This window comes from Vigna unguiculata, chromosome 9 (assembly GCF_004118075.2).
Source record: "Vigna unguiculata cultivar IT97K-499-35 chromosome 9, ASM411807v1, whole genome shotgun sequence".
Taxonomy (NCBI): Eukaryota; Viridiplantae; Streptophyta; class Magnoliopsida; order Fabales; family Fabaceae; genus Vigna; species Vigna unguiculata.
The window spans coordinates 36,354,953-36,479,741 of NC_040287.1; the positions used below are offsets into that span (position 1 = coordinate 36,354,953).

The window sequence follows — 124,789 nt, forward strand, 5'->3', positions numbered from 1 at the left end:
TGGAAAGCGAGACCTTAGTGGAGGCCGTAAAGGTGAAAAGACGCGTGGAGGAATATTCTACCCTACCATCTGCGTCATGAAATCGTTTGGTTTGTACATCAATAGCCATTGTGACTATGATGCAGGGTTTCCTCTATGGTCCCCCTTTATCCGATACCCTTATGACCAAAAGAATTAAGAGATATCTCCATGGTCTACAGAGACCGCTGAGAGTACCATCCACTCTCTTTCGGGTCTAGACACTTCGGTGAGTCTATTGACTCAGGCTCCCCTGGTAGACTATCGCAATCTACCGAGGCTGGCGCTGGTAAGAGACAGATATTCGCCATAGGTCACTTTGTGAATAAAAGGGTATTGAAGCCTCTTCATGATTTCCTCATGGACACGCTTCGGTCTATCCCAATGGATGGAACTTTTCATCAGCTCCGACCGTTCGTTGGATAGATGAAAAGGTTTCAGTAAGGTTTATTCTTTTGACTTGAAGTTTGCCACCGATAGGTGGCCCCTCAGTCTGAAGACTAACCACCTTATTAGAACTTTCTTTGGTGGTAAGTCTTTTGGAGATTGTTTAGATGCAATCTTCAGCAGATCTATGAAGTACCCTTTCTTCGCTCAGTTCGAGGTGTCGTATTCTTTAGAGTAGGACAACCTCTTGGCTTTCTGTCTTCTTGGCCTCTCTTCACTTTAACACATCACTTAGTGATGTTTTATTGTGCAGATAAGGTGTACCCAGGACAGCGCTTTACTAGGTATGCCATTCTTGGAGACGATGTTTGTATCGCCGACGAGAATGTGGCCTCTCTTTATCGCCAGACAGTAAATGATCTAGGTCTCGCAATAAGAAAGGGGGTGAGATAGGCGACAGGTAGCTTGCTTCCAAGCCGGCCCGGCCGCGAGGAAGAGATCTTTGCCGGTGCTGACTTGGATCTCGGGTGACGGAATAAGGCGCCCAGAAGCGACGAGCAGTCGCGGTCGAAGCTTGGCTCTAGGCGATAGGCTAGCAGTAAGCTTGGCTACAGCGAAGCGCTTACCAAGCGCGAAGGATTCGTTCCTCTCCCAGCAAGAGGATGCGCGCCTTCACTTAAAAGAGCTAACGCGCTTGACTTTACCAAGGCTTTCTCAGGGGCTCGTTAGCGGGTCGAGCTCAAACCTTAGCCACTTGAGCCGTATGCGGGGGAACCCGCACGTGCGGTTCTTAGGGGGGAGAGCTAGTAGGAACCATCCTATCCCAATAGCGAATATTTGGAGCTCAATATGAAATCCTATTTTCTTGCAAGACCCGTTCGGATAAGGGAAAACTCCAGAGATTGCTTCGAAGTAAGATCCTTGCGTTGACCCTTTCCTGAACCAGAACCGGGGAGGAGGGGTTGAGAGGAAAGAAAAGGGGATCCCAATTTCCCATCAATCAATAAAGTGAGGGCTTTCCGGACCTTCCCCACCCCTCTTTCCATTCTTCCTTCCCCTCTCACCCCCCCTTTTTCAAGAAAGAAGCCCCGCTCCCTAAGAAGGGGCCCCTCTCTGATAAGGAAGGAAACGAAAGAATCTCCATTTTATGACAAATCCGGTCCGATGGCTGTTCTCCACTAACCACAAGGATATAGGGACTCTCTATTTCATCTTCAGTGCCATTGCTGGAGTGATGGGCACATGCTTCTCCGTATTGATTCGTATGGAATTAGCACGACCCGGCGATCAAATTCTTGGTGGGAATCATCAACTTTATAATGTTTTAATAACGGCTCACGCTTTTTTAATGATCTTTTTTATGGTTATGCCGGCGATGATAGGTGGATCTGGTAATTGGTCTGTTCCGATTCTGATAGGTGCACCTGACATGGCATTTCCACGATTAAATAATATTTCATTCTGGTTGTTGCCGCCAAGTCTCTTGCTCCTATTAAGCTCAGCCTTAGTAGAAGTGGGTAGCGGCACTGGGTGGACGGTCTATCCGCCCTTAAGTGGTATTACCAGCCATTCTGGAGGAGCAGTTGATTCAGCAATTTCTAGTCTTCATCTATCTGGTGTTTCATCCATTTTAGGTTCTATCAATTTTATAACAACTATCTCCAACATGCGTGGACCTGGAATGACTATGCATAGATCACCCCTATTTGTGTGGTCCGTTCCAGTAACAGCATTCCCACTTTTATTATCACTTCCGGTACTGGCAGGGGCAATAACAATGTTATTAACCGATCGAAACTTTAATACAACCTTTTCTGATCCCGCAGGAGGGGGAGACCCCATCTTATACCAGCATCTCTTTCGGTTCTTCGGTCATCCAGAGGTGTATATTCCCATTCTGCCTGGATCCGGTATCATAAGTCATATCGTTTCGACTTTTTCGGGAAAACCGGTCTTCGGGTATCTAGGCATGGTTTATGCCATGATCAGTATAGGTGTTCTTGGATTTCTTGTTTGGGCTCATCATATGTTTACTGTGGGCTTAGACGTTGATACCCGTGCCTACTTCACCGCAGCTACCATGATCATAGCTGTCCCCACTGGAATTAAAATCTTTAGTTGGATCGCTACCATGTGGGGGGGTTCGATACAATACAAAACACCCATGTTATTTGCTGTAGGGTTCATCTTTTTGTTCACCATAGGAGGACTCACTGGAATAGTCCTGGCAAATTCTGGGCTAGACATTGCTCTACATGATACTTATTATGTGGTTGCACATTTCCATTATGTACTTTCTATGGGAGCCGTTTTTGCTTTATTTGCAGGATTTCACTATTGGGTGGGTAAAATCTTTGGCCGGACATACCCTGAAACTTTAGGTCAAATCCATTTTTGGATCACTTTTTTCGGAGTTAATCTGACCCTCTTTCCCATGCATTTCTTAGGGCTTTCGGGTATGCCACGTCGCATTCCAGATTATCCAGATGCTTACGCTGGATGGAATGCCCTTAGCAGTTTTGGCTCTTATATATCCGTAGTTGGGATTTGTCGTTTCTTCGTGGTCGTAACAATCACTTCAACCAGTGGAAATAACATAACAAGGGCGAACATTCCTTGGGCTGTGGAACAAAATTCAACCACACTGGAATGGCTGGTACAAAGTCCTCCAGCTTTTCATACTTTTGGAGAACTTCCAGCTATCAAGGAGACGAAAAGCTATGTGAAGTAAAAGAAGAAAAGGTCGCCGACTGCTACTAAGAACCTAACAGAACTTTTCAAAATAATAAAAAAATGGGCAAATAAGTGGGGCATATTAAAAAAATAAGTGGAGAGCTACGTATTAGTTTTCGTACAAAGTTTTAAACTTTATTAAATTTTTTTTTTATTATCCAAAAGGGATTCACTTCTTATGTATCACAAGTTTGATCATAAAATACAAAAATCATCCCTTATTACTTTTTCTAGGTGGCTGCCTTGAAGAAAAAAAATGGGTAAATGAGTGGGGCATCATAAAAGAATAAGTGGAGAGCGACTTATTAGTTTTCGTACAAAGTTTTAAACTTTATTAAAATATTTTTTTTTATCCAAAGGGATGCACCTCTTATGGATCAAAAGTTTGGTTATAAGTTACAAAAATCAACCCTTATTACTTTCACAAGGTGGCTGCCTTGAAAAAAAAAATAGGCAAATAAGTGGAGAGCTACGTTTTAGTTTCCGTACAAAGTGTAAAAATATAGTGATCACTTCTTATTTATTATCCAAAGGGATGCACTTCTTATGTACCATAAGTTTGGTTATAAGTTAGAAAAATCAACCCTTATTACTTTTACTAGGTGGCTGCCTTGAAGAAAAAAATAGGCAAATAAGTGTGGCCTAATAAAAAAATAAGTGGAGAGCTACGTATTAGTTTTCGTACAAAGTTTTAAACTTTACTAAAATATTTTTTTTATTATCCAAACGGATGCACTTCTTATGGATCAAAAGTTTGATTATACGTTAGAAAAATCAACCTTTATTACTTTCACTAGGTGGAATAAATGGAGAGCTATGTATTAGTTTCTGTACAAAGTGTTAAAATATGGTGATCACTTCTTATTTATTATCCAAAGGGATGCACTTCTTGTGTACCATAAATTTGATTATAAGTTACAAAAATCAACCTTTATAACTTTCATTAGGTGGCTGCCTTGAAGAAAAAAATAGGCAAATAAGTGGGGCATAATAAAAAAAATAAGTGGAGAGCTACGTATTAGTTTTTGTACAAACTTTTAAACTTTATTAAACAATTTTTTTTAATTATCCAAAGTGATGCACTTTTTATGTACCACAAGTTTGATTATAAGTTACAAAAATCAACCCTTCTTACTTTTACTAGGTGGCTGCCTTGAAGAAAAAAATAGGCAAACAAGTGGGGCATAATAAAAAAATAAGTGGAGAGCTACGCATTAGTATTCAGACAAATTTTTAAGCTTTAGTAAAATATTTTTTTTATTATCAAAGGGATGCACTTCTTATGAATCAAAAGTTTGATTATAAGTTACAAAAATCAACCCTAATTACTTTCACTAGGTGGCTGCCTTGAAGAAAGAAATGGGCAAATAAGTGGGACATACTAAAAAAATAAGTGGAGAGCGATGTATTACTTTTCGTACAAAGTTTTACACTTTATAAATTTTTTTTACTATTCATAGGGATGCACTAGTGATGGATCAAAAGTTTGATTATAAGTTACAAAAATCAACCTTTATTACTTTCACTAGGTGGCCTTGAAGAAAAAAATAGGCAAATAAGTTAAGAGCTACGTATTAGTTTCCGTACAAATTGTTAAAATATAGTGATCAGTTCTTATTTCTTATCCAAAGGGATGCACTTCTTGTGTACCACAAATTTATTTATAACTTACAAAAATCAACCTTTATAACATTCACTAGGTGGCTGCCTTGAAGAAAAAATTAGGCAAATAAGTGGGGCATAATAAAAAAATAAGTGGAGAGCTACGTATCAGTTTTCGTACAAAGTTTTAAACTTTATTAAACAATTTTTTTAATTATTCAAAGTGATGCACTTCTTATGTACCACAAGTTTGATTATAAGTTACAAAAATCATCCCTTATTACTTTTTCTAGGTGGCTGCCTTGAAGAAAAAAATGGGTAAATAAGTGGGGCATCATAAAAAAATAAGTGGAGAGTGACTTATTAGTTTTCATACAAAGTTTTAAACTTTATTAAAATATTTTTTTTGTTATCCAAAGGGATGCACTTCTTATGGCTCAAAAGTTTGGTTATAAGTTACAAAAATTAACCCTTATTACTTTCACAAGGTGGGCTGCCTTGAACAAAAAAATAGGCAAATAAGTGGAGAGCTACGTATTAGTTTCCGTTGAAAGTGTTAAAATATGGTAATCACTTCTTATTTATTATCCAAAGGGATGCACTTCTTATGTACCACAAGTTTGGTTATAAGTTACAAAAATCACCCTTATTACTTTTACTAGGTTGCTGCCTTGAAGAAAAAAATAAGCAAATAAGTGGTGCATAATAAAGAAATAAGTGGAGAGCAACGTATTAGTTTTCGTACAAAGTTTTACAATTTATTAAACAATTTTTTTTTGTTATCCAGAGGGATGCACTTCTTATGTACCACAAGTTTTGTTATAAGTTACAAAAATCAACCTTTATTACTTTAACTAGGTGGCTGCCTTGAAGAAAAAAATTGACAAATAAGTGGGGCATAATAAAAAAATAAGTGGAGAGCTACGTATTAGTTTTCGTACAAAGTTTTAAACTTTATTAAACAATTTTTTTTCATTATACAAAGGGATTCTTTTCTTATGTATCATAAGTTTGATCATAAGTTACAAAAATCATCCCTTATTACTTTTTCTAGGTTGCTGCCTTAAAGAAAAAAATGGGTAAATAATTGGGGCATCATAAAAAAATAAGTAGAGAGCAACTTATTAGTTTTCGTTCAAAGTTTTAAACATTATTAAAATATTTTTTTTGTTAACCAAAGTGATGCACTTTTTATGGATCAAAATTTCGGTATAAATTACAAAAAATCAAACCTTATTACTTTCACAAGGTGGCTACCTTGAAAAAAAAAATAGGCAAATAAGTGGAGAGCTACGTTTTAGTTTCCGTACATAGTGTTAAAATATGGTGATCACCTCTTATTGATTATCCAAAGGATGCACTTCTTGTGTACCACACATTTGTTGGTTACAAAAATTAACTCTTATAACTTTCACTAGGTGGCTCCCTTGAAGAAAAAGATAGGCAAATAAGTGGGACATAATAAGCAAATAAGTGGAGAGCTACGTATTAGCTTTCGTACAAAGTTTTAAACTTTATTACTTCTTATGTACCATAAGTTTGATTATAACTTACAAAAATCAACCATTATTACTTTCACTAGGTGACTGCCTTGAAGAAAAAAATAGGCAAATAAGTGCAGAGCTACGTATTAGTTTCTGTACAAAGTGTTAAAATATGGTGATCACTCCGTATTTATTATCCAAATGCATTTCTTGTGTACCACAAATTTGATTATAAGTTACAAAAATCAACCTTTATAACTTTTACTAGGTGGCTGCCTTGAAGAAAAAAATAGGCAAATAAGTGCGGTATAATAAACAAATAAGTAAAGCGCTAGGTATTAATTTTCGTACAAAGTTTTTAACTTTATTAAAAAAAAATTTCATTATCTACAGGGTTGCACTTCTTATGTATCACAAGTTTGATCATAAGTTACAAAAATCATCCCTTATTACTTTTTCTAGGTGGCTGCCTTGGAGAAAATAATAAGCAAATAAGTGGGGCATAATAAAAAAAGATAAGTGGAGAGCTACGCATTAGTATTCGGACAAAGTTTTGAACTATTAAAATATTTTTTTATTATCCAAAGGAATGCACTTCTTATGGATCAAAAGTTCGATTATAAGTTACAAAAATCAACCCTTATTACTTTCACGAGGTGGCTGTCCTGAAGAAAAAAATAGGCAAATAAGTGGAGAGCTACGTATTAGTTTCCGTTGAAAGTGTTAAAATATGGTAATCACTTCTTATTTATTATCTAAAGGGATAGACTTCTTATGTACCACAAATTTGATTATAAGTTAAAAAAATCAACCCTTATAACTTTCACTAGGTGGCTGCCTTGAAGAAAAAAATAGGCAAATAAGTAGGACATAATAAACAAATAAATGGAGAGCTACGTATTAGTTTTCGTACAAAGTTTTAAACTTTATTAAACAATATTTTTATTATCCAAAGGGACGCACTTCTTATGTACCACAAGTTTGATTATAAGTTACAAAAATCAACCTTTATCATTTTCACTAAGTGGCTGCCTTGAAGAAAAAAATAGGCAAATAAGTTAAGAGCTATTAGTTTCCGTACAAAGTGTAAAAATATAGTGATCACTTCTTATTTATTATCCAAAGGGATGCACTTCTTATGTACCATAAGTTTGGTTATAAGTTAGAAAAATCAACCCTTATTACTTTTACTAGGTGGCTGCCTTGAAGAAAAAAATAAGCAAATAAGTGGGGCATAATAAACAAATATGTGGAGAGCTACGTATTAGTTTTCGTACAAAGTTTTAATATTTGTTAAACAATTTTTTTGTTATCCAAAGGGATGCACTTCTTATGTACCACAAGTTTGGTTATAAGTTACAAAAATCAACCCTTATAACTTTTACTAAGTGGTTGCCTTGAAGAAAAAAATGGGCAAATAAATGGAGAACTACGTATTAGTTTTGGTATAAAGTGTTAAAATATGGTAATCACTTCTAATTTATTATCCAAAGGGAGGTACTTCTTATGTAGCATAAATTTTTGATTATAAGTAACAAAAATCAATCCTTATAACTTTCACTTGGTGGCTGCATTGAAGAAAAAAATGGGCAAATAAGTGGCGTATAATAAAAAAATAAGTGGAGAGCTACGTATTAGTTTTCATACAAAGTTTTAAACTTTATTAAACAATATTTTTATTATCCAAAGGGACGCACTTCTTATGTACCACAACCTTTATCACTTTCACTAGGTGGCTGCCTTGAAGAAAAAAATAGGCAAATAAGATACGAGCTATTAGTTTCCGTACAAAAAGTATAAAAATATAGTGATCAGTTCTTATTTAATATCCAAATGGATGCACTTTTTATGTACCACAAATTTGATTATAAGTAAAAAAAATCAACCCTTATAACTTTGATTAGGTAGTTGCCTTGAAGAAAAAAATGGGTAAATGAGTGGGGCATCATAAGAAAAAAAAGTGGAGAGCGACTTATTAGTTTTCGTACAAAGTTTTAAACTTTATTAAAATATTTTTTTTGTTATCCAAAGAGATGCACTTCTTATGCATCGAAAGTTTGGTTATAAGTTACAAAAATCAACCCTTATTTCTTTCACAAGGTGGCTGCCTTGAACAAAAAAATAGGCAAACAAGTGGAGAGCTACGTTTTAGTTTCCGTACAAAGTGTTAAAATATCGTGATCACTACTTATTTATTATCAAAGGGATGCACTTCTTGTGTACCACAAATTTATTTATAAGTTACAAAAATCAACCTTTATAACTTTCACTAGGTGGCTGCCTTGAAGAAAAAAATAGGCAAATAAGTGGGGCATAATAAAAAAATAAGTGGAGAGTTACATATTAGTTTTCCTACAAAGTTTTAAACTTTATAAATTTTTTTTACTATTCATAGGGATGCAGTAGTGATGGATCAAAAGTTTGATTATAAGTTACAAAAGTCAACCTTTATTACTTTCACTAGGTGGGTGCCTTGAAGAAAAAAATAGGCAAATAAGTTAAGAGCTACATATTAGTTTCCGTATAAAATGTTAAAATATAGTGATCAGTTCTTATTTCTTATCCAAAGGGATGCACTTCTTGTGTACCACAAATTTATTTATAAGTTACAAAAACCAACCTTTATAACTTTGACTAGGTGGCTGCTTTGAAGAAAAAAATAGACAAATAAGTGGGGCATAATAAAAAAATAAGTGGAGAGCTACGTATTAGTTTTTGTACAAAGTTTTAAACTTTATTAAACAATTTTTTTTCATTATCCAAAGGGATTCACTTCTTATGTATCACAAGTTTGATCATAAATTACAAAAATCATCCCTTATTAATTTTTCTAGGTTACTGCCTTGAAGAAAAAAATGGATAAATAATTATGGCATCATACAAAAATTAGTGGAGAGCGACTTATTAGTTTTCGTACAAAGTTTTAAACTTTATTAAAATATTTTTTTTATCCAAAGGGATGCACTTTTTATGGATCAAAATTTCGTTATAAGTTACAAAAATCAAACCTTATTACTTTCACAAGGTGGCTGCCTTGAACAAAAAAATAGGCAAATAAGTGGAGAGCTACGTCTTAGTTTCCGTACAAAGTGTTAAAATATAGTGATCACTTCTTAATTATTATCCAAATGGATGCTCTTCTTGTGTACCATAAATTTGATTATAAGTTACAAAAATCAACCTGTATAACTTTCACTAGGTGGCTGCCTTGAAGAAAAAAATGGGCAAATAAGTGGGGCATAATAAAAAAATAAGTGGAGAGCTACGTATTAGTTTTCGTACAAAGTTTTAAACTTTATTAAACAATTTTTTTTCATTATCCAAAGGGATTCACTTCTTATGTGTCACAAGTTTGAAGTTTGATCATAAGTTACAAAAATCATCCCTTATTACTTTTTCTAGGTGGCTGCCTTGAAGAAAAAAATGGGTAAATGAGTGGGGCATCATAAAAAAATAAGTGGAGAGCGACTTATTAGTTTTCGTACAAAGTTTTAAACTTTATTAAAATATTTTTTTTGTTATCCAAAGGGATGCACTTCTTATGGATCAAAAGTTTGGTTATAAGTTACAAAAATCAACCTTTATTACATTCACAAGGTGGCTGCCTTGAACAAAAAAATAGGCAAATAAGTGGAGAGCTACGTTTTAGTTTCCGAACAAAGTGTTAAAATATGGTGATCACTACTCATTTATTATCCAAAGGGATGCACTTGTGTACCACAAATTTATTTATAAGTTACAAAAATCAACCTTTATAACTTTCACTAGATGGTTGCCTTGAAGAAAAAAACAGGCAAATAAGTGGGGCATAATAAAAAAATAAGTGGAGAGCGACGTATTAGTTATGGTACAAAGTTTTAAACTTTATTAAACAATTTTTTTTGTTATCCAAAGGGATGCACTTCTTATGTACCTTAAGTTTGGTTATAAGTTATAAAAATCAACCCTTATTACTTTTACTAGGTGGCTGCCTTGAAGAAAAAAATGGGTAAATAAGTGGGGCATCATAAAAAAATAAGTGGAGAGCTATGTATTAGTTTTCGTACAAAGTTTTAAACTTTATTAAATTTTTTGTATTATCCATAGGGATGCACTTCTGATGCATCAAAAGTTTGATTATAAGTTACAAAAATCAACCCTTATAACTTTCATTAGGTGGCTCGCTTGAAGAAAAAAATAGGCAAATAAGTGGGGCATAATAAACAAATAGGTGGAGAGCTACCTATTAGTTTTCGTACAAAGTTTTAAAATTTATTAAACAATTTGTTTTGTTATCCAAAGGGATGCACTTCATATGTAGCACAAGTTTGGTTATAAGTTACAAAAATCAACCCTTATTACTATTACTATGTGGCTGCCTTGAAGAAAAAAATGGGTAAATAAGTGGGACATCATAAAAAAATAAGTGGAGGGCGACTTATTAGTTTTCGTACAAAGTTTTAAACTTTATTAAAATATTTTTTTTGTTATCCAAAGGGATGCAGTCTTTATGGATCAAAATTTCGTTATAAGTTACAAAAATCAACCCTTATTACTTTCACAAGGTGGCTGCCTTGAACAAAAAAAAAGGCAAATAAGTGGAGAGCTTCGTTTTAGTTTCCGTACAAAGTGTTAAAATATCGTGATCAGTTCTTAATAATTATCCAAAGGATGCACTTCTTGTGTACCACAAATTTATTTATAAGTTACAAAAATCAACCTTTATAATTTGAAGAAAAAAATAGGCAAATAAGTAATCACTTTTTATTTATTATCCAAATGGATGCACTTCTTATGTACCACAAAGTTTTTTTTATTAAAAAATTTGATTTGTTATCCAAAGGGATGCACTTCTTATGTATCACTAGTTTAATCATAAGTTACAAAATTCATCCCTTATTACTTTTTTTAGGTGGCTGCCTTGAAGAAAAAAATAGGCAAATAAGTGCGGCATAATAAAACAATAAGTGGAGAGCTACGCATTAGTATTCAGACAAAGTTTTAAACTTTATTAAAATATTTTTTTATTATCCAAAGGGGTGCACTTCTTATAGATCAAAAGTTTGATTATACCTTAGAAAAATCAACCTTTATTACTTTCACTAGGTGGTTGCCTTGAAGGAAAAAATAGGCAAATAAGTGGAGAGCTATGTATTAGTTTCTGTACAAAGTGTTAAATTATGGTGATCACTTCTTGTTTATTATCCAAAGGGATGCACTTATTGTGTACCACAAATTTGATTATAAGTTACAAAAATCAACCTTTATAACTTTCACTAGGTGGCTGCCTTGAAGAAAAAAATAGGCAAATAAGTGGGGCATAATAAAAAAAATAAGTGGAGAGCTACGTATTAGTTTTCGTACAAAGTTTTAAACTTTATTAAACAATTTTTTTTTCATTATCCAAAGGGATTCACTTCTTATGTATCACAAGTTTGATCATAAGTTCAAAAATTATCCCTTATTACTTTTTCTAGGTGGTTGTCTTGAGGAGATAAATAGGCAAATAAGTGGGGCATAATAAAAAAATAAGTGGAGAGCTACGCATTAGTATTCAGACAAAGTTTTAAGCTTTAGTAAAATATTTTTTTTTATTTTCCAAAGGGATGCACTTCTTATGGATCAAAAGTTTTATTATAAGTTACAAAAATCAACCCTTATTACTTTCACTAGGTGGCTACCTTGAAGAAAAAAATAGGCAAATAAGTTGAGAGCATACAAAGTGTTAAAATATGATGGTCACTTCAAATTTATTATCCGAAGGGATGCACTTCTTGTGTACCATAATTTTGGTTATAAGTTAGAAAAATCAACCCTTATTACTTTTCCTAGGTGGTTGCCTTGAAGAAAAAAAAGGGCAAATAAGTGGGGCATTATAAAAAAATAAGTGGAGAGCTACGTATTAGTTTTCGTCAAAGTTTTAAAATTTATTAAACAATTTTTTTTTTGTTATCAAAGGGATGCACTTCTTATGTAGCACAAGTTTGATCATAAGTTACAAAAATCATCCCTTATTACTTTTTCTAGGTTGATGCCTTGAAGAAAAAAATGGGTAAATAATTGGGGCATCATAAAAAAATAAGTGGAGAGCGACTTATTAGTTTTCGTACAAAGTTTTAAACTTTATTAAAATATTTTTTTTGTTATCCAAAGGGATGCACTTTTTATGGATCAAAATTTCGTTATAAGTTACAAAAATCAACCCTTATTACTTTCACTAGGTGGTTGCCTTGAACAAAAAAAATAGGCAAATAAGTGGAGAGCTTCGTTTTAGTTTCCGTACAAAGTGTTAAAATATGGTGATCACTTCTTAATTATTATCCAAAGCGATGCACTTCTTGTGTACCACAAATTTGATTATAAGTTAAAAAAATCAACCTTTATAACTTTCACTAGGTAGCTGCCTTGAAGAAAAAAATGGGCAAATAAGTGGGGCATAATAAAAAAATAAGTGGAGAGTTACGTATTAGTTTTCGTACAAAGTTTTAAACTTTATTAAACAATTTTTTTTTCATTATCCAAAGGGATTCACTTCTTATGTATCACAAGTTTGATCATAAGTTAAAAAAATCATCCCTTATTACTTTTTCTAGGTGGCTGCCTTGAAGAAAAAAATGGGTAAATGAGTGGGGCATCATAAAAAAATAAGTGGAGAGCGACTTATTAGTTTTCGTACAAAGTTTTAAACTTTATTAAAATATTTTTTTTGTTATCCAAAGGGATGAACTTCTTATGGATCAAAAGTTTAGTTATAAATTACAAAAATCAACCCTTATTACTTTCATAAGGTGGCTGCCTTGACAAAAAAATAGGCAAATAAGTGGAGAGCAACGTTTTAGTTTCCGTACAAAGTGTTAAAATATTGTGATCACTTCTTAATTATTATCTTAAGGGATGCACTTCTTGTGTACCACAAATTTATTTATAAGTTACAAAAATCAACCTTTATAACTTTCACTAGGTGGCTGCCTCGAAGAAAAAAATAGGCAAATATATGGGGCATAATAAAAAAATAAGTGGAGAGCTAGGTATAAGTTTTCGTACAAAGTTTTAAACTTTATTAAACAATGTTTTTTCATTATCCAAAGGGATTCACTTCTTATGTATCACAAATTTGATCATAAGTTACAAAAATCATCCCTTATTACTCTATCTAGGTGGCTGACTTGAAAAAAAAAATGGGTAAATAAGTGGAGCATCATAAAAAAAATAAGTGGAGAGCGACTTATTAGTTTTCGTACAAAGTTTTAAACTTTATTAAAATATTTTTTTTGTTATCCAAAGGGATGAACTTCTTATGGATCAAAAGTTTAGTTATAAATTACAAAAATCAACCCTTATTACTTTCATAAGGTGGCTGCCTTGAACAAAAAAATAGGCAAATAAGTGGAGAGCAACGTTTTAGTTTCCGTACAAAGTGTTAAAATATCGTGATCACTTCTTAATTATTATCTTAAGGGATGCACTTCTTGTGTACCAGAAATTTATTTATAAGTTACAAAAATCAACATTTATAACTTCCACTAGGTGGCTGCCTTGAAGAAAAAAATAGGCAAATAAGTGGGGCATAATAAAAAAATAAGTGGAGAGCTACGTATTAGTTTTCGTACAAAGTTTTAAACTTTATTCAACAATTTTTTTTTCATTATCCAAAGGGATTCACTTCTTATGTATCACAAGTTTGATCATAAGTTACAAAAATCATCCCTAATTACTTTTTCTAGTTGGCTGCCTTGAGGAGAAAAATAGGCAAATAAGTGGGGCATAATAAAAAAATAAGTGGAGAGCTACGCATTAGTGTTCAGACAAAGTTTTAAGCTTTAGTAAAATATTTTTTTTATTATCCAAAGGGATGCACTTCTTATGGATCAAAAGTTTCATTATAAGTTACAAAAATCAACCCTTATTACTTTCACTAGGTGGCTACCTTGAAGAAAAAAATAGCCAAATAAGTTGAGAGCTACGTATTAGTTTCCGTACAAAGTGTTAGAATATGATGATCACTTCAAATTTATTATCCGAAGGGATGCACTTCTTGTGTACCATAAGTTTGGTTATAAGTTACAAAAATCAACCCTTATTACTTTTACTAGATGGCTGCCTTGAAGAAAAAAAAGGGCAAATAAGTGGGGTATTATAAAAAAATAAGTGGAGAGCTAGGTATTAGTTTTCGTCAAAGTTTTAAAATTTATTAAACAATTTTTTTTTTGTTATCGAAAGGGATGCACTTCTTATGTATCACAAGTTTGATCATAAGTTACAAAAATCATCCCTTATTACTCTTTTTAGGTTGCTGATTTGAAGAAAAAATGGGTGAATAATTGGGGCATGATAAAAAAATAAGTGGAGAGCCACCTATTAGTTTTCGTACAAAGTTTTAAACTTTATTAAAATATTTTTTTTGTTATCCAAAGGGATGCACTTCTTATGGATCAAAAGTTTGGTTATAGGTTACAAAAATCAACCCTTATTGCTTTCATAAGGTGGCTGCCTTGAACAAAAAAATAGGCAAATAAGTGGAGAGCTACGTTTTAGTTTTCGTACAAAGTGTTAAAATATGGTGATCACTACTTATTTATTATCCAAAGGTGTGCAATTCTTGTGTACCACAAATTTAAGTCACAAAAGTCAACCTTTATAACTTTCACTAGGTGGCTGCCTCGAAGAAAAAAATAGGCAAATATATGGGGCATAATAAAAAAATAAGTGGAGAGCTAGGTATAAGTTTTCGTTTTAAACTTTATTAAACAATGTTTTTTCATTATCCAAAGGGATTCACTTCTTATGTATCACAAATTTGATCATAAGTTACAAAAATCATTCCTTATTACTCTTTCTAGGTGGCTGCCTTGAAAAAAAGAATGGGTAAATAAGTGGAGCATCATAAAAAAATAAGTGGAGAGCGACTTATTAGTTTTCGTAAAAAGTTTTAAACTTTATTAAAATATTTTTTTGTTATCCAAAGGGATGCACTTCTTATGGATCAAAAGTTTAGTTATAAGTTACAAAAATTAACCCTTATTACTTTCTGCCTTGAACAAAAAAATAGGCAAATAAGTGGAGAACTACGTTTTAGTTTCCGTACAAAGTGTTAAAATATCGTGATCACTTCTTAATTATTATCCAAAGGGATGCACTTCTTGTGTACCACAAATTTATTTATAAGTTACAAAAATCAACCTTTATAACTTTCACTAGGTGGCTGCCTCGAAGAAAAAAATAGGCAAATATATGGGGCATAATAAAAAAATAAGTGGAGAGCTAGGTATAAGTTTTCGTACAAAGTTTTAAACTTTATTAAACAATGTTTTTTCATTATCCAAAGGGATTCACTTCTTATGTATCACAAATTTGATCATAAGTTACAAAAATCATCCCTTATTACTCTTTCTAGGTGGCTGCCTTGAAAAAAAAATGGGTAAATAAGTGGAGCATCATAAAAAAAATAAGTGGAGAGCGACTTATTAGTTTTCGTAAAAAGTTTTAAACTTTATTAAAATATTTTTTTGTTATCCGAAGGGATGCACTTCTTATGGATCAAAAGTTTAGTTATAAGTTACAAAAATTAACCCTTATTACTTTCATAAGGTGGCTGCCTTGAACAAAAAAATAGGCAAATAAGTGGAGAGCTAAGTTTTAGTTTCCGTACAAAGTGTTAAAATATCGTGATCACTTCTTAATTATTATCGAAAGGGATGCACTTCTTGTGTACCACAAATTTATTTATAAGTTACAAAAATCAAGCTTTATAACTTTCACTATGTGGCTGCCTTGAAGAAAAAAATGGGCAAATAAGTGGGGCATAATAAAAAAATAAGTGGAGAACTACGTATTAGTTTTCGTACAAATTTTAAACTTTATTAAACAATTTTTTTAATTATTCAAAGTGATGCACTTCTTATGTACCACAAGTTTGATTATAAGTTACAAAAATCATGCCTTATTACTTTTTCTAGGTGGCTTCCTTGAAGAAAAAAATGGGTAAATAAGTGGGGCATCATAAAAAAATAAGTGGAGAGTGACTTATTAGTTTTTCTACATAGTTTTAAACTTTATTAAAATATTTTTTTTGTTATCCAAAGGGATGCACTTCTTATGGCTCAAAAGTTTGGTTATAAGTTACAAAAATAAACCCTTATTAATTTCACAAGGTGGCTGCCTTAAACAAAAATATAGGCAAATAAGTGGAGAGCTATGTTTTAGTTTCTGTACAAAGTGTTAAAATATGGTGATCATTTCTTATCTATTATCCAAATGATGCACTTCTTGTGTACCACAAATTTGTTTGTAAGTTACAAAAATCAACCCTTATAACTTTCACTAGGTGGCTGAATTGAAGAAAAAGATAGGCAAATAAGCGGGACATATTAAACAAATAAGTGGAGAGCTACGTATTAGTTTTTGTACAAAGTTTTAAACTTTATTAAACAATTTTTTTAATTATCCAAAGTGATGCACTTCTTATGTACCACAAGTTTGATTATAAGTTACAAAATTCAACCCTTCTTACTTTTACTAGGTGGCTGGCTGCCTTGAAGAAAAAAATAGGCAAACAAGTGGGGCATAATAAAAAAATAAGTGGAGAGCTACGCATTAGTATTCAGACAAAGTTTTAAACTTTATTAAAATATTTGTTTACTATCCAAAGGGATGCACTTCTTATGGATCAAAAGTTTGATTATACGTTAGAAAAATCAACCTTTATTACTTTCACTAGGTGGCTGCCTTGAAAAAAAAATAGGCAAATAAGTGGAGAGCTATGTATTAATTTTTGTACAAAGTGTTAAAATATGGTGATCACTTCTTATATATTATCCAAAGGGATGCACTTCTTGTGTACCACAAATTTATTTATAAGTTACAAAAATCAACCTTTATAACTTTCACTAGGTGGCTACCTTGAAGAAAAAAATAGGCAAATAAGTGGAGAGATACGTATTAGTTTCCGTAGAAAGTGTTAAATAATGGTAATCACTTCTTATTTATTACCCAAATGAATGCACTCCTTATGTACCATAAATTTGATTATAAGTTACAAAAATCATCCCTTATAACTTTCTCTAGTTGGCTGCCTTGAAGAAAAAAATAGGCAATTAAGTGGGGCATAATAAACAAATAAGTCGAGAGCTACCTATTAGTTTTCGTACAAAGTTTTAAACTTTATTAAACAATTTTTTATTATCCAAAGGGACGCACTTCTTATGTACCATAAGCTTAATTATAAGTTTCAAAAATCAACCCTTATCACTTTTACTAGGTGGCTGCCTTGAAGAATGAAATGGGCAAATAAGTGGGGCATAATAAAAAATGAGTGGAGAGCTATGTATTAGTTTTCGTACAAAGTTTTGAACTTTATTAAAATATTTTTTTTGTTATCCAAAGGCATTCACTTCTTATGTAACACAAGTTTGATTATAAGTTACAAAAATTAACTTTTATTACTTTCACTAGGTGGCTTCTTTGAAGAAAAAAAAAGGCAAATAAGTGGGACATAATAAATAAATAAGTGGAGACCTACGTATTAATTTTCATACAAAGTTTTAAACTTTATTAAACAATTTTTTTTAATTATCCAAAGGGATTCACTTCTTATGTATCACAAGTTTGATTATAAGTTACAAAAATTAACACTTACTAGTTTTACTAGGTGGCTGCCTTGAAGAAAAAATTGGGCAAATAAGTGGGGCATAATAAAAAAATAAGTGGAGAGCTACATATTAGTTTTGGTACAAAGTTTTAAACTTTATTAAAATATTTTTTTTATTATCCAAAGGGTTGCACTTCTTATGGATCAAAAGTTTATTATATTAATTTCACAAGGTGGCTGTCTTTGAAGAAAAAGATAGGCAAATAAGTGGAGAGCTTCATATTAGTTTCCGTACAAAGTTTTAAAATATAGTGATCGCTTCTTATTTATTATTCAAAGCGATGCACTTCTTATGTACCACAAATTTGATTATAAGTTACAAAAATTAACCCTTATAACTTTTACTAGGTGGCTGCCTTGAAGAAAAAAATAGGCAAATAAGTGGGGCGTAATAAATAAATAAGTGGACAACTACATATTAGTTTTCGTACAAAGTTTTAAACTTTATTAAACAATTTTTTTTATTTTCCAAAGGGATGCGCATCTTATGTACCACAAATTTGATTATAAGTTACAAAAATCAACCCTTCTTACTTTCACTAGGTGGCTACCTTAAAGAAAAAAGTAGACAAATATGTGGGACATAATAAACAAATAAGTGGAGAGCTACGTATTAGTTTTCGTACAAAGTTTTAAACTTTATTTAAATTTTTTTTTTCTTATCCACAGGGATTTACTTCTTATGGATCAAATTTTTTATTATAAGTTACAAAAATCGACCCTTATTACTTTTACTAGGTGGCTGCATTGAACAAAAAAATAGGCAAATAAGTGGAGAGTTACGTATTAGTTTGCGTACAAAGTGTTAAAATATAGTGATCACTTCTTATTTATTATCCAAAGGATGCACTTCTTATGTAACACAAATTTGATTATAAGTTACAAAAATCAACCGTTAGAACTTTCACTAGGTAGCTGCCTTGAAGAAAAAAATAGGAAAATAAGTGGGCGTAATAAATAAATAAGTGGACAGCTACATATTAGTTTTCGTACAAAGTTTTAAACTTTATTAAACAATTTTTTTTATTGTCCAAAGGGATGCACTTCTTATGTACCACAAGTTTGATTGTAAGTTACAAAAATCAACCCTTATAACTTTCACTAGGTGGCTACCTTGAAGAAAAAAATAGGCAAATAAGTGGAGAGCTACGTATTAGTTTCGGTACGAAGTGTGAAAATATAGTGATCACTTCTTATTTATTATCCAAAGGGATGCACTTCTTATGTACCACAAATTTGATTATAAGTTATAAAAATCAACCCTTATAACTTTCACTAGGTGGCTGCCTTGAAAAAAAAAATAGACGAATACTTGGGGCATAATAAATAAATAAGTGGAGAGTTACGTATTAGTTTTCGTACAAAGTGTTAAAATATACTGATGAATTTTCATTTATTATCCAAAGGCATTCACTTCTTATGTAACACAACACAAGTTTGATTATAAGTTACAAAAATTAACTTCTATTACTTTCACTAGGTTGTTGCCTTGAAAAAAAAAATAGGAAAATAAGTGGGACAGAATAAACAAATAAGTGGATACCTACGTATTAGTTTTCGTACAAAGTTTTAAACTTTATTAGACAATTTTTTTTAATTATGCAAAGGGATGCACTTCTTATGTATCACAAGTTTGATTATAAGTTACAAAAATTAACCCTTACTAGTTTTACTAGGTGGCTGCCTTGAAGAAAAAAATTGGCAAATAAGTGGAGCATAATAAAAAAATAAGTAGAGAGCTATATTAGTTTTCGTACAAAGTTTTACACTTTATTAAAATATTTTTTTATTATCCAAAGGGATGCACTTCTTATGGATCAAAAGTTTGATTATAAGTTACAAAAATCAACCCTCTTATTACTTTCACTAGGTGGATGTCTTAAAGAAAAAAATAGACAAATAAGTGGAGAGATACATATTCGTTTCCGTACAAAGTGTGAAAATATAGTGATCACTTCTTATTTATTATCCAAAGGGATGCACTTCTTATGTACCACAAATTTGATTATAAGTTACAAAAATCAACCCTTATAACTTTCACTAGGTGGCTGCCTTGAAGAAAAAAATAGGCAAATAAGTGGGGCATAAATAAACAAATAAGTTGAGAGTTACGTATTAGTTTTCGTACAAAGTTTTAAATTTTATTAAAAAAAAATTATTATCCAAAGGGATGGACTTCTTATGTATCACAAGTTTGATTATAAGTTACAAAAATCAACCCTGATTACTTTTACTAGGTGGCTGCCTTGAAGAAATAAATGGGAAAATAAGTGGGGCATAATAAAAAAACAAGTGGAGAGCTACCTATTAGTTTTCGTACAAAGTTTTAAACTTTATTAAACAATTTTTTTTAATTATCCAAAGGGATGCACTTTTTATGTAGCACAAGTTTAATTATAAGTTACAAAAATCAACCCTTATTACTTTTACTAGGTGGCAGCCTTGAAGAAAAAAATGGGCAAATAATTGGGGCATAATAAATAAACAAGTGGAGAGCTACATAGTAGTTTTCGTACAAAGTTTTAAACTTTATTAAAATATTTTTTTTCTTATCCAAAGGGTTGCACTTCTTATGGATCAAAAGTTTATTATATTAATTTCACAAGGTGGCTGTCTTTGAAGAAAAAGATAGGCAAATAAGTGGAGAGCTTCATATTAGTTTCCGTACAAAGTTTTAAAATATAGTGATCGCTTCTTATTTATTATCCAAAGCGATGCACTTCTTATGTACCACAAATTTGATTATAAGTTACAAAAATTAACCCTTATAACTTTTACTAGGTGGCTGCCTTGAAGAAAAAAATAGGCAAATAAGTGGGGCGTAATAAATAAATAAGTGGACAACTACATATTAGTTTTCGTACAAAGTTTTAAACTTTATTAAACAATTTTTTTTATTTTCCAAAGGGATGCGCATCTTATGTACCACAAATTTGATTATAAGTTACAAAAATCAACCCTTCTTACTTTCACTAGGTGGCTACCTTAAAGAAAAAAGTAGACAAATATGTGGGACATAATAAACAAATAAGTGGAGAGCTACGTATTAGTTTTCGTACAAAGTTTTAAACTTTATTTAAATTTTTTTTTTCTTATCCACAGGGATTTACTTCTTATGGATCAAATTTTTTATTATAAGTTACAAAAATCGACCCTTATTACTTTTACTAGGTGGCTGCATTGAACAAAAAAATAGGCAAATAAGTGGAGAGTTACGTATTAGTTTGCGTACAAAGTGTTAAAATATAGTGATCATTTCTTATTTATTATCCAAAGGATGCACTTCTTATGTAACACAAATTTGATTATAAGTTACAAAAATCAACCGTTAGAACTTTCACTAGGTAGCTGCCTTGAAGAAAAAAATAGGAAAATAAGTGGGCGTAATAAATAAATAAGTGGACAGCTACATATTAGTTTTCGTACAAAGTTTTAAACTTTATTAAACAATTTTTTTTATTGTCCAAAGGGATGCACTTCTTATGTACCACAAGTTTGATTGTAAGTTACAAAAATCAACCCTTCTTAGTTTCACTAGGTGGCTACCTTGAAGAAAAAAAATAGGCAAATACGTGGGACATAATAAACAGATAAGTGGAGAGTGTTAAAATATACTCATTAATTTTTATTTATTATCCAAAGGCATTCTACCACAAGTTTGATTATAAGTTACAAGAATTAACTCTTATTACTTTCACTAGGTGGTTGCTTTAAAGAAAAAAATAGGCAAATAAGTGGGACATAAATGAACAAATAAGTGGAGAGCCACGTATTAGTTTTTGTACAAATTTTTAAAATTTTTTAAACAATTTTTTTTATTATCAAAAGGGATGCACTTATTATGTACCACAAATTTGATTATACGTTACAAAAATCAACCCTTATTACTTTCACTAGGTGGCTAAGTTGAAGAAAGAAATAGACAAATATGTGCGGCATAATAAACAAATAAGTTGAGAGCTACGTATTAGTTTTCGTACAAAGTTTTAAACTTTATTAAACAATTTTTTTAATTATCCAAAGGGATGCACTTTTTATGTATCAGAAGTTTGATTATAAGTTACAAAAATCAACCCTTATTACCTTTACTAGGTGGCTGCCTTGAAGAAAAAAATGGGAAAATAAGTGGGGCATAATAAAAAAACAAGTGGAGAACTACGTATTGGTTTTCTTATAAAGTTTTAAAGTTTATTAAAATATTTTTTTTTCTTATCCCAAGGGTTGCACTTCTTATGGATCAAATGTTTGATTATATTACTTTCACAAGGTGGCGGCCTTGAAGAAAAAAATAGGCAAATAAGTGGACAGCTCCATATTAGTTTCCGTACAAAGTTTTAAAATATAGTGATCGCTTCTTATTTATTATCCAAAGGGATGAACTTCTTATGTACCACAAATTTGATTATAAGTTACAAAAATCAACTCTTATAACTTTTACTAGGTCTGCCTTGAAGAAAAAAATAGGAAAATAAGTGGGGCGTAATAAACAAATAAGTGGAGATCTACATATTAGTTTCGTATAAAGTTTTAAAATTTATTAAACAATTTTTTTTATTGTCCAAAGGGATGCACTTCTTATGTACCACAAGTTTGATTATAAGTTACAAAAATCAATCCTTCTTACTTTCACTAGGTGGCTACCTTGAAGAAAAAAATAGACAAATATGTGGTGCATAATAAACAAATAAGTGGAGAGTTACATATTAGTTTTCGTACAGAGTGTTAAAATATACTCATTGATTTTTATTTATTATCCAAAGGCATTCTACCACAAGTTTGATTATAAGTTACAAAAATTAACTCTTATTACTTTCACTAGGTGGCTGCCTTAAAGAAAAAATAAGCAAATAAGTGAGACATAAATAAACAAATAAGTTGAGAGTTACGTATTAGTTTTCGTACAAATTTTTAAAATTTATTAAACAATTTTTTTATTATCCAAAGATATGCACTTCTTATGTACCACAAGTTTGATTATAAGTTACAAAAATAAACTCTTATTACTTTCACTAGGTGGTTACGTTTAAGAAAAAGATAGGCAAATACGTGGGGCCTAATAAAAAAATAAGTGGAGAGTTACGTATTAATTTTTGTATAGTGATCAATTCTTATTTATTATCCAAAGGGATGCACTTCTTATATACCACAAATTTGATTATAAGTTACAAAATCAACCCTTATAACTTTCACTAGGTACTTGTCTTGAAGAAAAAAATAGACAAATAAGTGGGGCATAATAAACAAATAAGTGGAGAGCTACAAATTAGTTTTCATACAAAGTTTTAAACTATTAAAAAAAATGTTAATTATCCAAATGGATGCACTTCTTATGTATCACTAGTTTGATTATAAGTAACAAAAATCAACCATTATTACTTTTACTAGCTTGCTGCCTTGAAGAAAAAAATGGACAAGTAAGTGAGGCATAATAAAAAAAATAAGTGGAGAGCTGCGTATTAGTTTTCGTACAAAGTTTTAAACTTTATTAAAATATTTTTTTTCTTATCCAAAGGGATGCACTTCTTATGGATCAAAAGTTTGATTATAAGTTACAAATATCAATCCTTATTACTTTCAGTAGGTGACTGCATTGAACAAAAAAAATAGGCAAATAAGTGGAGAGTTATGTATTAGTTTCCGTACAAAGTGTTAAAATATAGTGATCACTTCTTATTTATTATCCAAAGGGATGCACTTCTTATGTACCACAAATTTGATTATAAGTTACAAAAATCAACCCTTATAACTTTCACTAGGTGGCTGCCTTCAAGAAAAAAAAATAGGCAAATAAGTGGGGCATAATAAACAAATAAGTAGAGAGCTACGTATTAGTTTTCGTACAAAGTTTTAAACTTTATTAAACAATTTTTTTTCATTATCCAAAGGGATTCACTTCTTATGTATCACAAGTTTGATCATAAGTTACAAAAATCATCCCTTATTACTTTTTCTAGGTTGCTGCCTTGAAGAAAAAAATGGGTAAATAAGTGGGGCATAATAAACAATTAAGTGGACAACTACGTAATAGTTTTCGTACAAAGTTTTAAACTTTATTAACATTTTTTTTATCCAAAGGGATGCTCTTCTTATGGATCAAAACTTTGATTATAAGTTACAAAAATCAAACATTCTTCCTTTCACTAGGTGGCTACCTTGAAGAAAAAAAATAGGCAATTAAGTGGAATGATATGTATTAGTTTACGTCCAAAGTGTTAAAATATAGTGATAATTTCTTATTTAATATCCAAAGGGATGTACTTCTTATCTACCACAAATTTGATTATAAGTTACAAAAATCAACCTTTATTACTTTCACTAGGTGGCTACCTTGAAGTAAAAAACAGGCAAATACGTGGGGCATAATAAACAAATAAGTTGAAAGTTAAATATTAGTTTTCGTACAAAGTGTTAAAATAAACTGAACAATTTTTATTTATTATCCAAAGGCATTCACTTCTTATGTACCAGCAGTTTGATTATAAGTTACAAAAATTAACTCCTATTACTTTCACTAGGTGGCTGCCTTGAAGAAAAAATAGGCAAATAAGTGGGACATAAGAAAAAAATAAGTAGAGAGCTACATATTAGTTTTGGTACAAAGTTTTAAACTTTATTAAACAATTCTTTTTAATTATCCAAAGGGATGCACTTCTTATGTATCACAAGTTTGATTATAAGTTACAAAAATCAACTCCTATTACTTTTACTAGGTGACTGCCTTGAAACAAAATGTACAAATAAGTGGGGCATAATAAAAAAAAAGGTGGAGAGCTACATATTAGTTTTCGTATAAAGATTCAAAATTTATTGAACAATTTTTTTTTATTATCCAAAGGGATGCAATTACTATGATCAAAAGTGTGATTACAAGTTACAAAAATCAACCCTTATTACTTTCACTAGGTGGCTACCTTGAAAAAAAAAATAGGCAAATAAATGGGGCATAATAAACAAATAAGTGGAGAGCTACGTATTAGTTTTCTTACAAAGTTTTAAACTTTATTAAAATATTTTTTTTAGTTATCCAAATGGATGCACTTCTTATATATCACAAGTTTAATTATAAGTTACAAAAATCAACCCTTGTTACTTCTACTAGGTGGCTGCCGAGAAGAAATAAATAGGCATTTAAGTGGGGCATAATAAACAAATAAGTGGAGAGTTACGTATTAGTTTTCGTACAAAGTGTTAAAATATACTGATAAATTTTATTTATTATCCAAAGGCATTCACTTTTCATGTACCACAAGTTTGATTAGAAGTTACAAAAATTAACTCTTGTTACTTTCACTAGGTGGTTGACTTGAAGAGAAAATAGGCAAATAAGTGGGACATAATAAACAAATAAGTTGAGAGTTACGTATTAGTCTTCGTACAAAGTTTTAAACTTTATTAAACAATTTTTTTTAATTATCAAAAGGGATGGACTTCCTATGTATCACAAGTATGATTATAAGTTACAAAAATCAACCCTTATTACTTTTACTAGGTGGCTACCTTGAAGAAAAAAATCGGCAAATAAGTGGGGCATAATAAAAAAACAAAGTGGAGAGCTACGTATTAGTTTTCGTACAAAGTTGTAAACTTTATTAAAATATTTATTTTATTATCCAATGGGATGTACTTATTATGGATCAAAAGTTTGATTATAAGTTACAAAAATCAACTCTTATTACCTTCACTAGGTGGCTGCCTTGAAGAAAAAAATAAGCAAATAAGTTAAGAGCTACGTATTAGTTTTCGTACAAAGTGTTAAAATATAGTGATCATTTCTTATCCATTATTCAAAGGGATGCACTTCTTATGTACCACAAATTTGATTATAAGTTACAAAAATCAACCCTTATCACTTAGACTATGTAGCTACCTTGAAGAAAAAAATAGACAAATAAGTGGGGCATAATAAACAAATAAGTGGAGAGCTACGTATTAGTTTTCATACAAAGTTTTAAAATTTATTAAACAATTTTTTTTATTATCCAAAGGGATGCACTTCTTATGTACCACAAGTTTGATTATAAGTTACAAAAATCAACCTTTATTACTTTCACTAGGTGGCTACCTTGAAGTAAAAAATAGGCAAATACGTGGGGCATAATAAACAAATAAGCTGAAAGTTAAATATTAGTTTTCGTAGAAAGTGTTAAAATAAACTGATCAATTTTTTTTTATTATCCAAAGGATGCACTTACCATGTATCACAAGTTTGATTATCAGTTACAAAAATCAACCCTGGAAGAAAAAATTGCACAAATAAGTGGAACAAAATAAACAAATAAATGGAGAGTTACGTATTAGTTTTCGTACAAAGTTTAAAAATTTATTAAACAATTTTTTTATTTATCCAAAGGGATGAACTTATTATGTACCAGAAGTTTGATTATAAGCTACAAAAATGAACGCTTATTACTTTCACTATGTGGCTGCCTTGAAGAAAAAATAGGCAAATAAGTGGGGCATAATAAACAAATAAGTGGAGAGCTACGTATTAGTTTTAGTACAAAGTTTTAATATTTATTAAACAAAATTTTTTATTTTTCAAAGAAATGCACTTCTTATGTACCACAAGTTTTGAATACAAGTTACAAAAATAAACCCTTATTACTTTCACTAGGTGGCTGCCTTGAAGAAAAAAATAGGCAAATAAGTGGGGCATAATAAATAAATAAGTGGAGTGCTACGTATTAGTTTTCGTCCAAAGTTTTAAAATTTATTAACCAATTTTTTTTAGTATTCAAAGGCATGCACTTCTTATGTACCATAAGTTTTATTATAAGGTACAAAAATTAACTCATATTACTTTCACTAGATGGCTATCTTGAAGAAAAAAATGGCGAAATAAGTGGGACATAATAAACAAATAAGTGGAGAGCTACATATTAGTTTTGGTACAAAGTTTAAAACTTTATTAAACAAATTTTTCTAATGATCCAAAGGGATGCACTTCTTATGTACCACAAGTTTGATTATAAGTTACAAAAATCAACCCTTATTACTTTCACTAGGTGGTTGCCTTGAAGAAAAAAAATTGACAAATAAGTGGGGCATAATAAAAAAAAATAAGTGGAGAGCTACGTATTAGGTTTCGTATAAAGTCTTAAAATTTATCGAACAATTTTTTTTTATTTTCCAGAGGGTTGCACTTCTTATCTACCACAACATTGATTATAAGTTAAAAAAAATCAACCTTTATTAGTTTCATTAGGTGGCTGCCTTGAAGAAAAAATAGGCAAATACGTGGGACATAATAAACAAATAGACGGAGAGCTACGTATTAGATTTCGTACAAAGTGTTAAAATTTATTAAACAATGTTTTTTTATTATGCAAAGGGACGTACTTCTTATGTACCACAAGTTTGATTATAAGTTACAAAAATCAACCCTTATTATTATCACTAGGTGACTGCCTTGAAGAAAAAAATAGGCAAATAAGTGGGGCATAATAAACAAATACGTGGAGAGCTACGTATTAGTTTTCGTACAAAGTTTTAAACTTTATTAAACAATTTTTTTATTATCCAAAGGGATGCACTTCTTATGTACCACAAGTTTGATTATAAGTTACAAAAATCAATCCTTAATACTTTCACTTGGGGCTACCTTGAAGAAAACAAAAATAGGCAAATAAGTGGGACATAATAAACAAATAAAAGGAGAGCTACGTAATGGTTTTCGTACAAAGTTTTAAAATTTATTAAACAATTCTTTCAAAGGGATGCACTTGTTATTTACCACAAGTTCTATTATAGTATACAAAAATCAACCCTTATTACTTTTACTAGGTGGCTTTGAAGAACAAAATGGGCAAATAAGTGGAGCACAATAAAAAAATAAGTGGACAGCTACGTATTAGTTTTCGTAAAAAATTTTATACTTTATTAAAATATTTTTTTATTATCCAAAGGTATGCACATCTTACGGATCAAATTTGATTATAAATTACAAAAATCAACCATTATTACTTTCACTAGGTGTCTGCCTTAAAGAAAAAAATAGGTAAATAACTGGAGAGCTACGTATTAGTTTTTGTACAACGTGTTAAAATATAGTGATCAATTTTTATTTATTATCCAAAGGGATGCACTTCTTATGTACCACAAGTTTGATTATAAGTTACAAAAATCAATCCTTTTTACTTTCACTAGGTGGCTGCCTTGAAGAAAAAAAAAATTAGGCAAATAAGTAGGGCATAATAAAATAATAAGTGGAGAGCTATGTATTACTTTTCGTACAAAGTTTTAAAATTTACTAATCAATTTTTTTAATAATGGATGCACTTTACCACAAGTTTGTTTATAAGATACAAAAATCAACACTTATTACTTGCACTAGGTAGGTGCCTTGAAGAAAAAGTTAGGCAAATAAGTGGGACATAATAAACCTATAAGTGGAGAACTAAGTATTAGTTTTCGTACAAAGTGTTAAAATATACTGATCAATTTTTATTTATTATCCATTGCAATGCCCTTCATATGTACCACAAGTTTGATTATAAGTTACAAAAAGCAATCCTTATTACTTTCACTAAGTGGCTGCCTTGAAGAAAAAAATAAGCAATTAAGTGGGGCATAATAAACAAATAAGTGGACAACTACGTATTAATTTTCGTACAAAGTTTTAAAATTTACTCATCACTTTTTCATTATTATGCAAAGGGATGCACTTCTTATATTCCACAAGTTTGATTATAAGTTACAAAAATTAACCCTTATTACTTTTACTTGCACTAGGTGGCTGGCCTAAATAAAAAAAATAGGCAAACAAGATAGGCAAATAAGTGGGTCATAATAAGCAAATAAGTGGAGAGCTACATCTTAATTTTCGTACAAAGTTTTAAATTTACTCATCAATTTTTTTTTATTATTCAAAGAAATGCACTTCTTATGTAGCATAATTTTGATTATAAGTTACAAAAATCAACCCTTATTATTTGCACTAGGTAGCTGGCTTGAAGAAAAAAGTAGATAGGCAAATAAGTGAGACATAACAAACAAATAAGTAGTGAGTTACGTAATAGTTTTCGTACAACGTTTTAAAATTTACTCATCAATTTTTTTTATTATTCAAAGGGATGTACTTCTTATGTACCACCAGTTTGATTATAAGTTACAAAAATCAACCCTTATTACTTGCACTAGGTGGTTGCCTTGAATAAAAAATTAGACAAACAAGATAGGCAAATAAGTAGGTCATAATAAACAAATAAGTGGAGAGATACGTATTAGTTTTCATACAAAGTTTTAAAAATTTATTGATCAATTTTTTTATTATTCAGAGAGATGAGCTTCTTATGTACCGCAAGTTTGATTATAAGTTACAAAAATCAACTTTGATTACTTGCACTACGTGGCTGGCTTGAAGAAAAAAAATAGGCAAACAAGATAAGTAAATAAGTGGGGCATAATAAACAAATAAGTGGTGAGGTACGTATTAGTTCTCGTACAAAGTTTTAAAATTTATTGATCATTTTTTGTTACATTATACAAGGGAAAACACTTGTTATGCACCATAAGTTTGATTATAAGTTACAAAAATCAATCCTTATTACTTGCACTAGGTAGCTGGCTTGAAGAAAAATAGATAGGGAAATATGTAGGGCATAATAAACAAATAAGTAGTGAGCTAGTTATTAGTTTTAGTACAAAGTTTTAAAATTTCCTCATCAATTTTTTTATTATTCAAAGGGATGCACTTCTTATGGATTACAAGTTTGATTATAAGTTACAAAAATCAGCCCTTATTAGTTGTACTAGGTGGCTGGCTTGTAGAAAAGAATAGACAAACAAGATAGGAAAATAAGTGGTGAGCTACGTATTAGTTTTCGTATAAAGTTTTAAAATTTACTGATCAATTTTTTCTTATTATTCGAAGGGATGCACTTCTTATGTATCACTAGTTTGATTATAAGTTACAAAAATCAACCCTTATTGCTTGCACTAGATGGCTAGCATGAAGAAAAAAAATAGGCAAACAAGATTGTTAGATAAGTTGGACATAATAAATAAATAAGTGGAGGGCTACGTATTAGTTTTGTACAAAGTTTTAAAATTTACTGATCAATTTTTTATTATTAGTCAAAGGGATAAACCACACGTTTAATTATAAGTTAAAAAAATCAATCCTTATTACTTGCAGAAGGTGGCTAGCTGGCTTAAAGAAAAAATAGGCAAATAAACGAGACATAATAAACTAATAAGTGGAGAGCTACATATTAGTTTTCGTACAAAATTTTAAATTTATTGATCAATTTTTTTTAATTATTCAAAGGGATGCACTTCTTTTGTACCACAAGTTTGATTATAACTTACAAAAATCAACTCTTATTGTGGGGCATAATAAACAAGTAAGTGGAGAGCTACATATTAGTTTTCGTACAAAGTTTTAAAATTTACTAACCAATTTGTTAATATTATCCAAAGCAATGCACTTCTTATGTTCCACACGTTTTATTATAAGTTACAAAAATCAACCCTTATTACTTGCACTAGTGTCTAATTTGAAGAAAAAAAAATAGGCAAATAAGTGGGGCATAATGAACAAATAAGTGGAGAGCTACGTATTAGTTTTCGTACAAAGTTTTAAAATTTAATGATATTTTTTTTATTATCCAAAGAGATGCAGTTCTTATGTACCAGAGCTTTGATTATAACTTACAAAAATCAAGCCTTATTACTTGCACTAGGTGGGTGGCTTGAAGAAAAAAAAATAGGCAAACAAGATAGGCAAATAAGTGGGTATAATAAACGAATAAGTGGAGAGGTACATATTAATATTTTTGTACAATGTTTGAAAATTTACTTATCAATTTTTTTATTATACAAAGGGGAGCATTTTTAATGTACCACAAGTTTAATTATAAGTTACAAAAATCAACCATTATTACTTGCACTAGGTAACTGGCTTAAACAAAAAAATAGACAAACAAAATAGGCAAATAAGTGGGTCATAATAAACAAAAGTGGAGAGTTACGTATTAGTTAGTTTTCGTACAAAATTTTAAAATTTATAGATTATTTTTTTATTATACAAATGGATACACTTTTATGTACCACAAGTTTGATTGTAATTGAGAAAAATCAACCCTTATTACTTACAAACATTGTTTATTTATATGTGTTGACAGACTGCAATCAAGAAAAAATTTAATTCTCCTTACTCATTTCCTGCTAAATTTGATATGCGGCATAGAATGTCGGAGTTGTCTCAGTTTGATTTGGTGTATGATCTGTCAGCTGTACTGATTCACAAGGGAACTACTGGTGCTAATTGTGGCCATTACATTGCACATATTAAGGATGTAAACACTGGGCAATAGTGGGAATTTGATGATGAACATGTTACTGATTTGGGTTGTCATCCATTTGGTGAAGGTTCTTCAAATTCTACCTCTAAATTGATGATGAACATGTTACATTTCAAGGTATATGCAGTCCTCTTGACAACTCGCCCGTCCAATGCCCACATGGGAAAGTCCCAAATTTCAAAGGTTACCTCAATGAAACCATTGCCAAAGCATGGGATATGTTGCTCTCCAAGGTAATTTTTTGTTAGTCAGCTGTTAACATATTTTTGTGGATTATTAATTTCTACTTGCGGTATAATGCCATTAGGGTTTGTTTGGTGTTGAAGATGTGATAGGATAACACTGGGACTAAAACAATTTATGATATAAATAGGATTGAATCCAAGCATGATAAGCTTAACCCTGTCGTGTACACGGTGTACCTCAGATGATTATATAACTTCAATAATCCCAATTCCATTAATTATGAACTATGTTGTACAGATATGATATCTATATGATATATTAACAGTTATTTTAAAAGCAATGAACATATACCTATTATATATATATATATATATATATATATATATATATATATATATATATATATATTTTGAAAACTATAATTTTTTTAAAATATTATAAATATAAAATTATTATCGTGTAAATTTAAATTTAAATTATATTAAACATTATTATTACTTTATATATTAAATATTTGATCCGCAACAAGTATCCATAAATCTGTAATATCAGCATGTATTCGTTCATTTCATCTTCGGGACGAAGTAATGTCACACCTACGTTACACTCTTACTTTTGAAAAGGAAATTTTACTCATTATTTCTGAATTTATCTATGGGACAAAAGTAAGAAGCTCTGCCACATCCATATATAAATCCAATACCGAGGGGAAGGGATTGTGAGCCCACAGCTTTTGTACCCTTAGCCATTTTTGTTGTTATGTATCACGAGGACATTCAATCTTGAAGGAAATGGACCATCTGATACTACAGATAAAAACATTGGCTCCAGCCTGACTTACAAAAATTGTCGGCAACTCCTTTTTGAAAGCGAACCAAACTAGTTCAAAAGTGGAGGAAAAAAAACAAGATAAGATCAAATCCATAAGAAGCAATTCATTACTACAACTAGTTCTTCCTGTGTGTGGAACATGTAAACTTTGACTTTTTCTGGAATATTTGAACTATAATACTGTCTGTGCACAAGGCACAATATGACTCAAGACTCACAAGCAGAAAGTATGAATAAATTGTTTACAGTCTGAAAAAGAAAAACAGCGTACAAGACATTATTTATTTTAAAGCAGATACTTGTTTTGTTTGTTGTGTCTCAGAGAGGGTCTGCTTATTCAGCTCGTTATTGAGTACATTTCTACAGTTGTTATTGATAACTTGATACAATGTTTTTCTCCAAATTCTCCTCGTTGAAATTCTAGGTGACTTATTTTCCCTTTCATGTAGCTGTCCCATTTAAAAGGAAAAAAAAGTTTCTAAGAACATCCATGTTAAATCGTGTCCTACTATGTGTTGCACTATCAAAATCATGTCTTAAAGTAACGAATCTTTGATGCAGCACCAAAATCAAGCACATCATCTATTCCTTTTGTAACTAAGACATTTGGATGAATCAGTGCTGTGGTCAGTGACTTTGCTTGAGTCCATGATTTCTTCTTCTGCTTTTCTGTTTCAATCCCTTTTGAATTTCCCACCTGTTCTTCTTTTACTTTTCTCAAACCTCCAAGTTCAAATCCAGAACCTAAACTTTTTGTCATCCTCATCACAACCCTAGATGCACCAGTCTCTTTGTTATATTTCTCACTTTTTGATTGTGTATCTTTGTCACCTTCCTCATGACTTTCATCCTCTGATAAGCTCATATCTTCCATCTGTTTTCCCATGTCTTCACCATCTTCATCTTCATTTTGCTCCTCCTTCTCTTTGTCTTGTTCATCAATAAGGTCTTCTACTTCCTCTGATTCTTCCTCTTCAATTTTTTCTTCAGTATCCTCCATCAGTTCAAACAGTTTATCATTTGACCATGGTTGCAACCCTTTTCTTCCAAGCCTTTTAGTTTCAGAACTAGCCTTCTGAATTTCAAATGCTTTTGCAGAGGTTTCCTCGTACGGCATCTTTTCATGTGAGTGTTGTTTGAGTTGGTGAAGCAACCATATGCCAACAACAATCAAAGTAAATATTTTAAAACCTTGTTTTACCTTGAAGCCTTTTGTCCTCTGGTTTCTGTTGGATACTTGTTTCAACATGATTTACTTATGAATCATCAGGTGTTTGCAGAATCTGTACAAGACAGCATTCGTGTGACTAAAATAGCAGATCAGAAAAAAATAAAATAAAAAAGTCAGGCAAGCATAAGCCAAAGTCTTCAACAGAGTAAACAGAAGCCCTAACTGTAGAAAAACATTTCAGCATTCTGCATCATTAAGAAATAATATTTTCATATTGAGGCCATGTAAAGCAACTGAAAGCAAATTGATTAGTAAGTTTCTATCTCAATATGACAGTGATAGTCTTCTTTCACCATTCTTTTTTTCTGCACAATTAACTTTGTTAAGTCAAATCAGTACTTCACTAGATCCTTGCTTGAAAAACAGCTAATAATGGATCCTTTCTAAGTCCTCAAAATAATCAACAAACTATATAATTGGGAGATGTTCTCCCATGCTTGTTGTTGCTCTCCAAGGATTCAACAGCACTACTCACCAACAATCAAAATCTACTAAATTTTGAAATTCCAAAACAAGTATTTTAAAACCCAAACTATATAATTGGGAGATGTTCTCCCATCTTCTCTTTTTTCTCATGTTGAACCTCTCTTTCAATTCCACTCCCTATTTATTCCCTTGGACTCTAGTAGTTGTCTGTCTAAATAGTTTTGTCTACTTGAAGAATTTTGAAAATAGAAATCACATCCAAAATTTCATACTTCCTTTCTTTATCCTCACTCTAAGTAGTGGACTCTGATATATATGTCAAATAATGAACAAGTTCACTACAAATGGAAGTTTTTTAATTCAACCAACACTTAAGCTGCAAAATCAGTATTAAACAGGTGAGATAGGTGAGTATACACTGTTAAAGTCTAAACTTTGTGGACAAGTAGTCTATAATATTCTTTAAAAAAAAAGAAACAGAATGAAACATCAAAGAGAATTAATACACACATGCCTAGAGGGTAAGTGAGCCATAAGAGTTAATGTTTGAAGTTGAGTGCAACTTGCAAATAATCAGTAATATGTAAATAGAGAAAAAAAAGGATGGAGGGTATGTGATACCAGTGTGAGAGAGCAAGAGAGTGAGAAAAATGAAGCATATCCATATCTCTGTGTTATCTCTCTGAAAGTGTTTGATGAAAGTTCATAATGAGAGAGAAAAAGAAGACGACGAACCCTCTGTGAATAACATATGGTGGTCACGGGCAAGACTAGCCATGCGTGACGCACGTGCATGTTTTGCTGTGTTGCAGAAAAGGGCATGCACAGTGATATCCTTTGTCGGAGGTAAGAAGGGTATTTATTATAGGTATTGAAGGTTGGTAAAATGATTTTTCATTTCTAATGTCAGGGTATACTCTATAATTAGTCATTTTCTTGCACCTTCTACACCTATTTTTTTACTTTATTTAAGTAAGTTTCTCCATTTGATTTTTTTTTTTATGGTAAAGTCAGTGTTATGGGTTCAATTATAGATGGTCTTATAAAGTATTGAAAATTATATTTTTTAGAAAATATTGTTTTGATATAAATTATCATAAAATATAAATTATTACTTTGTTAACTTATTATTATATTTAAATATATGTTATTACATATATAAAAAAAATAATGTCATTTTATTAAAAAACAGTGAGTTTTTTATTTTATTTTATTTACTGGAGATATAACTGTAGTTTTATTCACTAAAAGCATCAGAAACATAAATATTTATTCTTAAAATAGAGATGTTTGGGATTATTTAACACAATATAAGGAGAGGTAAATATAATTTTCTCTAATTTTTAATATATTTGTAATATTTTTAGAATATGTTATATATATATATATATATATATATATATATGCATATAACAGCAATTTTTTTTTCTGAAATAGTAGCAATTATAATAAATACTTAAAAGTTAAACATAGTTAATTAGTTATGGATTTTTTTTTTATAGTCAGCTTTTATATTTTACTGGTTTATGTTCTAGTCATATATCTATAATAAATAAGATAGTCAATAATTATTTATAAATATTTGTATATCAGTAATTACTATGAAATTATTCTTTTTGTAAATTATGAATTAATAAAATAATATAATGGTAGAATAACTTTTATATATATTGTGTACAAAAAGTAATAATTATGTTTTCCTCTCTCCTTCTTCTAATTACAAAAACTGATCAAACAAAATACTTTTGTTGAATAATATTCTTTAGGTCCTATAGTATTATTTTTTTTATACGAAACCACTAACAGTGTTAAAAACTCCATCACTTGCTTTTCTTACAAAATTTAAAAATCTTTAGTAACAATAATTCATAAGCAAGGAATATATTTTGTTTCTAAGAAATGTCGTTTATAATAATTATTTCTATGCTGAACAAAATTCAATGATAAAATTGGGATATCTCTTTTATTAATATTTCTATGTACAATCATTTATATTTTCTTTTACCATTTTTTTTATTTTATGGATTTTTTATTTGGTTTACATGTTTATCAGTTTTTTATTTCTTTTATTTCTCTCATTTCAACTTTTTCCATATTAGAACAAACAAACAAGAGGTAAACGTAAATATTTCCATCATCACAAAAAATCAAATCAAATACAAACATACATCTTTAAGAAAAAGTAACAAAAACAAATCTAAAATAACTAAGAAATAAAAATGAGTGTCTCTTAATACATTTATTGCGTGCATTAAGTTTTCAACCTACCATTTTGCATCATGTTGGGGGACATCAATTGGACAAATATGGATACCATTATGAGTATAGTTACATATACATTCATGGGTATCTTCTATATACAAATGAAGAAGCTAAATCAAAGTTTTCAATAAAAGTTTAAGACAATGAACTAGATTTAGATATTTCACATTGTGATTACATGTAAGATAAGCTAAAAACAAGTGAAATATTTAAAGCAATAACTAAGATATGTATAATATATTTAAAAAATGAGTTCAGGTTTAAAAAATTAAAAAGGAAAATTAATGAAGATTTTCTTTTAAAATATAAGCAGTGATCCAAATCGCATCAATATGTATTAGGTTGCAATTTTGTTTTCTTTCAATCAAATTTCGATCTGTGATTATTTTTTTAAAATTTATTCTAGTCTTAATAAGTTTAATCTAATATTTAATTTTCAATTGTTAAATAAATTATTTATTAATAAGATATGTATTCAATGAATAAAATGAACATGTATGTATAATTATAGATTAAACAAAAGTTAAATTTGTAAGACTGAAAATAAAGAGGGTTAAAATTTTAATTTAATTTTTATTATCACATATTTTTTTAGAATATACATATATAATGTTTTCCTTTTCATTTTAACAAAACACTATTACCCATATAAACATATTCAAATCCTTATTCTTTACATGTACTTTTTATTTCTTAGTTCTCACAAAGAAAGAAAATAAGAAGAAAGAGAAAAAAAAACATTGAATTGATACCGGATATATCTTTAAAAAAAAAAAAGTTGAGATTTATTTGTAAAAGTCGTTGTCTTTTCTGACACCTCTTCATAAGGCATGTGAGTACACCGGTACCACAACTAATCGGATTCATTCTCTCTTCTTTTTAAATCTTATATTTTTATTTAATACTTAATTTAAGTATATTTATATATTTGATCTTTATATTTCAATTAATAAAATTCTTTATTAATGAAACTGCAAACAAATATATGTTAGGCTCAAGGTTCAATCAATCATAAAAATAAACAAAAATATAAAATATATACAAAATTAATGCCTAAGTCAAAATTGTGTTGTTTAGAAAGTTGAAAAGTTAAAACAGAAAGTCATGGACACACCTTTAACTAGGACACACTCTTAACTGAGTTGTGTCATGTATTCATTAGTTTAATCCATGGTTTTAGCATACTTCCAAGTAGTATCAATAATGTGCACTCATGTGCACTCTAATTTCATTAAGAGAATGTGTTAGAAATGGTGGCAAATTTTGATTCCATGATACAATGAGATTTATGTTTTGTTTGAAGTTTGAAGTTTGAATTGAGGAACTAGTGATGAGAGATGAATAAAAGATGGTGAATGGTCATAGAAGGTACAGTGCAAACAGCGAATAATACTCTCATTAAATACCACGCTTCAGTGTCTGCACCAAAAGAGATAGCCAAACCAAGTAGATGACTCATGAATCAATGCAACTCACTCACAAAAATCCACCCAATGTTCCTCCAACATCAATGTTGTGTTCCCATAAACAATATAACACCACCTTCATCAATTCAATGGCCCAAATGCCACTTTCATTACTACCTTTTTTTCTCCTCAAAACCCCTCACTCCCAACACTTAATTAATGCACCAAACACACTCTCACACACCCTGCAGAAGGTGTCACAATTTCATTTCATCACTGAAATATTTGTGTCAGCTAAACTAAAACTAAAAGGGAAAAAAAATACTACTACTATGCTAATAAGTGAGATCCCTAGGTAGGCACGTTTATGGATGTGTGTTATGTATTGATGAATGTTTTTATCCCTTCGAGGTTGGTGGTATTAGCTCACCCTCTCTGAATGAAAATATCTTAATCTTGTAGCATACGAAAACAAGACCCTCTGACACACTACTTCTCTTCCCCTTCTCATCTTGTTTTCTAGTTTTTGCAATGGATCTACCAACACCCCACCAACCCACCATGCATTTTCTCTTATCATCTCATTTTTTTTCTTCCATTCTATTGCAGCATAAAAGGAAAGTATATACTTGCAGGGAGAAGATATACCCAGAGGTTTATACCAAATGCTGGTAATGTCTGAGCAGAAAAAGTAAACCCTCACAAAAGCTTTTCATTGTAAGCAGAAAGAAAAACAAGTAGATATGATAACAAAAAAAAAACAAAGTGGTTTAACTTTAAGCAAATGGAAGCCACAACTATGGACTATAATTGCCAAATATCTACAATATACAAGCATGAAGAGGAATTGATATGTAAATAATTGAAATCATACACATTTTTTGAATTGTTGATTCCCAAGCAAATATGTATGCCAGTTCCCCCTTTATGGATTGAAAAGGTGATCCCCACACTTGCATTTCCAACACATTGGCTTGTAATTTGAAAGGTCATCACCTCTTGATGAGATAGAAACAACCACGGTTGCTTTTGCAGGTGAATAATGACTTCTATGAGTTTGAATTTGAGGTGTAACCGGGACTTGAACTGCTTCACAGTGCTCACAAGTACTGCATCTTTTTTCACACTTGGGAGGCCTAGAACCTATCTGAGATTTTGCCACAACCATCTGTTCCCGCTTTTTGATGTCCTTCTGCATATATTCAAGTACTCAATTATACCAACAGATTGGAAGATATAAAGTAGACGAATTCAGTGATGATTTTGTACCTGAGCAGGTTCTGCAAGAGTGGAAGAAACTGGTCTTGCTGCATGCATATATACAGTATAAGCAAAGTTAATCAGATAAAAAGAGAAAGAAGAAGGAAGAATATAGAAGCGGGATAACCTTTGGCCGTGAATAGAATAGCAAAGAGAATGAAGCATAGGAGGGTTTGTCTATAGTTGTGGCAGGAGACACAGACTTGAGTTAACCCCATCTTCTCATCAGGGGAAAGAGACTGCAGAAGAAAGGATTCAGTAAATTGTTTTGAGTGTAACTAAATACTAATAACAGCTTGATGGATGAAAAATGATGGTGGAAAAGAACAGTGTGACAAAGAGAGAGAGTGAGGGATATGTGGCAGAAGAGAAAGCAGTGCAGCTGAAATTCTGAAAAAGGTGTCCCAAACGTGGGTCAGATATTGAATGCCACCCCTATTATACAAAACCGATCCCTCACTCTCACCTCTTTTATTACCCTTATTATTTCCCCATCAATTCATAAACACTCACTGCAAAAGGTGTGTATTATAGATCTTGGACTCTGTGAGAACGGAAGGGTGTAAGCAAAGGAAGGACCTCACCACTCCAACAGACACACACGGTTCCTCGTTCACCGAGCCTCAAAAATCCAACCTCTGTCATATGGGGACAAATTCTCGAACTGAGAGCACCATTCAGACTTGGATTAATGGCCATCCCATGCTCACACACAAACACACACCGACCTTTCGAATACCACAATACAAGACACGGACATAAACAAAAAAACACATCACCAACTTCATTCACATCATCGGAATAGGTGTGTGAACACTTCATACTTTGGTCTTTCTTTTGTTGTGAAAGTTGGAAAAAATGAAACCCGCTTAGCCCTGTTTTGTCCGAACATCCATTTTCTTCTGCTGTAATGCTAAGTTGTGTCCATTTTATTTGGCAGATGATTCATTTTACGTTAGTTTAGCTTATTATCTCTTGTTCTCATGTATTATTCTCTATTTATTTATAATACTTGTTCTAAGATATATTGCAGAAATAGCATTGATCTTGCGTGTGTATACATATACAGGATTTGCTACGTATGTTCCTCCTCGAAAGAGTATGTTCCTCGAAAGAGTACACGAAACATTAATGCATCTCCTTCCATTCCTCTCATCATTATAAGTTACTGTTACGCAAAGCTGATGGAGTGGTGGGCCAATTAGGCTTATTTATGACAGCTGAATTCAACAGTTGCGTACTTTTCTAATAAATGTAGTTCATTCAAATAAAATTTAAGAAAATTGATTTTAAAATAATTATGGCAGAAACAGTAGTTAGTTACACTACAACAAACAACATTTTGAGATATGATTGAAATTCGAAAGAGTGCAGATTTTTAACTTTATTTTGGGTGTTCTCATTCCAAATGACTCCATATACATTGCAGTCAAAGTAGAATGGGCACAAGAAAATTGTAGGGTGCACAATTATAGCCCCGTTCTGTTCTTTATCAATGTATTTTTCACATTCTTGTGTTCTTTAAACCTTCTTGGTCTGTATTTTGTCAACTTCAGTGGCAAAAAGGTGATGAAGCCCTCTCCGTCTTACAAAAAAATGGCATTGTCTTGTCTGTTAGAATCTGGAAATATGGAAAACTATATCTGAAAACTGTCAACCATATGTTGAATCACGTCTGCTCCATCCGAATTTATGCAGTAAGTATTCACCTGATATAGAACAAATTTCAACCATTGTCAATACTTAAAACAAGGTGTAATATAGCAGAATACAATCACTATGATTTTCAGAACATAAAATGTGAAACATTGAAGACCCCATCATGGTCTTGCCTGGTGTTAAGATTAGAAAAGGATTATTGTTCCTAGATTATGTGTTTCAAGAAGCAGAAACTTGCCTGAATGGTGCCATGTGCCAGGTATTTCTGCCTACTGCCACTGAAACTGACATCAATTCTGTCCCAGCTCATTGCTGTCAAGCTTCTGATCATTTCCTCTGCAAGGGTCGTTAATTTGTACACCATTTTAGCTATGATCCGTAATATAAAGCACCGTATCTTTATCTTTATGTTCAATCCGATTTGGCAGAAGCATGTAACTAAATTTCAGGAGCAACATTCAGGATTTGTTCTCAAGGTTCTTAACCATACCAGGAAATTCTAGGTGGAGGGTACAAGTACTCGTACAAAACAAAACTATTAAGTAATGGAAAAAAAATTATGTATTCACGTGTCTATGGTCTCTACTCTCTACGTAATTCATATTCAAGTTTTAGATTATGTCATATTTAGATTAGTGATGACAGCCATGATCTTGAACTACTTCAATTTTTTTTATAAATTACACCTCAGAGTGCCACAGTTATAGTAAGTAGTGCTTTTTTTTACAAACACACTTTTTTTCTTTGAAATTATCTACTTTTAACTAATCTCATCGTGGTGTATATCATATAAAGATCTGATTCGCTTGTTAAAAATGTTTCTCACATCTAACTACTCCTTCAGAACAATTAGTGACTCCACCAAATACCATACTATAAGATGAATTATTAAGTTTAAACAACGTCAATACGTCTCCTTAAACTAATCTTCAAATGACAGCAACTTTGATTTTATTTTTTCATTTTCGCTTTCATGGGTCATCACAAAACTCCAAAAAATGCTCATCTTTTGAGTTTCATGATCCAAGCACCAGCCACCTCGGACCACAACAGACAAGAACTTGCCATGTTTATCGTAGTAGTTATATATTCCAAAAATATTTAGACAACAACACACTATACAATTCAAAATAAACCTCATCAGTTGAAAAACTTGAAAGTGAAATACCTTCCGAATCAAGTTTACTGGATCCATTACTCAGTTTGGATTCAGCAGGAACATCCTCGGTGACACAACTAGATTTTGCTGTCTCTACATTTACGATATGAGGGTACTTTTCATGTCTTGAAAGATGCCGCCGCTGAATAAAAAAACAAGTCAGACAAAAACACAATTTAGATAAATTATATTATATTGCAGAATCTTGATGATTACCTTAGGGAGTTCCATTCTACGTCTGATAGATGATGTACTCCATCCAACAAGCTCTATTTAAAGAGTCAAGTTGTTCTTGTAAATAATTTGTGGAGTTAAACATTAATTCACGTCAACTTAATAGTAATTGTGGTTATTTTGATTTCTGAATCAGACAAAATTAAATTGAGTGATAGGCATCAAAATCAAAAACTAAATTGACAGATTAAGACTTCAAATTCATCTGGGCTTATGACTAAAATACAAGGATACGGTCATAACGAACATTCGCATAGGCAACACGGCGTTTGAAGGAGCGTAAAGCAGACCTATAGAGAAAAAGGTGTAGAATGTTATTTGTTATTGGCTCAGAGAAGTAAGAAAAAGAAAAAAAATCAAACAAACAGAACCATAAATTCTTACAAGAATTTAATGTCTTCAGAGTCACGAACCATCTGAAGAAGAAGAGGGGGTTTCCCATTGTCACTATCTGTTAAAAATAGATGTTTTCCCGTTTTACCAAAGACCCCAGCAACACGAGACACTGCTTTCTCCAGAGAGTAAAATCCACAGAACATAGGAACCTGAAGCATACATAATTCCAAAAACTATGTCATTATCAACTCATACTAAGCCACTTCTGTGTATACCACAATCTTCTATTTATTGCTTTTACTCCCTTATTTACAGAAAAACGTTTCTCATCACAGGCAATAAAGCATTCAAATTGCTGATTTTGCTCCATAAAGTCATAGGCTAAAGCTACCAAAGAATGACCTGTTTATGACCTCTAGAACCAAGGTGTGGCGTTGCAGATGTAATGAAATTTATGGGCTCTAGTCCTGCAATTTTTCCTTCATATTTTCTGTCATGATTTTCTTGATCTGAAACATGACTTTCACAATGTCCATTTCCCTGAGAAAGTTCAAGAGATATGTCTCTCCCATAAAGCCGAGCTATTGCATATCTTGCCACCAAGCCTCCTAAAGAGTGACCTACAAATGAAATTTTCTGAACACTTGGGTGACGTTTTATAACTGATATAACCTGAGAAAACAGAACAAAACAAATATCTTTCATTTTCTGGGTTTTTATCTTCCTGCGTGTGGAATAAACGATTACAAAGATCAAACAACTGAATGTCAAAGCCATAACACACCTCCTCGGCTAGTCTATCTCCCATTACATCAATCCCATCAAAGGTCAACATTGAAGAATTGCGTTCACTGCCTGCGTTTCACAATGGTTATGCATTCCATTAAATGGTGGATGAAAGAGTGCAATAGAGAACACAAATTTAAAGATAATTGAAACTGCTTCACTTTCTTTAGCCTTTTAAAAAACACCAGGGGATGAACGTTGCTTCTAGTTTTCAAGCAATAACATCAACTCATGATAAACTTCAACTGGGGCACCCATTATGTGGGTTTTCTTCACAATAGAGTATGATTTAAATAAAATCAACAACACTTTCTCTGATTAGTTAAAATTGTGATTTTACAACATTTTTCTTAATCAAAATCCTGGTAAAAACAGAATTTTTTTATCAGACTCAATGCTACCACACATCAGAAAGATGATTTTGCTTAAACAGACAAAGGAGGCAGGCAGAATTTGTTTCTGCGAACTTACAATGTACAACAGCGTCTTCTGGAAACCTTTTCAGAAACTGCTTTGCGGCAAATTTCCAATTCTGAGCGCTGCACCAAAGAGGTATTGTTACATTACTTGACTAAAAGGCTAATCAAATAGATCACACACACAACCTAGAGGCAAATCATAAATAGAGTAGAAAAGATTCAAACTTAAAAGTGACGGTAGTTAGGCAAACCTGCCAACAAGACCATTAACCATTATGATCAAGTGGGTGGGGGTGGGACGCTGACCAGTCTCATCAACAACCTCAATATCAAAACCTCCCCCTGAAACATCATGCTCGATTCTGAAACAACCAAACCTGGGAAAAAAAGAACTCTTTTTGCTCTTCTTCTTCTTCTTGGTCCCTTTTCCGACACCCTCTTGCTTTATTTCTTCTAGCTGGGGTGCTGCTTCTGAATCCATGGAAATCACGGTGTTGGGTTTGAAAAGGCCAAAAGACAAAAACTTTGAAAAGGTGAGTATCTGGGGTTGATTTGGGGAGGTAGTAGAGTTCCCTTCTTATGTACTTGAAAGAAAAATACAGTACTAGAATGGGACAGGGAACTCCAACACGAAGCTGCCTTCAATGACTTTCAGCTTCAGCTTCTTGACTCTGACCCTCTCCTTCTTATACCATGCTTTCACTATTTAATTTTCTATGTACTATTCTATATGTCTTCAACCAACCAAATTTTTTCACTATTTAATTTTCTATGTACTATTCTATATGTCTTCAACCAACCAAATTTCACATTTTTTCTTTCAATTATTTTCTTTGATTCATCTGAAGCTTATCCACCTTATTCTTATAACTAAGATTTGGTCAGATCATATAAACTTCACACATGGATCGTTTAAGGTTTTGTTGATTAGTAGTTATTATTACCCCTAAAGTCTAAGCATCTAGAAATTTTGTTAAACCACTGTTCCCTACCTTACATCTTTCTTCACTTTTTCCGTCTTCTTTCTAGAAAGCTATAATTAATATACTCCATCTAGAAAGAAACACTTTGACACATAAGTGACCACATGTTTATTCAAATAATAAGAAGAATTGAAGAGAGAAAAAAGATTAATCACTTTCATGCCTACTTACCAGCACAAACATTTTCTGCAGAGCTGCAATGGTAGTCCCAAATTAGGGGGAAAAGATGTTATTTTTATATTTTAAAAATGTAAAATAAATTATTGACATACCGTACAAACTGGATCAGATAAAAATATAGAAAATGATATTTCAAATACTAAAGTTTGACAATATCTTTTAAATGATTTTTAAATATAAAAATATTAAAAGATGAAAAAGTAAAAAATTATTTATTAAAAAATTATCAAAATTTAATTGTTAAAGTATATTTTCTTAAAAATATTACAGATTTTCTAAAAATGGGTTAGATAAGTATAATATAAATTTTGTAAATAACATATTATGTCAAGTCGACTCAATTCATTTAATAACTCTTAATGATGATTGTATGTTATTATGGTTATGTATTTAATATCTTATTATGTTTGAGAATTGGTCAAACTAATTTAAGGATTATTGGCTAGGTTGATAATTAGGAATGAATGAGTTGTAATGTAATTAAGGGGAAAAGTAAATGTATGAGAGAAACTAGACCAACTTTAAGTACAAAAAGTTGAAGAGACTTTATAAGGTTGATGCTGAGTGCAAGGACTCATACAATGCGTAAAGTGTACATATAACATGAAAATTTATTTATAAACTATACGAGGATCTTATTTTGTTTCTATAAGTTTCTTATTTAGGTATGCTTTTAATTCTATTTAAATTAACGAGGTTTTTATTTCGATTCTTATTTTATTTTATCTTTCTAACATTTGAAATATTACTTGAAACTATTATAAAATATACGAAGTTTGTTTCGGTCCTATCAGACATTTTTCGTTGGTTTTTTTTAATATTTAAAATCACTAAAAAACGCTATTTTTTTAATTTTAAATAAACTAAAAATTAAGAATTACTTTAAAAAAGTAAAAGAGAAAAACATAGTGTGAGACTTGAAAAATAGCTAAGAGTGAAATTAATATATTAATTGAAGTTTGAATATTTTGTTATTAAAGTGTTGAGCTTATAAATAGAATAATCAATTATTCAAGTTTCATGTTATAAACATCAACATCTTTCTGACATTTTTTTTCTTTGATGATTATAACAAATTTATTTTAACAACATATTCGTTAAATAACTTAATCATTAACTTAGGATTAAATATATTTTTGGTTATTGAAAATTGGAATTAGTGTTTTAGTTTCTCAACTTTAAAATATTTGGATTTAATTTTTTTAACCGTTAGGTTTATTTGATGTTTTAAACATATTTCATGATAGTATTTGAGTTTGTTTACATCATTTGACATAATTTCACTTTAGTATTAACCGATAAATACATTTAAAACGTCAAATAAATTTTAAAAAATTTAATTTAAAGGATTAAATTCATTCATTTCTAAATATGAGAAACTAAATTGGTTCAAAATTTCAAAAAGATACTAATTTCAATTTTGATAAAAAGTTAATGACCAAAAACTTATTTAACCCTTAACTTTATTTCATGAGTTAACTTTTTGAAGTTCTACGAGTACAATCTAACCTTGTCAAGTTTAATAATTTGTTTCTAAAGGGTGGCATAGTCACAGACTTGATATTTGAAGAATGAACTTTGTGTATGTTTTGAGCAGTTGATTTTTATGAGATTGTTGGAAATGAGTTTGGTTTTTCAACATGTTTTATAGGTTGTTGAACTTGTATTGGTTAAGGTTGGTATAATTATATGTTAAACAATATTATGTTAGTTTGAGTAGTACTAGTTAAAATGATATGATTTTGATAAATAAATTAAGATTTTTGAATTAAATGTTTAATGTAATTAAGTAATGAATTAAGTGTGATATATCAGTTGAGTCAAAGTAACCCAATAAAAATATATTTTAGAATTAAATGTATAATTTTTTGCATGAAAATGGATACATATGTATACTTAAATATCATATTCTATAGATATAGCTTAACAACAGTGTCATCATCAGTCAATCTTGTTAAGAAGACTCTACTCAATTTTAAGTAATTACATTAAAAATAACTCAAATAAATCATTGAAAGACCCACACGCAAAAAGTCAAATACTTTCTCATTTCACCTTTTATATAATTTTTTTAAAATGAAATTAATTGTTTTACTGTTTTACCTTTTAAATAAAAAGTTTACCCTTTTTTTCAATTTGATATATATTTTTTTAAAAATTAACTATTTTTAAAACTAAAACAATTATTTATATTTTTTTAAAATAAATAAAACCCACTTACAGTAAAAATATGAAATTTATTTTTATAACTATAAAAATAATAATAATTTTATTACTTTTTATTATTCTAAAAAGAAAAAGTGAAAACACATGTTTACTTGTATGTAGTGTTTCTTTAAGAGGATAAACTATTTAAAGGGATTGTGAGGCGCATATTTGCAAGTGTCATTTGTATTCGTATAATTCAATTTGAGGGTGAGAGAATGACCGAATTTGCAAGATAGTGACTTTTTCCAATCTCGCTTAGGATGAGATGATCCGAGGGTGATATTAATGTTTTTACCATATTACCATTGTTAAAATCAAACGAAGTAGTAGCCGTAACAAACGAAAATGTTGTGGAATGACGTTGTGAACTTCCACAGTGGTCAAGGAAGGTGGTGGTAGAATGCATGGTTGAGGTTTGGAATGGTGGGAATCAGTTATGGGTAGGGTGAAACCGATTCCAAGAACCTATGCATGTGTGGGAATCAGTTCTCTTATTGATGGAACCGATTCCAATGTGTCTATTTTTTAACCTTGTTCTTGTGTTGCATAATGTGGTTATTAGTGTGAGGACCTGCTAGTGTTACATGGAGTCGCTGATGCTGGCAACATTGTCCCTGTGATGGGCTGACTGTGTGGAGAAGGAGGTCGAATGGTTGAATATGTGATGGGGGAATTGAGTGGGCTCGTGAGGATGAAGATGGATATGTGTGAACGAAGCGTAGAACAATAATCTTAGTGTATTAAATGAAGATTGAGAAAAATAAATAGAGAAAATGAGGTTAATGAAAGAAGTTGTGAGGAATGTAGATAAAATCCATTGTCGGTAGAGTTAAAGATAATTAAGAAGAACAAAAATCTGTGTATTTTTATGGAACCTCATATCAAGCATACACCAATTTTAATAATAATAATAATCAATAATAATATAATAATGTTAACTATAAGGATAAAATATTGATTTTATATTTTATTCTATTGAAATGTTATTTTAATGTATCATATTTATCAAACGAATATTTTATGTATGTTCACTACTACACAAGAATTAAAATTATTAAAATTCCTTTTAGTTTTTTTTTTTTTTGGAATATGACATGTATATCTCATGCAACTATTTGGTGATAGCTAACTTGCTCTCCGTATAACAATTTTTCGGATTTTGGTATGAAAAAGAAATATGTTAAAAATGATTACCATTTTGTTGATAATGTTTTTGAAGATAAAACAATTTTTATATCTCACGTTGTATAACTCATATATTTTTTACCAAAACTCTAGGTAAATAACTTTTTTTTTCTTACTTTTTCTCAACTATAGATACTTACAAAAAAAAACTTTACAATTGCTCAAAGGTGCTTGAAACAACTCTATCAATGGAGAATGTTATTGTGATCATGTGAGTTGTTTAAATTTTAGTTGTGTTGCTTCTACCAGCAATTATTACTTAAAATGAAACTATTACTTTATTTGTGTCATCCTCGAATCACAGCACTTGAAGAAACAAAACAATAACACATGGATATATACGAAGAAGAAAAGAACAAACCAACAAAAGAAAAATCACAAACTCAATAGTGCAATGGTACACACAATATGAATAACTTATTAAAAGATGAACTGGAAACATAAATAGAAACATTGTACATACAATATGGTAAAATAACTCATGAAGAGAGCTAAACATATATACATTTTTTTTATAGTAAATGACATACTACTAATTTGAGTAAGTTGAAACAATTGAGTATAAAAAAGTATTTAACAATTCCAGTAAACCTATTTTAATTTATTCAAAAGTGAGTTTGTTCTATAAGATATACGTTTACACACAAATTAATATTAACTTACAAAATTATAATATTATTTTGTTCTACTAAATTTTATTATACAAAAAAACTGATCCAAACAAATCTAAATAAATAAATTTATTTTGAAAGTGTTTTAACAGAAGTACGTAATTTTTCCCATTTTTGTGTAGCATAATAATCGGACAAGAAACATTGTAAGAGAAATAATGGAGCAGCTGGCTGAGCAAGCTTCTTACACAGTGTCTTAGTACATGCAAATGGATATACGCGTGTATGGTTTTATTTTCCAGTGACGAATAGTAATAATAATAATAATTTTTAAGCCACGAGGATTGCTAAAACCAAAGCAAAAGCCAAAACCCCCGCAAAACTATCCCACACTGACACCGCCTCCACCTCGCTCCACGGTGGCGCCGTCGCTTTCCCTCTCCAGTCGCGGCGTTTCGCCACGCGCGCGTACTCTCCACGCAAGCAGTAACCTACCCTTCTTGTCGCTTTTCACTTCCACATTCCACATGGGTTTCGTCCGTTAATTATTTTCATTAATTAGGGGTGTGTGTCTTTAAATCGGCGTGAGGTTCGGTGAAACGAGATCATATCCCCAACGCTAGCATCCAAACTAATCACAAAGACTCGTCCAATAAGATTCGCCCACGTGCGACAAAGTAAAGATCGAGAGTGAAAACCAGCGGGGTTCACATGAACCTCACCGCATCGTGACACCCCCTTCTCCTTTACCACCAGAATTAAATAAAGCTGGCTCTTCCCCATCGTGCTTCTTCTCTCCAATTCGCATTCGATCTTTCTTCTCCCCGCGCGTCTCCGAGAGATTTCTAGGGTTTTTTTGTCAGTGAGATTGAATTAAATTTCCGCACGCAGAGAGAGAGAGAGGAGTAGGGTTTTTTAATATTGATATTTTTCTATTGGTGGTGAGCGCGATGGGTTATTGCATTGGTTTCTGAATCAAATTTCACTTTGCAAATCCGAATCTCAGTTCCTTCAATGTGATGACTCCTGACGCCGCCGGTGAATGGCTCGATTTCGTTTCCGGCGCCTCCGATTCCTCGCCATCTTCGTTGTCGTCGTCGCCGTTTTCGCGAGTGACGAATCGGAGTCGGAGCGTGAACTTTCGGTGACTGATTTCGATTGGAACCTCTTCCATCAGGACTACTCGCCGCCCGCTCCGCCGCCTCCGCCACCGCATCCCCCGTCGGTGTCATGCGTGGACGATCTCGGGGGAGTCGGGACTCTGGACACGACGTGCAAGATCGTGAACGACGTGAACCTCACCCGCGACGTGTACATAGCAGGGAAGGGCAATTTTAACATCCTCCCTGGGGTGAGGTTCCACTGCGAGATTCCCGGGTGCATGGTAACCGTTAACGTCACTGGTAATTTTAGTTTAGGTAGCAACTCGTCGATTGTGACCGGGGCTTTTGAGTTGGAGGCTGAGAATGGTGGTTTTGGGAATATGTCGGTTGTGAACACGACGGGTATGGCGGGGCAGCCTCCGCCGCAAACCAGCGGCACTCCGCAGGGGGTTGAGGGCGGTGGTGGGGGTCACGGCGGGAGGGGTGCCAGCTGTCTTGTCGACATGACGAAGCTTCCGGAGGACGTCTGGGGAGGGGACGCGTATTCGTGGGCCTCGCTGCAGAACCCTTACAGTTTTGGCAGCCGTGGGGGGTCGACGACCAATGAGAGGGACTATGGTGGGTTGGGAGGTGGGCTTGTGAGGTTGACTCTTCATCAAATTGTTGAGATGAATGCAAGTGTTTTGGCTGACGGGGGTAATGGAGGGACAAAGGGCGGAGGTGGCTCTGGAGGCAGCATTTACATCAAGGCTTACAGAATGTAATATTTTTTTGTCTTTTTTTTCCCTCGTTTGATTAACATAAGGATATATTTATGTTCTCTGGTTATACTAGGGACATGAGTGATATGCCAAGTTACTATATTTGTTTCTGAGATCTTCTATCTGAGTTTCTTTGTAAACAACTGTTTATATGTTTCTGTCTTGCTGCATTTGAGATGTGGTTGTCTAAGTCTAATATCACCATCAAAATTAATTTGATGGTATTTGTTCAAATTACCAACTTTGTAAGGCACATACTGAAGCTTAATACCAAAGTCAGCTGGTGAATGTATATTTCTAAAATATGAAATATACAGTAGAAGGATATTTTCTCCATAATCTCTTATATTCCTTGACGTGTACAACCACATGCCAACAATGGAATGTTAATAATTGGTTTCGTGCTTGATTGTAATTGAAATGTGATGTTATGAATCTAGTTTTTATGCTGTTCCATTGATATATTTTTTTTTTTTTATGGAAATGAGCAGGACTGGCAATGGGATTATAAGTGCTTGTGGAGGTAATGGTTTTGCTGGTGGTGGAGGTGGCAGGGTTTCAGTTGATGTGTTCAGCAGGCATGATGAGCCCAAAATATATGTGCATGGTGAGGATTTTTAGTTTGTGCATTGGGTAGCTGTTTCCAAATATACTCTGCAGAAATCCTTCCCTGCAAATTGAGTGCTCATATATGCATAATTTCTTATAATAAATAAATAAATGAATATATATGGTAACATTAATATCGGGAGCACTTTGTTGCATGCCACTCTCTGACACTGATTTGTTAATGGGCATGAGGAAATTGTTTTAGAAATCAATGCTAACATTTTTCAGCATTTTGAAATAAAAACTAGGCTGCTCTCTAGAATTAGGTATCACTTGAGTTGGAAAATATGATTTGATGATCTACTGTTTATCAACCTGGAACCTACTTTTTTGCCATCTCTGGTAGGTAGCGTAAGTGATCTTTAATTAATTAAATACCCTTGGCCTATGGTCAGTTGCTTGAAATTCTATTATGACTTTGTTGTTGTGTTAAACTTGTTGGGACTCCAAACTTATCATCAGTTACACTGACTGCATGCACGATTAATTTCTTATTTCAGGTGGTAGGAGCCTTGGCTGTCCGGAAAACGCAGGTGCTGCTGGGACTCTTTATGATGCAGTCCCTCGAAGTCTTATAGTTGATAACTATAACATGACAACAGATACAGAGACTCTTCTCTTGGAATTTCCAAATCAACCCCTTTGGACTAATGTCTATGTTCGAAATAAGGCCAGGGCAACAGTTCCATTGCTTTGGAGTCGTGTACAGGTTTGTCAAATGAAGATCCATACATTAATTGGATAATCCCAATGTCAATATTCTGTTGATCAACTCTTTCTTGTCTTGTTTGCTGACACCAGACATTCTCTCCTCCATTTTGTTTTGCTTGTATCCTCAAATTTTACATCTATTTAGAAGTTTATTAGTAAACTCAAGATGAGCATATGCAGTCACTTTTGAGTACCTCTAATAAAACTCAATATCTGATTAGGCCAGGAACTTTTCTGAAAAGGTAATTTACTGTTCTACTTCTGAGCGCAACCCGATTTGACCAGCCATACACCTGAAAAATTCTGAAATCCCCTCTTTCATTCTATGTGCTGAATGATGCATATGTTTTAGAATTTATATTGTCCTGATTGTTCTTGCTAAAGTTGACTTCCTCAAAGAACCGAAGTGCGAAAAACATATCTTTAGTAGTAGATACAGATATTTTTAGTTAATAGCAATACGAGTAACTCCCACTGATGATATTGTTGAAGATTAAAGCATTGAAGAACCAGAGACAATAACTTCTCGGTTTGGATTTTGTATGCCTTAAATCCATTTGCTTGATATATATTTGCTTATATTGGAATATTCAGTTAATTGTTGGTCATTTAAATCCATATTGGTTGTTCCCCTTGATCTTGACTTGTATTTTTCTGTAGTTCAGGAGTTTTCTTGATGTTAATGTGAATTATATATATAATCTTCTAAATTCTAATGTATTTAGGGGGAGGGGCGATGTCTTTATTACTTTTTATAAAAGGTTTTCTATTTATATTTGGTTTTGTTTCTAATGAATTCTTTTATAAAAAAATGCTAAGTTTCCTCCTGGTCATCCCTCTTCATATTCTGATCTTTGTGCCCTTTTAATTTTAGTCTGTTTTGAAAAAAAAAATGTTTGGTATGGGAAGGACATTTGTACAACTGTCTTTTCTTTTTATTCATTATATAGGTGCAAGGGCAAATAAGTATCTTGCAGGGTGGGGTGTTGAGCTTTGGTCTACGACACTATGCTACATCAGAGTTTGAGTTATTAGCCGAAGAACTGTTGATGAGTGATTCTGTAATGAAGGTAGTTGGAATATGAGTTTTTATTTTGCCGATATTGTTTAGTGGGACATGTTGACTTCTAGTTCCTCTGTATGTTGTATCTTTTACCTGTGCTGTAGAACTAGTAAACATAATGAGCATATATATAGGCTGCACTGATTTTTTATTTTTTCAGTAGTCAATGTTACAATGTCATTTTGCTGATGTTTTTACACGTAAAATTTTATGAAAAAGGTCTATGGAGCTCTACGCATGTCTGTAAAAATGTTCTTGATGTGGAACTCAAAAATGCTCATAGATGGTGGCGAAGACGTGACCGTGGAAACTTCTTTACTTGAGGCTAGTAATTTGATTGTTCTGAGGGTATATAACCACTCCTTGAATGAATAATATTATTGCATATATGATCTTCACATTTGACTCATTGGGTTTCATTAACAGGGGGCTTCTGTGATACATTCTAATGCAAACCTTGGAGTTCATGGACAGGGTCTCCTAAATTTATCAGGACCAGGAGATTGGATTGAAGCACAACGTTTGGTTTTATCCCTATTTTATAGTATTCATGTAAGGCATTGTTTATTTTCACCACCAATATATGTAATTCTATAGCCTTTTAAACACTTGATTTCCCCCATTTGATTTATCTTTATTTATGAATTAGGAGATCTCATTTCGTTTTCTTTAGACTAGGTTTTTTAACTAATATTTTCAAATTATTTTGTTACACGTTCTTATTCTTTTTTGTTTTTACTGGCTAAATCTTTAGGGTTTTTTCCTGTAGATTGGTAGTTAGTTGTGTGCTATTTTTATTTGTTTATTTAGAAAACATTGTAAGCATATCCTAACCATTTCCAATTGTTAAATATTTTTTGATTATTAGTAGTAGAATAAAATGACACAAAGAAGTTTTCCTTTGGGTCTAAATCATAATTCGCTTTAACAGTAAATGATGATGATATCCCTTCAATTAACATTTATCAGACAAACCTTAAGAATGAGTTGAAAATCAAAGAGATGGTATGGAGACAATCCTGTCATGTGCAGATCTAAAGTCAATGAGAATCCCCAAATTTTTACTTTTCTCCTACCGAATATCCCAAAGGAATGCATATAAAACTTGTTACTAAAAATAAGATGAATAGAGAAACTGTCTGAGGAAAATATATGACAACTGAGCATGGATAGCATCTCTCTTTACACCATGTCAAGATCTTGGGCTTTATTTGGGGTGCAATGGGCTGTTTTTTGTCCCTTGTGTCATTCTTTTGGTGGCTCAGTTGCACTCTTCTGATGCTTTGGTTCTCCCAGCACTTCGGGTCTGATTCTTGTTAATTCCATCTTTTTAAATGAAACCTTTGTGGTAACTTGGTTGGACATTAATTATTGATGATAATAATGTTTGTGCTTATGTTTTGGTTGAGCATTATTTGGTCTTTGCTCTTCAACTTGAGTTTATTTTTTACATTTTTTATAGGTTGGGCCTGGGTCTGTCTTGCGTGGTCCGTTGGAGAATGCAACAACTGATGATGTGTATGTTAGGATTTTGTCAAAATATTATTAGGTGATTTCTCATTCAACACATTTTGATTGTAGTTCTGCTAAATTTCCATACCTTTGTGGTTGACAGTACTCCAAAGCTTTACTGTGACAATAAAGATTGCCCCTATGAATTACTTCACCCCCCTGAAGATTGCAATGTGAACTCTTCCCTGTCTTTCACACTTCAGGTACTTTATGAAGTATTGATTGTGTAATAGATTTGGTTGTGCTAATATATATCTACAGTTGAAACTTGAAATTTCTGTATGCTGCTTTTCTAGATCTGCAGAGTCGAGGATATCCTTGTTGAAGGCCTTATAGAAGGTTCTGTTGTTCATTTCCACAGGGCCCGGACCATAAGTGTTGAATCTTCTGGAAGAATATCTGCCTCTGGAATGGGTATGCTTCTTTGTTGTGTGTGGTGGTTGTCACTTTTGGATTCAAGTAGTTGGATTTCCTAGTGATTGTGTCAAAAAAATCGCAGGCTGTACTGGTGGTTTGGGCCACGGAAATATTCTAAGTAATGGTATTGGCAGTGGCGGTGGGCATGGTGGTAGTGGTGGGGATGCATGGTATAATGATAATCACGTTGAAGGTGGGAGTTCATATGGGGATGCAAACCTGCCCTGTGAACTTGGTAGTGGAAGTGGAAGTGGCAACTCTACTTATATCACAGCTGGAGGTGGTATCATAAGTAAGCCAAAGTTTATGTTTGGGCTAATTAATGTCTCTTTATGAATAATGGAAGATGTTGATTGCCGCTAAATTTCTTCTTTAATTCGAATTCTTCTGTTGTATTATCATAAGTAAGCCAAAGTTTATGTTTGGGCTAATTAATGTTTCTTTATGAATAATGGAAGATGTTGATTGCCGCTAAATTTCTTCTTTAATTCGAATTCTTCTGTTGTATTATCTGTTAAGCAGTTGTTGGATCATTGGAACATCCTTTGTCGAGTTTGTCCATTCAAGGTTCTGTAAAAGCTGATGGAGAGAATTTTGATTCGATAGTTAGAAAAGAAGGTTTTGCAGAATTTGACAATTTTACTGGAGGTCCTGGGGGTGGATCTGGTGGCACTATACTATTGTTTCTTCATACACTTGCCATTGGGCAATCAGCTGAGCTTTCTAGTATGGGGGGATATAGCAGTTCTAATGGAAGTGGTGGTGGGGGTGGAGGAAGAATTCATTTTCATTGGTCTGATATTCCCACTGGTGATGTTTATCAACCAATTGCTATTGTGAAAGGTGGCATTCAGACCAGGTATTTCTATTTCAAGTTTTTGCTGCAACTCTTCAATATTATTTTTATTCTGATTTGTGTAATATTTTTAACTTGTAGTCCTTTATTTTTCCCAGTTTGCACAGCTGAATTTTAACCAAAAATAAGTTGTCACCAGTGTCTGCTGTTATCTTTTCTATTTGTTGAATAGCTTTAATTGATGCTTGTCTTGTTCCATTTTTTTTTTAAATTTATATCTATTGTTTCCCCGGAGTATATTTTAATAGTTTTTTTCTCTATCATCTTGGTACCGGCTTCTTAGATAGGCACCAATGCAGAAAATAATATAGTGAGAAGCCAGTTAACTATTTTTTTTTGTTTCTCTGTTTGAAAATGAAGTACGATTAATGAGATAAGTTCATTTGGAACAAGATAAGGCATCCTCAAGATCCGGAAAAAAATAAGTTTTAAAATAAAAAGCAAAAATCTGTAAAGGAAACTTGGGAAGTCAATATTTTTGCATATAAGATGGATGCTACTTAAAACAGCCTTGGGAAGAACTCATGAGAGAGGATAAGAACATAACCCTTTCCCAGTTACTTAAGGGCAGTAAAACACCCGTAAAGATTTGTGCACCCTGCTGCACCTGATAATATCCAATTATCACTTTTGGCATTCTACTCGTCAGTCGAACCCTTTAAATTGGACTGTCAAAGACTGCTCTAGCATAGGACACTCCCAGTGGTCATTACTTATTTGAGATCCCTAAATGTTTGAGGTCTGTCGATCTGTAGCAAACTTTTTCTGTTAATCCATTTTGGCCAATGTATTTCTTTTTTTTCTTTTGGTGTGAGGGTTGTAATCAGAAGATGTTTATTTATTTTTAATTTTATTGTTTGCTTTGGTGTTTTTATGTTTATAACTTTTAGCTTGTATATTTCAAGAATTTAATTGGAATAGACTGACAATGTGAAGATTTCTTACAATCATGCAACCGTGAATTGTCATGTATGATTACATTGTTTACTTTTGTGATAATTGATTTGAAAGTGATATCTAGTATGGTTTCTTTTAAATTGGCTTTCTAAAAATCTTTAAAATAAATCCATTTTTAATCCCCAAATAATATTAGATTGTATGTGCTAATGGTAATGATTCACCTCATTAGGACACGTGACATGCTTCTCTTGGGATTGGAAGGGAACTATGTTCAGCTCCAGGGGGTGATTGTAGTCCCTAACTTATGAAAATTTCAAATTATTTTCTTTTGTTTTAATTTATCAACTTTTGTTCCATTGAAGTTTCTACATTCTGTCTCTATTTCATTTCAGTTTCTGCCTTTGCCTTTGGTTCATGTTATAATGGAAATTTCAAAACTTTATAATTTTATCTTGATTATGATAGGGGAGGAAAGGGTGAGGGTCAGGGTGGATCTGGAGCGAATGGGACAATAACTGGGAAGGATTGCCCTAAAGGGTTGTATGGTACCTTTTGTGAGGTATAATTTCTTTCCACCTGCCCTCAATTGTTACATTTCTCATATTTATGTGCTCTAGGTGGCCTTTTTGATCATGGGATTTTCCATATATACTGGATGTGACCTTATTCTGCATTTCTGTATGCTGGTAGTTTGAGTAAATCTGTTACTATTAATGTTAAATGTATGGGAAGGGCTAGGAGTTTTATCATAATGGTCGTCATCATCATCAACATTTAGGTTATGCATTATTTTTTTCCAGCCTCGGTATGGTGGTTAGTTAATTAGCCTGGCATGTTGATTCAATTTCTGATAGTGATGTACTGGGATTATCTGAGGATAGTTTTACTTCAAACCTTTGTGGGAATTATACTTGAAAGGATATTATTAACGTGCCATGTTTAGTAGACATAAAAGCAAATATCTAATGGATAAACGTGTATGAACGATCAGTGGGTGACACTTGTTGGTGCTGTGTTCTATGATATTTATACTGTAGCCTCAATATGATGATGCTGGGTTGACATGAGTCTGGTATTTTGAGTATATTTCTTGCAATGATATACTGATAAATCTAAAGGGAAGCTAACCATTATTAGTTAGGCCAATTATGATTATTAATGAAAATATGTCAAGCTTCTGATTATATATTCATGTCACCCTCAAAAATCTGCAGATGTTTTGATATTTTTGTTCTTAGTTTGACTTGAGGACCTATACTTTATTGATTCTTAGTTGTATAACTTAGTTCTTACAACAATGGTATGGCAATTTTATTGTATACTGTCATGTTATTTCATGGTCTTTTTTTTTGTTGAAAAAAATTCCTTGAAGTCTTTTCATTTACAAAGCTTTAGCATTGCATATGACTTTTACAATTTCTGACTTAGTGCAATTTTTACATTTGCAGTTTTGCAAAGCTTTGTGGGCTGACATTGTTTTTTCTTTTCTCAATCTTTCTACTGTGGCAAAAAATATTGTATATTTTTTACTATTTCTAGCTGAGTGCTGCTTTGAAGCTTTACATAAGGCTGGAAAAAAAAAACTTTCTCCTCAATAAGGTTAAAGGTGTTATGACAGTAAATTAGTGTTGGTGTTGAAAGGATTCTGTGTAACTATAAACAATATACAAGGCTAGACGCTTGAAGTGCTCTAATAATAAATTCTAGTAACATATTGGTAGTTGAAAGTGCTGGATTTGAGTGCAGATTTTCATGTAAAGACGTGAACCTTACTTGTAGCTTCTATTCACCTTAGTAGAATCCAGTGTCCATTTTAGTTACATAGAAACTGTGGCTACTAGTGTTTAAATGATGAAACAGTGTTTGTTGCAATGTCATAGTTGCAAGCTTTTGGTTCATCATGTTTTGGCTGAGCTTATTCTGAGTTGTCTTTATCAAAATTGATGAGGCTACATGGGTGATGGTTCCAGCTTCTTATGAGCCTAGACTGACCGCTGCTTTGAAATTACTGGACTAGAGTAGGGTTAATCAACATAATAGAAGCTTTGTTACCCTTTTTTGTCTCATGTTCTATTGCTACTTTACTTTCTTGCTTTCCGTTTTTGACGACTTAACTGATGCTTGTACCTCTAAAGTTTCTACTCATAGGCTTTTATATTTCTTGCTTGCCTCCAGGAATGTCCCACCGGGACTTACAAAAATACTACTGGATCTGATAAATCACTTTGTCACCATTGTCCTGTTAATGACCTTCCTCATCGCGCTGTTTATATTCCAGTCCGAGGTAGATTTTATTATTTAATGGAAGATTACACAGCAGACATTCAAGGGATTTTATTCTTATTTAGTTTGAAGTATTTGTTGTCGAAGTTGAATGATTTGTGTACTGTCTTTCATTTTTTTGTCTCTTTATTCTTGGTGGTAAATGATATAAAGTGAGCTCTTCATAGTATATCTCTAAAAAGTACCCATTTCATTTTAATCTCTAGTCCATCAATGCATAATTTGCCCATCTTGTCCTTTTATCCAGGTGGTATTACTGAAACCCCTTGCCCATACCAATGTGTTTCGGACAGATATCATATGCCTGACTGCTATACTGCTCTTGAAGAATTAATTTACACATTTGGTGGGCCTTGGTTATTTGGTCTTTTTCTTACGGGTCTCTTGATCTTGTTGGCACTGGTGCTCAGTGTTGCAAGAATGAAATTTGTTGGGGTTGATGAATTACCTGGCCCAGCACCCACCCAACATGGTTCTCAAATAGATCACTCCTTTCCTTTCCTTGAGTCACTAAATGAGGTTTTTCCCAAACCATATGGTTCCCTTTTAGTTTCAATATTCTGACATTTGTGAATTTAAGATTAACGTGCCCCTTAACCGTTTCTATTTTTAATTTTATTTTCATGATTTTTTATTATCGGCATGATGACAACATTGTGTTGCATAGGTGTTGGAGACAAATAGAGTTGAGGAGTCCCAGAGTCATGTTCACAGAATGTACTTTATGGGACCTAATACTTTCAGTGAACCCTGGCATCTGCCACATACGGCTTCAGAACAAATAATGGATGTTGTGTAAGCAAAACATTTTCTGTTTGATCACTATAGATCCCATGGTTAAATTTGAGGATTTCAGCTTCTTTATTTGTAAACTGTTTTTTGGTTATGATATTGAGATTGAGATCTTCCAACACTTGACATGGCAGTTATGAGAGTGAATTCAATACATTTGTGGATGCGATTAATGCTATAGCTGCTTATCAATGGTGGGAGGGAGCAATATATAGTGTTCTTTCTGTTCTTGCTTACCCGCTCGCATGGTCCTGGCAACAGTGGCGCAGGAGATTGAAGTTGCAAAGATTACGTGAGTTTGTTCGATCAGAGTACGATCATGCTTGTCTTCGTTCTTGCCGATCACGAGCTCTCTATGAAGGGATCAAGGTTTGGACTTGTTCATATACTTGTTGAGCTTGTGAAGAGTGAAATGTTGGATATTCTATTGATTTGCTACTGAGTTGTGTTGGTTTAGGTGCATCTCTTGATCTTGTTCAAAGTTACGTTCATTTGATCCAATGTAACTGAGCAGTTTGTTTTTGTTTGGATTTCAGACTTGGTTAGTTGTATTTCTGTTGTTAATAATCAGCAGTGATATGTCATCAGATGTCAGTTTATTGTATCACTGTTGATTATAGTATCACTTATTTTTCATAGATAGACAGGTTTCATAATAACATCTAATTCAAAACTATTTGGCATATTGATAGCTAGTGGGAGATAAAAATTTCTTCTTATTTTTTCTTTCCTGCCTGATGTCAGAGTAATTTATGTTGTAATTTTTAACGGAAGAGTTGCTTTTTATTTTAAGATAGCTTACCTCACTCTAGGTTTTGGCATACTTCTTTATCCAACTGTCTGGGGCTATTTAGACCAACCAATTAAGAATTCTCAACTTTTCATTTATTGAAATCAGAGCTGATTCAAGTATTTAATGCTGTTTCATAGTGTTAACTGACCCATAAAATAATATAGGTAAATGCAACTACTGACTTCATGCTGGCATATGTGGACTTCTTTCTTGGTGGGGATGAAAAGAGGATAGACCTTCCTCCTCGATTACATGAAAGGTTTCCAATGTCATTGCCTTTTGGAGGTGATGGAAGTTATATGGTTCCATTCTCCCTTCACAATGATAACATCCTTACCAGCCTAATGAGTCAGGTTTGTTTATTTATTTTGGGAACTTTATTTTATGCACAGATGCACTTAAGACACATGCCTTACCGTTTGTTCCATTCTAACGAATTTAATTACATGCATACCTTTAATGACGTTTGCAGTCAGTGCAACCTACAACATGGTATAGATTGGTCGCTGGGCTGAATGCACAACTACGGTTGGTCCGCCGTGGAAGGCTACGAGTAACATTTCGACCTGTCCTCAGATGGCTTGAGACTCATGCCAATCCTGCATTAAGTGTCCATGGTGTGCGTGTTGACCTTGCCTGGTTTCAGGCTACAAGTAGTGGCTATTGCCACTATGGGCTTATGGTATATGCTCTTGAGGATGGTCCAGCCGGAGGAAGTGCCGATGTAGCTTTAAGAACTGAGGAAGGAACAAGGTAATCTTTTGTACATATTTTAGTGGAATGTGGTATGATTTTGATGGTATTATACTTGATATTCTGTGTTTGTTTTTAATTTTTTGTCTCCAGGGTTCAAAGTGTTAAAAAGGAATATCCTTTTGGGTTTTCCAGAAGCAGAGCTCATTTAGGCCCTGGTGGAAGAACTGAGGACAATTATATGAGGCGACAAATGCATGGAGCTGCTTTAGATGTAAACAATTTGCAGATGCTTGACGAGAAGAGAGATATCTTTTATCTTCTCTCTTTCATACTTCAGAATACAAAACCTGTTGGACATCAGGTATTTCTAGCATTGATTGTTTTTCTGGTTTGGTAGACAAAATTGCTAATTCTTGTGGCTGCCTCATCTGATTACTGATTTCTTTGTTTTTGCCCGTGTTGACTGCAGGACCTTGTTGGTTTAGTAATCTCAATGTTGCTTCTAGGAGATTTTAGTTTAGTATTACTTACACTGCTTCAGCTGTATTCAATTTCTTTGGTGGATGTCTTCTTTGTGTTGTTTATATTACCTTTCGGCATTCTTCTCCCTTTTCCTGTCGGAATTAATGCTCTCTTTAGTCACGGGCCAAGGCGTTCTGCAGGCCTTGCACGTCTTTATGCTCTGTGGAATCTTACATCCTTCATAAATGTTGTGAGTAAATCGAATTTCAGCTGGTTGGGGATATTTAATTCTTCAATCCATTATTTATTTGTCGGGGGGCCAATAAACCTTTCTTCTTTTTTCACTGGTTTTAATCGGAATCTTGTGTTATTTGGAACTAGGTTGTTGCATTTCTTTGTGGATATATACACTACAACTCTCAATCGTCTTCCAGTAAAAGACACCCGAGCATTCAGCCATGGAATATCATGTAAGTGTCTGTGATTTAACTTTAGTTAAAAGAGGCTGGTTATTTGGGAAAATCTTACTCTGTCTGGGGATGCATGCATGCAGGGATGAAAGTGAATGGTGGATTTTCCCAGCTGGATTGGTTTTATGTAAATTGTTCCAGTCTCAACTCATTAATTGGCATGTTGCCAATCTGGAAATTCAAGACCGGTCCTTGTATAGTAACGATTTTGAGCTGTTCTGGCAGTCATGATGGTATGGTATGTTCACAGCATATAATTCAACATTAACTTTTTACCCCATTTCCCTCCTCCTCTCTCGATCGATCCATCACATGTTCTCACTTCGGTAAAATATAGAATAGATCAAAGATTGATTGACATAGAGATGCTAGTATTTTAGATAACTCAAGGTGGGAGAAACAGAACTACACAAATCCAAAGTAGAAGTTGTAGAGGCATTCATTACTGTAACACCTAATGTTCAATAGTTCTCTTTTAAAAAAAAAAAAATTAAATCATTTCCACCATTTTTCCTACTGTGTAGATATCAAGTAACTAAGCACAATTTAGAATATGTTGTAGTTGTTGCCTGCCTTTTTTTATTATGTTCAAGTTGAGTAGAATCGGGAAATAATCTGGGTGGGGTTCTTGGGATAAGAATTGTTGAAGCGCGTTATATTTCCCTCACCCTCTCGAACGCTTGTATTTATTTATTCTTTTGAATCAAGTTAGTAAATGTTTGTTCATGAAATAGTTACCTACTTCAAATCTTACTCTAAATTTTTTTTACGGTAACAGCATGAAATTATGAAATTATTACAGAAGGTACTTGGCTGCTTTCTAGATTTGTGATGGTTATTTGGCTAAAAATTAATTAATTACTTCTCTGAATTTTTATATTTTATTCAATTTGGATTTTCAGAAGTTTCTAAACATTTGATCGGTTATATTAGTTATTTGGTCTCTGTATTTATGTGTTTTATTTAATTTACTTCTTATATTATCAAAAGTTTTAATTGAGTTCCTAAATTTGTTAAGTTATCGATTTATTTTGGTCACTTGATAGAGTCATTAAAGGTATGCATGTAACTGATATTAATCTAAAAATTTATAGAGATTTGATTGGTGGTTTTAATAATACAAGGATGAAATTAGATGAATTATATAATATAAAGAAATCAATTAAGTAATTTTGTCTATTTTTTTCTTAAACGATAATCGTAATCCTTGTATATGTTTCCCACGAATTAAATTTAGAAAATCCTTTTTTAATGATCTGAAAGCAAAGTCGTAAAAAAGTGGTACGTATTTAATAATATTGAATACGATTGTTTTGATTAAATGGCTCAATTATTTATTTTCTTGAATTTAAACAACTTGTTCAATTGAATGGCTCCACAATTCATTGTCTTTCTGTGGAATTGTTTAATGTCTGTTTATTTGCGTCAAATTAATGTGAACTTAAAGATGGTGGTATTTGATTGGAGTTTCTAACAGTGAAAAAGCTAAATTAAAAGAAATTGTATAAATACAACACCAAAATGAATAAATCGACTATTCTGGAATGATTACGGAAGCTGTTCCAGAATACTTGTAGCTAATTTGTCGAATATAACTTCTGTCGAATATAATTTGGAATGTCCTCGAAAAACATGGAAGTAACATAAACAGAGAGCGAATGAAGTTACCCTCCGTATCCTCGCGTTTCTAATATTTTTCACGATAAGTACCATTTTTTATTTTTATTTAATAAACAAATACATAAAAGTCTTAGAATAAAAGTATGTTATAAAGAAGTAAAAAATATTATATAAAAACTAATAAAAGATATAATTAATATTACTTCATTAAATAGCAAAATTGTTAGTATGAGTTTTTTCTTTAGTTATTGTAGTCCTTCCAAATTATTTTTTCAAGCTCGCTCATTGGTTGGAGCATTGGAGGTTTTTTCTAACAAATATTTGGTAAAAATCGTTCAATTTTAAGTTACATATTGTAATAAATAAATATCCAACCATATTTGAAATAACAAATATCCTTTTCGTTTGCTAACTGTTGCTTTCATTCCTTTTCTTTTTATTTGTCTCAATTCCAAAAACTTAATTGTTCCCTTTTATTCATCGTTTTAGAATTTAAAAATTTATTATTATTTATTATACCCTTACGAGTCTTCTAAGTTTTAAATAACTTAGATATGTCGAACTTTTTCATGGTTAGTTAGTCAGAGATTATCGGTAATTAATCATAGATTGTTATACATAGCGTAGTTCACTTTAATACTTAATTTAAACGTAAACCCTAAATTAATTAATTAGCCATTGGTCAATATAACGTCTGCACAAAGTTAAAACTTTGAAACTAATTTTTACACCGTTTGACATCTATATAGTTGTCTAATAATAATTGAGCATTAAAATTAGAAGTTCGAAGTTGAGATTAGATTGCTCCTAGTTTTAGAAATTACAGAAAATATATACATTAATGTTAAACTGTGTTAAAATTCATCATCTCTAACGTTAAAGGCAGGCATTATCTACAGCCATCATTGCGATGAAAAAAATGTGAGCGTTAAAAGGTGTTACCAAATAAAACCTTATTTACAATTTTTATCACTAAAATGGGATTTACAAGTTGAAAATACATAGGATTAGTGGCAGGAGCAAGAAGTCAATCTCCCTCTGCATCTCCTTCATGTGCTATCAAATTGCTTCTTTCTGCGTCGTTAGTGGTGCCTTGATGCAACTGGGGAGAAGCAAAGAGATTCCTCTGAATGTCATCGGAGGGATGTGAATTCACAAAATTAGTGGTATTGCCGCTAGCCACTGTTGCCGCGTGGGGAGAATCAAAGTCAATGCCTCCACCAGAATTTGGTCCCAGTTTACCGCTACCTATATAAGTTATAACCAGCAAGCAATGTTAGACATAATAACCCTTCCTTTCAAAATAAAACCTAGTTACTATTCGGAATGGCATATAACCTGAAAGATTAGGAGCAGGAGATGTGTTTGATAACGCAGGTGATGTTCCACTTCCTCTTTTCATCCTTGACTGCAATGCAAAACTTGCCGTAAGTAATAAGGATTAACGATCACTCACTGTCAATCTCAATTTTAAGTAGGTAACAAATTGTACAAATGTTGCAATTGTCATGTAGAGAAGCAAAAATCTTAACTTTGTAGTTCGCAATTCAATTGTCATGTGAAGATTTGAATGTCAAGCACCCTTCACAAAGATGCTATGAGGGGGTTTGATTTTGCTAAAAGTTATGTGCAGCTAAGTAAAGAACTTCAGTAGGTGTTTACTATACATACCTTCGAAATTTCTTCACAATGCTTTACAACAATTGAGATACTAGCACATCGTCCATGCGATAAAACATAGGCCCACAAGAGAAGCTTCCTTGGTATGCTCAGATCAAGTGCATCAATCCCAGCTGTACTTGGGTTGAATGATATATGTGTTATTAATTGTGATGGAATCAAATAAAAGTTGAGTCCGGAGGTAAGCACTACTGAAGAACTCTCCCGATAAAAATTATAGCATGCTCTGAGCAAAGTGTTTGCAGTTTCCAAATTCTCATCAGAAGCTTTGTTGATGATGATATTTTTAATTTTTCCTAAAATGGAGCTCCATCTTGTTTCAATCTTTTCCAAATGAGCTGGATCTTGAAAAGCTGTACTCCATAATTCATTTGGCTGCAAATCAATGCAGAGCAACTGGCTATTATCCATCCCACTGTCCGTCAAACTATGGGCCTGAATCCCATTTGAGAATCCACATGATAATGGAGTTATTTGTGACAAATTATATATAAGAGATCGGCACCAAGCGACAGAAGCATGCCTGCCAATTTCTGCAGAATTACTGTCTGAGAACTTTGGATTCTTAGAACGCTTCCGAATCTTCTCATTTATTGCTTCAAGAGTTTCCAGTTTTCCATTTTTCTCCAATAATACAATATAGTCATGAAGATATCTGCAAAGAATTGAGAATCTAAATTAGTTAATACAATTGAAAAACAGCAAATATATTGTACTTCAGTCGGAAGAAGCTCAGTGAACAAAATGTGTTCAAAAAGTCATCTATTAGTTTAAATCTTATTACCCGTATATGATACTCTCTGACATATCCGAGCCTTCAATTTCAGTCAAGCTGCATATCTCTGGCCACAGGCTCCCTTGTTCCATGAATAATGCAAACATTCTCTCTAACACATTGTCATAACTGGTCACTGAACCAGAGGCAGCAGTCTGAGAATGGCAGATAGTTGAAATCAGAGCCTTTAGATATCTTCCGATAGCCACTGGTATAAGATCTTCAATGCATAATGAAAACTGCACATGCGGTAGAAATGAAAAACAAACAAAAAATGTTACAATACAATCAAACCAGAGAACCAGATAGGAAAAAAAGGCAAAAGAAATGAAGCATGTCATAGTTGACGGGGGACTAATAACATATAATATTAAAAAATTCTAGACAAAATAGAAATGTTTACTAGGCGAGGAAAGTGGTGATGCACAGAACACACATAAATAAAACACAAAGAGTTAAGCATCCAAGGCTGCTTAAGAAACAAATTTGAAGGTTCTAGGAGAATCTGAAGCAAAAAAATGAATAATTCGTGAAATTCATTCTAGTATTGTTGACGAATACCTACTAGCTATAATTGGCAACAGGAACCTCAATGTTTTTATAGACGTAAAACTGATCCACCTAAGTTTGGAAATGTTAATATAAAAGACATGAAAATTGAAAAGAGAAAGAAGAAAGGAGGACTAGGAATCCACCCGAGTCAAAGTACAAAACAGAAAACAAGGAAAATAAATCAAAGTCCTGGATTAGAATTTTCCACCCTTGATAATTCAGATGCTAGATTCTTCAAATTCAGGACCAGCTTTTGCTCAGGTCGTGAAGGGGTTTCCTTCACTTGTGCTCATATAAACTCTAAATCCATCTCTTTAGCAGTAAATTTTTATCACCTAATTTAACTAAACCAATCTTAGTAATACTATGTTAAAGACAACAAGCCAAATCATCAAATAATTTGCATTAATCAAGTGCAAGAAACGGTTATAATAAAAGTTCCTCCATGAGAACAAATAAAGCATAAATTGTAGCAGTTATTATTTACTGACGTGCTTAAGCAGTAAATCAGGACTATAGAATTTACCCGTTTATCTGCCCGAAGAGCAGCATACGAACGTTCAAGAATACATCTATCTCCAGTTTCCTCCAATAGTTTGAGATAAAACAGCAAATACTTCCTAATGCAAGTAATAAATTTTCGAGAACTTTCTGGTAAGTTAACCTCAAGGGCTTTTTTGTTCCCAGCAGAACCTGGTGTCTTACGCCTGATATTAAATACAAAATAGGTTAGTCCTAGGTTGGCCTCAAGGACACTAATTAACATTACCAAAGTATTACCCAAGCATCCTTCTAAATGGCCAAATCAATTGTTAGTGACGAAATGACATTTAATTTATCAAATTAACAAAAACTTAAAAATGAAAGGATAAGAACAATCATACCTTCCTTTTTTCACCATGCTATCAATTTCCCACATATTTATTGTAAATGATGAGCGTGAAGATCTGAAGCAGAAAGATAGATGATCCTTTGCCCTCTCTATATCACCACTCTCACCTCTTTTGTATAGCCCTTGTGCCAGCATGTATCTGGCCTTATGAAAATGTTTGAGATCCCCCTCCACACACATTTCAAGAGCAGAAAGGCAATCATTGTAAAGCATAGACCATACAGTATCCAATTGGAGCAACTCTTCATGGTTTGTTTCCATACCACTAAGAATACTTGTGACAGATTCTTTTACAGATTGATTAAAGGAGTTTGCTGATAGGACCTGCTTAAGAACAAACAATAGAAAAAATATATATAGATCAAGTGCCCAAATTACCCAGTCAATTAAAAAATTGAAGGTTAACATTTGAATTAAATTAACTGGAACTGTAAAGGACAGAAAAAGAAGATATGCATATGACAGTTAAATGCAATCAGAATAAATGAACAATGTCAAAGACAATAATAAACCAAAATAGAGTTCATTGATCAGAAAAGGGAGGGAAAAACCTTCAAAATCTCAAAATTCTGCTTTCCATGCTTAAATAATAATTTCAAGCGTGAGGCATGCATCCTATAGACAGGATCAACAGCTGATGTGTTCAAAGCAATAGCTTTATTGTAATATGATATCGCAATTTCATTTGAATATCCAAGTTTTTCGCTGAGTTTACCCAAGTAAAAGGCATGCAACCAATCTTGTCTGCACAAAGAATCAAGTAGTTCATAAACATCACATTAACGCTAGAGAAGTGCAGAAAATAACTATATACAAGGAAAAAGGATATACTTAAGTGTGAAGGCTTTCTTAAAATGTTTCATTGAATTCTCACAAAATGTCATCCACGCTGCATCCTTTAAGGGCAAAACAGATCTCTGATCATAAAATGGGACTACATTTTGAAGACTGTCATAGTATACCAACGCCAATAACTCATGTATCTCACACTGGAAATACAACAAAAGCAATAAAAAAGTTAAATATATAAAAAACCAATAGTACTACCAACGCAATAATGATATCACAAAGATTCTAGTGTGTATGAATTCGAGTAAATGTTTTAAGCATATATAGTTATAAATCCATAAACTAAAACTTGAATATCAAAGCATCATATAGCTTTTTACTGCACATTTTAATTAGTCTTACAAAAATATTGTCAGATATTTACCGCAACCAAGTAGCTAGCCTAAACAGAGAATGTCAGTCTCAATGCAGATAACATTTGCAGGTATAAACACAGCCTTTCAAGTTAAATTCCCACTCTGATGGAATTCAACTAAGTTAAACAACCAGATAATGTAAATAAAGGGAAATTTTAAAAGGAGTAAATATATATAGAGAGGTAAACCTGTTGAGCAGATGTCTTGGCCAAAGCTAAACTCATTAGTAAGCAACGTCTACTCCTCCTTCTGCTTGTTTCCACTCTCTCGGATAAAGTAGCATTCTTCCTCCAGCCTACTACATTAACATGCTTGCTACCATCATTTAGCAACAAATCTACTTCCTGGCTCAGTGCAACAAAGGAACATTTATAAAACTATATAGGGCAGCGTACTAAGAGATTAAGACAATAATGTTTATTAGTAAATTCACAGTAATCGGGGTTTTCATAAGCCAAATAACATTTCTAAGTCACCTCATCATAAATATTTCCAAGTCTCTGCCAGCTTTCAAAGCGCAGAGGATTGTAAATGAGATCATATTTGAAGAGCTTAGCATTTTGTTGAACAAATTCTTCGCCTTCCTTGGTCAGAACAAATCCCGGCCACTTATCTGTTGCACTCATTTCCTCAGAGAGAGCCAAGAAATAATACAAGTTACAGTAGACCTCCAAATATGGCTCAGACCTGAAAGTCAAATGCACTTCGAGATAACCTTAAGATGCTTAAAACAAGGAATACCACGGATATATTGTAGCCATTAAATTTAAATCAGAATGTTATAAAATAAATTAAGAAAGAAGCACGTACACTACTGTACAATGTATACCTTCTCAATAATGTGGCATTATACTGAACAATGCCACCCACATCAGGAAACATTCTCTCGGTAATAGAATCAAGAAATCCATCAGATCCAGCCTCCTCTGAGAGCTTTTCCTCACATAGATTAGGATCATCTAGGAACCTATCTATAGGGTTTCCTTCCAAGAGGTCCTCAGGTGGCTGCAGAAAGTGCTTCCTGATAGCTCTTAAAACTCTACGAAGTTTGACCAGTCCCGTCCTCTATCACAATTTTTTAGAAAAATAAAATCACAAATGAAACTTTATGTACAATATTCCATGGACATGTTGTACTTCAAGATATGGATTGAGAAAACTCACAGAGGATGACTTTGCATATGGAAGAACATACTTGAAAACGTCAGCACATTGTTCTTTAGTTTGATAATCTCCTCGGCTTGTGTTTTTGTGCATCACTAGATCATCCTCATACGATGAATCAGATCTTAGATGTAATCCATATAAACAGAAAAAGCACTGATCTAAGGCACAGTCAATTTTAGACTCGAGTTCCTCCCGTTCATCTTCAGAAAGTTCATTTCCACATTCAATCAATTGATTGCTTGAATTTTCAACCATAATTAACTTACTGTCAGTGCCAGCACCTCCACGATTTTCACACTCTACTTCCTTGCTGTCTTTATCATGAATTCTGCATGAGAAAATATCTTTGGATATTACTCCTCCAGAAACATCCTTTTTAACTGAATTAATTTCATCAATTTTGGTCCAATCCATCTGGACGCCTAATGTGTCTGATTTTGATTCTTCCAGAGACACATTGACAAGACTGTTTTTGGACACTTCTTCACATTGCAGTGATTCTTTATGGCTAAAGCTGGATTTAAGCTTCATATCTAAGGCCAAAAGATGCTTTATTGCAAATCTAAGAAATGTTCCTTCTTCACCTTTTCCACCTTCACCCAAACAGCAAAGCCCATATTCAGCAAGCAGGTCATGTGTTGCAACAATTAAATCAACCTGAGTTAAGAATGCAGAAAAGAATAGTAGAAGTTTTCAATTAAAAAAATCAATCACTAAAACAACCAAATCACTTAAAAGTACAACTATTCCAAGAATAAGATAGCTAACTTGAGTTTTGATGGGTGTGGTTGGGCTAAGATGCTGGAGTTTGCAGAAAACAACAACTGCATCAACAAAACATCTGCTTTCAGCTTGATCTGAAAGATCTTCAGCTGAGGCTTTATTGAAGACCAGTATGCTGGCAACATAGCTCATGATTAACAACAGCAGAGATTGCATTTTACAAATGCTACTTTTTGGAACAGAAAGGCCATCCTGCAAGTATAAGAACACATCTTTCACAACAGTAACATTCTATATTGAAATATCGAGGAAACTAAAGATGCTATAAATAAACAAGTTACACAGACCAGCGTAAGCAATCACAAATTATATCCACTTTTAACCGTAAAAAATATTGAGGAAAGTACCAACAAGGAAAACAACGAGCTATATTTCAAAACAGAGATAGAAAATAATGACGTAGCAAGAAAGAATATCAAAGAATGCTGCAGAGGCAACAAGGCCTCTAAAGGAAAATTCCGTTGAAACAACCATGAGTGAACAAGAGAGAAGCCACAATGGCAACCCAAATCAAAGCATATCAAGTGGCAATCTGTTTTTTAAAAAATTGAGCTTTCCACTCAACCCAATATACATAATTGGATAGAAAAATTGCACACCAAGCCTTAGTCTTTGAATAGCTTTAAAACGAATCATAGAATTGTTTCAGAGTGAAATGCCACTCAAGATTGACCCAGCATGCCAAACGATTTATTCTTAAGGAAAAGAGCCACACAACAATGAATAAATGATTGATCCCTTGTCCCCAAACTTAAGACGTAGATCACACATATATCGAACAAAAAGAGCCCATATGGGGCCTACTAATCAAGAAAAGGGCATTAATATTACTGATACAGAGAGTACTTCACTACTTCTGTACAGAAAAAGCACATTGAAGAACAGAGTTCAAAAAATTAGTTTCTGTATCAACTAAACCAGGTCAAAAATAAAAAATGTCAGTTTGAAAATAACAACAAAGAATCCAATTCCTATCAGCCCCATACACATTCAGTGAAAAATAATATCATAATTTGTATAACTGATAATCATGAAGGGTAAGCTATGCATGAAAAGGCCATCCCACTTCAAAAAGATTCCAGTAAAATGTATATAGATCAAAGATATCAATATCTTTTAGTGTAATCAATGAAACAGTAAGGAGGAAGACAAGATAACACGAGCATGAAGTTCCAATTAAATACAATTATTTTGGTTACTTTCTTTTTTCTGGCTTGGCAGAAAAATAAGAGTTTCAGTGGTTACTTAAAATACTACACTCAAAAACATAGGAAAGTAAATCAGGAAAAAAAAAAGCCAAAACAACGCATCAAATAGACAGAGCCGATCAAGTTCCTGTATTTCTATGAGAAATCTGAGCCAAGAACACAAGCAAACAGAACAAGTAATGAGGATGTGACTTTTCCAATTATAATACAACAGAAAATTAGTTTATCAAGTTGATGCCACAATGACGTTTATTCAAGAAGGAGTAATTAATACTATTCTGGATGCTCATTACTAGGCTAATAATAGATAACTATTAGGTAAGTCCAAAATATCTGATGTGTTTTTCAGGAAGGAGAATGGCATATAGTTCCTCAACTTCTTGGATGAACAGGAAAGTATGTTTTTATTAATATGCGCTATAACATAACAGAATCCAAAACTACTGAAATGGTATTTGCTTACAGAATCTCCACGTTGATCAATAATTTTCTTCACTTGTGAGATACAGTCAGAGAGTGCCTTCACTTCATCCACAACCCATTGACTACAGTGCTTACTAGGACTTTCCTTTGAATCAATATCAAAATTAGGAGAGGCATTTAAATGAGGTGCTTGATCGGAGGATTTAAATGATTTAATACATGTACTTAAACCCATCTTTGTCATAAGTATTTTCAGCTTCCTATAATGACAATTGAAATACATCTCTACATCCATTGGCTTTGTCTTTTGGCATGCTTCCATTAGAACATCTACAGCCATGAGCTCAGTGGAAGTTATCTTTTCATCCTTTTTATCTGCCATGGATAAAGGGAATGAATCAGGGTAGACATCCCGCATAGAGAATAAAAGTGGAGAAAGCAAGGATACGCACTCCAAATACTTTTCATGCTCCATCATCTTAATGACAGAATTCTCCATCAAGAAATTGACCTTCAATATATTAATTTCATCAAGAACTCTATCAAAGTTTAGTTCTTTTACAGCCTTGCAATGTGGACGGGAGACTGAACAGAAGGAATCTTCCACATTTTCTCTCTTGCCCAAAAGTGACAAAGCAATACAGAACTCTTCACAAGCTTTTGCCATGTTGCCATCAACAATAGACAATCTCCCACTTAGCCAGAAAAATCGAGCCCAGAGGGAACTCTTTTTCATCAAAAATGAGCTGTCTAAATTTAAATTGCTTGTCGTTGAGGTATCTATTGTTTTTACACTGGTCTCCTGGATACTATCAATCAAATAACAACCTCCATTCAAGGTATTAGTCAAGTGAAAAGGATAATCTAAAGCTACAGATTCTATGATCTTACAAAGATGGTAAGATGTCTCAGAAATAAATTCTGACTGATTAGAACCAATGGGAGAGCATGATCCAAAGTCATAATACAACTCAGCAAGGAAAATATTACATTCAGCAGTTCTCTCCTTTCCCCAATGCCTAGTCAACTTTTCCAACTCCAGAAATTTGACAAAAGCATCCTGGTATGTGAGACCTTGTCTTGCAACCTCTTCTAAAAGCAAGTGCCCCATATGATAAGCACCATAATTGTTTGAGGTTTCTCTTACAAATGCAGAAACATTATAATATTCAGAATTTCCTAAACAAGGTAGAGTTGTGGTCTCTCTATTAATTGTATATTGACCCTCCAATCCACCTGCAATAAATGGCTCTAGATATTGAATGACAACCTTACTAGGGTCCTTGCCATAAGAAGAATCAGATTCTTCTTTCCCTGGTTTACGACTCCGGAGCCTTTCAAGTCGAGAACTTCTCCTTTCATGTGGCTGTTCTTCTTGAGTGTTTGCTTCTTTCTCTTTAAAAGCACTTGATTGTTCTATGCTACCATCACCAAAGACACTATTATCACCATTGGACCCTTTTATTTCCACAGTGTTCAAAACAGCTTCTGAGCTATGTGGTAAGATTATGCTTAGCTTAATATCAGGAGAAGTTAACACCTTTTCAGGATCCATCTCACTTTGTGGTGATAAGATTTCCAGGAGTGCATCAGCAAGAGCCACCCAGGAAACTTCTGTCAGGTGCAGTTCTTTATTCTGTTTAAGCTTTTTGAATGCAACATCCTCATCCGCATTGTCATTAGAAGTTTTTCTCTTGTCAGGAAATTTGAGTCGTACATGTTTAGGTTCCAATTTGTCTATGCCTCTTGGAGCAAATGGCAAAATTTCTGATTCTTCAATGGTACTTTTGACATGCAAAGCACGAGCATGTGATGGCCAGTGCCTCAAAATCAATTCAGCAACAGAAAGGCAAGCAACCTCATCACCAATTGCAATAAGAACTTCCAAAAGCTTCTCCATGCAATTCCCTGTAGACACAGTAGGAATCACATGACCATAAATACATAAAATATGAGTATGTTTGCATAGCTGGCATAGGATTAATATTGAAACGAAAGTATTTTGAAAACAACTTTCAAAGGGTGAACTTTATTGTTTAAAGTGATTTAGGAAAAACAAAACTAGTCTTGTATGTATGGGTAAGGATGAGCTTTGTTACAGTAGATAACAAACTCAGGTCCCAATGCTCATATGGGAAACAGGTACCGATGTTTGAAAATTACTTTTGAAAACGGAGCTCGACAACAAATTCAAATCTTAAATTACCATTTAAATGCTATGAATGACAACATAATTGTAAAACTACGAGTCGAGGACATCAAAATCAATCCATTCTGAAAGTCCATTCACTCAGCCCGAATCAACAAAATATAATATCTGACAGAATGGCAGTTCACACTGCTCAAGATATAAATTTTACTTTTGTAACTAAAATTGAAAAATACCAAAATTAATTCTCCCGTCCAACGTAATTTGCACAGTGCTGAAGTCATTCCTCACTTTTATTCAAACATGCTCATACGCACGTGAAGAGATTGATAAACAGTTCGTTCAAAGACACCCAATTGTAACACATGAAGGGTAAAAATAACCCAAAGAGGTAAAAGAAAAAATGAATTTCACATCCAAGAAAAACTAAGAAGCACTCCATTAGATAGCCATTAGAAAAAAAAAATGACTTGTTAAGATCTAAAGGTGCTTACAGTTATTAGGGCTACACAACAGGCCTTGCTCAAATGCCCAACGTGAAATACTCAGCGAGCCCATTGAGCATGACAATGTACCAAGCTGGTTCCAAACAACAGAATCTTTAGAATCAATCTCCACAGCTTGAAGATAACAGCGTAAAGCATTCTCATAATATGTGGAGCCTTGCTTAAGAAATACAACAGCAAGGTTTTTCAATGCCAAAAATCTGTAGAAGCATTTGTAAGGACTATGAAACACTTATATAGAGATATAAATATTCAAGCAAATACCAAATTCTCAATACATTGAAGGATCTCTCATATCCAACAGGTCAACAAATCAAAAACATGTTACAAAACCTACTTTATCCCCAACCGAAAGCAATCAACAATGCTAGCTGATATTAACTGGACCCAGTCTAGAATCAGAAGCATTGAAAGCGAAGGGACAACTTATGGAGATAGAAGAATGCATAAATGCAACAAGTACAAGAAAAGCGTACATGGGCTTTACCTACTTGATACCAAATAATAAACTAAGATCAATTTTGTTTAACTAAGATTTCCATTCACCCAGAAGGATAGCTTTGAAACTAACTTCACCAGTAATGTGCTTTACGAAAATTAAAAAATATTGATAGAATTGTCTTGATATGAGAACCAAGCGCCCAAAAACTTAAGGAGAAAGGAATTTATTGCAACATATTCATGTGAAATGTTACCTTAATAGACTAGAAATTGAAAGGGAGAAATTCTTGCACGGGCACAGTATCAATCAAAGGCTCAGCAAAAATATTAAAATAAGTAAATAACTAGAGCAAACAAGCACACATTTTAACACCGACTTCCCAGTTATTTTAATTAAAAGCGGGTTTTAAATTGATCATGCCTTTTGGTACTAAGCTCGTCAATAATTTATCAATTAAAGAGGCGACCATGAGCAAACAGTGATGACAGAACAGTGGATATCTTAATAGATAAAATGTAGTATAGCACGGATCAAAACCTGAGTTGCAATAGATGACCATCACTGGCACTGCTATTCACCTGATAACAAGCAACACATCAAACCAGCAATCTAAAATGAAATTAATGATTGAACAAATTATGCATGACCCATAATCCAAAACCTGAGCATTAGCAATAAGAGGGTCTTTAAGAACAGATTCCAAGAGCTCGCGAGACTTCTCGTACTCTTTTGCTTGTAACTTGAGAAGCCCGTCATGATAAGTTTGAGAAAGATGAAATTCCTGAAAAAAAAAATAAAAGAAATGGAATCAACAACGGTAATGCTGAAGTCGAATTGTATTAAAAAAAAAAATTAGCAGCACATATACGAATAACAAAGCTATTAAGAGTTCCAAGAATCTAATCTTTATAGCGTAAACAAAGCTCTCAGAAGCGCCTAACATTTTCAATTATGCTCAAACCGGAATACGGAGGGAAAGAAACGTACCTGGGCTTCTTTGGTCGGAGCTAGTGGCTCCCACTTACTTTTGGAGTCAGTGTCATTGATAGCTGCAATTGAGAACTGAAAAGGAAAAACCAAAGCCATTTATCATAATGAATAATTCAACGAGTAACGACGATGAGACGAAGATTCGTAGCAAAAAAATTTAGTATCGTACCATATTCGGACTTCAGAACGGTAAGCGTTCACGCGGTTCGTATCGCAACCCCGTAGATTCGGCAATTTAGGGTTCCAATCTCATTCGGAATTTGGCTTCAATAAGTTTCAGTTGTGAAGAGCTTTATTTTGACAAGCACTTAAGCTATAGTCAGCGAGCGCGCTTTTAGTACGCCCTTTAACCATTTAACAGACGACATCGTACTACAGGTTTCTCTGCTATCTTTAACTTTGAACATAGAACTGCTACAAAGCGTCTCTCTTCTCTACCGCACTGTGGTTCAGTTTCCGACGTTGCAATTGCATTTGTTGAAGGAATGTGTGTTTCCGTAATAACCCGCACCGCACCTATGCATCACTTTATTTTTATTTTGTCTTCCAAAAAAACATTCTATCCTTAATATTTTTGAATTGAATTTAAGAATACAGCAAATTTATATATTTTTAATTTTATTTTATTAGAAAAAATCATTGTATTAAGTCTTTAGACTACTTTTTTAAATATTTTATTATCAGATTTTGCTATTATTTATTATTTATTTTTCTTGTAAATTGATCAATAAATTAAATTAAAAAATAAAGAAATTAATTAATGAATTTGAAGAAAGAAAAAAAACTTCCTTTATGATAAAATTGAAATGATAAGATATTTATACGGAAATAAATTAACACGGACAAGAAATTTATTCTCTGGTACAATGGTGCTCGACACTTGGTTAAGCTTAAAATCATTTATAAAATTCAACAAAGTTCGATTCAAAACCAATACTATAAATTGAGAACAGGTTAAATTATTTTAGAGATCTTATCATTTTTTATTCAGTTGATTTCTTATTTTAAAAAATTCTTTGTAATTATGTCACTTTTGTTAATAATACACTAACCTAGTTAACAATTTTAAAACAATTTATAAATTAAAAATTTTTTAACATTTACCTATAAATTATAAATATATTAATATTTAAAATAAAATTTAAATAAAATTCAATACAAAATATATATTTAAATAAATTTAATTTTGTTAAAATGTCAATTATAATAAAAATATCATTATAAAATTTATATAAAAATTAAATTTGATATAGGGATGAAATTGATTCAGTTTTTAAAAAAATTGGATCAAATTGAGACAAAATAATAGAGACTGCAGTGCAACTTTTAATATGCAATAGTGACACATGTACTGCCACTGCCATGTCATATTGTCTCTGCCATGTGACATAATGTCAAATTGACATGTGACAATTTTTTTTTAAATTATAAAATAAAATAAAAAACTACTAACATGTGGCTCATAATTAACACCATTAGTGTACTACTGACGAAAAAGACTTAATTACAACAAATTTTTCAAAATATAAACTTAATTAAGTCAAAAAAAAAATGAGAAGACTACTTGAGATTTTTCTACAAAAATGGATACCTCTAGAATGACTTAACTTTGATAAGGAAAACAAATACATCCTTTTCTTCTCCTTATAATTAACTAAATTAATATTTTTCATTCCACTTAACATTTTCTAAGTTTATATTTAAATTAGATGATATATTTATAAAAGTGGAAGGAAAGGATCGATAAGAGCCACGACTCTAAAAAAAGATTTATTTTGTTTTTTTAATATATTTCAAAGTTATATATTTTATATTACTATTAAATATAGAAAAAAAAATTGTATAGAGTTAATTTTGTGTGTGTCTAAAATACATATATAATTAATATATTTATAACAAAGAAAAATACAAATGTATATGATAATCAAACATAAATATTATAAATAAGAAATATTATTATAAAAAATGTTAATAATATCTATCAACATCAAATAATGTATATGTTTTTCTAATAAATAATATACCCTATGTTTTATAATTAACATAAAATATAATTTATCTAACAATTATATTATTTATATCAAGTCAATTTTCTTTAACTTGAAGACAAAGTTTTATCCTTCTTCATTTTTTTTCCTCTCTCTTACATACCTTTCCTTTCTAATTCTTTCAATCCCAATCTTTTATTATTTTAAACATCAAGTTCCCTCGCATTGAAATTGAGGATTTAAAAACTATTTTGGACCGAACAATTATTTTGAGTAAGTTAATTTTATACCTTTGTTTATTTAAAACAATCTATTTTTCGTTTACATGTGGTTTAGGACTTAGGGTAAAAAAAATGTTTCTTTTCTAAGAAGAATGTTTGCGATGAAAATGAAAAAAAATGTATATATATTTATTAACTAAATTTGAGAAATTTCAGGAATTTAAAATTTGAAGAAAAGGAAAAAACTTTCTAAAGTTCACAAAATTACATAATGAATTTGACATTTTTTTAACAAGTAGTATGATAGTTTATATCGAAAGGAATATTGTAACAAATTTTAGTTTTAAATTAGTTATTGAAGATTCAAGTTATTTAAAGAACGTAAAGGAGTACTTTCAGTAAAGTAATCATTGACATTTAATAATATTTTTTTATGGTTATGTTATGATACAATAATAAATGATAGTCATATTTTATTATCATGTGTATTTGTTCAGAGTATAAGAAATGAATAAAGGAAATAAATATATTTTTTAATTTAAAAAATAATTTATATATAAAAAATATAATAAATCTTTGACATTTAATGATAGTTTTTAATGATTATGTTATAATACAACAATAAATGATAGTCATATTTTATTATTATGTGTGCATATTTGGAGTATAAAAAATGTAGAGAAGTAATAAATATATTTTTTAATTTGAAAAATAATTTATATATAAAAAATATAATTTGAAACTCCTGAATTTGATCGTCACTCGAAGAGTAAGAATGGAATTGAAAAGAAAAAAAAAAGGTTAAAATAAGATTATTTAGATTAAGTAAAAATGTAAAAAAAAATGGAATGTCCGATTTAATTGATGAATGATTAAAATACTTGTAAAATGACCAAATTACTTTTGTGACCAAAATGTAAAATTAATTTTCCAAAATATTTTGGTGTATGTTATTTCCAAAATTATACTTTTAAACATATTTTAATTTTAATTAATTAATTATTTTAATGAAAAATATATGTTAATGAAATATCACATTCATTTATTAATTATTTGAATTACTTATTTTATTATAAAATATTTATTTATTATGTATTACATCTTACTTTAAAAGTAAATAATAAATTTAATTAATTAAATATAATAAAAATATGAATACATGATTATTTTTCTCCAAGTTTGCAAAAAAAATTTCAACTATTCCGGTTTTTTTTTTTGCGTATGGAGTGAGAAAATAAAAAAAATCTAAATTTTTATTATATTTATCTTGTTTTTCATTATTTCCACGAGTAATGTTAAACATATAATTTTTTATAGGAATGTCAAAACGCATCAGACTTGTCGAATTGGATCGCCAACCCGCCAAAAAAAAGACAGGATTGGAATTTTCAACCTGTCAACTCGCTTTGGTCCAATCCGCTTAGCTGTCAAACTGGTGGATCAAAGGTGGGCCAGCCCATTCCTTGACCCTTTGATTATTAATTTTTTTTTAATTTTAAAATTTTAAAATAATTTTAAAAAATCAATTTTCTATATTATACTTTTTACAAATATTAATATGGGATATTATTATAATTTAAATTATTGACATTTATAAATTAAATTTTAATTATTATTTATATTATATTAATTTAAGGTTAAAATACTCCCTTAGTCCATGTTTTTGTTGAAAAATCTCAAATAAGTCCTAAGATTTTTTTTAGTCTCAATTAGGTCCATATTTTTTAAAATGTGTAACAATTAGGCTCATTCCATTAGTATAGAGTTAACGGTGTTAAAGATGTGCCACGTGTCAGCTCCACATTTTTTTGAATTTTTTTAAAAAAATTATTTTTTTTTAAATTTTTTTAATTATTTTTTTTAAATTGTTTGATTTTTTTTAAATTATTCATGTCACGTGTCACGTCAGTATTGTGCCACGTGTCAAGTCAGTAAGGTGACACGTGTCAAATCATTGTCTGAATCTCAATTTGGTCCATATATTTGTTATTTTTATTACATTTCAGTCCATTTTTTTAAAAAATTTTAAATATATTTATTTTAAATTTTTACAAAATTGTTTTAAAATTTTATATTTAAATTTTTTAAGTTGTTAATTTTAAACCAACTCTAACATTTGTATATAAATTATTTAAAACAAATTTGTAACAAGTTAAAATAAATATTTTAAAATTTTAAAACAAAATATAAAATAAACTTAATATTATTAAAATGTTTAATAAAAATATCATTATAAAATTTATATAAAAGTTAAATTTGATCTCAATTTGGAAATGATGAAATTGAAAATTAAAAAAAAAATGGATATAAATAAAATAACAAATATATGGACCAAATTGAGATTCAAACAATGACTTGACACCTGTCACCTTACTGACTTGACACGTGGCACAATATTGATGTGACACGTGGCATGAATAATTTTCAAAAAAATTCAAAAAATTCAAAAAAAATTCAAAAAAAAAATTCAAAAAATTCAAAAATTCAAAAAAATGAGAAGCTGACACGTGGCATATCCTTAATACCATTAACTCTATACTAACGGAATGGGCCTAATTGTTACACATTTTCAAAAATATGGACCTAATTGAGACTAAAAAAAATCTTAGGACCTATTTGAGATTTTTCAACAAAAACATGGACCAAGGAAGTATTTTAACCTTAATTTAATATGTAAATATAATAATTATTTTAATTTAATTAATTAAATATATTAATTGATCAATTAAAAGTTTAGAAAATAATTATTAAATTAAATATGCTCTAAATATATGAACAAATTAAAAAATAATAATTAGCTCATCGGTCTTTTTTAAGATAAAATATGTTGTATTTTTAACTTATTTTTAATTTTTTAATAGCGGATCAGTCCGACCCATTCCATCTTTATCTGTATTGGGTCAAGGACAAAACATATTAAAACGGACTGAATTGATGTTTTTTTGCCACTCCTACTTCCTGAAATTCCTTCGCTTACCCTTAACGCAGTGTTCGCTTAAGGGTGTTTCACTGTTTCAGTAAATTTGGGAGAGCGGATTTAGTTTGCGAGCGTGTTCGCTTTAATCGAATTGAAGGGATATGGGAGCAAGGATTTTAGGGATGAATGTATTATTTCATCCTCTCAAAAATGAGAGGATAAACGAGTATAATGCAGCTCTTTACGAAATTACCCCTTTTGTTTCTATGTGTGATTGTTGAGTGCATGGAGAAGGAAGAAGATGAGGTGGTTTGGGGTGTGGTGGTCGAGAAAAAGGGGTGGTCGTGCGTTGAGGTGGTGGCTAGTGTGTGGTTGTTTGGTGGTTATGCACCTATGTTACGATGCTATGTGTGAGAGGTGTTGTGGTGCTGCGTGGGGGATGGTACCAGTTACATAACCGGTGTCTTGTTTTGTGAAGGACTGACACCGGTTACCACACCAGTTGTCGATGATTTTAATTATTTTTTTACATTCGGTTTCGTTTTCTACAGGTGGGGGAGTTGGTTGAAGTCGTTCGAGCTGACAGAGGAGTTGTGTGTCTGCACCACTCGTGAAGCTGAACGACTAGAGCTGGTGATCTGCATGGTCAAGAATGGAGATTTCGACATATTTATAGGGGTATGTCCTCTTTTTTATATGTTAATGGACAAATCAATTAGAATAATGCATGGTTGTTTGAGTTTGTTTTTCCTGTTTCTCATGAGCAGGGCAGCCACAACGACACTTGCTTACCACTGGGTGGAGTGCATTTGTGAATAAGAAGAAACTTGTATCTGGAGATGCTGTTTTGTTTCTTAAGTATGAAGACCTCGATTCCATCAAATATTGTCTAGTAACCATAACAAAGATAGGACCAAATTTTATACTTAAATGGCATGCAAGGGTGAGAATGGAGAATTAAGATTGGGAATTTTATATTAACAAAAAATTTACATTTTCTTGTACTATTTTTTGACATTAATAAAAATTCATTTTTTTTTTCATTTTTCAAAAATTTAATTTATTTTTTATGAGTAAAAATAACTAATTTAAAAATTATTTTAAGAACATCAAATCAAAAATTCATCTCTTTTTACACAAGGGTATTATGGTAACTTAATAAATATATCTATTTTAACAATTAATTTTATGTATCACATCAATCAAATCTTTCACAAACTTTCATAAAAAATTATGTCTAAATCCATTCACTTTACCCTCTAAATCTACTAAAAAAACACAAATATCCATCCACCAAAATTTACACAAATTCATCTTCACACTCTCTCCATATCCATCGTAACAAAGGAACACACCCTTTTGCCTAATTTGAATTGTACCAACAATGAAATATCTTATACCAAATTGCCAAAAATTTTATTCAGTTGCGACCAAGTGTACCTTATTAAATAAAATCGAAACGAATTTGAGGAGTTTAATAACCATTACACTGTAATAATAAAACTAGGATAAAATATCATATTTAACCTTTTCAAAAATATGTAATTTTAATTTATTTTAAAATATAGGTTTGATCTCTGATTTACAAAATTCATAATTTTGGCGTAATCATTATTTTATTTATTTATTTTTTATTACATTTTAATGGATTGAATGACTTTTTTTTATATCTTAAATAAATATGTTAAGTATGCATTCAGTCGAACTAAAATGAAAGAAATAAAAATATTGAAATTGAATATTGCATTAAACTTATGGTTCTTTTTTAAACAGTGGAGTGTATGCCTCTATTTTAAAATGAAAGAAGCAAATTTTCATATGCATATTATATATATATATATATATATATATATATATATATATATATATATATATATATATATATATATATATATATATATATATATAATTAGCTCAATTGGGACAGTTGGTTGAGCCCATAAGAAAATGGATTGGCTTGGTATTGACTATTTGTAGTTTCTTCCTGCATCTCTCCATATGTTTTTTCCAGTATTTATATAAAAAAAAAATCATTAAAAGTTAGAAGTTGTCTCATAGCTTTACAATAAGTTATCATTTGTCCCAAAAATTAAAATCTCCAAAAGTTTAAAAAAGTAACTTCTAAATTGTATAATTTTATTTTATTTTCGAATTGCATAACCCAAAATAATTTTTTGTTTTTAAATTGTATAATCTAAAAAAAATTAAAATAAAAATAGTTTATGAATTATACAATGTGAAAGTCGACTTTCTTGTATTATCTGAAAGTATTTTTTTAAAGAAAAAAATGACTTTAATTAGTGTAATTTGGAAGTCATTTTTTATTTTTAAATTACATAATTTGAAAGTTAATTGTCAATTTTAATTTTTAGATTGTACAAACTAAAAAAATGTAAAATAATAATTTTATTTTTATAGTGTGTAGGAAGAGATATTTAGAAACATTTGAATGTGTAGAAAGAAATTCCCTCTACTCTAGCTTTAGGACTAGCAGCAGAAAATTTGCAAAATAAATCATTGAGCATGATTATATTGAACCAATTTTGTTGTTATTAATATTTGAAAAAAAACAGATATTAGAAAATAAATTAAGATTTGTTTTATATACTCAATAATCCCATGTCATCTCTCATACTTATGATAATGAATTACTTTTATTAATAAAATATATTTAATATATAGTTCAAAAAACCTATAAATACAATCGTCCATTATAGGAATATACACTCAATCCTTTCATTAACTATTATAATCATATTTTTTTATTGGTTATTAATTTGTTTGTTTCCAATTATGTATTTAAGAGAGATAATAAATGGATTTGAAGGGATACATAGGAAAATGAGGTGTATTATTATTATTATTTTTCATAAATGCACTCACAATTAGGGATGGCAAAATGGGCCCGGCCCGATGGGCCGGCCCGCCAGCCCGACTGAAAAAGTATGGGCCGGGCCACGAATTTCAGCCCGTCAGCCCATGACAGCCCGGCCCGTCAAGCCCGCTGGCCCGTCGGGCCAGCCCGCGGGCCAAAACGGGCCAGCCCGCGGGCCGTAAGACAAAAACAGGCGGAATAAGTAAATTAATATTTTATTTTCTTTGGGTATTTTTAATTTTTATTTTCATGTTGGTGTTTGAAATACAAAGATAAAACGGTAAAGGCATTGGGTTCTGCACACACACACACACTCTCACTTGACAATTCACAATTTCAAATGTTTCCTTTTGTGTTGACTTTTCACTGTTGTAACCTGTATCTTTGGTTGTGTTACATAACAAACCACCCTGACTATTATTATAGTCACTGCGCAGGTTATTATTGTATTAATGCATATGTAGTACTATTACATTTATATACAAATTAATGTAGTCAACTAAATTTGAAATGAAAAGATTTAAAATCTGATTTTGGGCCACAAAATGAACATATCAGAAAAAGGATGGCGGGCCAGCCCGCCGGCCCGCCGGCCCGCCACCCCACGGGCCGGGCCCAAAAAAACAACCCGTTTTGCCTTGTCGGGCCAGCCCGGCCCGACCCATTTAAAACGAGCCAAAAACGGACCGGGCCAAAACAGGCCGGGCCGGGCCAAAACGGGCCGGCCCGTTTTGACACCCCTACTCACAATTCATCAAAATCTTCTTCAAAACTCAAAGTTTTATCGTCACGAAGCAACAACCTCCTGACCCTTAAATGTCTCTTTGAAAACTACTCAACCAAATTCATGAACAACAATATTATATTTGAATTGATGAAAAAAAAATAATGTAAAATTAATTTAAAGTTGATTTTTTCCATTAAAAAAAATTAATATAATATATTGTAAAGTAATTTATAACTATGGTAATCGTTTTTAGTGTACATATGTCATTATTTTTTGTTATTAATATAATTTATTTTATTATTTTACATTTTAAATTTTATGATTATTTTTAATTTGAATTAATTATTTATAACAAAATTATTTATTATTTATTTAAATTTACAAATATATTTTATTAAAATATAACACTATTATTTATTTTTAATAATTATGATAAAAATAACTGTTCTATTTTTATTATTACAATAAAAAGTTGATACACATACATCTAAACACATATGTTTCACTATACGTATAACAGAAATATTTATTATAACTCGAATTTTTATCACATCATTCTTTTCATGTCATCATCAGGCTGCTTGAACTTGTTATTTACTTAGTTTGCTTATTCTAAAAATAAGTAATTTTTTAATGTTTTAAGTAAAAAAATCCATCTATTTCTTAAATGAGTGATATTTTTTAAAATGTTTTATCATCAAATAATGGAACAAATTAAAGTAAAGAAAAATAAAATCAAAGGGTGAATCGCCCACTGATTTTAAAAACTATCCCATAGTTAAAAAAAGTTATTAACAAATTTCAGAAAAAAACATTATTTTGTTTAATTACTTAAAAGAACAATGATAGTTTATTCATGGATGAATATGTTTGTGTCCGTGAAAATTAAAATTAGTTATTCTTAAAAAATTTGAATCAATTTAATTTTTTATATTTAAAAATACATGAAATTAATTTTTTAAATTAATTTTAATTAAGTTTATTTGACGTTTCAAACTTATTTATCAGTTAATATTAAAATGATCATGTGTCAAGAACGTCAAATAAAACTTAATAAAATTTAATAAAAAAATTAAATTCATATATTTACAAAATTGAAGGAATAAATCAATTCAAAATTAAAAAAAACAAATTTAAATTTTTACTCAAAGTTTAAAGATAAAAACATATTTAAGTATTTATTTATTTATGAAAAATATTTATTTTTTTAGGGACGCTCCTCCTGCTACTGGCGTAGGAAAAAAAAAGACAAAAGGAAATATTTGAAAAGCGTAGAAAGCGCGATTGGAACACGTGGCTCGCTATCCGTTATTCGACCGTTGGAGGAAGAAAGCTGTTGTTGTGCTGTGTGTTAATGCAAAAACACAACCCAACACATATCAACACAACACAGCACAGCCTCTGTGTCCATTAAAATCACTCTCTAAATTTCTCTCTCTCTGCATCATTCTTTCAATTGCGCTTCCATCATCATGGCCATCGCAACAGAGACTCAGCCTCAACAACACAAGGTCTTTCTTATCTTCTCTACTGTTCTCTCTCTCTCTCTCACACACACACACACACACACACACAAATCTAGGGTTTTCGTTTCTCCAAATCAAACCATTTTCTTATTTATTTTGTTTTGCGGAAATAATCGACAACAAGGTTTCGATGCAGCCGTTCTGATTATGTCGTGTTTCGTTTTGCCAGGATTCTTCCGAGGTGTTGGGTTCAGCTGCGGGGAAGAGGTGGACGCTGAACGATTTCGACATTGGAAAACCTCTTGGAAGGGGAAAATTCGGCCACGTCTATTTGGCAAGGGAGAAGAGTGTGAGTTTTCTGTTGTTAGGGTTTTCTGATCAGGGATGATGACTCGTGATTATGCTAATCTCTATGGATTATTTCATTGGCTTTTCGATTTATTTAGGGACAATCTTGCGCCACTGCTTTTACAAGAGTTCTACGGTGTTTCGTTTTTTTGTTTTTTTTTGTTGTCTTAATTTCAAATCGACGGTTTGAACGATTAGCTGTGTAGAGGTGTAGCTACTCAAGTTTTACAATTGTTAGATTGTGACTACCTGTTTTTATAGTCTTTTGATGAGCGAGTTTGGGATGCAATATAAACATCTAAATTGTTTCACGTAACACTGATAACAGGTTTTTTGAAATTGTTGGTTTGAGATCACAGCTGTTACGTTACACACTAACCATTGGCCTTTGTATTTATGAGATAACTGTTGTGATTATTGTGCTAATTTGTAGTGCGAGACTGATATGTGGTTTTGGTACAGAGTAATCACATTGTTGCTTTGAAAGTACTCTTTAAGAGCCAATTGCAGCAATCCCAAGTTGTGCATCAACTGCGGCGAGAAGTCGAGATTCAAAGTCATCTTCGACATCCCCACATCTTGCGCCTCTATGGATACTTTTATGACCAGGTATGTTTGTTTTTACTTTCTGTGCTGATATTGTGGAAGAGTTTTAAAATGCGCACTCCTATTAACATTTTATGTGAAATAACATAACTGCAGAAAAGAGTGTATTTGATTTTAGAGTATGCACCCAAAGGTGAACTTTACAAGGAATTGCAAAAATGCAAGTATTTCAGTGAAAGGCGTGCAGCTACTGTAAGTATAGCAGCTATTGTTTTTTCCTCACCCTTCGTGTACTGTTGTTTGTGTGATACAAAAGATAGACTCAAGTGTTTTCTTCCACATAGCTGTCTTAATATATTAAGAAGCAAGTAAATACCGGAACATTTGACATAATATTTGACTTAGAGTGCGGTTGATTAGATATGTGGTTGGCAGTCTACATTCTTTAGTGTATCAGAATAACATTCTTCTGATATTGACAAAATGTTTATTTTGTTCTTGAGAGCAGTATGTTGCGTCATTGGCCAAGGCCCTAATATATTGCCATGGAAAACATGTAATCCACAGGGATATTAAACCCGAAAACCTTCTTGTTGGTGCACAGGTGATCGTCTAAACTCAGTCTGCTGTTTCTTATGTGGCTCTTTTTCTTGTCCTCGTTATTATATTAACATTTTTTTTTTCATCTTAGGGTGAGCTAAAAATAGCGGACTTTGGGTGGTCAGTGCACACATTTAATCGCAGACGGACAATGTGTGGCACACTGGATTACCTTCCTCCCGAGATGGGTATGCTTATGCCACATGACTCATTGGACAAATTTTTTTATGTTACTCTTTTCATAAATGGTGCTGCACTATATTTATTGTTTAATACTTTATGTTGCAACAGTGGAGAGTGTAGAACATGATGCGAGTGTGGATATATGGAGCCTTGGTGTGCTGTGTTATGAGTTTCTTTATGGGGTCCCTCCCTTTGAGGCTAAAGAACACTCGGATACTTACAGGAGGTAAAGCACCAATCAGTTGAATATAAATTAGCATCAGCATCATCCTCAGACTGATTTTCATTATCCTCACCACTTTTTTATTATTATCCCCACTGAAGGGCGGTCAGACAATTTAACCAACTAGGGTGCTTTTGCTACTGAACCTTCCGATTTTCATGCTTTTGTCCACTTTCATCTCTTTTTGTAACTCTTTGTAAAAATTAAATCAATTTAAATCGCAGTGCAAGCGGATCTTATGTTCCCTTTTGAAAACCTTATTTACAGGATTGTACATGTGGATCTTAAGTTCCCTCCTAAACCAATTGTATCCTCTGGTGCAAAGGATCTTATCAGTCAGGTTTGTTGTCAACTCTCAATGTTTATGTATTTGTTCAAACGTTTTTGCCTTAGTAACTCTTTCCTCTTTCTTTTTTATTTTTTATTTTTTTATTGACAGATGCTTGTCAAGGATTCATCGCAACGGTTACCATTGCACAAACTCCTTGAACACCCTTGGATTGTTCAGAATGCAGAGTCCTCGGGTGTATATAGGGGCTAGTGAACCTTATCATTCTTTTTGGTATTTTCTTAATCAGGAAAATCACCAGGATGAAAGAATGGCTGCTGCTTCGAAGCTTGTCATTTGTTTGTAAAACCTATTATAAAGAATAACTCATCAATTGTTTTTCTTTTTATTGTTGTAACCCTAAATATATAAAAGTATCTTTTTGTTCAGGGCACAACTAATCATTTTGCATTGCAGTATAGCAGAGGGAGTCCCATCAATATTAATTAATATATTTTCGGTAAAATTACCCTTTGGGTTCCTATCATTAAAATCATTTCCCCCCTATCTATATTTTTTTTAATTTTTTTTTACTATAGATTAATTATTAGTATCTGCAAGGAATAAAATTAATTAATTTTTAAAATAGTTTCTTAATAGAGTTTTGAAATAATTTGGCGCAAATAAAAAGTGATTTGTTTGGTTAAACGTAACATGTTTATATGTTGTGCTACACACTATTGGTCGACCAGTGTTGGACGAACATTTTCATTAATCAGTTGTTGTATTAGTCAACTTGTAGAAATTTTAACATAATGTCAGCTCAACCTTAATTAGAAATAAAAACTAAAATATAATAAAAAAATGACAATAAGTTTAAAATTAACATTTTTTTCACAAACTTAAAAAATAAACAGAACTAAAAATATATTTAATCTATATAGTTCTTTTTACTCTCACTGTATTTCTTTTGACCGAACTATTTAATATTTGAAAATAATAAAATATTAACATTGCAATCATTTAAATGCATGTTGTTCATACTTACATGTAATAAAACTACAATTTAGAATATGTTTACTCAGGGAAAGGTTTGGTCCCACTCTACAATGAGCATGTCAACTCAATAAAAATTCGTGATCACATTACACATGTAAGATTAAAGGGGGAAGAAAAATAATGTACTAAAAAAGCGTTTGTTTATACCTCGTTCAGTAAAACCTGTTTATAACAACCAAAAGAAAGACAGGGAGCAACAAGCAGAAAAACTAGTCCTTCAAGCCCAGATAAAAGAATTCTGATCAAAATTCTTAATGACCTAGGTTAAAAGCTCAACAAAATCTCCTTAGTATAACGATCAAGTAAAGCAAGGCGTACCAACTTGCAAAACATGGAAAGGGAGAAAAAGAACTGCTCCCAGTACTCCATGCTTTTGGAGGTTGTATATGCATTGGGTAAAAATGATACAACATATCAAATACATTTGTAGGTAAACAAATCTATATCTAATTTTTTGTCTCGATACCATTGTCTGCATGGTTTTCAGATTGTTGTTCATCTTTGAAATTGTCCCCTTGTAACAATTGACTGAAAGTGTTTTCTTTTTTCTCAGCTTCACCAATATCATTGCAATTGCTCTCTTCTAACAATTGACTCGGAGGTTGTTCTGCTTTCTTGGCTTCATCTAAATCTTTCGGGCTCAAAAAGCTTGGCTGGTTGGTGGAAGAAAGGAGTCTTGCCCACATTCTGTCAGTAATCACAACCTTGTTCTGCCTCTCATTGATTCTCTGGGATCAAAATTTGAACATAAATTCTCCATTGTATAAAGAATTCTGAATATAAACCATCAATGTAAAATTGGAGAAGCGATAGAAAACAGCTAGCCATGTTCGTATGTACACGATGTGGTAAAACATATAACAAACTCTGTATATTTTAAATATCATTATCCAGTCCCAATGATAGTAGCTAACTAGCGAATATCTGTTTTTTTTCCTTGACAGCAGGAATTTTCCATAGAAAAGAGTCCAGTTCAAGTCCGGCACACTCACAAAATAGAACTCAATCCAACCTCTTAAGCCAATCACCCCTTGATATTAAACACCAATAGAAAATTATTGTACCCAACCAAAAAGAAAAGAGGAAAACATTATGAAACAGTCCAAAATTTGGGTAAGGGTATGTAGTAACTCACATTGAATGGGATATAAGTATGTCTGCCATTGACCAGTCCAACTGTAAATCCGGTATACCCTGCCATTGCACCATGGACTGCACTCTGAGCAAGAAGTGTACAGTAGACATTATCTGATGCATTGCTTGGAATTGCTCGGATCATGTAGGTTGGATCTAGCAGATAAAACAACAAAGCCTTATTCCACTAAGTAGATCAGATAAAAATTAGAGTTGCCAAATTCGAATTTTAAGAAACCTTTCAAATAACAAATGAAAATGGAAGACTAAAGAAGCTATAAATAATTGGTCAAAAAAGAAGAAAATAATGTAAGAGAATCTGACCTATATATTTAAGATTGATGGCAATCTTATCCTTCCTTGCAAAGTGGTCCTGTTATAAAATGATAAATGTTTTTTAAAAGGGAAATAAAAAGAATTGTACAATTGATTTTTCTAACTAGAAAACCCAAAACACTGCTGCCGGGATGATGTCGGTCACCTACACACATCAGCTCGGAGTAGCTGAATAAACGGCATTACGCAACTAAATACCCGATAAGGCACTAAGGCTATTGAATCGAGTTAATTTAGACTAATTCACATAAAAGTCCATTAAAATATTATAAATAGGTTTCCATTTACGAGGTATACATATTGCTTATTTCTTATGTCTTTAATATGCTTTGCTGACTTAAGTTTCAAAATGTCTTTGCTGACACACCATCTCTCTCGATGAGAGAAGTGCGAAGGAGACATCCTTGCATCTCCCAAAACCTGAAGACGCAAGCAAACAAGCACCATAGAGCAAGTCGAAGGAGACATCTCAGTCCTTGCAAGAACAGTAAATATATATATAAAAAAGAAGTGGATAAACAATATACAACTACATACACGTATGCCATCTAGCTATTGGCTGAGATGGAGTGGAATGTGATAAATGGTGAGCTTTCTACTGATATGCAATGATAAATAGTAGTCACTGTGCAGAGGAAACAAAATCATGAAAAACTCAACTCAAAATGTTTCGCCCAATGACGTATAAAAAATTTCAATCTACTTTTGTATTTATTTTTATGTTCAATAATCCAAAATTGTTTTTAGAGCTCAGCAAGGCAGAGATTAGATTATTATGGACGTCAATCTTAAGGGAGTGAAATACAGTCCATTAAGATTGAAATTAATCAAAAGAATATTGTTAGGTAACCACTTTACTAGTTAATTCAACATATCAGTAGTTAGCTTGAATAAGTTAGTTGAGTGGAGATAATTAGAAGCATCAAGGGAAGGTTCGGATAAGACGAGGGAACACAGATGCAGGGATATCATTAGAGAATGGGAAGATAACAGGATGTCTTGCATACCTTGAGTATTCTATACAAATTCATTGATTTTATATAATTATAATTCAGCTTCTATCAAATATAGTCCAACCAATTAATAGTAATTGGAAAGATCTCCCCAAGTAATTAATTCCTCAGCGATAGTAGAATTATACTACAAAAATTCCAAGGAAAAGAATTATATTTTAAAAACCATCTTATGTATAACAATACCTTGATCTTATGAGATATCCATAAACCAACATCTTGAAGTAGTTTGTTTCCAGAAGCATCTTTCTGGTCCATGTCTTGCATGCTTTCAGTAAGAAGATCTTGTCCTGCTCCCTCCGCTATGACTATGACCATATGCCCATTTTCTTTCAGTCTTTTCTCAATAAATTCAAAAAGTCCACCCTTTCCTTCAAGGTAGAAGGGTGACTCTGGAATCAAGCAACAGTCCACATCTCTGCTAGCAAGAGTAGCATACATAGCAATAAAGCCTGCAGTCACAGTACCCATCATAACACAGGAAAAAGAAAGCAAATACATCCAGCTCCTTTAAAAGAACTGGTCCACTTTACAGGATAAAATGCAATTACACATGTTGATTAAAAAATAGACAGTTGAGGATTATGATAAAATCAAATGAATGTATAAAAAGTTTCTGAAGTTAGTAACAATGTCAATCTTTTTTTTTTTCTTTCTAATTAACAGTTATTAGTGCCTTTATCCTCTAAATTGCACTTCACCCACTTTAGAGGAACCAGCACCAAAACACATAAGTCTGACTGAGCCAACTGGGGAACCAATTAGGGCTTAAATAATCTGAATTAGATGCCTAAAACATAACAAACAAATGCAATGTAATCATACCACTATAACGTCCCATTAGCTTTACAACACCAATGCCATTCTCAATACTTTCAGCTTCAACATGTGCTGCATTGATGGCACGTTGAGCCTCCTCGACCGCAGTATCAAAACCAAAGGATTTGTCAATAACCTAAAGAAATACAAGACAATTCCACATGAAGCTTTTTTAAACATAGATAACCAACACTTCAGATGCATTTCATAGTAAAACTATAGTTCTAGAGAAACAAAATAACATAACATATGGAACAGGCATACCGGAATGTCATTATCTATGGTTTTGGGAATTCCAGCAATTGCTACTTTCAGACCCCGTCGTCTAACTTCCTGTACAATACCAACATCTGTTCAGAATGCTTAATTCATATATTAAAAGAATGATTTCAGGTCAATCAGGTCAGGCAGCTACAAATTTTATGCTACCAAATTTCTTTTAGTAAAATGACATGCTCTTAACAATCCCTTGAAACTACCATGAAGCTGACCTATATGAAAAAGGTAGTACTGCATCATACAAACTAGATTTGCAAACCAGCATAGTTTAAGGTGTTAAGACTTTATTTAATTTGCACTTGAGGACCTGGGTCAACTCTGACACTGAAATTACATCTACGTAAGATATATACTATCATCATTGTGCTGTTTATTGGAATGAAACGAATAGAGCTCAAATATAAGAGCAGAAATATGCATAAATTACAAAAAATACAGTTCCCACCTTGGGCAAATAGAAGGGATGAATATGAGACTTGTCAATTGTACTACTTAGTGTTGAGATGATGACAGTCACCAACACCACCATCAGCTCAAATTAGGTAAATAAACACCATTACGCAACTAAACATTAAAAAAGGTACTAATTAGTTATTAAGGCTATTGGATTAAGTTAATCTAGGTTCACCCAGGTAGAAGTCTACTAGAATATTATAAATAGATTCACGTTTATGAGGCATACATTGTTAATTGATTGAATAATTATTACGATATTAATATGTTTTGTTGACTTAAACGTTAGAGTGTCTTTGTCAACACACCATCCCTCTTAGTCAGAGAAATGTGAAGGAGACAACCTTACGTGCAGGCAAGAGAAAGGGGAATCACTATGGACCTTTACAGAGCGCTTTGGCAAGGTGGTGCTTAACATATGAAACATCATGAGGTAGCCTTATCACATGATCCCCATTCTAAGACCAGACCCCTTTGCTGACAGTTTGTGGAACAAGCCCGCAGCCGACCTAGAAGAATTAAGACATCTAGCAGCTAAGTTCATGTAGTTAGAAGAACTTAAAGACTTTCGCAACAAGGTCCGAGTCAAGACAACACCCACCAAGAAAAGGACATACGAAAAGAGCTTGATGGGCCAATACATTGTGATAGCCGAAAAGATCTCAACCACCAAAGAAATCAAAATTTTCTTTCCTTCATTAGCCTCTCAACTACCTCTCAAGCCTAGGGCCAATGTACTACTTGGTACTTAGATGATGTTGGTTACCAACACCAACATCAGCTCATATTAGAGGAAAAAACACCATTAAGCAACAAAATATTTGATAAGGAACTAATCAGGTGTTTAAGGCTATTGGATTGAATTAATCTAGGCTCATCCAGGCAAAAGTCTATTCAAATATTATAAATAGGTTCACATTTCTGAAGTATACATTATTCATTGATTACACATTCATTATGCTTTCAATTCGATTTGTTGATTTAAGTGTTGAAGTGTTTTTGTAGGAACGACATCTCCTCTCAATTAGAGAAGTGCAAAGGAGACATGCCGAAACATCCTAAACCCAAAGACACAAGCAAGCACAAGAGAGCAAGTTGAAGAAGGCATCTTGGTCTTATAAGGTTATTTCAGTCCTTGTAAGAACATCATTAATTATTAATAATCTATAATTTGTCATTCAAAATTATTTTATTTGTACTATCTTCTCTTAGTGTCATTAGCAAATAGAGTGAACATATGTAAGTTTATGCGATGTCAACTAAGATGGAAAAAGCAAATTAAACTCAGAAAGCCTAATTAGCTGCCTTCATTGAACATAATCAAGAAAATCAACAAATAAAGTACACAAACATGCCATTCATAATCTTAAAAAGGTATATATTAAACATATTTCTTTTTCAATGAAATGGTATTCTTATTTTTCTTATTGTAGATCAAAAATAAAAACATTACATTTTTAAAAACTTTGAATTTCAATACCTACCTCGTAAATCACAGTAGCTCCTCTCTGGGTACCATCTCCTCCAATAATATAAACCTGTAACAATAATCCAAACAATGAAAACCCATTATATGACAATAACATACTCAGGTTTCAAGCACACCAATATAACAAAACTCAAAATTTGTAATTCCAGCATTCATCATCATTAGAAACTTCATTATAATACAGTTGACACATGGTAAACCTGATTAATTCCTCGATCCTGGATGCTGTCAACTATCTTGCTGGTATCATGCCCCCCTCGTGACGTCCCAAGAATTGTACCTCCACGCTTATGGATGTCATTGACCACCTTAGGTGTTAAAGTTATGGTGTTCTTGGAATAAAAACCTCTATAACCTCCCTGTATAACGTTTGGATACAATATAGTGGTGAAGCCAATGGATCAATAAGTGTAACTGAGGTTAAAAGACCAACAACAGGAAAAAATAAATGTGGAAAGTAAATTGTCTCCATGAAACCCAAAAGTTTGTTCAGTCAAGTATATGCGGGAAATTCTCAATAAACACGTGCATAAATTTGCCAGAACTTGCAAAAACAATGAAATGCACACATCTCATGTAAACACTGCATCACATTTCGTATTCAATATGCTGTCTTTTGAGAATAAATACCAAAATGTAGGACTCCTTAAACCAACAGTTATTGAATGGTTTCATAGCAGCTAGTCAGCTTAACATCGTTACTAATGTTTTATTCACAAATGTTTATCATCACGGCAAGAAGTATTTAAGAAAAAAAGGCTCATGATTTGTTGCATAGCCATAGCTCATCAAGGTTCCGAAGTGAACATTGATTTGTTTTGTTACAAGAAGTTCCAAACTGCTTCACTAACAACAAAACAAAGAAAAACCCCAAATCTAATGCAGTGAAGAAAAACCAACTATAAGAGAGAGGACTTGCTTGATACAAACATTAAAATGATCACAAAGACAATTAGATGTGTCGAAAAGCATTTAATGACAGCTAGTTTGTATAAACTTCCTCATAAACATTTATGGAAGAAGAAAAGAGAATGAATTAAGGAGATAAACTGAATCCAACTTCTTGTTGAGTTTAAATTAATTCATGAACCTTGACCTTTTTCTAATGTCTTTTCTCCATGAGCAATTATTAATTAAACAGAGTTTGGTATTCTTACCTAGAAAATGTTTAACAAAAGCTCTCATAAGCTGGAAGCTAAACCAAATTGAGATTTTATTCAAAAGTTGCAACTTAGACTACATTTAACTGTATTCAAGAATGACTCTAAAATACGAAAATAAGAAATAAATCCAAACCAAGAGTTGGTACGAAATTAGAGTCTGTTTGATTAATTGTCCGGTAAACTATCCATGCAATTTGATTTACAATGATGGAATAAGATTTATACACACAAAGAAGTCAGGGACAGAGAAGCACATCATAGCATTATAAGCTTTCTTACCTAAAGAAAATCACAGCATATACAATCCACAGCAACAGATAATATAATGAACATACAACAAAAGAGAATTTTCTCACTCACATCTATGCCAAGGACTTTGTTAACACCATACATGTAAGAAAGACCACAGACAATTTCCCTTATGACAGTGTTGAGGCCAGGGCAAAGTCCGCCGCAAGTGACAATGCATGCGTGCACATCATCCGATCTAAAGTATACCTATTAGATTAGGTGTCAGGTGAGTTGAAACGGAATAGATTAGTCATTCTCAAATGTTCTTAATATATGCAAACAATCAAGGAAGATTACCTTTTGTCGAGGGCCTGCACGTCTAAAATGTACACCTCTTGGACCATCCTTGTGAACAACAACCTATTAAAAAGGCCAAATAAAAGCAAAAACAGCAATGCTTCTTGTTAATGCTGATGTACGAGAAATAAATCCACGGTTCCCTTTATTTTCCATCTTCACCGTTTTGAAAAAAAAAAAAAAAAAGAGGTTCAGTTCAGTGTTTCCATTAATGGTAATTGATCAAGTATCAGTAACCGATGTAAAGAGTTTCCTGTTCCGCAAATCATCGAACAAAGAGATAACACATTAATTCAATCGCATAGTCGTTGTTGATACTTAACAGGCCAGGCAACGCAAAATAATACATAGCAGAAGTGTTTAAGATGGATGAAATGGAGAAATAAATGTCATCGCAGATAAAAACAGATAGAACCTTCTGAGGCACAGTGTCGTCCATATGCACGAAATACTGCCTGAACAGATGCAAAAAAAAAAAAATAGAGAATCAACGTTTCGAACAGAGCACATTCCATTCTCAGATCACAATCACAGCACGAGGCAAAGCGATTCACTTACTTGACAACCGAGTAAGCAGGATTGGACCGAAGCGGATTCGGATACGTCTGCAGAAAGAAAAAAGTATTACACAAGCAAGCGGCGAGTTAATGCGTCAACATGACGCAGTTCGCAAATATAATCGAGTAAATCCTAGAGAGAGAGAGAGAGAGAGATACATGAAGATTTAGAATGTAGTCGGTGAAATGAGGAACGTCTTCGAGAATGTAACCAGCGTCGCCATGGACGATCTTCGACTGCGAATCGGAATCGCTGGACGCCATTGTTCTTCCCTTCGGAATCTTTGTTTTATCTGTCTTTTTCTTTCTTTTTTGCAGATTTTGCTTTTGGACTACAGAGTGGGTGAACGACGAAGCAGAAAGGGGTGGAATGAGTGTGAGAAGAGAAAGAACACTGAACTTGGTTGTGCGCGGATTTATTTAGTTTCAATGAGAATCTAAGTCCTGACAGGTCAGGATGAATCTGAACCGTCCGTGTGTGCCATTATCGTGATGTGGTGGAGATGGACGATCAAGATCGAATCTGATAGTAGTGTATAGCTGAGAGTGCGCGAAAAGTGTTTTCTGGAATCTAAAGACTCGGTTTTACCAAGATGCGGTGGTCGCAGAAAACTGGTGGCGCAGTTTTACCGGTTACTGTTCAATTTAAGAGCAAAAATAAGTTGTACGACCTCTGTTTTGGACTTCTTTTTTACTTGTAGAAGCGGTATTTCCTTGCTTTGCACGAGTGTGTTAGAAAAAGTTATTTAAACCTGATTTTGAATTAAAAACTGGATTTGAGGAAATAGAAAAAGAACAAATAAAGAAGAAAAAAGTGAAAAGTTATGCTGTTGAAAATAAAAGAAGAGGATGAAGATTGTGATGAAAGTTTGTAATAAATATGATTGATGTAATAAAATAAATCTAATTAAATATTAATATCTTTAATAAGTAATTTTTCAATGATTTCATTTTAAAATAAAACATTAAAAATATTTAAAATTCATTAATTTAATTTAATTTATTATTTATACTTATGTACTGTTAAAATAAAAAAATACAAGTTTTCATTTTATTTTATTTCACTTTAATTGAATTTGTTTATTTGATTATAAAATTATTTTAATATAAGTTATTTATACATGTCAGCAAAAACATAGGTGTTGTTATACATGTGTTTCTGCATCTTTTAAATATAAGTTTATGAGTTATGGTTACAAACCCAATCATTTGATAAATAATGATAGGAACTTTCTTATTTTTTTCTTATTGGAAGTTTTTGTTACTTGGTCATTATAATATTATTTTGTTAAGTCTTGTTTTCGTGTTTTAATTATTTATTTTTACATAAAATTTCTCAAAAGGCTTATTATTGAACTTGACAGTGGATTTGCAAGTCTTCTAAAAAAGGGAGTTTTCTTAGTGCCGGATGAATTGGTGTGTTAATATTTTAGGAATTTTTTATTGTGTATTACATTCCTTGTAGGACTTGGGAAAAAAAAAATAAGGGTTTAATGTTATTTATAATCATATTTCTTACCAAATAAAATCTCTAGATTTGTATTCATTTTTTTCATTACCAAGACACAACAAAATTTATTATTAATTCATACTCGTTAGGTCCTCAAAGAAACTCAATTCATTTTACGTTCATAATTTTGTTTTTCTAAAAGGAGCTTATCAAGTATTTACACATCAAAATTTTAGTAGGTCTAAGAAATATTCATAAATTATAATTTGCCACATAACACACCGGTGGAAACACATGTGTTGTTTCACAGGTGTGTCTGCATTTTTAATATTTGTATTATAACACAAGTTATTAATATTTTTAAATTGATAGTGTGATTGTGGCTGTGAATGTATATATGGATGAATGTTTGCGTGGGTGCGTGTGATTGCGTGTGTGTGATTTTGAGTGTGTGTGTGGGTGCGTGTGATTGCGTGTGTGTGATTTTGAGTGTGTGTGTATGAAGGTGTGGGTGCCTTGTCAATATTTTCAAAAAGGAAGGTCATTATTCCTTAACCTTGTGAGAAGATTGCTCTTCATCAGGTAAACATCTATTTGTGTCAAGCATCCCACTAATTATAGAGCTCCAAAGCTATGAACAATTGATTTTCTAGTCACTTGATTTTAGATTGCATATTCATGTGGAAGATAACGACTACAATATCAAATCAGGAGAATGAATAAGAACAAAACGGGAAAAAATGCTAATAATCTTAAAAATTAAAAAAATCTAAAATGTCACAATCTAAGCTAATTGAAGACAAAAATGTTGATCTTACACTATTACAGTAACACGTTACTGGTATGGGTTGGAGACAAAAATGTTAATCTTACACATTGCAAGCCTAAAATTTAAATTTTTTGTTGGAGATTTTTAACATCTAATACATTGCTTGCTTTAATGTCTCTTCACGAAGGAACGCAAAGCCCTTACAACACCTACACAAATGTTCCTTTTTGTGGGCCAATTGAATTAGATGTTACTGTGCACTTGTGAACTCAAAATAATTAGTTCGTAATTAAGATAGTTTTTTTAATAAGTGATACTTATACCACATGACATCAATTCAATTGCCATGAGGTGTTTCCACGCAACATACATGCAACTTAGATATTTTCTAATGCTTTATACTATAAATCACCTTGATTTTTGTTAAAAACTACCAAACCCCTTGTCTTAATTCACCCATTGTATTGATTCAACCGATAAAATCTTTATAATTACCAGATAACCATATTTCAATTTATCCTAAACTATGAAAAAACTTAGTAGTCACATTTATTTTTATTTAAACTAATGATAAACTTCTATATATGTACTTATGGAAGAATAAAACAAGAAAAAAATGCATTGAGTTTCTCCTTAAGATATAAAATTTAAGTGCATAAATTTGTTACTTCATTTTACCTTATTAATTTTGCTTTCTATAAAGATTTATCGAGGGTATAATTATTGATTTGGTCCCTCAATTTTTTGAGTTGGTCAATTTGGTTCCCGAATTTTTTAAATGTTCAATTTGGTCCTTGAGTTTTTGGAAGATACAATTTTATATCCTTATTTTTTAAAGTGGTTCAATTTAGTACCTCCCATTATATTTCAATTAACGTCGTTTATACACTGGTGAGCTGTCACTATACAATAGAAATGTGAGTGAAGTTGTTAATTGTGTTGGTTTGTTTGTTGGGTGTAGTTAACATCATTTTAGTCTCTCTTTGATGTTTCCTTGATCATGTGTATTCAATATAGTATTAAGATTAGTTATTTAATTTGTTGCACAGTGACAATTCACTACTATACAAACGAAGTGAACTAGAGTATAATGAGAGGTACTAAATTGATCAACTTTCAACTTTAAAAAATAATTCAAGGATCAAATTGAACAAACTCAAAAAATCGGGGGACAAAATCTATAAGGGTTAAATATGTTTTTGGTCATTCAAGTTTCAGTGAAATTTGGAATTAGTCCCCCGTCAAAACTTTTGACCAATTTAGTCATTCATCTTTAAAAATACATGAATTTAATCATTTTAACCCAAATTTTATTAAGTTTATCTGACTTTTTCAGCGCATTTCATAATAGTATTTGAATTGTTTACACTGTTTGACACATTTTCGCTTCAATGTTAACTAAAATATAATCATAAAATACGTTTAAAATGTCAAATAAGCTTAACAAAATTTGGTAAGAAAGACTAAATTCACGCATTTCTAAAAATGAAGGACTAAAAATTAGTATAAAGTTTAGAAGAGGGACTAATTCCAAAATTCACTTAAACTTGAGGGACTAAAAACATATTTAACCCAAATATCAATAATTATACCAATCATAGCTTTAATAGGTCTAAAAAATCTTCGTAAATTATAATTTTATTATTTCAATTTAAAATCATATAATTATAAAATTATGATTTTATTATTTAAATAAAAATTAAAAATATACAAAATTATAATTTTATAATTCTACAAATTTGAATTAAAATACTAACATAAAATTATAAATTATAAATTATGAACTATAAATCGTAAATTATAAAATTTTAAAATATTAAAATTATAAAAAATAACATGTGACGACAACGAAGTAAAATGAGATGATAAGATAATAACACGTGAACCCCTAATAATCACATCACAAAGTTAAGAGAAAAAATTAATAACAACAATTTAATTGAAAAAATTAAATTTATTAATTGACCACCAAAATTTATTATAAACTCAACTGAAAAATTTCAAAATTTGTCTAGATTTAAAACATAGTTAAGGATAATATATAATATAACATAATTAAGGATAATATATAATATAATATGTTTTACTTTACTTAATTACATAAGTTATTTTATGATAAATTTATAATTACTTGATTTATTTATATCAATATACGCATATATTTGTAATATACAGTATTTAGCTTCTAAAGTTTTTGAGTGGTGTAAAAGATGTTTTTGAGGACAAATATGCAAGAAAAGAAACGATCTAGAAAGCAACACAATGGATAAGAGATACAAAACTGAAAGTTCTAGTCTTGAAGAAGACAGAATTATTGTCTCTCTCGCAGCAAAAATAAAAATCTCAAACTTTATTTGGCATTTGAGGCGAGAGTAGAATTTAAAACAAAAAGAAAAAAAAAAGAAATACAGGTGGAACGTTCCGAGTGGATACAACGACGTTAACACAACACAAGTCCGGTCCGCGTAATAAAAATCAGTTTTTAAAGTTCCATTCGCGATTGCGCATCAACACCAAACGCTCCCTTAACCCACCCAACCCAAACCCCAAATCCGAAACCGTCCTATTCCTCGTTCGAATCAGGGGCATCTCTGAACTGGAACAATCAGATGCCAGCGATTTGAGCGATACTCTGTGAAGGAGCTACGTAGTGCGTTTCGCTCTTCCAAATGGCGGTTTCCGATAGTCCAAGCGGTGCCTCCACGCCGCCTCAACAGGAACCAGCCAACAAGTACGGTTTCACCAAGCCTCTCTCTCTCGCGGGTCCCACCGACGCTGATCTCAACCGTAACAACGAATTGGAGAAGGTAATAACTTTGTGATTCGTCTTATCTCTGATTGTTTAGGGCTCCGCGCCTTCGCATTATTGCTTACGTGTGAAACCTAAACCTCAAATTTGTTTTCTTTTGCATCAGTTCTTGCTCGATTCGGGGCTCTACGAGAGCAATGATGAGTCCGCCGCGAGGAAGGAGGTTCTTCACCGCCTCGATCAGGTTAACTGTCTCTTCGATCTCGCTTTTTGTTGTTATTTGAGCGTGTTGATTACTGCGGTGGTGTTCTGTTTATTCACCTGTTCAATTTGTGTGAACGATGTTCCTCTAAGTTTTATAGGAGTATTGTTGTGGAACTTGTTTCATGGTGAGGAACATGATTTGAATTGGAACCTTTATGCTTGTCTAGGGTTCATCAGGGCTTTCGCATGGTGCCCTTTCTTGTTGTGATTGAGGTTTTTCACTGTCCTTTTGGATTTGATTTTTGTAATGACCAACTTAGCTTGCAATGTAGATTGTGAAAACCTGGGTGAAGCAGTTGACGCGCCAACGTGGCTACACAGATCAGATGGTGGAGGATGCAAACGCAGTCATTTTCACTTTTGGTTCTTACCGACTAGGGGTGCGTATGCCATTGGAAAATTTTCATGCTTGTTTGGATTGTGGGGGTTTTTACATTAGTGAAAATTAGCAATTCTCGAGTTGTCAGTTGAAGAAGGAAATTAAATCTTCAAGTAGAAAAGATTTGAAGGAGAAATAATTTTATTAGCAGAAATGCATTTATTGTTATTGAAGTTTCAATTATCTAAGCCTTTTGTTTGTAACAATATTAATATTTCAATAATTTTCAGGTTCATGGACCTGGAGTTGACATTGACACTCTGTGCATTGGTCCTTCTTATGTGAACCGAGAGGTGACACACTTCTGCTGATTATTTCTCCTCAATTTAGTAAAATCCCTGACATTGGTTATATTTTAGCCAATTTATCTCTTTTGCAGGAAGATTTCTTCATCATTTTGCATAACATTCTGGCTGAAATGGAAGAAGTTTCTGAACTACAACCGGTTCCTGATGCACATGTTCCAGTAATGAAATTCAAATTCCAGGGAATATCTATAGATTTGCTGTATGCAAGTATATCACTTTTGGTTGTGCCAGAAGTAAGTTTGGTTATTTATTCATCAGGGTCTTTGTATCTTCTGAGTGCACACTTTCGTGGGGGACAATTTTATTAAAACTGCATTCTCGTAGGTTGAGAATCTAAAGACTTCCCTCACTTAAGCACACTGTCCTTCATAAATCTTTTACAATTTAAACCAATCACGTGTCGTATATAAGTACTGTTATCTCTTTGTTATTTATCTTTCTTTTTGTGTTTTTATCATGTTTGGTTTTGGAGGTAGGATCTTTGTCTTTTTACCGATGTTCCATGGAGCACTATAGCAATTCTTTAGGGGTAGATGTTTTTGTTATTTGATTTGAGAGGAAGACATTAAATTAGTATGAAGATATTAAATTAGTTTTGCTGAATGCAATTTTTTATTGTTGATCTAAATTTATTTATGTGGTTTATTGACTTTGATACATTATATTCATTTAGGTTGGCAAATGGTATTGTATTTATAACCTGTCACCATGTATCCATTTTGTGTGGAAAGCAAATAGGAAGGAAAGAAAACACAAAAAACATGTTTCTTTCCATTGTACTTTCTCAGTCTTCCACCTTAGAATCTAGTTTATTTAAACTTGCCTTTTGATAAGGTTTTCTAACATACTTATCTACAGGACCTAGATATCTCTCATGGTTCAGTGCTGTATGATGTTGATGAACCAACTGTTCGAAGTCTTAATGGCTGCCGTGTGGCAGATCAAATTCTTAAACTTGTTCCAAATATTGAGGTTAATATATACGTTCTTTTGTTTGATTAAATGAGATATATTATATTTAATGGTTGTTCATGTTATTAATTTGATAGTCCATTAACCCTTGATAATGATAGCACTTTCGAACTACACTGAGATGCTTGAAGTTTTGGGCTAAAAGGCGTGGTGTTTATTCAAATGTAAGAGCCGCACCTACATTCTTTGGTTTTATTTTATTTTTTATTTCTACACCAATGATATTATCTTTTATAATGATTTTGAATACTGTTTTTTGGTGTACTTAGGTTACTGGATTCCTTGGTGGTGTAAATTGGGCTATTTTAGTTGCTCGAATATGCCAACTTTACCCTAATGCAATACCTAGTATGTTGGTTTCCCGGTTCTTCAGGGTCTATACACAGTGGCGGTGGCCAAACCCTGTAATGCTATGCTCTATAGAAGAGAATGAACTGGGATTCCCTATATGGGATCCTCGTAGAAATCCCCGAGATAGATTTCACACTATGCCAATAATTACTCCTGCATACCCTTGCATGAATTCAAGTTACAATGTCTCAGCAAGCACTCTTCGTGTCATGATGGAACAGTTCCGCTATGGCAATAAGATTTGTGATGTAAGATAAGTCTATTATTTCTTGGCGTATTTAATTTGTGACTGTCTTTATTTGATTGATACTTCTACTGTTAGGAAATTGACCTCAATAAAGCCCAGTGGAGCGCACTTTTTCAGCCTTATGTCTTTTTTGAGGCATACAAAAACTATTTACAAGTGGACATAGTTGCATCGGACACTGATGATTTACTAGCATGGAAGGGCTGGGTAGAATCTCGATTGAGGCTGCTTACCCTTAAGGTACAGTCTTGTCATAGTTTAGTACAATGCAAGACTTCCCTGTATTGGGTTTAATTGAATTCTGTTCTTCGTTGAAAAAAATTTAATCTCTGAACAATTTGTAAATTCTTTTCTCTGAAGTATAGGTTTGTCATGGTTTGGTCCGTACAAGCTTTCTTGAACCTGGGATTAATCCAATTCTATTTTTTTATTCATTGAAAATATTTAATTGTTGAAAATTTATGTATATTCTTTCCTTTCCATGTGTTAAACATTGACAATATGGTTTTCAATTTTTTGAGTAGATAGAGCGAGATACAAATGGAATGCTGCAGTGCCATCCTTACCCACATGAGTATATAGACACATCCAAACCATGTGCACATTCTGCATTTTTCATGGGCTTGCAAAGGAAAGAGGGAGTAAGAGGTCAAGAGGGGCAGCAATTTGATATACGTGGAACCGTTGATGAATTCAGACAAGAAATAAATATGTATATCTACTGGAAGCCTGGAATGGAAATTTTTGTTTCTCATGTTCGTCGAAAGCAACTTCCTGCATTTGTTTTTCCTGATGGTTACAAACGCACTAGAATGCCAAGACACATAAGCCATCCAACTGAAAAAACAGGTGATGATGCCACAAAGTGCTACTCTGGATCTGGGCCATCTGAAAGATGCACCAAGAGGAAAAGTTACCCTGAAATGGTGGAAAAGAAGCCAGACAAACCAGATAAACGGGCATCCATTAGCCCACAGAGGTTAGAATGTGTTTCTCCTGAAAGTTGTACTAGTAAATCAGGTGGTTCAGCTCAAATGAGTATTGATAGTATGGAAGGGGTTTGGGTAGCTGGTTCAACAACCAAGTATGCTAACAGCAATTGTGAAATTAAGTCATCTGATGTGCTCCCAGGAAGTGGACTAAGCTCTGTGGTAGCTGACATGCAGATTAGTGAACCAGGCTTTGTTGACACCACACATGATATGTTGAAAACGAGGAGTGTAGAAGTTCCTAATGAGGTAAGCTGCTGAATCAGTGGTGGAACCTTTGGAAGTTGTTTGGTTCATGTGAACTTCCTTAATTAGACGTTGGTGATGCGTTTCAGAATGGAGTTGTCGATGGGGACAAAGCTCAGGATCTGACTTTAGATTGCCTGGAAAGTGAAGAAAGTGAATCTACTAACCATTTTTCAAACTGTAAAGCGGGTGTTGTCGATATGGATCAGCAACTAGACAAAGCATGTAATTTCATCACAAGGGATGAATGCTCAGATTATGTACCAAATGCCAGCTCCCAGAACCTCAGTTGCGAGGTGAGTTATTTCGTTTGAGGACTTTTTGGATTAGGAACTATTGTGGATGGCAGTGAAAAAACTGGAAGTCTGGGAGATAGTGAGTCAGGGATCTGTGCAGGGTGATGTTTGTGTGGCTGATCCAGATCAGTTCTGAAGAGAGTGGGTGTTTTCTTGGAAATAGAGTATTTCAAAATATCAGGGCTCAAGAATATAAGGTTTTGAATTTTCTAACCTATTTGTTTTCTCGGTAATAGAGGCCTATCTGATCTTACAATGATACTATTCAGTTCACCTCATCCTTCGCTTTCTGCCTTCATGGAAGTTACCAAAAGTTTATATTTCATGAGTTTTCAGAATAAGGAATCTAATCTTGTTTTGTTTTTTGGTCTGATTTTATTGTCTTTTGTTTGATTTTAAGCTTTGTTTGCATATTTATAGCCAAATTTAGAGTATGTCCTCCCCCTTTTCTCTTCCCCTCTTTTTGGGTCTTATTCTATGAGCAAGTGTTTTAATGTCGTATATTTTCTTGTTTCTTTCAAGATAATTTGACTGTCAATTTCCATGGTAATTTAATTTCTTAGTTTTCTGACTGGTGAATGTGTGGTCGCAGGTCCTGCACCACTATACGTGCTATGTTTCCAGTAACTGTGCTTAAGAACCTAACTTGTTTTGTGTATAGAGAGACTCAGAGACCAGACCTTCCTATTGTTTCATTTTAAATTATTTTGTTTAATATATTTTTCCCTAATTGTTATTATTCTTTCTATTTTCTATATTGTGTATAGCCAGATTTCAGACTCAGAAGTGTTGTAAAATTGAAGATGGGCTAGGTCAGAATCTCTGCGAAACTTTTGAAAAACATGTTTTTCAACTCTTTTAAGATTGTCTTTACAATGCTCTTTGCTTTTGGTTTTGTAGGTGGACGAGTTTGGACTGAATCACATGATGTTTTGGGAGGGTTAAGGGCTGAAATTGCTGTCACTCTGCTACCCGGTGCATTATTGGTGGCTGTTGCTGTGCTGAGATCCTGTGAGCGGGACTAAGGCTGTAATAGAACAGTGAGAAAAAAAATACAACAAATGATGGCAGTGAAAGAGATTGGTTTTGGGGTATATGGCATTGCGATGATCGTTTGTGTACATAGATGAACAGCATGACGGAGACACGCTTAAATTGTGGTCTCGTCCTGTTGTGTGAAAACATGCGCTCATCTCATCTTCAGAGCTCTGAATTGTCTCATAAACCTTAACATATCTACTTAGATTTTAAAGGAGTGGGAATCTTGTATTTTGCTTGTGACGTAGATGTGATCGATACATTATGTAAATGTAAAAAATGGCTACTTCGGCTAGGGTTAATTTAGAAGAGAATGTGGTAAAACAAATATATTGGCGGCAGAATGGGGTAGTCTTCCTTGTTTATCCTTTCTTCGGAAGTTTCGGTGGGAGGTTCCTTCTGTTTATTGGGTTTCGTTGCTCTTTCAATTTAGTGAACACTTTATCTTGTGAAAATAGTTTCTTTCATTAGTGTTCTTACATGGCTTTCATTTATGTTTGTGCTACTTAATTTGCTTGATATTCATTTTGCCTCGAGTGAAAAGCCCAATGAAGCAGGATTATTCTGAATTTCGCGCTGATCACTTGAGTTGAGACAATCGTATGTAAACCTGTTACGGGTAAAACCTAGTTAACGAATTGTGGTGCTTACACGTTAATCATATCTAAACTTTGCATTTCCATCGCAGCGAAACACTAGGTCACTGTATTTTTGGAACTCTTCATTTTGTTTGTTATCTCGTCTACCTCTGTCTCTCATTCATCTCATACGTTGTAGTTATTATTGGTATGAAAAAAAACATACGTGGTAGTATACTATTCTTTTCAAAATAATACTCTTTTATGAGAAAGCGGTAGTAATTTACATTCGTGCATAATACTATCTTTACATGCCGTACAAACAGCTTTCTTAATTTTTGCTTACAACTAGAAATGTAGCTCAAGATGAGTTATTGGTTGCAGCATTACTCTCCTTGTAACTGCAAACGTACCTTGTGTCACCAAGTAGAGGAGCGATATCAAACTCATTTCCCATTCTTCTACGTGTAGAACCTGAATGACAACACCGAAGCACTTGCAAAATCTCCTTCGTGGAAGGTCTAGTTGAGGGCAAGGAGGCTGTGCAAAGGAGGCCCAATTTGAAGACATTAGCCATCTCTTCCGCATAACGTGGTTCTTTGATATCCTCATCGAATGCATCAGTAAGGCTCTTGGCTTCATTAAAATGCTCCCACGCCCATTCGACTAAGCTGCATTCACGCTCGCCGCTTATATTAGGCTTCCTTCCCGTAACAAGCTCTAAGAGCACAACACCAAAGCTATAAACATCAACTTTCTCGTTAATCTTAGTTGAATAAGCATATTCTGCAATGCAAGTGAAACACATTATCAGATCAGCTTACTTCAGTATCAATATAAAAACTTGTGTAGATGGCAATTTAGCATCATTTACCTGGTGGAATGTAGCCAAAAGAGCCTGCTAGAGCAGACATGGTGTTTAGTTCACCGGGCTTTGCCAACATCTTGGCGAGCCCAAAATCTGCTATTTTAGCTCTGAACTCCGAGTCCAACAGTATATTGCTAGATTTGACATCTCGGTGGATGACGGGTGGTGAGCATTCATGGTGCATGTAACACAGACCTTGTGCAGCCCCAATGGCAATATTCAACCTCGTTGGCCAACTCAACCCAGGAGGCGATTTTTTTTCCTCTGCATGAAGCCATTTGTCCAGGCTCTGATTTTCCATGTATTCATAAACAAGAAGTTTGGAGTTCTCACTTGCATAGCAGCACAAAAGCTTCACTATATTCGAGTGCCGAATGTTGCCCAGGATCTCAACCTCAGCCTGGAACTCTTTCTCCAACTTGTCATCCACATCCTCGCGATTCCAGATCTGCTTCACCGCAACATACTCACCTGGACGATTTGAAGCAATTCGGTAAACTTTCCCAAACCCTCCACTTCCTATCAGGTTATTGTCCGTCAAACTCGAGAGGAAGTTTATTTCCGTGAGATCAACCCTCTGGAATGAAGTCAGCCTCCACGTCGCAACCTTATTCTTTTGCCCGCAGTGCTTTTTGCCCCATTGCGTTTTCAACGTATAGAATACCAAGGAAGCTATTGCCACTAGCACAACGGCGGTGGCGGCCAGAACCAGGGCCAGTGATTTCGAAGACGAATTGCTCGACTGTGGCGCCGCTGACACGGTTTTGGCGAAGCAGTTGTCAAGGTGGACGTTTGGATTGTAAGCGCATAGAAGAGGATTGTTCAAGAAACTGTTTTCAAATGCGAGGTTGTTGAACTCATCAGGGATTTTCCCAGATAGCTGGTTGGAGGACAAGTTGAGGAAAACAAACCGCAACCTATCAAACTGAGGAGGTATTTCACCTGATATGGAATTTTGACACAAGTCCAGGTAAGCCAGGCGGGGAAGAGCAGTAATAGCTGTGGGAATCTCACCAGAAAGTTTGTTTCGTGATAGTGTCAAAATGTTCAGTGATTGCCATGAAATAATCTCAGATGGAAGCGCACCCGAAAGTTGGTTACCATCCAGCATGAGAGCAGTAAGCTGAGAAAGTTGAGTCAATTCCCTTGGAATTTCACCCGAAAGCATGTTGTTTCTGGCATCAAGAAACATAAGATTTTTGGCTGAAGTAATCCCAACGGATATCCCCCCTGAGAAGTTGTTGTTGGCGATCTCAATCCTCGTCATATTCCAAAACACTTGACTCGGAAGAGGCCCAGAAAAGGAGTTGTTGCTCAAAATCAACGATGAAAGGTTATTCATAGTCCACAAACCCAAAGGAATCTCACCCGAAAACTTGTTATTATAAAGCTGAACCGTGGCGAGAGAAGGACAATTCCCAATCCACTCAGGCAAAATCCCACTAAAATTGTTGGAGAATGCAACCACACCAATAAGGGCACCACCTGCACATAAATGTTCCGGCAACCCACCGCTGAGTTGGTTCTCAGAAACCTCAAACACTGTGAGCTTTGAATGCAAGCCTAGTTCTGGAGGCAGTGTTCCACTCAAGTTATTGCTGAAAACCCTGAAATAGATAAGACTAGGAATTTGGCTTAAACTTACGGGAATCTCACCGAACAAGTGATTCTCATACAAGTGCAAGGTACTCAAGTTCTTTAACTTTCCAAACTCTGGGGGTATGGAACCCGTCAAATTATTCTTCGCGAAATCAAGGTCGATTAATTCCAAACACTGCATCGTAGCACTAGGAATCACACCCGACAATCTGTTACTGAACAGGTACAAGAACCCCAACTTCCTCAGCGAGAACAAATTCCTCGGAATGCTCCCCGATAACTTGTTCTTCCCCAAATCCAACCGTTCGAGGTTCGTGAAAATATCCCCGAAATATTCTGGAATCTCTCCGATCAAGTTACACTGCGGCATATACAAAGACTTCAATTTTCTTAATTTCCTAAACTCCAACGGGAACTCCCACGGCGCGAGTTTGAGATTATAAGCCAAACCTAAGAATTCGAGGTTCGACAAGTTTCCGATTTCCTTGGGGACAGTTCCCTCGAAGTTGTTTGCGGAAAGATGCAGCGTTTGCAGTTCCCGCAGGTTCCCGATCGCCGCCGGGATCTCTCCGGAGAAGGAGTTGGCTGTGAGGTCGAGAAAAGTAAGGTTTTTGAGGCGGTCCACGTCGGCGGGGATCGCTCCGGAGAGGTAGTTCTGCGACAGGTTGAGGTACCGGAGGTTGGAGCATTCGTACAAGGTTGTCGGAAACTCGCCGGCAATGGAGTTGTTGAAGAGGTTAAGCTCGAGTAGGTGTTTGAGGTTGCATATTGTGGAAGGGAGGCTCTTGGTGGTGGTGATGCCTTTGCTGGCGAGGACTAGCTTCGTGACGGCACCGCCGCTGCCGCTGCAGCCAATCTCCGTCCAGTCGCACGGCGCAGACGGCGACGGTTTCCATGATCGGAGCGACGGTGGGTCTCCCAGTTCACGTTTGAGAGTGAGTAGGATTGTTTGTTCAGTTTCTGAAATTACCCGAGAGGGTACAGCGACGCTGAATGTCAGAAACAAACGAAAGAAAATGAAGAGGGGCACTTTGGACATTTCGCAGTTTCAGTTAGGGATTTTGCCGGGAAAATGCGACCATCAAAATTCGAACATGAGGAGCTTCAGGTTTTGTTCTGTCTCTCTTCACTCTCTTATGTGTTTGATGTGTTGTGTAATGTGTGAATTGAGTTTATTATATATTGAAAATAATCACGGGAAAAATAATATAAGCACTAGCAATGAACTTTAATTACACGGGCGATGCTGAAAATGATGGAAGCAAGATGAAAGTGATGTTTGGCTAGGTTAGAGTTTCGTTCAAACACGACTGATTAAGATATTGTGTGGCATTTGTTGGATTTTTTTCAGTGGATATCTTTGGTTAGTTAAAACTACACAATTGAAAGGACATGTCATCATTTTTTTTCTTTTCTCTTTTTTTTTTCTTGTTTTGGTTCCATTTTCTACCATCAACATTTATTCTCTGGGAAATTGATTAGGTTTAAATTGTTTCATTGGTTTCTTGAGCCTCTAAAGGGGAATTGGGCCACAAAAGCATGGATGAAAGAAAAGAGAAAGCTAGTCAACAGTGCTGAAGTGAATATCTTTATGTTACTAGACTGAAGCACGCTACCTTCATATACTTTGTACCACAAACCACCATTTTTCTTTCCAATAATATGTATTCAAGATACGACAACATACGTAAGTACAAGAGAATTTAGCATCTTATAAATTAAAAATTAAGTCAGACACCCCTTTTTATTCTTGTATGGAGTATAGAAACAGTTGGTACAAGAAGACACACAGAAACAAAGGAATCTAAGTTAAAACACTTGCATACATAAGGAAATTTAGATAACCTTTGTGAGATCAACAAACCCAAAAGCCTCAATTCCTAACTAGATTCCAAAAGCACATCCAAATGCTTCCATTTCACCAAAAAGATTCACAATGCCACTTGCTTCTTTGTGCATCACCCTTTGTCCAGCACTTTTAGAAAACCATTCTCCACAGCTGCAACATACATTTGGGTTGAATTAATTCCTTTCCAATTACTATGATCACTTCCAAAATAAGATTGCACAATGTTTATGGGAAATAACTCATGACTATTATTTAACCTCCTTTTCATCCTAACACGCCACTGAAATTCTTGTATTTTGTATTGCACCCTTCAAAAGCCTTTTACACACAGCAGAATTTGACCAAAATGTAGATAACATAACATACACTACACCACCATATGAGCTCTTTCAAGTACTTTCATTAGAGTCTTGTAGTGTAGTACACACATTGTAGAATCATTAACTTTGCCTGCGAAACAGAATATGTTATTTGTCTTTGCTAACACAGTCAGTGCCAATGAAACATGCGCTAAAGGTAGGAACAACTTTCACATTCGAAGAGCATTTTATCTTTTTTTTTCCACACGTTATCTGTTTTGTCATCTTTCGTTTGTTTGGCACATCTGCTACTGGTTTTGCATATTAATTCAATAATTTAACTTACGCACTATTTGATTTTGCCCAAATGTAACCTGTTAGCATTATTGGTTCATGATCTTCTTACGTGAAGAATTCATATTTTCAGTTTGGAATATGGAGGAAAAAAGATAAGGAAATTAATACCACATCATGTGTCTGTGATCTGATTCCCCCAACTTGAATTTGATCAGCTAGGAATGGAACCACTTAGAAGAATTTCCGCAAATAGAAGACTGCATAATTAGCTTGTTTATCATGAAAAATTTCGGATCAAACTCAAATTTGTGACTTCCTTTTCGCACCAAAATCTTCTCATGACTCGTCCCGTGTGGTCAATTCTCACGAGGCAACCATGAAACTAATTGAATTAGTGACAATGGAAATGTCAAGAAGTGGTTAGGAAAGTTCCCATTTCATTAGAACATATTCTAAGTGTAGTTCGTTTTTCTTAGCAGGGGTTAACTATAGTGTTCTTTTGGTCAAACTTTCAAAAGCCAGCTCAATTTTAACTGTTATAACTCTGATGAGTCTTTCAAATGGATGGATTCATTATTGAGAGATAATAATAACGAGATATGAACCTAACTCAAAATATTGACGTCACTTCTAACTTAAAATCTTAAGACAGTAAATGTATGAGTTTTCTTTCTTAATTCAGCTTTTTTATTTTAACTCGACGTGTGATTTATATTCCTTGAGTTTACATTTGAACATTCCATCTTGTGATATCTAATGTAGCCTAAAGAAAACAAATAAGAAGTGGGAAGTACTATTATAAGTTTATTTTCAGTCATAAGAGTAGTAAAAGTCAATGAGGGTTTGCATTTTAAATTTACTTCTCTTAGTAAAAGACTCTTCTAACAATTTGATCTGATCTTACCATACCAACCTCACAACTATTATATTTTGACAATTTGGTTTGATATTACCAACCATCAACCAAACCCCACTTCATTATTTGTGTCTTAGTTCTTAGAAGATGCTAAATTGCTTTATTTGTTTAGTTGCAACTTGTAACAGACCAGAACAAGTGCTTCACATAGAGAAAGAAAATAAACCCAGGAATTAACACAAGTAGATATGTTTTCTTCAAGAGCAATGCACATAAGCACACGCAAGTTCTTTTAATGTTTAATGGAGAATAACTTATTTCCGAAAGTAGCTAAAGCAAAAGAAAGCCCCAGTTAACTTATATTGCACTTGTTGAGTCACTTCTCCTACTCCTCTTGCAACTTAACTTAACTCCATTTTCCACCGTTCTTGCCGAGCATATATACGTTCATGAAAATGTACCTAAAATTTGACTAATGTGTTTGGTTTCACCGTAAACATCATAATCGATTTTTCTTCGTATCAAACGTGATCTTTGTTAACACATGTTTACTTATTGAATAAAATTGATTTTAAGTTTTGTTCTGAGATAGGTTTTCACTGTCTTAGATTGTATATTAATAACATTACTCGTGTTCTTCTTTTAATGTCTGCGTGCTCATGTACCTTCTCGTCTCTTTCATATATGAGTAATTTACTTCAGATTAATGATATGACAGTCTTAAGCATTCAAACTTGGAATTGATAGTTTCACATTAACAATAGATAAATAATATACATAAAAAAATCGTAAATTTATTATCTTTGTTGAGAATCTTAATGTGAATATATATCTTATATGGGATAAAAATGAAAAAAAGTTAAATATTATTAAAAAAGAAATATCTATATAAACTTGTTTTAAGATTTTGGATTAGAAATTGGTACATGAATTTTGAACTCAGATTATTTATGTAATAAAAACAACACCACAAACCTCAATCACGTTGATGTAATCCCTAGGAAATCTCTCTCGAAAGATGCTTCAATCATTGTTTTTAAAATCAAAATAAATAAAATCACCTCAATTGAATACTATTTTTTAATAAAAAATCAGATTTTCGAAGAGTCATCTAAACATTAGACATCACAAAATATGATAGTAATATGCACACGATTACAAGCAATTTCAGCAGTGGATAAAATCTGGAAAATACTTGGAGCAGAGCAGACAATTTATTGGCTGATTCTAGAAGCAAGAACAATCTTTTGAAAAGATTTCAGTGAAACTGACCCATACCACACTCTGGAACATGCTTTGCAATGTTAGTACAATCATAGACAATGGACGTATTTGAAAATTATTAGAGTTTGGTATGTCGTACATGATTTAAACTTATGTTTTATTATTTTCTGCAACTGTAAGATTATATAGTACACACATTCAACTAAAAATGAGCTGTCATCTGTAGCATGTGTGAACTATGAAGCCAAGGGAAACAGAAAAACCAAATTTGTTCAATTTCATTGCAGTAGTCTCAAGATGTGATAGCAGTTCTCATATTTTTCTTCATCTATGATTTATTTACAAATTAAAAGTGGAACCTCACAAGCTAAAACCATGAATTTTGATTAAAGACATTAAATACATTGATTATCAAATTTATGAGATAATTCCTTATAAAAAAACAATTTATAAGAAGTTTGCTTTTTAGAAAAAAGAAACCACTTCATAAGATGTTTCACCAACTATTCTATAATTACTTTAATAGTAGTGGTGTAGCAAAAAAATATGTTGACATTTTTTGTCTTGTTCTATGAAAAAATAAATAAATTTATAACCAAAACAATGAAAGTAACACTTCTCACAATTATAAAGTTATTAAAAATACACTGATAGTGTATAAAATCATATAAGTATTTTATACAATAACTTTGCCAATTTTAAAATTAGATTGTGTAATTAAATGAAAATGTGATTAGTTTTTTTCATAAATGGTAACCACAATTTTACATTTATACTAAAATGGTTTCTGACATTAGTGTTTCACGACATTGATCAGACTTAGATAATTGTGAAGTTCGACAATTAGCCTTCACACTTATCATCTCAACATAAAGAATTAACAAATGTAGATAAAATATGAATCAGAAGAGATAACTAAATAAAGATTTAATGTAACCAAGAGAGTTTTTTTAATAATTGGAATAATGCTGCTCATGAAGAGTAAGTCGAACTAATGCAGCTTACAAATAATTTTCACATTATTCAGATAAATTTTCTCTTTCTGTCTACCTCTAGCTATCTTCACACATCTCAAATGCAAGTCTCTATTGTTTATATTTAAAAAGTTTGTATTTTTTTATGTTCTTGCTAATTCCACGAATGGATGCAATTGCAGCAGCAGCTGTAACCAGGAAGCATATCAAGCTCAATAGCTGAAGAGCATACCACTTCAATGATTGTGTTTTGATCTGTCTCTGCGCAATGTGCATTTGTATAGGGAAGAAAACAATGAGAGGCCAGAACCCAATTGCTCCAAGCAAGCCAAGAAACTCATTGAAAAATGGCATGGCCATGGCAAGAACTGTGGCTATTACCACATATGCTGTCCTCCAAATAAGCCTAAAAAAGTTTACTTCACATGATAAGAACCCCATTTTGATTGGGTGGCCCTTGTTAATGAAATCTGAATGAGGCCACGCTATGTTAGCTCCCATCTCAATTACACGAAACAGTGGTTGAGCCATTACCTGTGTCACATAATGTTATATCTCACACTGCAGAATAGATATTACACATACAGAGAGAGAGAAAGATTGAAAACTTGATAAATAAATAAATAAAAGGGTCGAACCTGATATGCTCCCACCATATGGAGTACAATGAAAACATTGCCAAGGGCGACCAGCCAGTAGGGCTCATAAAATCCAAAGCCAGTGAGGATGTTCCCAGGTGTGTTATTTCCAAAAGCAGCATACCCAAGTCCACCACATGAGATGAAAAGTATTGTCATTGCTGAGATTCCTAATATATTGGCCCTTTTCATCTGTACGTTTTCTGGTGGAGATGACTTCAATGTGTCCTAAAAAATATGCATGCATGTAAATCCACATGTAATCAAATTTAATGAAATCGCTTCTTTCTATATAGTATTTTCGTAGTATAATTAGCTTACTTCTATAATGTCTTCTTGCTCACTTACCATTATATCATAAATAACTGTAGCAAAAGAGGATGCAAGTGCAATGTTTCCCAAAGCACTGAAAACCTTCCAAACTTTTTCTTCTTGCGTTAGGTCTGGTCCTATTTTTTTTCCAAATAAACTTGTTGGTTGTCCTTTACCTGTTCACAACCCCAAATGTTTCCATAGTAAGTTGTTAGGACACTGCTATACTGATAAACTATGAAAGAATGTTAGTGGCATCATACAGAGGATCGTTGCAAAAAACACTCTTGTATACAGGGGAAATCTCCAAGAAAGAAATTGTTGCAAACGTCTAATAAGCTAGTGGCATTCTTTGGAAATATATGGTATAAAAACTAAAATCTTGAAACTAATATAGCAAAAATCTTCTGGAAAAATATAGGTGAATGTTATAATACCTTGAATCACCACTGCCAGAGAAAGCCCGCTTCCAATGAAAGCATAACCAAAAGAGGTAGCGGCAGCCATGGTTGAAAGCCACGTTAACTTATGGAAATTTGGGGTTTGAGACAATAAAACTTGCAGGACCCCGAAGCCAACCATATAGGGATTATTTGAAAACTTGCAATAAGCATCATGGCCATGTTTGTGAAAGCAAATGGCTTTCTTTATTGCCCTGCATGCCACAACCATAGCACTATCATTATGTGCACTAATAGAAATAAGTAGTTGAAGAATGTGATAAAACAAAACAAAAACATACACCATGCTTATAGAACTAGTTATAGCGTAGCCCACTGTAACCCCAGCGAGCTTCGCATACAGAACCGCTCCACAAAACACGTGCATTTTTCCGCCTAATTCATCAAATGGCAACATGAAAATCATCAAACATGTAATAGGCAAGTAAAGAATTTGTGCACATGAGTTATTAAGGAAGTAGATTATGATACCTAGGTATGAATTGACGGCTTGCATGTAAGTGTAGTTTCTCTTGCCAGTGACTGGGTCAGGAAATCTGTAGCAATCAGCTATGAAATAGTAAGTGCACATGGAAATGCATGCAAATGCAATCATAACAGATATCCCAGCAATCCATCCAAGTTGGGCCATGGCCCATGCCAGAGCCAGCACTCCTGCTCCGATCACCACCGTCACTATGTGCGTCGTAGCAGTGAACACGTTCCCTGCAACCAACCATGTCAACCCACGTAAGTTTTTTTTTTCAGCTTATTCTGGTCAGGTGAAACAATGAAACAGTATCGTTTATATTACTTGAAGAATGTATTTTCTTTTAAAAAATCAATACTTTAAGGGACACTCCCTATGCTTGAACATTGGAAGAAACACCCAATAGATAAAATCACTTTCGACCACTCGAACTTTTTTGAATTGGATGAACGTAACACTCGGTGACGAATTTTCCGACTTTTGGTAAAATCGAACACGTGACTCCATTTTGAGATTCAGTTCACGTGTCTAAAAAAAAATCGTTTATTATAAACGTCAACTTATTCCATCTCAAAATATAAACATAACTTAATCAGCTTAATGTTTGTTTGACTAAAATGTTTCACTGGACAATCCAAACACGGTAATAAGTTAAAAACGTTCAAACAAGTTGGTCGGTCAGCAAATGAATATAATAAACACAGAATAACTGAAACACAACTTCATACTGTTTATACATGACTTAGAAGACTGTTCATTAAGAAAGTTATTACCTAAACTACTGTTCTTTTCACTCCAGAATGAATATTCTAAAAAACATCAATTTCAAAAGGGGAAAAGGGACGCGTGAAAAATTTATGCAGGATAAGAAAGATACAGTATAAATATCCCGTGAACATTGTGGGACTTGTCCATTTCCTTCTGGAAAAGGAGTGAATGACTTGGGCAACACAGAAGAATACACGTCTTGATTGTACAGGGTGGGTTAAAAAATGGCCAGAAGATTTTCTGGCTTTTGCTGAAAGTGCATCAGCATCTTTATCTCCACACTATGTGATGTCTGAACTATAAAGGATGAAACTTTGCACGTGGTTGGTAAGAAACTTGATTGGTTGCCTCGTTGGATTGGACCAGCTAGCCAAATAAAATAACACTCTATTTGTTCAACCAGTTTCCTAGAAGTAAAATTCAATTCAACTCCTATTATGTTTTATTTGTCTTTTCTAGGTGAATTCGTTTCTCGTGAATATCAGCATAGACTTGTGTTACATTACATGTCAAAACAAAAAGAAGGTTGGTTGAGTGCAGAACACAGCCCAAAATTTCAATATTCCGATCATGAATTAAATAATTTTGGTTCCTGTTTTTTAATCAATCTCGTAGTGATGATGAACGCAAACAGAATTGTTCTGAGAAGGATATATACATGAAAATAGGGAAATGATGAAGCAACAGAAGAGATGAGAAATATGCGGAAGGAATACCGAGTCCTTATAAGAAGGAGAAAACTTGGTAACAAAAATTTGATAGATTCAAATAATCAGGGATTTAGCAGAGAGATAGGAGAGGCTAACTGAAAAGAAAATTAAGATCAAATAAATGAAAAAAAAAAGTGTGTGAATTAAGATTCGATTAGATCCGAGAATTCCATTACACTACACATCACTCTCATTTTTTCTCTGCTCAGTTAACAGTCTATACATGTTCACTGTCAGAATCATCAGTACCACAAAAAGTGACATTCCCTTACATGACAAGATTATCATGAATTTTAAGAATCTCACCCACTCATGCATGAACACGGGTTAAAGGAATATCTCAAATAGCGTGTACCGATCCAAGTATATACATAAATGAAAATCTTCTGACACTGAAATCACCCTTCACAAACGTCCATGAAAGTAGTTTTCTATATTTATGACAGAAACAAGTTGTAATTAATGATAAAAACGCGGCCTCAGATCGATCCAAACGTGAAACACACGGTTTTTAATTGACGTTTTTGTCGTATTATAGGAACATCTGTTTCAGATGGCATCCATCCATGAAGAACACGAAGATGCGTTCAGTGCAACAGATTGAATGAACAAAATGATGAAAATGATGAAGAAGAAAAGAGAGAGAAGCAAAAGCAGAAGACATATACGAACCGGTTCTTTTGACTCTTCCATCATCATCGAATCTGGAGGGGTCTCTGGCGGGAGCTTCAACATCCATGGTTGCGCAGTGAAGAAAGTGAGAAAGTATGAGTGAAGAGAAAAGAGAAGAGAGAAGAGTGATGATTGATGAAGTTGTTGAGAAGAGGAAGTGAGTTTATATAAGCTGTGTGATAGCAGAAACAAATGGCTTTGCATGCGACATTGGTGCTTCCGTTAACCTATATCATTGTCTTAATCCCAAACTCCAATAACTGCACTCTTCTTCCTATCTTTATGCTCTCTTCCTATTTTTTAATTCACCCTTTTTCAACGTTACACATTTCATAACTAAAATCATTTCTTTTTTTATTATTTTTTGACAACTAAATTTTATCATCTTATAATTAGAGTCTTATAAATACAAATATAGAAATAATCAAGTTCTTTCGATCTTATTAGATCCGATCATAATTGATATGCAAATCAGATACTTGATACAATTATAGATCCAACAAATTCGAGAAAGAAACAACACATCCTTGAATCTTACGTCAAATCTTACATTAAATCTTACATTAACTAAAAATGACAGAGTCTATCTAAAAGAAGATCTATATTTATTACTTAAAGGTTTTAATTACTTCAAGGTTTTAGATAATTAGTTAGTTCCCATACCTCCAAGAATTTAAGTCATTGGGCTATAATTAGACACTTTCAAATAAAAGAAAATTTTGTAACATAATTAAAATTTTAACCTTTTGATCTTTCCTTCAACGAGTTCGATTTATGTGACTAAATTAACGCACGGAATTTTCCATTACCGAAAATTGGTTCACCACTTATAGTGCACGAACAGGGGAACATTATTTTGTAGAAGAACAAAAAGCATATGCGCGTGCGGAATGGACCAGATGCTACCTTAGTCGTCACAATTGAATGTATCATCTCACTGAATTCTTTTAATTAAGGTTTTTTTATATGAGTTTGTTCACGTGGAAGAATTCTCTCCGGAAAAATTATATATACGTGACTTGATTCAATTATGTAAAATACGATATTATATCTTAGGATTAAATATGTTTTTTATCTTTCAAATTTCAATAAATTTTGGAATTAATCCATTTTCGAAACTTTATACCAATTTAGTCATTCATTTTTAAAAATATGTGAATGTAGTCATTCTTATCAAATTTTGTTAAGTTTATTTAATATTTGAGTTAACATTGAAACGAAAACGTGTCAAACGATCATGAGATGCGCTTGAAACGTTAAATAAACTTAACAAAATTTAATTAAAATGACTAAATTTATGCATGGTCAGAAGTGAAAGACTAAATTGGTCAAAATTTTTGAAGATGGACTAATTCCAAATTTCACTTAAACTTGATGGACCAAAAACATATTTAACCCTTATTGTTAATCTAAAATCTTGATATATTTATTTTTTAGATGAGTTTTTTTTTCTTATAAAATATTTAACTTATTATTTCTATATAAAATTTGAAGTTTAGACTCACATTTATTTCTAACATTTTGTGTTAAAAAATGTTATACGGGAAAGATCATTTATAAAAAAAAATGATTATTTGACACAAAAAAGTAGTGTTAGACTTTTTAATTAATTATAGAACTAAAAAAATGCAACTTTAACGGTGACTATGAAATGTCTGTGAAACTGCGTGAGTGGGAGAGAGATTCGAATAAAACAAAGCGAACAAAGCACGAACTAAAGGGAGAAAATTTGGTGTAGAGAGAAGAATGATCCAAGGTTTTAGTGTTAAAAACTTTGTTCTATTTTTTTGGGTACAGCTGAAAACCTTGATCTTGGTCAAAAAGAAGGAGAAAGGTATGGTACAGTGAAATTACCTTTTTATTAATGAAAAAAGTGAAATATATGTTCTTACTTTTGTTTATTATCATGTATTCAACGAAAGTAAATGACCAATTGTTTGTTTCCAACAAAAATTACTTGTAGTGGTTAATGATGATTTTGATAGTGTTATTTTTTGGGTTAACTCGGATTTTTTTCCGTAGTGTTGGAAGCATGATTTAGTGATTGACTAATTATGATTATTCAAAAGGTCTTGATATTTAGATATGAAAATGATCAATGTTTGAGTCTAAAGACTTTGAAAAATGTATAAAAGTTTAAAGTGAGGAGGCCATCAAGTTTGATAAAGAATAAATAGTTAATTAACTGTTAGATGAATACAAAATTTGAGATGAGAGATTAAAAGATAAAAACTCTAAGCATTTAATCACATTATTATTAGATTACTAGACATGTTTACACAGTTAAATATATATATATATATATATATATATATATATATATATATATATATATATATTTAACCATTTACAAATGACAATAAAGTGTTCTAAATTTGAAATCAGATGAATCAAGTGACAGATAAATCATAACGGTGAAATTATGTTTTTACATATAAAGAGTTGCATTTTGACTATATAGATATAATCATTGATTTAGTAATAAATTTTTTGTGAATTTGAATTTTCTATTGAATTTTTTTGTACTGTTTTTCTAATGTGCCTCCATAATGCATGAATTACCACTAATTTTGACATTTTAAAATATATTAAAAAAATATTTAAAATATTAACACAATGTATTTTTAATACTTAGTAGAAGACAATACAAGAAAAATTTGTAGAAAATCTGAACTTATTTTTTGTCCACAAATTATTTTCATAGTCAAAATCAAAAATTTACTTTTTAATAAGACAATTATTACAAATAATATCAATTATTTTTTAATGAAATTCATTGCAATTTATTAATTTTTATTATAAATGTCACTATGTGAAGTCTCAATTAATTAGTACATTTTCCTATGTTTTTTTCTTTTACTTTGTTCCAAATTAGTTTCTCTGCATTAGGAATATCTTAATTCGTAGGGAAGATATTCAAAATCATAATATTTCAAAATCCTTCAAATATCGAACTTATAATTTGATTTACATTCTGAGGAAAAGTCAAATGCTTTATGCTCAAGTTGTTCAAAATCACAAATATTATTATTTAATTATAAGTATCTTGAATATAACACATTTATTAGAATAAAAAAAGTGAAAATATGTACTTTCTGAAATTTAACTTAAATCAAAATACATAAAAAGTTCTAAATAATTTCCCACCATTATTAGCTACAGGTATTTTAGTGCTTCAACTTAGGTTTTTACTTGTCCACGTCAAAAAGGAAAAAAGGTCAACGCCATGAATATATTTTTATATAAATTACAAATGGCATAAAAATGATTAGAGAAGCACTAACACTTGTTATCCTCACTCACAGGTGAAGTCTTCGGACTAATTAATGTTGAAGATAAATTTGAAAGAATTTAACAGTGTAAACGACAAAAGTTTTAGAGATAATTTGGTTTAGCTTATTAATGAAACGTTAAGTGGCCTTTTAAATATTGAAAGGACAATAACCTTTTTTTGTGGTAAATATTGAAGGCCAGATATTACTTTAAATAGATAGAAACCTTTCTTAAATTTAAAGTCTAAATTTCACTTATTCATTTGAGTTTTTTATATTCTTGGATCAATATTTCGTAAATGCTGACCTTTAAAGCATATATTTAATTCAATGAACCGATAAATAATTCAATATTTAAAAATTGCAACAAATAAATAATTTAAAGATTTTTTAATAATAATAACAATAAATAATAGTACACAGTATCTCTATTATTAATAATACTATTAAATACATAAATTAAATAGTAAAAAATTTCTTTAATTTAGATTCACATTACCATTATTGTTAACAATAACTGACACATTTGACTATTGGTTTGATTTAGGTTTTTTAAAAACTTTTCAAAATCCAAATGAAACCAATGGCAAATCTTGAGAAAATATATTAGGAGTGCCAAATTTTTTTTATAAGTGTATATAAATTTGAAGGGTCAAATATATAAAAATAAAATTGAAAAAATATTTTTATTTGCATACTAATTTTTGTTTATGTAAAAAATAATTGGAGGGCCAATCCTCCTATTTATTTAACTATGAAGCTCGGCCACTGAATGAAAGTAATCCAATTAATATTTCGTTATCACTTTTTAATACAACTAAAAAAATTTACTTATTAGAAAAAAAAAACCACATTATATACGGTTGTGGAGCTATGTTATATGGAAGTTATTTAAATGCAAAAGTATATTTGTTTTTTAAGAATTTTCATTGATTTTTTATATTTTGAATAGAAAATTGATTAAAAACAACACAAACAAATCCATTTGTTTTATTAGCTCTCTTCCATTCATCTAATTTATAATGCTATCTCACTCACTATCACTTCCAATTCCAAAATACTATGAAAAAAAAAAACACTGTTGTTACTTTGGAAGACGTTGAAACATAGTGTTGCTGGGGAATTTATTATGAACCACAGATTCTTTCGATGTACGTGCTTTGATATCGACAATCATTAATCTGTGAGTGTTGAAACTATTAAGAGTGAAAGGAAAAACTATACACTTTTGGAATATGTCAATATTACGAGAATGGGTAGTCTTGGGAGTGCCCCATTAAAGGAGAAATATACCAAT

The 124,789-nt window shown here is 32.6% G+C and overlaps 11 protein-coding genes across 20 annotated transcripts in view; 4 read left to right on the top strand and 7 right to left on the bottom strand.

The window, feature by feature from the left end:
• Positions 1 to 1,258, top strand: part of LOC114163701 — a 13,970-nt gene extending 12,712 nt beyond the window's left edge. Inside the window, exons 7-11 of the mRNA XM_028047996.1 lie at positions 1 to 89; positions 201 to 307; positions 485 to 548; positions 719 to 816; positions 866 to 1,258. The exon at positions 1 to 89 is cut by the window's left edge and continues 21 nt beyond it. Of these exons, the coding sequence (XP_027903797.1) occupies positions 1 to 89; positions 201 to 307; positions 485 to 548; positions 719 to 816; positions 866 to 1,258 (751 nt within the window). The remainder of the gene's footprint in view (positions 90 to 200; positions 308 to 484; positions 549 to 718; positions 817 to 865) is intronic.
• A 31,066-nt stretch (positions 1,259 to 32,324) lies between these two features.
• LOC114162844 (cilia- and flagella-associated protein 251-like) lies at positions 32,325 to 34,615 on the bottom strand. Of its 3 annotated transcripts, XM_028046824.1 has the most exons (3): positions 34,450 to 34,615; positions 33,373 to 33,454; positions 32,325 to 33,288 (listed from the first exon to the last, which is right to left on the bottom strand). In XM_028046824.1, exons 2-3 carry the CDS (start codon positions 33,418 to 33,420, stop codon positions 32,701 to 32,703), a joined length of 636 nt encoding a protein of 211 aa, XP_027902625.1. In that variant the 5' UTR covers positions 33,421 to 33,454; positions 34,450 to 34,615; the 3' UTR covers positions 32,325 to 32,700. The 3 variants fall into 3 exon arrangements, with proteins under 3 accessions (XP_027902625.1, XP_027902624.1, XP_027902623.1); XM_028046823.1 differs by having other exon boundaries at positions 32,325 to 33,478; XM_028046822.1 differs by having other exon boundaries at positions 32,325 to 33,454; positions 34,450 to 34,613.
• A 3,628-nt stretch (positions 34,616 to 38,243) lies between these two features.
• LOC114164042 (EPIDERMAL PATTERNING FACTOR-like protein 2) lies at positions 38,244 to 39,487 on the bottom strand. 2 transcript variants are annotated; one of them, XM_028048507.1, is made up of 4 exons: positions 39,270 to 39,487; positions 38,884 to 38,995; positions 38,766 to 38,803; positions 38,244 to 38,688 (listed from the first exon to the last, which is right to left on the bottom strand). In XM_028048507.1, the coding sequence occupies exons 2-4, from the start codon at positions 38,972 to 38,974 to the stop codon at positions 38,422 to 38,424; spliced, it is 396 nt and encodes a 131-aa protein (XP_027904308.1). In that variant the 5' UTR covers positions 38,975 to 38,995; positions 39,270 to 39,487; the 3' UTR covers positions 38,244 to 38,421. The 2 variants fall into 2 exon arrangements, with proteins under 2 accessions (XP_027904308.1, XP_027904309.1); XM_028048508.1 differs by lacking the exon at positions 39,270 to 39,487 and having other exon boundaries at positions 38,244 to 38,664; positions 38,884 to 39,263.
• Positions 39,488 to 40,106: 619 nt separating this feature from the next.
• Positions 40,107 to 44,023, bottom strand: LOC114164041 (putative lipase YDR444W). Its single transcript, XM_028048506.1, has 10 exons — positions 43,601 to 44,023; positions 43,402 to 43,469; positions 42,929 to 42,999; positions 42,547 to 42,816; positions 42,193 to 42,353; positions 42,043 to 42,098; positions 41,791 to 41,843; positions 41,584 to 41,716; positions 40,654 to 40,751; positions 40,107 to 40,465 (listed from the first exon to the last, which is right to left on the bottom strand). Exons 1-10 carry the CDS (start codon positions 43,828 to 43,830, stop codon positions 40,394 to 40,396), a joined length of 1,212 nt encoding a protein of 403 aa, XP_027904307.1. The 5' UTR covers positions 43,831 to 44,023; the 3' UTR covers positions 40,107 to 40,393.
• A 5,171-nt stretch (positions 44,024 to 49,194) lies between these two features.
• Positions 49,195 to 62,451, top strand: LOC114195871. The gene is made up of 22 exons (XM_028086290.1): positions 49,195 to 50,379; positions 50,872 to 50,987; positions 51,490 to 51,698; positions 52,651 to 52,770; positions 52,983 to 53,111; positions 53,190 to 53,315; positions 54,226 to 54,281; positions 54,379 to 54,478; positions 54,572 to 54,689; positions 54,775 to 54,984; positions 55,215 to 55,551; positions 56,914 to 57,007; positions 58,624 to 58,732; positions 58,979 to 59,250; positions 59,399 to 59,526; positions 59,658 to 59,892; positions 60,481 to 60,669; positions 60,789 to 61,069; positions 61,163 to 61,373; positions 61,482 to 61,724; positions 61,856 to 61,944; positions 62,028 to 62,451. The coding sequence occupies exons 1-22, from the start codon at positions 49,559 to 49,561 to the stop codon at positions 62,173 to 62,175; spliced, it is 4,341 nt and encodes a 1,446-aa protein (XP_027942091.1). The 5' UTR covers positions 49,195 to 49,558; the 3' UTR covers positions 62,176 to 62,451.
• A 1,889-nt stretch (positions 62,452 to 64,340) lies between these two features.
• On the bottom strand, positions 64,341 to 76,829 carry LOC114162759 (calcineurin-binding protein 1). Of its 2 annotated transcripts, none has more exons than XM_028046730.1 (19): positions 76,506 to 76,829; positions 76,334 to 76,408; positions 76,008 to 76,127; positions 75,884 to 75,924; positions 74,893 to 75,104; positions 72,290 to 74,157; positions 70,604 to 70,810; positions 69,833 to 70,492; positions 69,498 to 69,733; positions 69,145 to 69,355; positions 68,857 to 69,012; positions 68,295 to 68,452; positions 68,015 to 68,207; positions 67,456 to 67,787; positions 67,098 to 67,278; positions 66,029 to 66,258; positions 65,236 to 65,899; positions 64,903 to 64,972; positions 64,341 to 64,812 (listed from the first exon to the last, which is right to left on the bottom strand). In XM_028046730.1, exons 1-19 carry the CDS (start codon positions 76,506 to 76,508, stop codon positions 64,592 to 64,594), a joined length of 5,838 nt encoding a protein of 1,945 aa, XP_027902531.1. In that variant the 5' UTR covers positions 76,509 to 76,829; the 3' UTR covers positions 64,341 to 64,591. The 2 variants fall into 2 exon arrangements, with proteins under 2 accessions (XP_027902531.1, XP_027902530.1); XM_028046729.1 differs by having other exon boundaries at positions 67,456 to 67,790.
• A 9,589-nt stretch (positions 76,830 to 86,418) lies between these two features.
• Positions 86,419 to 89,251, top strand: LOC114162702 (serine/threonine-protein kinase Aurora-1). Its single transcript, XM_028046660.1, has 9 exons — positions 86,419 to 86,575; positions 86,760 to 86,879; positions 87,341 to 87,487; positions 87,581 to 87,676; positions 87,933 to 88,028; positions 88,116 to 88,212; positions 88,316 to 88,433; positions 88,698 to 88,770; positions 88,870 to 89,251. The coding sequence occupies exons 1-9, from the start codon at positions 86,537 to 86,539 to the stop codon at positions 88,969 to 88,971; spliced, it is 888 nt and encodes a 295-aa protein (XP_027902461.1). The 5' UTR covers positions 86,419 to 86,536; the 3' UTR covers positions 88,972 to 89,251.
• Positions 89,252 to 89,880: 629 nt separating this feature from the next.
• Positions 89,881 to 97,994, bottom strand: LOC114163808 (ATP-dependent 6-phosphofructokinase 6-like). Its single transcript, XM_028048145.1, has 13 exons — positions 97,748 to 97,994; positions 97,590 to 97,636; positions 97,447 to 97,486; positions 97,032 to 97,094; positions 96,804 to 96,941; positions 95,481 to 95,639; positions 95,276 to 95,329; positions 93,324 to 93,392; positions 93,066 to 93,195; positions 92,427 to 92,692; positions 91,216 to 91,264; positions 90,893 to 91,047; positions 89,881 to 90,485 (listed from the first exon to the last, which is right to left on the bottom strand). Exons 1-13 carry the CDS (start codon positions 97,850 to 97,852, stop codon positions 90,204 to 90,206), a joined length of 1,557 nt encoding a protein of 518 aa, XP_027903946.1. The 5' UTR covers positions 97,853 to 97,994; the 3' UTR covers positions 89,881 to 90,203.
• A 4,299-nt stretch (positions 97,995 to 102,293) lies between these two features.
• On the top strand, positions 102,294 to 108,125 carry LOC114162560 (nuclear poly(A) polymerase 4). Of its 6 annotated transcripts, none has more exons than XR_003599249.1 (14): positions 102,294 to 102,614; positions 102,723 to 102,800; positions 103,093 to 103,200; positions 103,430 to 103,492; positions 103,579 to 103,740; positions 104,366 to 104,479; positions 104,581 to 104,643; positions 104,749 to 105,078; positions 105,153 to 105,317; positions 105,602 to 106,315; positions 106,402 to 106,608; positions 106,709 to 106,805; positions 107,376 to 107,420; positions 107,509 to 108,125. XR_003599249.1 is itself a non-coding variant. In XM_028046487.1 (13 exons), the coding sequence occupies exons 1-12, from the start codon at positions 102,477 to 102,479 to the stop codon at positions 107,418 to 107,420; spliced, it is 2,187 nt and encodes a 728-aa protein (XP_027902288.1). In that variant the 5' UTR covers positions 102,294 to 102,476; the 3' UTR covers positions 107,509 to 108,125. The 6 variants fall into 6 exon arrangements, 3 of the variants coding, with proteins under 3 accessions (XP_027902288.1, XP_027902289.1, XP_027902290.1); XR_003599250.1 differs by having other exon boundaries at positions 107,380 to 107,420; XR_003599248.1 differs by having other exon boundaries at positions 106,709 to 107,420.
• Positions 108,126 to 108,462: 337 nt separating this feature from the next.
• LOC114162559 (receptor-like protein kinase HSL1) lies at positions 108,463 to 112,419 on the bottom strand. Its single transcript, XM_028046486.1, has 2 exons — positions 109,099 to 112,419; positions 108,463 to 109,010 (listed from the first exon to the last, which is right to left on the bottom strand). The coding sequence occupies exons 1-2, from the start codon at positions 111,728 to 111,730 to the stop codon at positions 108,586 to 108,588; spliced, it is 3,057 nt and encodes a 1,018-aa protein (XP_027902287.1). The 5' UTR covers positions 111,731 to 112,419; the 3' UTR covers positions 108,463 to 108,585.
• A 3,723-nt stretch (positions 112,420 to 116,142) lies between these two features.
• On the bottom strand, positions 116,143 to 120,468 carry LOC114196319 (amino acid permease 8-like). The gene is made up of 7 exons (XM_028086925.1): positions 120,221 to 120,468; positions 118,073 to 118,306; positions 117,883 to 117,976; positions 117,578 to 117,795; positions 117,177 to 117,316; positions 116,829 to 117,056; positions 116,143 to 116,724 (listed from the first exon to the last, which is right to left on the bottom strand). The coding sequence occupies exons 1-7, from the start codon at positions 120,285 to 120,287 to the stop codon at positions 116,302 to 116,304; spliced, it is 1,404 nt and encodes a 467-aa protein (XP_027942726.1). The 5' UTR covers positions 120,288 to 120,468; the 3' UTR covers positions 116,143 to 116,301.
• Positions 120,469 to 124,789: the final 4,321 nt, after the last annotated feature.

Excerpts from the sequence above, each read along its gene's own strand:
- LOC114162560 (XM_028046487.1), top strand. The coding sequence starts at position 102,477 with ATGGCGGTTTCCGATAGTCCAAGCGGTGCCTCCACGCCGCCTCAACAG. Across the intron at positions 103,741-104,365 it reads CACTTTTGGTTGTGCCAGAA|GACCTAGATATCTCTCATGG; the intron begins GTAAGTTTGGTT and ends ACTTATCTACAG. Across the intron at positions 106,316-106,401 it reads GTGTAGAAGTTCCTAATGAG|AATGGAGTTGTCGATGGGGA; the intron begins GTAAGCTGCTGA and ends GATGCGTTTCAG.
- LOC114196319 (XM_028086925.1), bottom strand. The coding sequence starts at position 120,287 with ATGGATGTTGAAGCTCCCGCCAGAGACCCCTCCAGATTCGATGATGAT. Across the intron at positions 118,307-120,220 it reads TGGAAGAGTCAAAAGAACCG|GGAACGTGTTCACTGCTACG; the intron begins GTTCGTATATGT and ends GGTTGGTTGCAG. Across the intron at positions 117,057-117,176 it reads CAGTTATTTATGATATAATG|GACACATTGAAGTCATCTCC; the intron begins GTAAGTGAGCAA and ends CATATTTTTTAG.
- LOC114164041 (XM_028048506.1), bottom strand. The coding sequence starts at position 43,830 with ATGGATTCAGAAGCAGCACCCCAGCTAGAAGAAATAAAGCAAGAGGGT. Across the intron at positions 42,354-42,546 it reads GTTCTAGAGGTCATAAACAG|GTTCCTATGTTCTGTGGATT; the intron begins GTCATTCTTTGG and ends TGTATGCTTCAG. Across the intron at positions 42,099-42,192 it reads TCTGAAGACATTAAATTCTT|GTCTGCTTTACGCTCCTTCA; the intron begins GTAAGAATTTAT and ends TTTTCTCTATAG.
- LOC114162559 (XM_028046486.1), bottom strand. The coding sequence starts at position 111,730 with ATGTCCAAAGTGCCCCTCTTCATTTTCTTTCGTTTGTTTCTGACATTC. Across the intron at positions 109,011-109,098 it reads TTTTGGCTACATTCCACCAG|AATATGCTTATTCAACTAAG; the intron begins GTAAATGATGCT and ends CTTGCATTGCAG.
- LOC114162759 (XM_028046729.1), bottom strand. Across the intron at positions 76,128-76,333 it reads CTCCGACCAAAGAAGCCCAG|GAATTTCATCTTTCTCAAAC; the intron begins GTACGTTTCTTT and ends TTTTTTTTTCAG. Across the intron at positions 67,791-68,014 it reads AGAATTTTGAGATTTTGAAG|CAGGTCCTATCAGCAAACTC; the intron begins GTTTTTCCCTCC and ends TTTGTTCTTAAG.
- LOC114164042 (XM_028048507.1), bottom strand. The coding sequence starts at position 38,974 with ATGGGGTTAACTCAAGTCTGTGTCTCCTGCCACAACTATAGACAAACC. Across the intron at positions 38,804-38,883 it reads TATTCTATTCACGGCCAAAG|CAAGACCAGTTTCTTCCACT; the intron begins GTTATCCCGCTT and ends ATATGCATGCAG. Across the intron at positions 38,689-38,765 it reads CTCTTGCAGAACCTGCTCAG|AAGGACATCAAAAAGCGGGA; the intron begins GTACAAAATCAT and ends GAATATATGCAG.
- LOC114162844 (XM_028046823.1), bottom strand. The coding sequence starts at position 33,420 with ATGTTGAAACAAGTATCCAACAGAAACCAGAGGACAAAAGGCTTCAAG.
- LOC114163808 (XM_028048145.1), bottom strand. The coding sequence starts at position 97,852 with ATGGCGTCCAGCGATTCCGATTCGCAGTCGAAGATCGTCCATGGCGAC. Across the intron at positions 97,637-97,747 it reads ACTACATTCTAAATCTTCAT|ACGTATCCGAATCCGCTTCG; the intron begins GTATCTCTCTCT and ends TTCTTTCTGCAG. Across the intron at positions 93,393-95,275 it reads GAGCTACTGTGATTTACGAG|GAAGTTAGACGACGGGGTCT; the intron begins GTAGGTATTGAA and ends GGTATTGTACAG.
- LOC114162702 (XM_028046660.1), top strand. The coding sequence starts at position 86,537 with ATGGCCATCGCAACAGAGACTCAGCCTCAACAACACAAG. Across the intron at positions 86,576-86,759 it reads CTCAGCCTCAACAACACAAG|GATTCTTCCGAGGTGTTGGG; the intron begins GTCTTTCTTATC and ends TCGTTTTGCCAG. Across the intron at positions 87,677-87,932 it reads GTGAAAGGCGTGCAGCTACT|TATGTTGCGTCATTGGCCAA; the intron begins GTAAGTATAGCA and ends TCTTGAGAGCAG.
- LOC114195871 (XM_028086290.1), top strand. The coding sequence starts at position 49,559 with ATGGCTCGATTTCGTTTCCGGCGCCTCCGATTCCTCGCCATCTTCGTT. Across the intron at positions 50,988-51,489 it reads GCCCAAAATATATGTGCATG|GTGGTAGGAGCCTTGGCTGT; the intron begins GTGAGGATTTTT and ends TTCTTATTTCAG. Across the intron at positions 51,699-52,650 it reads TGCTTTGGAGTCGTGTACAG|GTGCAAGGGCAAATAAGTAT; the intron begins GTTTGTCAAATG and ends TTCATTATATAG.